The sequence below is a fragment of the Megascapheus bottae genome, chromosome 11, assembly GCF_031878675.1.
Source record: "Megascapheus bottae isolate mThoBot1 chromosome 11, mThoBot2.hap1, whole genome shotgun sequence".
In the NCBI taxonomy this organism is placed as follows: Eukaryota; Metazoa; Chordata; class Mammalia; order Rodentia; family Geomyidae; genus Megascapheus; species Megascapheus bottae.
In genome coordinates this window covers 47,182,598-47,326,776 of record NC_143519.1, presented here as the reverse complement: position 1 = coordinate 47,326,776, position 144,179 = coordinate 47,182,598, and the positions used below count along the sequence as shown (strand labels likewise).

The window sequence follows — 144,179 nt, the reverse complement described above, 5'->3', positions numbered from 1 at the left end:
AAGGCAGAACTCCTTCCCTCCCTCCCATAATGGCTGGGCCTTTGTAAAATGTGACAACCAGGTCCCTAATTATTCTTAGAAATGTCACAACTCACTGGACGCAATTAGGCTTGACAGTTCAAGGGCTAATTAACTCCAAATCCTGCTTCTTGGGTTGCCTTACTTCAAACCCAGGGTCACTTATTTTCTTAAGGCCTCAAAAAAATTCTTTTACCAGTTTTGTAGCAGGTGAGAATGCTGTGTGTTACCAATCTGTAACAGCGAACAGGGACCTCAGCCAGACCTTGCAGCCCAATGAAGGTACAGGTGAGGTTGAGGTGATCAAGGCATGGCTGTCCAAAGCCTGGTCCTGCGAAGCAGGAAACAGCAGATACAGGTGCAGGATTCCAACAGCAGTGACTCCATCCTATAATAAGTCTTCCTGCTTCCATTCCCTTCCCCCAACTGTCTCCAGAGAAAGTATTATGTCCAGCTTCACCACAAAACAACTATGCTAAGTGAAAGAAGCCAGGCACAAAAGACCATGTATTGAATGATTTCATTTATATGAAGTATCTAGAGCTGGCAGATTCATGGAGACACAGAGTAAGTGAATTTAAGAGATTACAGGGGATGGAGGAAGGAGGAACAAACAGGGTGTCATTGCTGAGTAAGTACAGAACTGATCTCTGGGTTGATGTCATGAGATGATTTTAGAGACAGCAGTGGGGGAAGCTTAGCACTATACCTGTGAATTAATAACACTGAATTGTTGGTTAACTGGAGCTAAAATGCTGCATTTCATGGCACATATATTTTAGCACATTTGGGGTGGGGAGGGAGTACTGGAGTTTGAACTCAGGCTAGGCAGGCATTCTACTGCTTGACCTCTTCCACTAGCCCTTTTTGTGACAAGGTCTTGCTTTACCGCCCAGTTGCCATGGACTGTGGTCCTCCTAGATGAGTTTTCTTAAGCAGTTAGGACAAGTGACTACACAAGTCCAGACATTGTGCTACTTCCACAGTTATGAGGAAGGCATGAACCACCCTGTCCGCCATTGGCTGAGATGAAATCTTGCAGACTGTTTAGCTAGGCTACCCTTGAACTTACAATCTCTGGCTTCTAAATAGCTAGGATTACAGATTTGTACCACGGTTCCTGCCTTATTTCAGCACAATATTATTAACGCTGAGTAAATCCCCTCAAAATCCCTTCCAAGATTCAGGTGCTGCCAGTGGGGCTGTGAGAGATGACCGGGCCCTAAAACTCCCCCCCCCCCCCCCCCCCCCCCCCCCCCCCCCCCCCCCCCCCCCCCCCCGCCACAATTCATGACCAGAACTAAGGTATCTTCCCCCTCACTTTATACCAGGTGAAGACCTACCTTCCTCATCCAGAGGACAAAGTTTCATGAGGCCACATTGGAAGTGAACTGCGGCCCACATCACACACCAAATCTGTCCACGCCTTGATCTTAGACTTTTCAGCCTCTGGAAATGTGAGAAATAAATTTCTGTTCCTTATACATCACCTACTTTATCTAGTCTTAAGTATTTTACAGCAGCACACAGAGACTAAACTAAAACATATCATTGTCCCCTCTCTTGAACATCACACATAGGACTGCCCACCATCAGACGTCTATGGATCCACCATTTATCCCAAAGGATGACAGGACATATGGTATAGCTGCCTGAGCCCTGTTCCAGCATGCTGCTCCCTGCATTGAAGCATCCCGCTGGCACAGTCCTGTTGCCTGTGGAGGCCATTCTTCTCTAGTGTCTTCCTCCCCATCACATTGCCCTTCCAGGCAGAGCTGGAAGGCTATGCCTTTCCATGCCTCTGTATATCATGCTATTACCATGTACCATTCTACTGGGCTTCATTACCCCCTTAGAAACACTGAGTTGCCACATACAAAGTAAAATGCACTCTTAGTAGTGTATATTTGTATGAGTTTTGGTGCATGTTACTAGTAGCGCTGCCCAAACCAACAACATATTTTCATGCCCTTCCTAAATCCCTCACACCTCTCAGTGGCTCCTGATAATCAGGGGCTGTTTATTTTTCTTTGTCTCAAGTTTGGCCTTTTCCAGAATGTCATATAAATGAGATTATGTACTATGTACCACAGTCTGCTGTGATTAATCTTTATTGTATATCTGCCTCTGGCTCTAGACTGGACCTTATATGGGGGACTTATTTATCTTTCCCAGCACCAAATACAGCATGTGGTCAGTAATCCTTTTCTGCACCTGTGGGTAAAATGGATAAATGAAAGCAAGATGCTAGAACCTGTTTCCAATGGAAACACTCCCCCTCGCCCGGCACAATGCACCCAGAAGTAGCTGACAACTACACAACCATGATAGACAAGGAGACACAGATGATGTTTCCCCCTGGCCCTGCCTTCCTGGTGATTGACAGGAAGCAGAATACAGTGAGCCAATGGTATGTGACTACCTGCAGCTAGGCCCCTCCTCTCTGCCTGCAGTGGCCATTCCTAGGCCATCCCCAGCAAGCCACACCCATGGGCGGTGCTAGTACTGACCTTGGTCAACCAGCAACCCTGAGGGTTCACCATGGACCTTAGGAAGAAGAGGTGGACGCAAACAGCAGGGTCCCCAAACCACGGTTCCCTGATACTCTCCCCACTTCCCTCAATTCTACATAGAGAGTTACGTATATCTAGATCTTTCCCTTGCTGTAACAACAATCTGGATTCAAGGAAGTAAAATATCATAGAACCAGGTGAGTTGCTACTTTGTGCAGTCCCTTTCTGTTTTAGCCCCCGCAGAGGACCCTGGGAAGTCTTCACACCCACACTCCAATCCTATAGCTATGGTCTCAATAGGAACAAAAGTCCAGCATGGTTATGATTTTTCTTTCCTTTTGTACTTTATTGAGTCTTTAATTAGCCCCTCCATGGGAACTCTTGGAAGACACCAAAGCACAACCAGGCCCTCAGATTGTATGCAAGCATCATCAGTTATTAAAGAGAAATTACGACAGAGTTAAGGATCATGTGGCAAACATACATAAATATCTCTTAAATAAACAAGAGACCCAATAAACTCATAACTGACCCTCTGAGACTGGACCAGCTGCTTGCATCGTTCTCAGCTCTGAGTTTGGTGTAGTCATTGCTCTCTTCACGTCCCATGCAAAGCTAGGTGGACCCTATCTTGCTTACTTGCTTCGGTAACTTCCTTTCAACAAGGAATGGTCAAGGGGTGAAACCTCTATTTGGAGAGTCTGGTATAGCTGCTAACTCTGTTTCTCATTATTACAACAGTTTAGAATTGGCTTTTAAAACAGCTCAATTGCCTGGCACCAGTGCTCATGCTGATAGCTTATTCTAGTGGGCTGAGATCTGAGGACTGCAGTTGGAAGCAACCCTGTGTGGGAAAGTTCATGAAATTTTTATCACCAATTAACCAGCAAAGAGTCAGAAGTGGAGCTGTGGCTCACATGTCAGAATACCAGCCTTGAGTAAAAAAACCAAGCAAGAGTGAGAGTCCCTTAGTTTAAGCCTCAATATTCTCTCTCTCTCTCTCTCTCTCTCTCTCTCTCATCTCTCTCCTCTCTCTCTCTCTCTCTCTCTCTCTCTCTCTCTCTGTCTCTCTCTTTTCTGTGGAAGTGAAAATTAAATGTATAATAATAATTCCTATCATGGATCAGAAGGCTGAGTATGTTTTAATACTCTGCTCACTGGTATCATCAATCTAGCAAGCATGGCTTTACTTTCTCTCTTAACTATCAGCGCTGTTGGATTTACAGAACTGGTGAATCACCTCCAAGAGTCCTGTAGCTCAATGGCTGGTAGAAGTCTTCTTCTGACAAACCAATAATCTTGGTCCCCTCCCTAAGCCACACTAATTTATAGGTACATTTCAAAGTGATATATTACATCTGTTAGATTTCATCTAATTCACTAAGCATGTGCCACCACTAGGGACATCAATCCCACAAAGACTGAAGGCTTCATAGAGGGAGAAAAGATGTCTCTGGCTCTCACTTGAGCTGAAGAATAATAGACATAAGGTGCCGTGAAAGGCTCCCACACACAGGATGAGGGGCTTCCGGGTTTCTGCCAGAGAAGCATCCAGAGGTCAAGACTCATCCAGCAGGCAGCAGTGCACAGTTTACTGCAAAGGACCTTCCAGAAGGATAGAAGAAGCACTCAGGCTTCAGAGAGACCAGAGCTGGAATCAGTAGTCCACTCTAAATATGCTATGACATTTTCAGCAAGTTCCTTGATCTTTTCCAGCAATTTCTTGTCTGAGCTATGGGTCTATAATCAAAAATATTCCGTGAAATATATAAAGATATCACAATACACACAGAGGGCATAATTTCTGCTCCTTCCCAGACAAGGAAGGGTCAGTGCAGGTGGACATGAAACATAGAACAGTTTATCCACAGAGCAAAAAATAATTTACTAGGTTCAGGAGACCAGGAAAGATCTGGAAAGTGGAATGCCACAGCAGTTTGGAATGACCCATGGATAGCAGGTGTATTTGTGAGGCTAAGACGGAGGAGGAAGATAAGTGAGAAGAAGATCATTCAACATAACCCTGATCTCCCAGCATGCCTTGGCCTATAGCTAGTCCTGAATCTACAGTCCACCATAGGTTTCTGAAGGGAAAGTTAATGTGATGCCCTTCATAACATTATAGGCTTTATACTTCTGCATCAGCCAGACACAGCTTTGACTTGTCTCCTTGCTACTTTTTGTTTCTTTTTGTTGTTAATGTGCTGATACTAGGCCTCATGCTTATACTTGGTCTTCTTACTCAAGACTAGTACTCTACTACCTGATCCATACTCCCACTTCTGGCTTTTTGCTAGTTAATTGGAAATAAGAACCTCACAGGGTTTTCTGGCCAAGTTGGCTTCCTACTGTGATTCTCAGATCTCAGCCTCCTGAATAACTGGGATTATAGGTTGAGCACTAACACCTGCTCTCTGCTCCCTTTTGAGATCTTATCCCTAAAACACTCCGAGCCAGAGGCTGAGGCTCTCCGGGGCAGGAAAAGAGACTGGAACAGCACGCAGATGGAGATCGTTCATCACAACTCTAGACTGACTTCGAATACCATCTGTATCCATCTTCCATCGAGCTGAGAAACTGATTTGGGAATTGCCTTTACATGTACCTCCTCTACACTGGAGGAGAAAAGCCAGCCATCTGGTGTCAGAGGATGAAGTAGCACCCAGGGGGCACCCTGGAGAAGGAGGTGACTTTGAGTTCATCATCACAGATGAACTCACTCTGCTCATGGGACCTTGATTTTCATGGCTGGGCCTAATGAGCATTTTCACTCAGCTCTGTCTCCATCTTTGTTTTGTGCGTTTGGCTGCTTATCTTCTGCCTTACATGCACTGTCCTTGGTGTATGCAAAATCTCAGCAGGGATCTGTGGGGAGCATTTGTGACACTGAATATAAAAATGTCTCACAACAGATCTCAATACACCACTCTCAACAAATGACAGATCAACTCAACAAAAGTTAAGCAAAGACACCATCGACTTAAACGACACCATAGCCCAGCTGGGCTTAACAGATATACACAGAGTCTTCCACCCAAGGGCAAAACTTTTTACATTTTTCTCAGCAGCACATGGAACACACTCCAAAATAGATCATATAATAGTTCATACAGAAAACTTAAGCAGATACAAGAGGACTGATATAATCCCATGCATTCTATCAGACCACAGTGGAGTCAGACTAATTCTAAACAATGCAGTCAAAGTTAAAAAACATTCAATCACTTGGAAACTGAACAACACACTTCTGAATAACTCCTGGGTAACAGATTAGATCAGAAATGAAATTAAAAACTTCCTTGAATGTAATGACAATCAAGAAACATCACAAAGGAACTTATGGGACACAGCAAAGGCAGTTCTAAGAGGCAAATAGGAGCCCATATTAAAAAGACAGAAGAAGAGCATGTAAATAACCTAAAAAAAAACTGAAACACCTAGAGGAGCAAGAAAAAGTTAACTCTAAAACAACTAGAAGGACAGAAATAACAAAAATAAAATCAGAAATATCAGAGATTGAAATAAGATCTACTATACAAAAAAATTGATAAATCAAAAAGTTGGTTCTTTGAAAGAGTCAACAAAATAGACAGACCCCTGGCAAGGTTAATCAAAAAAAAGGAAAAGGGAGACTCAAATAAACAAGATTAGAGACCCCACGGGAACAATTACAACTGATTCTCAAGAAACTCAGTCCATTATGAATAAGTACTACAAGGACCTATATTCAAAGAAACAAGAAAATTTAGTAGAAATGGATGATTTCTTAAATAAATATAGGCTACCCACACTGAACAACGATGAGGTAAACAAATTGAACAAACCAATCTCTTACAACGAAATTGTGGAAGCAATCAGGGAAATGCCAACCAAAAAGAGCCCAGGTCCAGATGGATTCACTGCGGAATTCTACAAGAAGTTTAAAGATGAAATAAAACCTATACTCTTGAAACTCTTCCGAGAAATAGAAAGAGAAGGAGCAATACCAAACTCATTTTATGAAGCTAATATTACTCTCATCCCCAAACCAGTGAAAGACCCAACAAAAAAAGAAAACTACAGACATATCTCTCTAATGAACACAGATGCAAAACTCCTCAATAAAATATTGGCCAACAGAATCCAGAAACAAATTTAAAAAATCATACACTATGATCAAGTAGGCTTCATTCCACAGATGCAAGGCTGGTTTAACATTCACAAATCAATCAATGTAATACATCACACCAATAGAGCTAAGGATAAGAATCATATGATAATTTCTCTGGATGCGGAGAAGGCATTTGACAAAATACAACATCCATTCATGTTGAAAGCAATAGAAAAATAGGAATAAGAGGTACATTCCTCAAAATAGTGAAAGCCATATATGAAAAACCTACAGCCAGTATTATACTAAATGGTGAAAGACTGGGACCATTCACCTTAAAATCAGGAACTAGACAGGGATACCCACTCTCTCCACTTCTCTTCAATATAGTGCTGGAACCCTTAGCCAGAGCAATAAGGCAAGAAAAGGACATCAAAGGGATCCGCATAGGGAAAGAAGAAATTAAACTATCCCTATTCGCAGATGACATGATCCTCTACTTGAGTGACCCAACAAACTCCACTCCCAAACTTCTAGAATTAATAAGCTACTTTAGCAAAGTGGCAGGATACAAAATTAACCTTCAGAAGTCAGTTGCCTTCTTGTACACCAACAATACACAAACAGAAGGCCAAATCAAGAAAATGATCCCATTCGCAATAGCCCCCAAAAGAATAAAATACTTAGGCATATACTTAACCAAAGATCTAAAGGAATTATTCAATGAAAACTATAAAAGCCTAAAGAAAGAAATTAAAGAGGACACTAGGAAATGGAAAGACATTCCATGCTCATGGCTAGGGAGAACCAACATAGTGAAAATGGCTATACTGCCAAAATTGATATACAAATTCAATGCAATCCCCATCAAAATCCCAAAGACATTCTTCATTGAAATAGAAGATATAATCCAAAGATTCATATGGAACAAGAAAAGACCTAGAATAGCCAAAAAAATTCTAGGCAAAAAGAGCAATGCTGGAGGTATTACAATACCAGACTTCAAACTCTACTATAGAGCCATAATAACAAAAACTGCTTGGTACTGGCACAAAAACAGACCAGAAGATCAGTGGAACAGAATAGAAGACCCAGAAATAGAACCACATACCTATAGTCAACTTGTATTTGACAAAGGAGCCAAAGATATACAGTGGAACAAACACAGCCTATTCAATTATTGGTGCTGGCAAAACTGGGCAGCCACATGCAGAAAACTAAAAATTGACCCTAGCCTGTTGCCATGCACAAGCATTAACTCAAAGTAGATCAAAGACCTCAATGTCAGACCGGAAACCGTGAAACTGCTACATGATAAAGTAGGAGAGACACTGGAACTCGTAGGCATAGGCAAAAGATTCCTGAACAGAATCCCAGGGTCACAACAGATTGGAGAGAGACTTGATAAATGGGACTACCTAAAAATAAAAAGTTTCTGTACAGATAAAAACATAGTTGCAAAAGTAGAGAGACAGCCAACCAACTGGGAAAAGATATTCACCAACAATACATCTGACAAATGCTTGATATCCAGTATCTACAGGGAACTCAAGAAACTAATCCCCCGAAAACCCAATAAACCATTCACTAAATGGGCAAGGGAACTAAAGAGAGACTTATCAGAAGAAGAGATTAAAATGGCAGAAAAACATATGAGAAAATGTTCATCATCCATGGTCATAAAGGAAATGCAAATAAAAACAACCCTAAGATACCACCTTACCCCAACAAGAATGGCCAAGATTTTGAACTCAGACAATGACAGTTGCTGGCGGGGTTGTGGAGAAAAAGGAACCCTACTACATTGCTAGTGGGAATGCAGACTAGTTCAGCCACTCTGGAAAGCAGTGTGGAGGTTTCTTAAAGAACTGAAAATAGACCTTCCCTATGATCCCGCCATACCACTTCTGGGCAGCTATCCTGAACATCGTGACCCAGGATATTACAAGAACACCTGCTCAGCTATGTTCATCTCTGCACTATTCACAATAGCCAGGCGATGGGAACAATCCAAATGCCCTACTGCAGATGAATGGATACAGAAAATGTGGTATATATACACAATGGAATTGTACATAGCCAACAGACAAGATAAAATAATGGTATTTGTAGGGAAGTGGATGAACCTAGAGCGAATCATGTTGAGTGAGACAAGTCAAGACCTAAGGAACAAAAGGCGCATGGTATCCCTAATATGTGGCTATTAAATCCAAAGAGTACAAGAGCGAGGACTCAATAACTGCATACCTAAAGCTATGAACATGGTAATGGAAATATAAACATAACTATATAGACATAAAAACCTATGACTCTATAGACATAATGTTTTACTTCATAAATTAATATGTTTCTATGACATACAAACCCTTAGCCTAATTTTGATTAAGTTCTAAATACTAAGTCCCAATGATTGTAAATAGAGATTCCCCCCTTGAACACTTGTTTGTTAAACTTGTCATTTAAAATATGATGTAAAAATCAACATTAATAAATTCTTAAAAAAAGTTATGGCCCCAGTATTTTGAAATATTCACCATCTTCTAATGACATTATCTCTTTTGTTAACACTTTTATTAATTATAATCAGTAACATTGTAGTCATGTACCAAATTTTGCTACTATAATGTTTTATCTAGTCTGATAGAATACATCTATTTTTTCAATAAAATGCATCTCTTATTATCAGCTACAAAAAATAATGTCTCACAACAGGACTCAGAAAACCTCCAAGGACTGGGTGACTCCATTGTTTGGATTGTGGAACTCTGGAAGGCAGAATGCACAAATGCAAGACTTATCAGAAACCTCCAAATCTGCTGCAAGTCGGTGGCTCGTGGCTTATAGTCATAGCAGCTCAGGAGGCTAAGATCTGAGGATCACAAGTTTGAAGCTAACCCAGGCATAAAATCCTCAATACTCTTATCACCAATTAACCAGCAAAAAGCCAGAAGTAGAGATGTGGTCCAAATGGTAGAGCACTAGCCTTGAGTGCAAAAGCTCAAGGACAGGGGCCAGGAGTTTGGCCTAGTGATAGAGTGCTTGCTTAGCATGCAAGAAGACCCAGTTCGATTCCTCGGTACCACATACATAGAAAAAAGCCGGAAGTGGTGCTGAGGCTCAAGTCGTAGAGCTCTAGCCTTGAGAAAGTCCAAGGACAGTGCTCAGGCCCTGAGAAAAGCCCAAGGACAGACAAAAAAATAGTAAGCTTGAAAAAGAAAAGATTTGATCATGGTAAGCAAAATAAATACGTGATTGATTATGTCTTGACTTAATTCAATCACATCTAGCTGTAGAGAAGTGTTTAGACCAGGTTACCAATCTTTCCTCCTGTAACAATTTTGACTGGCTCAGAGGTAAGACCAATAAAATAGTATTTCCCTGGGGAAATTTTCTTCTGATCATGCATATTTAGCTTGAAGCCCTAAGCCCTATGTAGATTCTGAGAATTTATGGTTTTCACCTAAAGCTATTTCTTTTTCACTCTGACAGTTCAAAGTGTTGATTATACCAGCTTGAGGAAATTGCCCTCCACGTTCTAAAGCTTTGTGTTCTCAGTCATTTTAGTAGAAGACAGAAGACAACTTCCTGATGTCTCTGACTATGTTTCTGGAAGCCCAAGATGGCAGCTCCCAGGGATTCCAGGGCCCACAAGCCAGCTTTGAGAAGCTGCCTTTCTGGGACAGTTTGAAATGGGGCTATTCCATCTCATTGGGCAATTCCCCCAAAATATTTTTGAGGAACATTTGTACAAGATAACAACTGTTACTCAGAAACAAATCACATTTAGCTAGTTACTAAAGCCCTACCATCACCTCAAAGACATCCTTTCGTTAGACCAAGAGATAGTATGTTAGCATGTAACTACTTGGAGGGGATCTTAACAGAGAGTGAATCTTCACTCTACGTATTAAGGGAAAATCAATGGAGCATGTTTAAATTCTCAAAAAAAAAAAAAAAGTTAAGGGTAAGCCAGGAGTTTGGCCTAGTGGTAGAGTGCTCACCTAGCATGCCTGAAACCCTGGGTTCGATTCCTGGTGCCACATACATAGAAAAAGCCAGAAGTGGCTCTGTGGCTCAAGTGGCAAAGTGCTAGCCTTGAGCAAAATAAAGTCCAAGGACAATGCCCCAATCTTGAGTTCAAGACCCAAGACTAGAAAAAAATAAATAAATATATTTTTTTTAAAAATTTAAGGGCATCAACATAAAAGGAAACTAGATGGAGAGGAATCTCTATAGTCCGTTAGCTATCTGTCCAGTCTAAGGTCAGACCATAGGACTAATGTAGATCTGTGTCACTCCAACAGCCGTACGGATACACTTTGTACTTGTTACATGGTATAATCTGGTATACATCACCATCCAGGGAAACTGAAATAGATATGAAATATGTTTCGGACCAGTAACCAGTCCAATGGGGATAAAGACAGCCTTTTTTTTTTTTTTTTTTTTTGGCCAGTCCTGGGCTTGAGCTCAGTGCCTGAGCACTGTACTTGGACTTTCTTAAGGCTAGAGCTCTACCACTTGAGCCTCAGCACCACTTCCGGCTTTTTTCTATGTATCTGGTACTGAGGAATCAAACTCAGGTCTTCGTGCATGCTAGGCAAATCACTCTACCACTAGGCCAAACTCCCGGCCCAACAGCCATTTTTTGTTAGAATATCATGGCAGCTCATCACAGAAGCTAGTCATCCCGTGGTGGCTAGGAAACAGAGAGAGAAACCTGCAATGGTTGGCTTTTATCCCTTAACTCCATCCAGGCTCTGGCCTGTGGATAACACTGCCACATGATTTTTGCTACCATGAAGTTATATCTCAGCCCAGCCTAGAGGCAGTGGAACCCAGAATTATGGATTGAACTTTCTGAAATCATGAGCTGAAATAAATGCATCCTCCTGTAGGCTGTCTTCCCTGATATTCTGTCATAGTAATGAAAGTTTGACTCACATAAAAAAATGGGTTACTAGGGAAATGGAGTCATTGTTGTGACTACCAAGCCATGTGGTTCAAAAGGCTTTGGAGCTAGTTTTCAGGAGGAATTTGGAAAAGTTCGGTGAAGCAGGCTAGAGAAGCCCTGGAATTCTGTGTACAGATCTTACTGGGTGATTCTGCTAGGAGCTCAGAAGAGCAGAATGCTCATTGGGATTTTACAGTAAAGGCCAGGACATGAGTCTCAGGTGGAAAATATCCAGTAAGAAAAAAAGGGTGGAGGCTAGGAGTTTGGCCTAGTGGTAGAGTGCTTGCCCAGCATGCACAAAGACCTGGGTTCGATTCCTCAGTACCACCTACATAGAAAAAGCTGGAAGTGGTGCTATGGCTCAAGTGGTAGAGCTCTAGCCTTGAGGAAAGCCCAAGGACAGTGGAAGTATGGCCTAGTGTTAGAGTGCTTGCCTTGCATGCATGAAGCCCTGAGTTTGATTCTTCAGTACCACATAAACAGAAAAAGCCAAAAGAGGCACTGTGACTCAAGTGGCAGGTCACCAGCCTTGAGCAAAAATTGTCCAAGGACATGTTCAAGTCCTAGGACTGGAAAAGAAAAAAAGTTGTTTTTATTTAAATATGGCTATGTTTTTTTTTGTACTGTGTGTGTGTGTGTGTGTGTGTGTGTCCGTGTGTGTCTGTGTGTGTCCACATAAGCTTAAACTCAGGGCCTGGGAGTTGTAGCTTTTTTTTTTTTTAAGGCTGACACTACTACCTGAGCTACACCCTCACTTGTTTTCTTATTTTTTATTTGTTTTTATAAAGGCAGTGTACATGTTACATACATCAGGTAAAGAGTACATTTCTTTTGGGGCATTATCCCTTCCCTTGCTCTCTCCCAGTTTTTCCCCTCCTGTCCCCAATCACAAGTTGTATAGTATCACTGCTGCATTTATTTACCCTTTATCCATTTCCAGCTGATTATTATTATTATTATTATTATTATATTCTGTTTAACTAGAAATGAGAGTCTTGTGGATGTTTTTGTCCTGTCTGGCTTCAAACCACAATCCTCAGAGCTCAGACTCTGCTGTAGAAAACTCAAGATGACTGACTAATTAATCTTCTAGACAAAATTTCAAGGCAGTCCAGCATTTAGGATATGGCTGGTAGCTTTTATACAGACATAATTAAAAAATTACGAACAGAAAGCACAGTGAACTATTTGAAAAGTTTGTGGTTTGTCCAGAGGATATAAAATTGGGACAGTCCCTTGGTTATCTCATATTGTTATAGTATCTCACTTTGTTATCTGATATATTGAATTTATTTGTATTTGGTTATTTGAAATTTGATAGGGAAGGGGGGAAAACCAAGATGGGTGGGGGGTGTGGGAGGGAGGGTAATGGGTACCAAGACATGTGAAAGGGTATGAATGTATGTGAATTAATGCACCTTCTATCTGGCAAATATCATGTAACCCTTTTACTAATTACAATAAAAAAAAGAAAAAAAAGAAATACACTTGAAAAATTAAAAAATAAATAAATAAAATAAAATAAAATTGGGACAGAGAATGTGTAAAGTGTGTGTGTGTGTGTGTGTGTGTGTGTGTGTGTGTGTGTGTGTGAAATCTCTCAATGAAAGGGAGGGAAATTTCCCTCTATGGGGGATGATCCAGTTGGAATGCAGACAGCATAATACCACGGGCTGGGGAGCTGAGTAGATGAGAACTGGAAGAAGAAAGTTCAGCAGGGCAGGCATGCTCAGTCTCTCTCTCTCTCTCTCTCTCTCTCTCTCTCTCTCTCTCTCTCTCTCTCTCTCTCTCTCCCTCCCTCCCTCCCTCCCTCCCTCTCTCTCTCTCTCTCTCTCTCCCTCCCTCCCTCCCTCCCTCCCTCCTTTCTCCCTCCCTCCTTTCTCCTTCCTGGTGGCTGTGAAGTCAGTAACCTCTGCCACTTGTTCCCATCACCATGAGGTGCCACCTCACCACAGAGTCAGAAACAGCAAAGCCAAGGAAGCCTTTGAAATCATGAACACAGATAAATAATCCCCCTTGTAAGTTGTTTTTCTTAGATATTTTGTCTCTGTGACAGAAAAAGTGACTAACATATTGGATGAAGCAAGACACTCATCAATGGCTGGTGTTCTTATCAGAAGAGGAAGGCCGTGTGAGAGGCAAAGGTAGACGCATGGCCACCTGGGGCTTGCCTAGGACAAAGCCTGAAACTCAGCCTGAAAAATAGCTAAATCAAGAAGGATTTGGTTGGGGCTTAAATGGTAGAAGTCTTCCTCAGTATATACAAGGACCTGGATTCAAACTCCAGTATAGAAAATAAGAGAGGGAATTAGGTCACAGACACAGAGAGGATGCCACATAGCAAGGAGGCATTAAAGTATGATTGTCTACAACCAAGGGCTGCTGAGCAACTGCCAAGCTAAGGAAATGCATGCAATAGGTTTTTCCTCAGAGCTTCCAGAAAAGTACAACCCTGCCATGCCTGTCAACGCACATACATAGCCTAGAAGGAAATCTACTTGTGTCTTGCACTTCTAGATCCATAAATGGCAGATGATAAATTGTATAGTTTAGAGCCACCTACAGCAGCCCTATCAAACTAGCACATCAGTCTCACAAACAGGCCATAATAACTAAGATTTATTAGACCCTTTTCCTGTCAAGGGAGCATTTTTTAAAAATCTCAATGATGACAGCCTTATTTTAACATCCTTATGGTTCTGGACTAGGAGTTGCGGGGTGAATATTTATTCTATGGTCTTGGAAAGATTAAATATGTATATATGTACATGTACACATGTTTAGTCATCTACTAAACTGTATTTTTTTCTTCTATAAATTTTATTATAAGGCAAAGATCTCTGACCAACACTTTCTAAACTGTCAGAACAAGCCAACACGCTAGATGGGACATTTGGGATAAGTCTGAGAGATCACGTACTAGAAATGAGAATGGCAAGAAGCTGAATAATTTGTCAGAACAGAATTCGTACTTAGTACATAGATAGATACTTTGGGGTTTTTTTTGTTTTTTAAAAAATTTATTAATGTTGATTTTTACATCATATTTTAAATGACAAGTTTAACAAACAAGTGTTCAAGGAGGGAATCTCTATTTACAATCACTGGGACTTAGTATTTAGAACTTAACCAAAATTAGGCTAAGGGTTTGTATGTCATAGAAACATATTAATTTAAGAAATAAAACATTATATCTATAGAGTCATAGGTTTTTATGTCTATATAGTTATGTTTATATTTCCATTACCATATCTATATAAGCTGTATTTTTTTATAGAATCTGGGCACTAGTAGTAGTTCTCATCTGTAATCCTAGCCATCAGGAGGCTAAGATCTGAGGATTGAAGTTCGAAGCCAGTCAGGTCAGGAAAGTGAGGCTCTTATTTCTAATTTATCAATGATAAGGCTGTGGCGCAAGCAGGTAGCATGCCAGCCTTGAGAGGTAAAAGCTAAGGGACAGCACCCAGGCCCTGAGATCAAGCCTTACACATGTTTTGGGTTTGTTTGTTTGTTTGTTTGTTTGTTTGCCAGTCCTGGGCTTGGGCTCAGGGCCTGAGCACTGTCCTTGGGCTTTCTCAAGGCTAGAGCTCTACCACTTGAGCCACAGCACCACTTCTGGCTTTTTTTTTTCTATATATGTGGTACTGAGGAATTGAACCCGGGTCTTTGTGCATGCTAGGCAAGCACTCGACCACTAGGCCATCCTCCCAGCCCGGTTTGTTTGTTTGTTTTTAAGTGTGATGTTTTGGTATTAAGAAATAAATTCTTCCAATTGTCCTTATAAATAGGTGATCCACATTTACAATTATACAACATATTGAATAGCAGTGGTACAGTGTTATTGTATCCTGTAAGATGTTGACTGTCCCTGGTCTGTTCCCTGTGCCATCAGAAACACTGCAGGCCGGCTCTCTGTGGAATAGCAAATTGCCTTCTGACAGTGTTGATGAGGCACCACTATATTTAAAGGCAATTTGAGGAAGAGTGATCATCTATGTAGAGAAGGCCAAGTTCAGATGCAACCAGAAATTACACATCCCTATCCCAACTAGAAGACATCACTCCTTCCAGATGCTACACAGTAAGGAGACGTCTGAGGACCACTGGTTATGGCATAAGCAAAGACTTAACAAACCCAGGTGTCACAAATTTGTTTTTAGACAGAATTAGCTCATTTAAGATTGTCAGATATTTTTTTCTTTTTGAGTTTTTCGGTGCTAGTGCTGAGGGCTTGAACTTAGAGCTTGGGTCCTGTTCCTTAGCTTTCCACTCTATCAATTTGAGCCACATCTCCACTTCTGGCTTTTTGCTGGTTAATTGAAGATAAGACCCTCATACTTATTTTGCTGATCATATAGTACATATAATGAATATATATCTCATATAAGATATATATAGCTATAATAACATTGAATATATAATATATGCTTAAATATTTTATAAGAATCCTTTCAAATGAAAAGAAAAATCAATAGTTAATGTGGCTCTAGGTAATCACATTTTCTTTTTAATTCTGTGTGTGTGTGTGAATTCATCCTTATCTTTTTTGCTTATGGCTGAAGCTCTACTACTTGAACCTCATCATCAGACTGGCTTTTTGCTGATTAAATGGATATCAAGTCTTGAGGACATTTCTACCTAGTTGGCTCCAAACCATAGTCCTCAGAGATCAGCCTGCTGAGTAACTGGGATTAAAGACATGAGGTACACCATCGTAATGATTTAAAAAAAATCCCTTTGTGACAAGTGCCAAAGTGGGCCAATGTCATTCTTTCCACTTACAGTTGGGCAGTCAGTCACTCAGGACCCACACCTGGCCTGCCTCCAGAGGAGACTTTACCATTCTCCTGGCTGCATCCCTTCATAGCCAGTGGTCCTGGTCCCCAGAACCTGTGTTTTGCTCTTGCCAGGGAGATGATTGGTTCATAGTTGTTTTCTTCATCTGTTAGAGGCTTCAAGGCACAATCCAGTTTTCTATCTTCTAATGGGTAAACTTGAAAACTTATTTTATATCCTATTAATAACTTTTCTTCCCTTTTTTTAAACAAATGTTCCAAATCTCACACTTCTAAAGCACAACTGGTTATTTCCCAGAGTAATCACAAACAATCCTGGTGACAATCAGAGTTGCGAGTGGATGTCATTACAGAGGCCCCACATGCCATCCTCATGGAGCAGTTATGGGCATTTTCGCAAAATTTGGCATTTAATGAAATAAACTAAGAGACTTGAAATGTACTTATGAGGAAAGTGATAGGACAGTCACTGGAAGCACTGTAAAACTCTGACAAATGTTCAACCACCTAAAAAGTTTGTTTTATGATCGTTACAAAGGTAAAATACAATGTACTTGGAAAGCCTTTTATCTTTATTGACTTTGTTTATATTTAATAAACACTAGAGCTTAAAAAAAATAAAGACATGAGGTACCAGCACTCAGACACACTGTTTTTTAAAATTAGCTCTTTTTAATGGAAAAAAAGGTCAAATCTACTTTGTAAAAAAAAGTTACTTTTGAACCCAAAAGAGAATATCTGGCACATTCAGAGCTGAAAATTTTCTGTGCCCCAGAATTAACTAAGGAGATTAAACAACTTATGGCCAACTCACTGGCCAGGCAGACTAAAAGAGTCCCTAAATGGAAAAACATTATGTTTTTTGGTATACTGAAGTGGTTGATAGAAGTCTTCATATAGATCTATTTTTGTCAGTCCTGAGGCTTGAACTCAGGACCTTGGCACTGTCTTTGAGCTTTCTTAAGGCTAGTGCCTTACCAGTTGAGTCATAGCACCACTTCCAACTTTTTCTATATATATGGTACCAAGGAATCCAACCCAGGGCTTCATGCATGCAAGGAAAGCACTCTACCACTAGGCCACACTTCCTGGCCCCATCATATGGATTTTAAACAAAGAATTCTGAGCATGGAATCTGAACCGAAAAACAGACAAAAATGTTAATGTCAACAGGGTTACTGAAGAGCAAAGTCAGGGCCTAGCATATACTAAGCAGGCCCTGCACTCCCCACTGTAACCCTAACAAGGTTGCTTTTAGGTGAAAAGGATGTGAATGACTCCTCTGTTCTTTCTTCTCTTCTCTATTGTCTACAGCAAATTAGAGTTCTATTCTAGTGGCAAAATAAAATTAATTGTTAAAATGATCTTAGAGCAAACCAATGCCATGAAACATGTCTACTGACAGCTGGGAAATAAGCACGGTCGACGGAGCCTGCTGTGACATCGTTATGAAGCATGAGAAGTGGCCCAATTTGGGTGAAAATACTCACACCAGGGCCAAAAGACAGGCCAGCAGCAGCAGGATCTCCAGGTGACACCCCAGCTGGCCGATGGCCCAAGACCAGAGTTCTCAAGACTGAAGTGGCATGGATTCCAAGCTGGCACCATTCTCCTAGCGTCAAGCTCATTTTCTTTTTAATCCCAGCCTGCTTTGATATGTTCAAATGAAATGCTGAGGATTTTTAGAGCAGAGAAACAGTGAAGAGTCTGGCTTTTCAATCTGGCCATCTGGATAGACACACAGAACCCAGAGAACTTCAGTCACAGTTGAGAACTTTGTGTGCCCTGGAATCCACCAGGGAGACAAAAGTATTTATCATAGGATATCTTGCCTGGCAGGATGAAAATAGAGAGAAAAAACAAACAGACAAGCAAAAAGGCTTCCTTTACTATAAGAAATGTATATGTTGATGTGAATATATTGTATATGTATATTCAAGCCATTAACCCTGAAGAGGGGTGTGTGTGTGTGTGTGTGTGTGTGTGTGTGTGTGTGTCTGTGTGTCTGTGTGTCTGTGTGTCTGTGTGTGTTGTCACTGAGGCTTAAATTCAGAGACTAGATGCTGTTCCTTAGCTTCTCCATTCAAGGCTGTCACTCTACCACTTGAGCCACAGCTCCAATTCCAACTTTTTGGTGGTTGATTGAAGATAAGAGTCTGATAGACTTTCCTGCCCAGGCTGCCTTCAGCCCTCAATTCTCAAATCTCAGCCTCCTGAAGTAGTATGATTCACAGGTGTGAGCCACCAGCACCCAACCTAATCTTGAAGAAGTTAAAGGATGGTAGAGTGCTAAAGAAAAGGCTTATCTACCCAAGGAGGGTGGTCCATCCATTCATTCATGCTTTCTGCACACATCCATTCATACAACTAATCGATGAATAACAGCAGCCAATCTGGGCACCTCGTTCTCAAAGCAGTGGTTCTTCAAGTCAGGGCCCAGAAGCAGCAGCAAAACTTCTGCAAATTTACTAGAAGTCCAGAATCTCAGACTCAAACCCCAGAAATACTGACTTGAAGTTTCTAGGAGTGGGGCCAGTGCTCCATGTTTGAAGAAAGCATCTGGATGCTTCCACAGCTGCTTTAGTTGGGGAAGTCCTGCCCTGCTGTATGGGTGCATGGAGTTAAGTGGAGTGGATAGCTGACAAGAAGTTCAATGAACCAAGATAATGGCCACAGGAAGGGGCTCATTGTCCCTGGGAAGTGACCAGTGCACTGAGCTTTCCAGGAGGCTATTTCTTTGCACTGAACCAATTGGATGGCAGCTGCAGTAATATTCCTGTGAGACTCAGTGACATTCTCTGATGATCCCAGACAATATGTGTATCATATTGATTTGAAGTATCCTTGCCAATTGCCTTTTAGAATGAAGCAAACGTAACAGTAGAGGGAAAAACATCTATTTCTTGCTGATGTTCGGTGATCAGAACGTCTTTATTTGTGCTCTTAGGAAATGGCTACAATCCAATCTTCATGGCCCCAGGCTAAGTTTGCCAAAGGTATTCTGGGAACCCTTAATGGTCATCAGAGATGTCATCTGATATAGGTGCCTGAAGTCTCATGAGATACTTAGAACAAATACTTCCAGCTTCCAGTGACATCCTCTTATTTTTTTTTAATCTCCCTTCCTTTCTCACTGCACTATCCTTAGCAGAGAAAGGAGTGATTCTACAAATGAACCACCCCTTCCATTTAACAGGCCTGGACACAGCTGTGCGGGGAACCAGGCTGCCCAAGATGTGAGCTATTACCAGGATCTATGGGGTCAAAGGGACGTACGTGTTCTGCAGTCAGATGGGATGTGTCTCCTGAATTTTCTGCTTCTCTGGAGAAGAATGTCCAAAGGGGTGTGGCTGAAGGATTAACCACAGATATGCAGACAGCAGCTGGCTACTCTCTCCTTTGCTTCCTAAGGGCTTAATTTTGGATCTGTAAAGAGCTGGGTTTCAGATAGAAGTTTGCATTTGCTGCCTCCCTGCTGGGAATTCTCATAAGTTGCATCTGGAGGGTCAAGGTGATGTTTCCAGTTACCAATGCATATCAGTGTGTGTGGTGTGTGCATGCTCGCGTGTGTGTATGTGTGTGTGTGTATGTGTGTGTGTGTATGTGTGTACGTGTACATGCACATATGTTGGTACTGGGACTTGAACTCAAGGCCTGAGTTTGTCCCTTTGCTATTTGGCTCAAGGCTGGCACACTATCTCTTAAGCAATAGTTCCACTTTCAGCTTTTTACTAGTTAATTAGAAATAAGAATCTTAAGGCCAGGAGTTTGGCCTAGGGGTAGAGTGCTTGCCTAGCATGCACGAAGACCTGGGTTTAATTCCTCCGTACCATATACATAGAAAAAGCTGGAAGTGGCACTGTAGCTCAAGGGGTAGGGATTAGCCTTGAGCTGAAGAGCTTAGAGACAGTGACGAGGCCCAGAGTTCAAGTCCCACAATGACAATAAATAAATAATCTTGCAGCCTGATGGCTCACAAGTGTAATCTTAGCTACTCAGGAGATCTGAGGATCCTGGTTCAAAGCCAGCCCAAACAGAAAAAGTATGTGAGACTCTTTTCTTCAACTAACCACCAGAAAACCAGAAGTAGTGCTGTGGCTCAAGTGGTAGGGCACTAGCCTTAAGCTGAAAAGCTCAAGGGACAGTGCTCAGGTCCAAAGTTCAAGCCCCACAACCTACCAAAAAAAAAAATCTTACGGACTTTCCTGCCTAGGCTGGTTTGAACCTCAGTACCCAGATCTCAGCCTCCTGAGTAGCTAGGATTACAGGCGTGAGCTACCAGTGAATATCTTTATTTAAAAATCCGTCCCTGGAGAGCCTCATATAATAGCTACTCACAACTATTAAAGAGCATATAATTACTACCCATGACTGAGTGCTTGGAATATATTAAGAAGTATGCTTGGAGAGTTTAGTTATCCCACGTTACAAACTGTGAAAAACTAAAGCGCAGAGAGGTTAAGTAATTTACAAAGATATATAACAAGTAATTTACCTGACTGAGACTTGAATTCAGGGCCATCTGAGGTGATCATGCCGTGGTAAGTCTAAAGTGAAGGAATAAAATGACAGTACTCCATTCAGCTAAGGAATATAGGAATCAATTCTCTACAAATTCTCAGGCTCAGGCAAAGCAGTCAGCATGGCCGATGCCACATCACAGATTACTTATTTGTGTAATGCTAGCAAAATTGATTGAAAGGAAGTTACCAATAAATGATAGGGTCCAGAGTTGGCATGTGGGTTCTATCTAGTAATCTTTGTGAGTTCTTTTCCTAGAATGTTGTGTTGAGAAAGGCTTTGTGGCCTTGTGTGAACCCAGAACGAGGACCGAAGGGCTATCCATGATGACAAGCTACCCATCCGTCCCTAGTATCTCACGCCGGTAATTCTAGCTATTAAGGAAGCTGAGATCTAAGGATCATGGTTCAAAGCCAGCATTGTCAGGAAGGAAAGTCCTGAAAACTCTTATACCATGGAAGAGTGCTAGCCAAAAAAAACTCAGTGTGCCATCCCAAATACATGTAAGGAGTCCTAAACCATCCCTCCTTAATGGAAGGATGAGGCAGATAAGAAGCTGAACTGACTGTGCCCTTCAAAGAGAGCCAAAGGTTTGATGTAACTCTTATCAAGATTCCAGTAGTGGGTTTTTTTTGTTGTTGTTTTTTTTTTGTTACAAAAGTAAAGAATGAATCCAGGAGCCTGGAGTTTGGCCTAGTGGTAGAGTGCCTGCCAATCATGCACAAAGACCTGGGTTCAATTCTTCAGTACCACATATATAGAAAAAACTGGAAATGCTGCTATGGTTCAAATGGCAGACTACTAGCCTTGAGAAAGCTCAAGAACAGTGCTCAGGTCCTGAGTTTAAGCCCCAGGACTGGCAAAAAAAAAAAAAGAACGAATCCAAAAATTCATATGGACCCACAAAAGCCCTTGAACAGCCAAAGCAGTTTTTTCCAAGTTAAATTTTTTTATTAAAGAATTTATTAACATTGATTTTTACATCATATTTCAAATGACATATTTAACAAACAAATATTCAAGAAGGGAATCTCTATATACAATCACTGGCACTTAGTTTTTAGAACATAATCAAAATTAGGTTAAGGGTATGTATATCATAGATACATATTAATTTATGAAATAAAACATTATATCTATAGAGTCATAGGTTTTTTGTCTATGTAATTCTGTTTATATTTCCAATACCATGCCATACCAAAGCAGTTTTGAGTCAAAAAGCTGGAGATATCAGACTACTTGACTTCAAGATATATTACAACACTGTAATAAAACAGAAAAAAATATGAACTAGGCTCTGATGGCTCACATCTGTAATCCATCTACTCAGGAGGCTGAGAGCTGAGGTTCAACGTTTGAAACCAATTTAGACTGACAAACCCATGAGACTTTTATCCCAAATTAACCAGGAAAAGGCCAGGAGTGTAGGTGGAACTCAAACGGTAAAGTTCCAGCTTTTAGCAAAAAAGCCAAGCAAGAACATGAGGCCCTGAGTTCAAGCCAAAATACCAGTACATTAATACACACACACACACACACAATAGTTCTGGCATTAAATTGGACATATATACAAATAAAATAGAATAACCGAAATTATAGAAATAAATCCACACATTTATAATCAGTTGATTTGGGGTAAAAGGACCAAAAAAGCACCATGGGGAAAAAATAATCCTCTTGAAAAATGATCTGGGATAGTTGAATATCCACATGTAGAAAACTGATATTGGACCATGATTTAACATATGAAAGCTTTATTTTTCCTATGTAAAAACCAAATAGATTAAAACACTTAAACACAGGACCTGAAATCAGAGTGCTGCCAGAAGGAAAGGTAGAGAAAAATTCTATGACATTGGTTTGGGCAATGAATTTTTTGGGGATAGGACACATAAACTCAAGCAGCAGAAGAAAAAGAGACAAGGGGTTAAAAACTAAAAAACTTCTCTCTTCTTCTTCTTCTTTTTCTTCCTCTTCTTCTTCTTCTTCTTCTTCTTCTTCTTCTTCTTCTTCTTCTTCTTCTTCTTCTTCTTCCCCTCCTCCTCCTCCTCCTCCTCTTCCTCCTCCTCCTCCTCCTCTTCCTCCTCCTTTCCCTCCTCCTCCTTTTTCTCCTTCTTCTTCCTCTTTTTCTTCTTTTTGTCGGTTGTGGAGCTTGAACTATGGGCCTGGACGTTGTCCCTGAGCTCTTCAGCTTACAGCTTGCATTCTACCACTTTGAACCACAGCACCACTTCCAGTTTTCTGGTGGTTAATTGGAGATAAGTCTCACGGGACTTTCATGCCAGGCTGGCTTTGAACCACGATTCTCAAATCTCAACATCCTGAGTAGCTAGGATGACAGGTGTGAGCCACGGGTGCCTGGCTTTTAAGGCAGAAAAATGGTCAGCTTAAGGAAGCAGCCAGTGTAACTGAACCTCTTGAGCAAGGTTTCGTCAGCACCATGTGGCACAAACCTGCCTGCGATCCAAGCCATCAGTCTAGAGGCCATCAGTCCAAGGATGACCTAGGAAGAAGATTTTTCCCATGCCTCACAGAGACCTCCTGATCTGCCCGAGACTGTGGCTTCAGACTAGCTCTCAGACCCGTCTCTACAAGCACACCAAAATTAAAAAGACCATTGTGCAAGTTGGCTCAATGAAAATTTGCTCAATTTTCTCATTCTGGTTATGAAATTTTTTGAATTATTTAAACAATACAAGAATCATTGTGCACTGATGAAAGCGGTCATTTCATATTAAAAACATCTTGTCTATTCAGAATAACTTGATACTGTACAGTTTATAGTGAATTCATTCTCTAAGAGCCTCCCACCAGAGGAGGTAAGGAAAGTAACCCCTGACCTAAGTTTCAAAGCCCAGCAGAGTGTATTGGATGTTTTGCTTCTGGTGGCATAAGAAACTGCTGTGTCCTAGCTCCCTGCCAGTACCCAGTGTTCATGTGTGAAACTAGTGCCATTGGTGGCCATGGGCTCTCCTTGAAGGAAGGCTTGGATATGGATGGAAAGTTGAGAACATCTATAGCCAAACAACAGCACGCCTCTTTCCTTATTTGGAATAAATTTACATAAAGTTGTGGGTAGGGCTCAGTGGTAGAGCCTTGTATAGTGCTTGTATAACATGCTCCAGACCGTAGATTTGATCACTGCCAAAATGTTTTTTAAAAAATCGCAAAGCTAATTATGCTATACTATAGGACACAGCCACTTCATTCCTGAAATTATTTCCAAAGAAAATGAGTGAGTATATCCCCACATCTGGCCTGTGGTCCCAGCTACCCAAGAGACTGAGTCAGAGAGATGACCTGAGTCCAGGAATTCTAGAGTAGCATGGACAACATAGTAAGATGCTGTTTCTAAGAATAGAAACAGAACAAAATAGCATTTATGAGCTGGGAGGTGAAGCTCAATGGTAAAGCACATACATAGTATTATAAGGCCTTGAGTCCAATCCCCGGGACCAAAACAAGACAAAACCACACAAGCCTGTAAAGAACTCTAGTATTTATCAGAGCAGAAATTACCCCTTGAAAATGTAGCATATTCCTATAATAAAATGTCATCCAAGGGAAGGTATTGGCAGGCTAAGGGAAGAACAATGGAAGGGGTGACTCCAGTCAAGAAACACTGAACATAAATAAATTGACTTGTTATAGTGGAGTGCGTGGATACAACCATTCGGAGATTAAAAAATAGATTGAACAATACATTTTTAAAACAATACACATCTCAAAAGGTGTGACCTAATTCTTTTTCTAAAAGAATGAACTCCCGGACACCAATGGATTTTCAGCAAATGTCAGTTGATTGTCTAGGAATTCAGTTCATTGCTCACACCCTCCATCATGTAATGGAGTTAGATTCCGTAGGCTGGGGGCTCAGCCCCACAGGATCACCTCACCCGGAGACCAATCACAAGCTCCACACAAGGACTCTCTTTGTGACCAACTCGCTCTCTGTAGGGGTTCCCATGCTCTCTCTTCAGATTTGGTGATTTTGATACATCATGACTTAAATATTAAGAGACACAGATAAGCAACTAGACAGAAAGGATCCATAGGAAAAAGCAGACCTGGTCTGGCATGCCTTCTCTAGAGACACCCTTGTGTTCAGCTGTTTAGACCCTATCTTGGCGGGGCTTGCAGATGCTTCATTATATGGATATGTTTGTTTCCATCATTGGCCATTGGCAATCAATTTACCTTTCAACCTTTTTTCTTCTCTAGGTCAGGGGAAGGGAGGGAGAGGCCAAAAGATATTTTCTGCCAGGTACTGATGGCTCATACCTGTAATCCTAGTTACTCAAGGAGCTGAAATTTGAGAATCACATTTCAAAGCCAGCTTGGACAGGAAAATCCACCTCTGATTAACTACCAAAAAACCAGAAGTGGAGTTGTGACTCAGAATGAAAGAGTACTAACCTTGAGCTGAAAAGCTAAGGGATAGTGCCCAAACCCTGAGTTCAAGCCCCAAAACTGACACAATTTTCTTACTCCCCCCTGGATTTCTTTACATTTATTCCTTGGCTCATATTGGTCGTGCATTCTGATTTTTTCGTTTCTGCTTCCATGTGGAAAAACTAATGCACACTTATAAGAAGTCTTGTCAATTCCCCCATCCCCTCAGGCTTCTTCTCCATTTTATATGCTTCTCTGTGTTCTGAATTCCTTATCTTTTCCTGCTTTGCATGGTCACAGTATGACAAGGTGACAGTTGAAACAGTAAATTCAGCTTTGTAGTGTTCAGCCCTTGATGTTACTCTGTCCTCCCCCTCCTGCTCCTGGGAGAGGGCCACTTCTGGGTAGACTGCGACTTAATGCATCCAGTCTCCTTGTTGACACAGAGGAGCCAAGTGGCAACAAGTGCTTCCTCCCCAGCTGGTGAGAGGGCACCCCTGTTGCCTAGTAGCCAACCTTTGGCCTGGCCCTGCCCACTGGCTGAGTGAGGATCAACAAGGCCAGATATTCTGGCATGACAGACAGTACAGACCATCTGAAGGAAGCCAAGGTAGAAAGCCAGTCACCTACGAGGACACAAGGATGGGAAGTGATAGAGAGGAGAAAGTAACAGATGAAGGACCACTGGGGAAAGAGAAGAAAGGTACGGGGCCCTATGGCCTGCTACCAAGCATTTTCCATCGGAAATGCTCTGCCCATCCTAAAAAATCAAAATTGATTGGTAATGCTTAATTTTTATAGAAATTGAAAACAAATGTCACTTCATGAATAAATATAAAAATAGTAAAATGGTTGAAAAGTTTATTATGAAATGTTATTCCGATATGATTGAAATAAATTTAACATTTAAAACAGAACATCAGGCTCGGAACATGGCCCAATGGTAGAGTACTTGCCTAGCATACACAAAGCTCTGGGTTCAATTCCTCAGTGCCACATACACAGAAAAAAAGAAGCCAGAAGTGGTGCTGTGGCTCAAGTGGTAGAGCACTAGCCTTGAGAAAGCTCCATGACAGTGCCTAGGCTCTAAGTTCAAGCCCTGGACTGGTAAAAAAGAAAAAAGAAAACTTCTAAAGATTGTAAAGTTGAATGAGTTGTTACAGAAACATTAATACGCTTCCCAAGAGAAAAAAAATACAAGAAGTTAGATGAGAAAGGCAAGATATGGAGATGGGACTCAGGAAAACTGATCAATGAGCCAGGAGCTGTGGCTCATGCCTGTAATGAATCTACGCAAGATGATGGGATTTGAGGATCAAGATTTCAAGCCAGTCTAGACAGGAAAATCCACGAGACTTATCTTCAGTTAACCAGCAGAAAGCTAGAAGTGAAGCTGTAACTCAAGTGGTAAAGCTCTAGCCCTAAGCGTGAACGCTGAATGAGAACATAAGGCCCTGAGTTTAAGCCCTAGTACCAGCACCAAAGGAAAGAAATGAAAAAGTAGAGAATTGGGGAAGTGGGAGGGGAGGAGAGGAAGGAAAGAAGGAAAGAGGGAAGGAAGAAAGGAAGGAAGGAAGGAAGGAAGGAAGGAAGGAAGGAAGGAAGGGAGGGAGGAAGGAGAATCTTATTGATTAGGAGGATGCAAGGGAGGACAGATATAGTGAATAATTATTGTCTGTAGATTTTTTTTGACATATCTGACTCCATTTATCCCTCATAACAACCACAGGAGATGGGTAACTTTTTTTTGCCAGTCTTGGCTTCAGCTCAGGGCCTGGGCACTGTCCTTGGATTTTTCCCAAGGCTAGAACTCTACCACTTGAGCCTCAGCACCACTTCTGGCTTTTTCTAAGTATGTGGCACCAAGGAATGGAACCCCGGTCTTTGTGCATGCTAGGCTAGCATTCTACCACTAGGCCAAACTCCTGGAAGCCCCAAGATGGGTAACTTTTGGCTCACTTTACCAAAGAGAATGTTGACACATTCATTGCCCTGGACTGACTAAATCTCTCCCTCAAATTTATATGTTTAAATTCAGCTCCCTAGGTGATGATATTAGGAAGTGAGGCTAGCGCCCTAGTGAATGGTGTTAATGTTCTTCCAAGGGTTCTCAGAAAGATCCCTCCTTAACCCCTGTGATCAAGCACTTAAAAGATTCATGATGTACACATCTAGCTAAGGGTATTTATTTCCAGAGAGGATTCACTAAAGGAGAAAGACCCACCTTGAATGTAGATTATACCACCCCAAAGGCTGGGAGCCAGAATGGAATAAAACAGGAAAAGGACAAAGCCACAAAGCCTAAAAGGCAAATATTCTCCCCACCCCCTCTTTCCTCTAGACCTGCCTTCCGTGACAGACTGAAATTTCTGAAACTGTAAGCCTTCCACCCTTGAGCTGGTTTTCTCAGATATTTGGCTACAGTGACAATAAACACCCTTGATGTGAGAGCAAAATAAATGACAACTGTTTATCAACCAGGAAGAGGGCTCTTCCAGATATAGATTATGACAGACTTCCCAGCTTCCAGAGCTGAGAGAAATAAATTTTATTGTTTATAAGACATCCATTCTGTCATAGAAGCCCAAACTGACCAAGACATTCATGTTGAAGACATGGCTAACTAAAGAAACTGCACCCATTGTGGGATCCATGCCTCTTTCATTGTTTAGATGAGTGACCTTCCTTCCAAAATAGTAGCAACCTCTACTCTGGATCCTTTACTTCAAGCCTTACTTTTTCAGCTCTCCTAAGGAACCAGGATCTAATTAAAGAGTAAAACAAGCTCTCTGGCTCTTGGGAAAGAAGAGTTGAGCTCATGAGTGGCTCAAGACAATTAAATGCATGATACTCCAGTAATTCAAGGCCAATGCTCATTAGGTAGGATACCTCCCTAGAATACTAGGATACCCAGGGGTTGTACTTTACTACAAAGGAGACTGATGGTTCTGAGGAGTCTGAAAGGGTCTCTGCAGAGGTCTGGGATGTTAGCCATACATCACACAAGACCACAAAGAGGCAGGCCAGCAGGAGAATAAAGAAGTTTATTAAGGGGGCCATATTGCCTGGGAGAGAAAGAGGGGACAGAGAGGGATGGTAACCATGCCGCAGATAGCTAGGAGATAGCAAGGAGGGAAACCAGGCAGAGGGGAAGGTCAGATGGGTAGAGGGAGCAAGTGGGTCCAGCTACTCCAGCACAGGGCAGAGTTACAAGCATGCCTGGGAGAAATGCAATGGGAACGGCTGAGGACCCAATGTGGGTGAATGTAACTAACATGGGAGACCCCAGACACTCTGCAGGGTGTCCCAGAGGCAAAGTTCCTCTTCTAAGCTTTCTCCAAGACTTTCAGACCAAATCCTATTTCCCAAACACCTGATGATTTGAGGACTTATTTCTTTCCCTGTGCTTTCCAGATTCAACAGGAATCAAGCGCATCAGTGCACTTGGACTCCCCAATGACATCTTGTTGATCCAGACCGGCATCAGCATCATGGTTCTCAACATATTATCTCATTCCTGTTTTCCTACAGGCCCATCATCATTTTGCAGTTGAGAAGGAAGATGTGTGGCTTGGCGATAGAGCCCCAGTCTAGCAATCAGAAGGCACTGAGCTCAAATTCCAGTTCTGTCCAAAAAGAGAAATGAGGAGTCAGTCATCTGTCCAATAAGAAACCACTTAAAGGTAACTGAGCTCATGTCATTGAATCTCTAGCCATGTTCTGAGTCCATTCCATTGTGTTGCTCAGATGTACAAGATGGCAACCATCTGCGGCAAGTTAGCTATACCCTTACTGCCTTCAACTAACCAGGCACTGGGAAAATTCACCATAGCATGAGAAAGGAAGGCTACGATGCACTGACCTGACTAACAGTTCAAACATAAATATAGCTTATCATGCCTTCAGTAGATAATGGATGAGGACCCTTTCTGTGCAAGCTCCTCAGGCCAACAGTAAATCTCTGATGAAGTTCAGCTTTACCATAAGCATATCAGAGTTATGATACATAAAGTTTGCCCTGTTCCTTTTCAGTCTTATTTTTAACCTAACAGAGCCTCCAATAATATCAATAATCACATCGTTTCTGCTGATTTTCAAAATGTTCCAAGAGGGTCATATTGAGTAGTATTCCAGTCCCCTTCAATTGAAGTATATTATATATTAATAAATTCCTGTGTGCATGTGTGTGTGTGTGTGTGTGTGTGTGTGTGTGTGTGTGTGTGTGTGTGTGTGTATTTAATTGGAAATAAGAGTCTCACTGACTTTTCTACTTGGGTTAGCTTTGAACTTCAGAACTTGACCTTCAGAACTCAGCCTCTTCTGTAGCTAGGTAGATTATTAACCAGGTGATAAATTCCATCTCCCCAGGCAGCATTGTTGGCCAAATTGTGTGGTCAAGCTTGAGAGACTGAAAGATGGTAAGTTCCTCTTTTATAAAAGCTCATGGGCTCCAATAGACACTAAGTTATCATATCCAGCTCCTTGATGATTATGACTTGGAATAATTACTGAAGTTTGTAATAAATACTTCCTTGCCTGCAAGTAATTGTTACATAAAACTCTATAATAAATGTTGCAATCATCACACTAGAGCAGATGCCTTTAGTATTTTTCTATGTACAGATACTTACATATATTTTATGTGTTCATATACAATTTGTAATTAAGTATATAAGCTTAATTTATATTTATGGATAAGCATATACTTAGTCAATTATGAGTACTTTTCAAGTATGTTCCATGGAATAGTAAATATTATATGTATGCATATATTATATATAAATATGTATGTAATATATAGACATATATTATGTATAAATACCAGACACAATGAGTTATAGTAATGTCTGATAGATTCGTAAAGATAAAAATCAGTGCTCCTATTTACATAGCAAAGATATGGAACCAACCCAGATGTCCCTCAGTTGATGAGTGGATCAACAAGATGTGGTATTTATACACAATGGAATTCTATGCTGCAGTCAGAAAGAATGACATTGCCTCATTTGTTAGGAAATGGAAAGACTTAGAAAAAAATCATACTAAGTGAAGTAAGCCAGACTCAAAGGAACTTAGGCTCAATGGTTTCCCTCATTTGTCATAATCAGTAGAAACCTTGGGCTCTCCTAGCAGAGATTTACAATAGAATAAAATCTAGAGACATTAGGCCAAATAGTACGACACTAAATGTAAGGATCTCCAGGATAAGGAAACAAAAGCCATATAATGAGTGACTGTTGTCCTTAATGTACTATGTTATCTCTCATCTCTTTTGCCATCCCTTGGTTATCTCATATTGTACAATATTTCACCTTGTTATCTGATATATTTTATATGTACTTAATTGGTTATTTGAAATTGGATAGGGAAAGGGGGGAAATCAAGATAAGCAAGGGGAGGGTGGGAGGGAAATGGGGACCATGTCATGAGAAAGGGTATCAATGTTTGTGAAGTTATGCACCTTCTATCTGGTGAATATAATGTAACCCTTCTATTAATCACAATAAAAAATTATTTTAGAAAATCAGTGCTCTACATATGGTAATGATTATTAATTTATGAAGAACAAAAGAAATTTGAGAGGCCAGAGCATAGCCTAATTGTAGAGTGCTCACCTAGCATGCACAAAGCCCTCAGTTCGATTCCTCAGTACCACATACACAGAAAACTGTGGCTCAAGTGGCAGAGCGCGAGCCTAGAGCAAAAAATGTCCAAGGACAGTACCCAGGACTGGTAAAAACCTTGAATTAATGTAAGAAAACACAAAAAGCTCAGTTTTTTTAACATGCAAGCAACAAATTGGGCACTGGTGACTCATGCCTATATTCCTATGTACTCAGGAGGCTGAGGTAGAGGCCAGGTGCATGTAATAGAATACCAGCTGTGAGCCCAAAGGCCTGGATTTCAAGTCCTACTTCTGGCAGACTCTATTTTTTTTCCTTTTTTTTTTTTTATAAACTCTGGGCATGGGTGTTGTCCCTGAATTCTTCAGCTAAAGACTAGTGCTCTACCACTTGAGCCACAGTACCACTTCCAGTTTTCTAGTGCTTAATTGGAGATAAGAGTCTCAAGTCCTTTTGTGCCCTGGTTGGCTTTGAACCATGAACCTCAGATCTCAGCCTCCTGAGTAGCTAGGATTATAGGCATGAGCCACCAGTGCTCCATTTTTTTTTAAGGCAACCAATAAAACAACATGTGAGAAAGGCCTCTTCTCCCCCCTTTTTTTAATCAAAGTAGATTCCTTTCTATTAATCTTGAGAGAATTGTTTTTCTTAAAGGTCCCTGTTTTGGCCCAGTGGCTTGGCCCTTGTTAATGACATTTTAGGTACCTGCATCCTTTTCCTGAACCCTTTAATTAAGACATCTTGTTAGAAGCTCTTTGAAGTTTAATTACTTCCTGTTAAGCCACATCCTATTGCGGATTGAGAACCTGAGCCCAGCCAATGTGAGCACAGGGGTGGGGCCTGCTGGGTGAGGGATAAAATGGGAGCAGCCTGCCTGTTCTTTATGCTTTCTTGCCAGATTTTTGGCTGAGGGTGCACCTTTCTGCAGAAGTCAATGTGGCCTTGCCCAGTTCCTTTCCAGTTGGTATGCTTCTTCCAATGTAACACCCCAACATCACAAGCTATTTCTAATGAATATAGACAAGTTTAACTATAGAATTTTATGGTATTTGCCTTTTATATACTACGGCTAATATGGTTTAAATCTTCTATAAAATGTAGTTTAAAGAGCTGTCACCTATGTGTAAAAATTCTCAGTTGTCGTTACTGGCATGTTTCGTGTTCTGTAGCTGTTAGTTTTGTCAGTTCATAGCAGTATGTGTAGTACACCTGAGGTGTGAGAACAGAATAAAAGTCATGAACCAACAATCTTGTCATCAATGATGATAGTGGGACTCAGCAAAATGCCTTCTTTACTAAGAGAAGGAAAGCTAGTAACTATGGACAGACCTCCTGCTCAGACCTCCTGCGGTAATCTGTTGGGAAACCAGGGCTGTGACTAGGTCTTCATGTGGCCACTAATGAGAAAACTGTGGCTCCAAGTAGGTGTGAGCCAGGTTCAGGCAGCACTGACCTCTTTCAGCAGATAATAAACCATTGTGCTCAATAGACTTTGTATAAACCACCTCCAGCAAAGGGCCATGGATTGACTGAAGTATTTCTTCCATTTATTGTGCTTAGCAAAATCAGGAGCCTCTAGTTTCCATCTAAGATCCTTTTTCTTCAATTCAGGGAGAAAAGCACGACCCCACAATTCCCAACATTATTAAGGTGATACTAGTAAGAGGTTTCTTTGCAGTTAATGTTGTATCTATTTCCACTGGCTTTTCAAAGTTCAGTGAAGCATTTGTTTGCAGTAGTAAAAAAAAGAGTTTCTCAAAAATTAAATGCTGCCTAATGTGGGTGTCTTATGCTTATAATCCTAGCAGATCAAGAGGCTGAGATCTGAGGATCAAGGTTCAAAGCCAGCCTGAGCAACAGTCTATAAAACTCTTGTCCCCAATTAATCACCAAAAAGCCAGAAGTGGAAATATTGGCTCAAGTGGTAGAGTATCACCCTTGAGCAAAAACACTAGAGGATAGAACCAGGCCCTGAGTCCAAACCCTAGGACTGGCACACACTCTAATAATAATAATTTGTTAAAAAGTTCGTATGAAGCAAAATGGACTGAGATAAGGAAATGCTTATTATCTTGACAAATGTCACAGACTCTATATACTAGAAAAGAAGAAATTAGGCCTTCCAGATGTTTTATCGGCACAGCAAAAAAAAATTCTTTGATTTGATTTTTCACTTTTCATTCCTATTTTTGATTTTTAAAGACAAAGTCACAGGAGAACATGAGACAAAAATAAAAGGTATGCAGAAATACATCATTAAAAATGCTTTTTGATGATAAGGTTCCCTTTAATATTTTACAGATTTCTTGCAAGCAGGATCTGGTGAGTTTTATATTTATGTAGAATATATATTAGCCTGTTTGGGGCATTTGGAAGCTGCAGAGCTCAATGTTCCAAAAAATCAAAAAGAAAGAAACTGACTGACTCAAGTATGCAATGTCTTCATCCTGAAAAGTTTATGCTTAGTGGTTATTTTAGAAAAGGGACAGTTAAAACTAAAGTCAAAGCTAATCGAGAGCCTAGACTAAAGAGGGAATACCAGAAGTTCAGAGAAAAGCAAATTATGCAGGCAACAGGGGAACCAGAGAAACTTCACAAATATAGGTCTGTGAGTTTGAAATGTATTTGTGGAGAAATGTGAATGTTAGGCTTAGAAGCAAGTATTTATTCTTGTTTATTTGTTGCTAACAGGAGAAAACTTTCTGCTTAATTTAAGCTGAAAGAGAAGTTACTGAGCAAACTAAAGTAGCTTAGAGGTAACTTGTCAGGCTGTGAAGCAAGATAACAAGATCTGCTTTCATGAAAATATACAGTGCTAACACACTTGATCTAGAAAGTTCTCCTACTACACTTAACAGAAGAATGAATCCCTATAATAGCCACCTTGTATTACTCACCGCTGGTCACTTAACTCTTCCAAGAATCTGCCATGTGTCAGAGTCAAAGAAATGGAGCTGTATGCCCAAGTCCTCATCTGAGTCCTAGCCACAAAGTCAAGAGTACCAAGTTTCTAATTGAGGAAGGCATGACCAAAAATATGGGTGCTGTTCAATGATGTCTGACACCAGCAAGTACAACTTGCCTCTACAAGAATAATACAATTGTGCTTGATCTTTAGTAAGAGTAATTTGGAATGATTTGGGCAGAAACAATGGAGTGGGAAATAGATGTGAGAGCACAGAATCTATTGTTATAGCCCAGGTAAGTGGAAATAAAGGCTTACCTTGTGGAGGAAGAACACAAAGGACACAGAAGATTCTGGAATCAGCAAAGAAATAGACCGTCAACCTTTATTAATGATTGATGCCATTAGCAGAGAAGTTGGGAGGCATTACCATTCTCAAAGGGAAAGCTGAGTCTAGTCTGGGCCATTTTCAGTTGTAGGGACAACAGGATTTACAGATAAAGAAGGCCAGCATGTCATCCCAAAGGTTGATCTTTTGCTCCAGAGGGAGATATCTGAGAAATTAGTCACTTGGTATTATATGTGTATGCCAGTACCGGAGCTTGAACTCAGGGCCTGAGCACTGTGTTTTACCTGTTGTAGCTTGAGCCCAGCGCTTCAACACTTGAGTCACAGCTCCACTTCCAACTTTTGCTGCTAAATTACCAATAAATATCTTACAGACTTTCCTGCCTGGGCAGGCTTTGAATTGTGATCCTCAGATCTCAGCCTCTTGAGTAGCTAGGTGTGAGCCACCAGTGCCCAGTGTTATTATAGTTGCTTTAGGGGGAAAAAAGTGATAGTTGAAAGAACAAAATTGTAAGGATGGCTTTTCTGTTTTTAATGCCTCTTGGAACTTGGTTTCTTTTTGCGTCGATGTCCCTAGTGACCAGCCTACTGTGATTTAAGGAGAGTTGAGCCCAGAGCTTGCTCTTCTCCTCAACCAAAGAAGGTACATTGCAAATTTACTTTCTTTATGGAACTAGGATTAGAACTTGAATCCTTATGCTTATTAGGTAGGCACATCAGATATAAGTTATTTTGTATATAAAATCTTACACTTTTTTTCCCTCTGATCTTTGGGCTTGGACCCTGGGCCTGGGCACTGTCCTCAGAGCTTTTTGTACTCAAAGCTAGCATTTGGCTACCATTTGAGCCACAGCTATCTAAGCTAGCTTTGAATTCTGACCTTTCAGGTCTCAGCCTCCTGAGTAGCTAGGATTACAGGTGTGAGCCACCAGTGGCAGTCATGTCTCATATTTTTATTTGAGTTGACATTAACCAAAGTCCTCCTATCTATGCCTCCTCTGGAGCTGAGATTTTATGAGCCAGCCTTACATCTGTCTTATTTTTAGTAAGATGGAGGTTTCATTAACTTTTTTGTCCGGGTTTGGCCTCTAACTGCAATCTTCCTTTATCTCTTCTAAGCAGCTGGGAATCCAGGTGTGAGTCACCAATCACACAGGGCCTGAAATTGTTCTCTTTATCTAAATAATGCATATTTTCTGTTATGAAGAACTTATCCCCTTCCTTGAAATGAGTACCTTTTTCTTTTTTACATGACTATGTCTTCAGGGGCTCAGAGATTTGTTCGTGTCTAGGTGAAGGGATAGTTTATAAATAAGGAAAGTAAGTCTGGCTTGTATTGCAGTCATTTGTCACCTGGTCCAAGACAACACTTAAAGATTCAGTTGAGTTTACATCACAAAGGGGAAATATTTCTGTAAATTCTACCTGAGCAATCTCTGAGAGGAGTGGAGGGGCTTACTTCCCAGTTTTTTAAGTACTCCAATGCTTGCAACACTTGATCAACTTGCATGGTCATTCTCCAGCCTTCAAACAATGAAAAGAGAGAGAGTGAGAGAGGAAGTGGGGGAGAACCCTCTGGGAAGTGAATTGGAGACTTGCTGACCCACAAAGAGAAAATAAAACTAGAGTCACTCTATAAGTGTTCCTGAGACAGAAGGAGTCCCTGCACCAATCCTAAAGACAACATAACAGCTGGGCTAGGAAAGCAAGGGTCAGGCATCCTAACATTGGCAAAGGTCTGGACACACCTGGACATACATTCCCTAACGAAGCCTTTAGGCTGTTTTTCCTGATTTCACCTAAGAACTGCCAGAAACTGGCTTTTCAAGAATGGACAGGCGTGCTGAGAACAGTTTACAATGAACTTTAGATGTCACATGATCAAAATTCCCCATGCAGAACATGGTGACTCCTTCCAAAAAGAAGCATGTTGTCACTGGAGGCCAGTGGCTGTTCAGGAGGCTGAGTTTGGAAGATTGCAGTTGGAAGTCAGCCCCCCCACACAAATCCTTGAGATTCCTCTCTTCAATTAACCACCAAAAAACCAGACACCTTGAGCAAAAAAAAAAAAAGCTAAGGGACAGCACTGAAACACTGTTCAAGCCCTAGTACTAACACACACACACACACACACACACACACAAAGAGAAAAAAGACACAAAGAAACTTACAGCCTGTGAAAATGATCGGGTGCCCGATCCCCCAAACTCCCCTTGTCACCTGCAATCAACAAGAAGCTTCTCTCCCCTTTTTATACAGTCTTCCTCCTGATACCAAGATCTGCAAGGTAGAGATTTTTTTGTTGTTGTTTCTTTGTTTTGTTTTGGTTTTGCTTTTTTGCCAATGCTGGGTCTTGAACTCAGAGCCTGAGTACTGTCCTTGGCTTTTTCAAGGCTAGAGCTCTACCACTTGAGCCACAGTGTGTGCCACTTCCAGCTTTTTCCATGTATGTGGTACTGAGGAGGAATGGAACCAGGGTCTTTGTGCACGCTAGGCAAGCACTCCACTAGTAGGCCAAACTTCTGGCCCAAAGGCAGTTGTTTTGATTTGTATTGTTTTCCTTTAAGATAGTGCCTGGGTTCCTTTCCTGGGGACATCACAGTAAAGCTCTTTGTTTGGGGAATATTGGATGTTGTAATATCGGCTTCTGTGTGCCCCCAGAGTGAGCCCTGCTTCTAGTATAAATCAGTGTTTTGCTGAGCCCCAAATCTTACACTTGTGTCTAAGAGAGAAACATTTTGCTGTTAGGATTTATATGGGAAGCTCTAGATAGGGCAACAGATCATAACAGGCAAATCTGATCTATATAAGTTTGGTCTTAAGATGTGGTGACTGTGATTTGAGATGAGAGCACACTGGAACTGCTTTGGAGGAGCAAGCAGACAGACAGATGCTGTAGAACTGAGCCCTGAGCTGAAGGTCAGAGGTAGCCAAGCCAGGCAGGAAGCAAGTTTGTACTGCTGGCTTAGGCATGCATCATTTTCTCCCAAACTGAGATCCCCAGGACTCCCCAACAAGGGTTGCCTTTAAATCCTGACTTTAACAGTACGCTTGAGTAACGGACTCCTAGAGTAGCCCAGGAAAGCTGTGCTCTCTTGCTACAAAAAACATGCATAGTCTCTCAGCAGCAGCAGCATCGCTGGGTTGGCTTTTCTGCAAGCCTCAAGGAATACCTTATGATCTTACAAAAAGTAAAGTGTGAGCCAGGAGCTGATGGTACACCCTTGTAATCCTAGCTATTCAGGAGACTGAGGATCACACTTCAAAGCCAGTCCAGGTAGGAAAGTCTACAAGAGTCTTATCTCCAATTAGCCAGCATAAAGCTGGAAGTGCAAGTGTGGCCCAAATGATAAAAGTGCCAACCTTATCCAAAAAAAGCTTAAGGGATAGCACTGTGGTCATGATTCAAGCCCCAATATTCACGCGCGCGCACACACACACACACACACACACACACACCCCAAAGTTGAAATGTGTCCCTATTGTACTTGGCTGCACAATCAGGGGAAAGTTATGACAAAGGGCTGGAAGGCTGCAGAATAACAGAGCAGTGTGGGTTAGTTAGAAGGAGGGTCTAAGGGCCACGACAAACTCCCACATTGCAAGCCCCTGCTGTGCCTGGCTTCACATTAGCTAGAATTATACAAAGTGGTCCTAACCCACCCACCCCAGCTACTGAGCAAACCACCTACTTGGGTGGTATAATCCAGTCCCTAGGTGAAGGTAAAGAGAATCAGACAATGGACAGGATGACACACAAGCCACTGACCTTTCACCTTCTCATACATTGCAGTGGGGTCTGATTCTCTCATTGGGTTTCACAAAAACCTTGGTGGTCTAAGCTTCTATCTCAGCACTTTCCCTCCCTATTCTGGAGAAGAGAAACTGCAAGCAAAGCCCTCACAGCTGCCCTTGTTCCTCTGCCAGGTAACTTGAAACTACTTCCTTATGTCTGAAGAGAATTTTACAGAACTCACCATACATACCTGTTAATCTTTACCTTGGCCCTAGAACAAGTTATTCCTATTTCTGCTATGGAGTTTTAGATCCAAAGAGGTTAAAAGACATTCCTGATACCATGTGGGCTACTAAAACAGGTCATTGCAAGCCACCCAGCAGTGGCCCACACCTGTAAGCTTAGTTACTCTACTGAGGAGACAGATCTGAGGATCATGGTTCAAGGCCAGTCCAGGCAAGAAAGTTTATGAAACTCTTATCTGCAGTTAATCATCATCATCAACAACAATAATAATAATAAGCCAGCTGAGTGCCAGTAGCTCATGCCTGTAATCCTAGTTTTCTAGAAGGCTGAGATCTGAGGATTGTGGTTCAAAGCAAGCCTGCGCAGAAAGTCTATGAGACTCTTATCTCGAATTAACCACCAGAAAACAACAAGTAGCACTGTGGCTTAAAGTGGTACAGTGCTAGCTTTGACCTAAAAACTTGCAAGACAAGGCTAGGAGTTTGGCCTAGTGGTAGAGTGCTTGCTTAGCACGCACGAAGACCAGGGTTCGGTTCCTTGGCACCACATACATAGAAAAGCTGAAAGTGGTACTGTGGCTCAAGTGATAGAACACTAGCCTTGATGAAAGCCCAAGGACAGTGTTCAGGCCCTGAGTTCAAGCCCCAGGGCTGGCCAAAAATAAAATTTTTAAAAAAATTGCAGGACAGTGCCTAGTATTGGAAAATGACAACAACAAAGAGGTACTCACAGCTAGCATAAACCAGCACTTTTTTTCCAGTCCTAGGGCTCAAACTCAGGGCCTGGAGCACTGTCCTTGGGCTTTTTAAGGCTGGTGCTCGACCATGAGCCTCAGCACCACTTCCCGCTTATTCTGTGTATGTGGTACCGAGGAATCAAACCCAGGGCTTCATGCATGCTAGGCAAGCACTATACCACTAGGCCATGCTCCCAGCCCATAACATTTCTTCTCTTTTTTTTTTTTTTTTTTTTTTTTGTGGGTCATAGGGCTTGAACTCGGCCTGGGCACTGTCCCTGAGCTCTTCAGCTTAAGGCTACAACCTAGCCTTGAGCCAAGCCCCACTTCCCATTTTCTAGAGGTTAACTGGAGATAAAAGTCTCAGGTCCTTTTGTGCCCGGGCTGGCTTTGAACTTTGATCCTCAGATCTCAGCTTCCTGAGTAGCTAGGATTACAGGCGTGAGCCACTGCACCTGACTAACACTTCTTTTCTTTATGGGCAGGTACTGGGCCTTGAACTCAGGGCCTAAGCATTCAAGATGGTGCTCTATCACTTAAGCCATGCTTCTACTTCTGACTTTTGATGGTTGACTGGAGAGGACCAGATAATGTGCTAACTGGGTTACAACTGGGGAGTAAGCAATAAGGCAAAGTATTTTGCCACTCAAATTACTGGTCTGGACTGTCAAAATACAATCACCTTGGCCCCTCAAACCAAACATCTCCCAAATAGCGAGGATTACATATTGAATCCACTGATTGAAATGGGGGTATGATGAACTTTATCCATGCGCTGGCCTTGAACCAAGATCCTCCTGATCTCAACCTCCTAAGTAGTTAGGATTGTAGGCACAAGCCATGATCCTTAATTTATTGAAGAAATTCTGATTTAATATTTTGGAAGTGATTCTGAGAGATGGTAGACGGTGTCTCAGTCCTTTCCAGTATAAATCAATTCATTCTCTGATCCATTTGATTTATCCAAGTAGCCACCTAGGCAGATCTAGGAAAAGAGTTCATAAAATCAGCATTCTGCTAGGTAGTAAATACTTAACCTAATTTTTTCTCCATTATACTTAGGGCAATTTTTCTGCCAATCAGAGTGTGTATGTATATGATTGGCTCTCCTGCCTCTAGACCATTCAGAGATAAAACTTCCGTCATTCTCTTGCCACATGTCAATGTGAAAAACAGTATAAACTGGAGGCTTTAAAAGTAAGCTCTAAGTCACTTCTGACCTAATAAGGATAAAAGTAAAATTTCATTGACTTTTTTTCTCTCCCCAAAGTTTGAATCCCAGTACTACAGTTGTTTTGAGACTTGGTTAAAAAATAAGAATCTTTTAAGTGGCTTCCTTTGGATTTAAGGATTTTCAGACTATCTCTGCATGCAGTTACATTTTCCCCTTGTAGTTCCACAGAAAGCTTCCCATTGAAGAGAACCAGAAAGGCATGATGCAGAGATGTCAGATGTTCTCAGGATCCTTCCTTCTGAAGGCTTTGTTAATTGTATCTATAGTGATAAATTTAAAGACACATGAAGCTGTGGGATTCCAAGGACACTGGACTATTGTATCATCCCATTAAGTTGGAACAATGAGCAGAGTCTTGAGCCTGTCTCCAGGGCAACGGAAAATGCCAGTCACAGACTAATGGGACTTGCTGACAAATTTTCCAAAGTAGTCTTATATGCTTTGTTATTTTAAACATGGAAGCATTAACATAAACTGTAAAATGTTTCAGCGGAGAGTATCTTCCGTTCCCTTGCAAAGTATTTTCTAAATATCTTATTTTATGGTAAAAACAAAATTTCTCTTATCGAGAAAAGACTTCATGAAATAACAAAATATCGTACAATTAGCCCTCCGTGTAAGCTAGAACAACTGAATTTAACCCACTTTAGTTTTAAAATATTTTTTTAAACTGAATAGGTGCCCAATGGCTCAAGCCTGTAATGTGTTTAACTACATATATATTTGAATATATACATGTATTTAAATGTGTTGAGGATTTTTGTTGTTGTCATCATCATTGTTAGGATTGAAATTTGAACTCAGGGCCTGAATCTCCTATTTTGTTTTTAAAGCTGGTACTCTACCACTTAAACCACAGTTCCACTTCTGGCTTTTTGCTGATTAAGTGGAGATAAGAATCTTACACATTTGTCTGTCTTTGCCTGGCTTTGAACCTCCATTCTCAGATCTCAGTCTCCTGAGTCCCTAGGATTATATAGTGCCTTGCTAGCCATCACTTTACTAGTTAACTATCAAGAGCAATTGGCAATATACACTACTGGATATTCTGATTTGTGGCCTTAAAATCCCTGCCATCCAACTTACTTCATCTTTCTCCAGGCCTTGAGGTTAGACCTTTTTAAAAAGCCCAAAGCAATTAAATATAATTTTGATCCACTACAGGTAAGACTATAAGCACAAGGTTCACAGTCCTGTCATGGAAAAACTGGCATCAGATCCTACTGGAAACTTGTTATGCTCAGCTTTAAAGCTTGGCCTGGTCTGTCTAGCTCCATTGGTCCTCTGCTCTTTACTTTGATTTTTGGAGACTTTCTTCACACATGACTACTGATGTTGGCAGCATTTTTTTACTTACGTCTGTGCCTCCTTTACACATGATTTGAAGTGCTTGCTTTCTAAACACATTTATGACGACTATGAGCGCACTAGAGTGCTAATGGCTTACTTACACCTATAACCTTAGCTATTCCAGAGGCTGATATCCACACACCCCCAGTTCAACAACAGCCAGAAAAGTCCATGAGACTGTTATCTACAACTAGAAAGGGAGGTGTGGATCAAGTGGTAGAGCATCAGCTTTGAGCAGAATAGCTAAGTGAGAGCATGAGGCCCTGAGTTCAAGGCTCAGTGCCTGGCTAGAGAGTATTTTCATATGTCAGAATTAGAATTTAATGCATATACAAAGCATTGTGAAGTGTGTTCATTTACTATGAATATAGAAGCTATTTTGAGGGTAAGCCTCAGGCCCTAGGCTTGAATCTCAGCATAACTCAGTTATTGCTGCTACTAATAATACTCCATAATGTACCCAAAGCAATTTTTCTCAAGCAGCTTGTCCTTTTATTTGACAGTCTTGGGCTTGAGCTCAGGGCCTGACCACTGTCCTTGGGCTTTCTCAAAGCTTGCCCTTTTCCACCTGAGCCACAGCACCACTTCTGGCTTTTTTTTTCTATGTATATGGTACTGAGGAATCAAACCCGGATATTCATACATGCTAGACAAGCACTCTACCACTAGGCCAAACTCCTGGCCCCCAGATTGTCATAATAAATTAAAAAAATAATTTCTTCCATACATATCATCCTAAGAAAAATTCCTCTTCTCTGTGGAGTCTTGCTATCTTTCCCAGGCTTCCATCAGACTCCTGGGCTCAAGGATTCTCCTGCTTCAGCCTCCAGAGTAGCTGGGTCTACCAGTCTATGCCAATCCCAGCTAATTTTATTTTCCTACTCTTTTTTTTATTTCATTCATTAGTAGCTTCTGTGATCCTACTTAATGATTATCCAGTCTCTACAGAGGATATAATGAAATCATACTCATTAATCTATAAGCTTAATGGATAACTGTGCAATCTTCACATGGACCCATATAGTGCCTAGAATAGGAGATATCCAGCCTTGGCTGGCTCTGATTTGCCTGTTCCATTTCAGCTACCATTTACAATCCACCTGACTGGTCTGCTGTGATCAGAATGTCCCTCCAAAACTTCTGCTGAAATGTCCTTGCCATAGTGACACAGTAAGAGGTGGGACTTGATGAGGTCATCAGATCCACTGGGCTCTGCCCTTCATGAATGGATGAACATTGTGTGGGTCAGCCTTTTCTTCACTTGGTAAGTATCTGATTGGCTCTTGGCTTCACAGGTTTCAATCCAGGTTGGGCTGGCTTGATTGCTGCAGACTTGTAGTGGCAGAATATCACAGTGCATGAACATGTCATGGAAAAGTAGCTCATCTCCTACTGACCAGGAAGTACATCCTCTCTTTCTTGTGTCTGTGTGTGTGTACACATGTGAATATGCACATGTGTGTGTGTCCATGACAAGTGACACCTTCACCTTGTTGAGAATGCTACATGAAGCCCTCACACAGGGCAGTACACACTAGTAAACTTACCAATTCCAGAGTTATGAGCCAAATAGTTCTCTGTGTCCTAGAAATGTCTGAGTCTCCATATATGGATCCCAGTTAAGATCAGGAAGCAATAGTGTTCCATGTAAGACCCAGCTCCATTTGTCTCTCAGAAGAGAAGCCAGCTTTTCACCTCCAGAACTCATGGAGGCTCCAGATCTTCTGTAACCCAAGTTCCTTCTGTCCTGTTGTTTTCCCAACTTACTGTATCACTTCATTACTTGAGTTCTACATCCGGAAGACAGAGAAAGAAAGGGGAGAAGAATATTCCATCACCTTTATAAGGCTTCTTGTAAGTGAATTTCATTCCATGGCTATATCCAGCTGCAAGAGGAGCTACGAAATCCTAAATTGATTTCTCATCAATTAAAAAATTGAGGTAAAGGGGCCAGGAGTTTGGCTTAGTGGTAGAGTGCTTGCCTAACATGCGTGAAGACCCGGGTTCAATTCCTCAGTACCACATATATAGAAGCCAGAAGTAGTGTTGTGGCTCAAGTGGTAGAGCTCTAGCCTTCAGAAAACCTAAGGACGGTACTCAGGCCCTGAGTCCAAGCCCCAGGACTGGCAAAAAAAAAAAATTGAGGTAAAAATTTAGACTAGACAGGAGATCAGGCATCTAGCAGTCTCTGCTACTTACCACACACTGAGCCTAGAGTACTGCAGTAATTCATACCTTTTGAGGATGGAGACAGGCCCATTAAGCTGAAATGACTTATCCTATAACACCAAAATTCATTCTGTAGTATCCATGGCTAGGTTTTGTGTGTATGTGTGTGTGTGTGTGTGTGTGTGCTCGCATGTGCTCCCGTGTGCGTGGGTGACCGCGTGGGCATGCGGGCCCATCTGCCAGTCCTGGGGCTTGAACTAGGGACCTGGGCATTTGAGCTTTATTGCTCAAGACTAATGGTCTAATGAGAAGGGGTAGCAATGAATGTTAAATAATGCACCTTCTATCTGGCAAATATAACCCTTCTGTTAATTACAATATTTTTTAAAAGACTAATGTTCTACCACTTGAACTGCTGCCTCTCTTCTGGCCTTTTGGTAGTCAATTGGAGATAAGAGTCTCACAGACTTTTCTGCCAAGCTGAGTTTGAACCAAGATTCTCAGACCTCAGCCCCCTGAGTAGCTAGGTTTATAGGTGCGAGCCACTGGCGCCCAACTTAAATACTTACTCTTTACTGTAAATTAGGAACAAACATTCAGTACTGGACATGACTATTATAAACATTCATATACATAAGATAATATCCTCAAGAAGGCACTAACATTGTCATAAATCATTAAAATTAATGGAATAAGAAATCTAAGTTTTCATATCTATAAAAAAGCCATTAAATTTTTCGTACTGACCATGGTACTTTAAACTTCCAATTATCCCGCTCATTTTTGAAATCTTATACTAGTACATAGAAAATGGGGAAATAAATATCGCCATGGGAATCTTGATCTTTACAGCATAATTTAAAAAATATTTTTCCACCTAGAGAGAAGGAAAGCAGAGTGGGGTGTGTGTGTGTGTGTGTGTGTGTGTGTGTGTGTGTGTGTGTGTGTGCAACAAGCATAGCAACAAAGACCCAGAGTCTCTGATGTCAATACCTAACAGAATTAAGAAAGGATGGGTCATACATCACCAGCTGCTAATATTCCATCAGGGATAATTAAACTTTCCAGGCAGAGACCAAGATATTTTTCTCTGGAGTGTTCTGCCCAAACCACACCCTAAACACATGCAAAAACTCAGCTTCAAATCATGACGTCTTGAAGGTGAGCTGTAAAGCCCTCACTTCCCTGCTCTCACCTTCATGACTGATGTCAGGTCCTATTCTGACAAAAATCCCCCTTTTCTTGTTCCCAAATGTAGCTCAGTTCCCAGATGCCTCTCCTGATTATCAAAAGGCCTACTCAGATGTCAAGCTGGTGGTCTTCTTATTTCATTTCTCAGCTTCCTGAACAGCCTGACCTTCCCTTTCTCCCCTTCCCGAGGGAGCTGCCCTCTATGCTCCTGCTCCTTGTATCATCTGGCCATCTCTCCCCTGTGTCCTGGCTCCTTGTGTTACCTAGTCAACTCTACTGGCTATTCCAGACTATGAAGCCTAGACTTCTGGCCATCATTAGCTATAAAGTCTGTAGAAATACTAAGGGTACAATGGAATCCCATTGTAGAGCCAGATTACGTGGAACATATGATTCTGTGGCAGAGTCTTGTCTCCCCCAGCCCTTATTCCCCACATACACATAACTATCTCAGAGAAAGACCATATTGTCAAGTTTCTCCTGCATTTACATGTAAATACAGTTGGGCCAGTGACATACAGTAGAAATAAAAACAAAATGGAAACAAAATTCATTCCTCCTTACCCCCTTCTCTCTGTGAGCTGCTGCAGTGTCTCTTTCTCCCTCTCCCTCTCCCTCCCTCTCTCTCTCTCTCCCTCTCTCTCTCCTTCTCTTTTTTTCTGCCATTCCTGGAGTTTGAACTCAGGGTCTGGGCACTCTCCTTGTGCTTTCTCAAGGCTAACATCTAGCACTTGAGCCACACCACCACTTCTGCCTTACTCTGTGTATGTGGTACCAAGGAATTGAACCCAGGGCTTCGTACACACTAAACAAGCACTTTACCATTAGGCCACACACCCAGCCCCTCACTGCAGCTTCTTTGGGCCATAAAATGTCCGGGAAGATGGACAATATGAATGAGATAGAGTGGGGGGGGGGATAAAAAGTTTGGATTCTCCTGACACTATGAAGTATAATCCAGCTTGGGATCAACTACTCCAGCTAAAGGTTACAAGACTTCAAGTTTTCTTTAGAGTCTGCAGACTTGAGAGAAGTCAATCCTGAAAAAAATGAAATAACTCTCATGTGTTATTCACTTCCAGCGCCTTGATTCTGCAGCATCCACTCCTCCTACATGTCAGGTAAAGGAGTTCTTGGCCTTGTATGGTGGGCCTGAGGCTATCATTTTCCACAGTCTGTCGGGGTGGGGAGGGTGGTCAAGACCCTACTATATTTCAAAAATCCTGCTGACATTAGCTGTCCAGCATTGACTCCTGAGCAATATCCCTTAGTCATCATTGTCAGCCACTTGGTATTCTAACTTCCTGCCTAACTTCATCTGAAGTTCAGATGAATTATGTAAACAATGAGCCTCCCATGAGTCATGTGGGGAGGGATGTGCTGGGAGGGCTGAGCAGACACAGAAAGTGTGAAGGAGAGGTCTCCAAGGCAGGAGAGAGAAGAGATGCCAGGAAGAGGAGAGATAGTAATGAGCACATTCTGGTTTAGCCAAAGCTAAATGCTAAGTCAAAAGGTGCTATGAACTGGGTGTCAGTGGCTGGGGGCTGTAATCCTGGCTACTCAGGAGGCTGAGGTCTGAGAATCATCTTTCAAACACAGCTTGGGCAGAAAAGTAACTATGATTCTTATCTCCAGTTAACCACCAAAAAGCCAAAAGAGGAGCTGTGGTTCAAGTGGTAGAGTGCCTTGTGCAAAAGAGTTAAGGGACAGATCAAAGCCCAGAGTATGCCCCATAACAGCAACAAGAAAACAAAACAAACAAAAGGTGCTGTGGCTTGAATATGTTTCCCACCCAGAATTCAGTGGTTCAGTTTCCAGATTCTCATGCTAATAGTGTTAAGAAGATGGAAATACAATCAGACTCTGTTTTGAGGTGAGACTCCTGGGAAATGGCTAGATTAGATTAAAATATCGGGGCAAAACCCTTATAATATGATCCAGGTACTGTATCAGGAGAGAAAGAGAAACCGCACAAACTCAGACACACATATTCCCTGCACGAGGTGGGACAGCCAGAGGGCATTCACAAGGGCCTTGCCACAGTATTTGGAACTTGTACTTCTAGAATAAGGCAAGATTAACCTTCATTTATCTATAAAGAAGAAAAAAAAGGAGTATCTACTCTGGATGTACAAAACATAAAGATACTGTTACCTTTCTGGTTTTAAATCACTATTAAAGTCATTCTAATCCTAAAATAGAAGTTGGGTGCTGGTAGCTGCCACCTCTAACCCTAGATACTCAGAAGGCTGAGATCTGAGAATTAAGGCTGGAAGTTAGCCTGGGCAGGAAAGTCCATGAGACTCTTAAGTGACAAAGCTAAGGGACAATGCCTGGTCCCTAAGGTCAAGCCCAGGCCTAGCACAAAAAAGTAATTAATTAATTAAAATATGGACTAGCTAGCAACTATCAAAATAGTGACTAGGTGAGTTGATTTTTCACCCTCTGGGGCCACCCTTTTCTATCTTTCTCCCATTACACAATGCTTCCCTCTGCCTGCCCCTGCACAGATGGCTTCTAGTACTATATTCAGCAATTTGGTGGTGAAAAGGGGATTTTTAGGGATTGAACCCCAAAACCTTGCACATGACAGGCACACACTCTACCTTCAACCTTCTGCAATGTTAAACTTTTATTTTTTATTTTTACATTGAGTCTAGTCATATAGTCTAGCCTGGTATTGAACTCATAAAACTCCTGTCCCAGCTTCCCCAGTGTTGGGATACCAAGCATGTACTCCCAAGCATAGCTCCTCTGAAAATTTCTATATTCTGTTCCCTTAATGTCTGATAGGGAATCTGGTATTAAAATTTATACCAAATTATTCCCACAGAGCATTCTAACAGGGGCTTAGGTGACTAGACTCAAGCAATGACTAAGACAGCATGCCAGCAGGTAATTAGTAGAGATTTTCAGGCAGGCAAGCTTTTTGACATTTGATACAAGAACTACAGTTGGGCAGGTTGTCAGGCAGCTCCACGTTTACATACATAACCTGTCAGACTCAATTAGGATTTCCAGATACTTATCTCAACTCTCTCCTCACCCTGCTTACTCATGCAAAGCCATACCAATGTTGTTCAAAATAAGCTACATGAAAGCTGACAGTTGGAAAACTCCAAGGTTCCACATATTACATTGTTTTGCTTTTCTTACAATAAAAATTAGAAACAGCATTTGAAACCACCACCCCATGTCCAACACAACAATGGATGTTGGAGGGTTTCCCATAATTCCCATCTACAAGTCATCACCCACTCCAAATAAGCATCCAACAGTAAGTAAAAAACTGCTCAGTGGCAACATTGTTTCCAGACAAGACCCTTGACTCTCATCTCTCCAAGAACGCTGGGCCTCTCACAGCTGTCTCATTTAGAAGTTGAAGGCAGCCATTGACAGGCACAATAATACGGTGTTTCCTCTTCAAATAGTCTTAACCAAACCTGCTAATAATCTGTGGATGGTGAGATTGTTGTGGTTTCAGCAGTTTACATTCCTGGGCTTTCTCCTGCATCACAACTGTTACTTAGTTGCCAGACAAACACAAATAGTCCAATACTGGACTCCATCTAGGTCACCCAGTACTGCCTGAATAAACAACCAGCTTTCTTAGCTCCTTTGGCATCTCTTCTAGTAGAAATCCAGTCACTTCAGCCTGTATCTCAGACCCCAAACAGCAGCCTGTGAAAGACATGTAATTGTAAGACTCTTTTCTTAAAGACAGCAGAATCCAGAAAGACAGGGTTGGCCTTGGAAATACAGAAAGCAGGGAAGTTCCTACTGAAGCTTTTATCCTGTCTTTCAGCACCCCCAATTTCATCACCCCCTTTATCCTATTACTATAGATTTTAAAAAATACCTCTCCTAACAGGAAATACATTTTAAAAATGCCTGTAAGCTGAGAGTTTGGCCTAGTGGTTGAGTGCTTGCCTAGTATGCACGAAAACCTGGGTTCGATTCCTCAGTACCACATACATAGAAAAAAGCCAGAAGTGGTGCTGAGGCTCAAGTGGTAGAGCTCTAGCCTTGAGAAAGTCCAAGGACAGTGCTCAGGCCCTGAGCTCAAGCCCAGGACTGGCAAAAAAAAATGCCTGTAATCCTAGCATCTCAGGAGGCTGAGATCTGAAGACCATGGTTTGAAGCCAGTTCACGCAGATAAATCAGAGAAACTTTTATCTTCAGTTAATGAGCAGAAGGCTGGAAATGGAGGTGTGGCTCAAGTGGTAGAGCATTAGCCTTGAGCTAAAGAAGGTAAACACAAGTGCAAGGTCCTGATTTCAAACCCCAATACCAGATCAAAAGAAAAAACAAAACAAAAATCTATTAAATTGTCAATCTATATATCTACTCTCTATATATTGTTATATTTACATATAATATATGCACCATATTTAGATATAATTTAGATATATATATTTAGATATTATATTGTGTATATGTGTACAATATTTAGATATAATCACGTTTCATATTCAGATAAAAATACAGATGTAGATATAGTTAATACATAGATGCATCAATATAGATAGCTTTTAAGCTACTTCCTCTCTCTCCTATTTTTCCAGAAATATCCCATAGTACATAATTTTCTTTAAGCCCTTATCTTATGAACTGGGCTACTTGGACTACCACTTTCCAGTGATCAAAGTTCCTAGGCATAGAATTAAGAGCAGAAGTTATAGTCTAATGGTTGTCAGCACCCTAGGCATTGTGGGAGAGAAGGCATCCCTCCCACACTGTGTGACATCCTGACGAGACAGTCCCGTGATAGACAGGCAGAATGGATGAAACAACCACAGAGCAATGCCAATTGAAGATAATTAGCAATGATGTTATACTATAAATGGGTCCTTGAAATCATGACCTGCCTGCCTAAACATAGACCCTGGGTGAGTAAGGAGAGGTGACAGAGAGGTATAAGAACAGGAAGAGTTCTGGTTCAGTGGGGAGAGGTATAAGAACAGGTATGTTTTGAAAGGTGAACTAGGCCAACTAAACTGTGAGAGGGAATTCTTTGTTTTTTTTTTTTTTTTTTAGATCAGAAATGATCCCATGACAAGTCTGTGAATTTTCACCACTTCCTGCTTAAAACAACCCAGATATGAGACCCTTCTTTTTCTAGGAATGGGATGCCACTTGAGGAACAGCAAAAGAACCCTCCTTAACTTCTTTACCCACCTGAAAAAGAACCCTAGGTTTTGTTCTGTCCTGAAATCCTTTGAGAGACAAGAAAGTCCAGAAAGAGAGACTTCCTCTAAAAAGTTATTAGAGAAATAAAATTAAAATGAGGTTTTAATCCTACTTCCAAGCCATATTATACATAGTAATGTCTAGTTCTAATCTTTTTTGTAAAGTGAGCAATAATTTAGATGTACTAAAGTCAATTTTTAATTACCCATGAGCTTGAAATAATTTGTCCCTTTGCTAATGTAAACTTCTCCCCATTAGGAAGAGAAATTCAGTCTAAAAGGAGGAAGGTTTTACTTCTAATTCTAGATTAAAATAAAGATTGCTTTTAAGTATGGTTTAAATTATTTGGTTCATTAGTTCATGGTTTGGTGTTAAATAAGATGAGAAAAAAAAATGCCCAGAACTTTAGCTAGCCATGGAATGAATACTGGGCTCAGAAAAAAAAAAAATGTTAGTTTATAGGGCTGTGGTAGACAACCTATCTAGCAAGCATGAAGCGTTGAGTTCAAATACCAGTATCACCAAAATTTTCTAAATACAATTTTATTATCATTATTATTATTGTTGAAGTATTATACAGAGGAGTTACCATTTCATAAGTAAGGTGATGGCTAGAGTTCTTTTTAGATAATGTCACCCCTTCCTTAATATTCCTTCAGTTTCCCCTTTCTATTCCTGCCTACAAATTGCCTAATTCATTTTTTACAGTCAAATTTTTTCATGTAAAATATTCATTTGTTATTTTTGTGTATGTGTGTGCCCAAACCAGGACTTGAACTCAGGGACTTGTATTCCTGTCTGCTTTTTCTGTCTAAGGTCAGTCCCCCTACCAATCGAGTTGCAACCTCACTTTCAGCTTTTTGCTGGTTAATTGGAGATGAGAATCTCACTGACTTTCCTACATGGCTGGTTTGAACTACAAACTTCCCATCTCAGCTTCCTGAGTAGTTAGCATTACAAGCATGAGCCAACGGTGTCTGGTAAATTTGTTGATTTTGTTTGTCTTATTTTTTTAAAACAAAACTGTATCATTAAGCTAAAATGGGCAGGGTTCAGTTCATTCAGTATTCCAAATTTTTCATTAATTCCTCTGTGCTTATCATTTTTTGTTTTGTTTTTGTTTTTGTTTTTGTTTTTGTTTTTTTGCCAGCCCTGAGGCATGAACTCAGGGCCTGAACACTGACCCTAGGTTTCTTAAGGCTAGTGCTCTACCACTTGAGCAGCACCATTTCCAGCTTTTTCTATAGATGTGGTACTGAGGGTTCGAATTCAAGTCTTTATGCATGCTAGTTAAGCACTCTACCACTAGGCCAAACTACCGGCCCTGCTTTTCAGTTTGGGTGACTGGAAACAATATAATGAGATCCGTTTGAAAATGTTTGGTTGTTTTTTTGTTTGTTTGTTTCTTCTCCTGGACCTTCACTATAACTCTCTCCTATCTCAGGACTCTGTAGAACTAATTCTCCTTCACATAATTTAGTAATATTATTTCAGCCAAAATCTCTGGTTAGCAACTTGAAATCCTTACCTTGTCACTCAGGTCTTCCAGAGTGGACATCTCCAAAGTGGAGACGCTGTAGTTCTTCAAAAGATACCTGTTTGTCATTTAATTTTACATAAACTGGTGGTGGTCTCTGGAAGAGTTGCAAACACTTGGAGCTTCCAACTCCTCTCCTTCCTTCCTTCCTTCCTTCCTTCTTTCCTTCCCTCCTTTCTTCCTTCCTTCCTTCCTTCTTTCCATTCCTCCCCCCAATCCCTCTCTCTTTTTCTTCCTTTCAATTGTGAGGGTTCTGAGGCTTAGACTCAGAGCCTGGAAACTCTTAGCTTTTTGTGCTCAAGCCTGGTGCTCTACCACTTGAGCCACAGCTCCAGTTCTGGCTTTTTGTTGGTTAATTGAGGATAAGAGTCTCATGAACTTTCCTGCTGTTGTTGGCTTTAAACCTCCATCCTCAGATCTCAACCTTCTGAGTAGCTAGGATTAAGGTGTGAGCCATTGGGCCCCCTTTCCCATATTTTTTTTTGCCAGTCTTGGGGCTTGAACTCAGGACCTGGGTACTGTTCTTGGGTTTTTCTCAAGGAGAAAAAAACACACCACCACATCTGGCTTTTTTCTGTGTATGTGGCACTGAGGAATCGAACTCAGGGCTTTGTGCATGCTAGGCAAGCACTCTACCACTACACCACACTCCTGCCCATGTTTTTTTTGTTTGTTTGTTTTTGGTGGGTTTTTTTTTCCTAGCCCAGGGGCTTGAACTCTGGACCTGGGTACTGTTTCAGAGCTTTATTTGCTCAAGGCTAGTGCTCTACCACTGGAGCCACAGCCTCACTTCCAATTCTTTCTGAGTAGTTTGTTGGAGATAAGAATAGCTCAGACTTTCCTCCCTCGGTTGGCCTTAACTGTGATCCTCAGATCCCAGCCTCCTAAGTAGCTAGGATTACAGGCATGAGCCATCAGCACCTGGTTTAAGCTTTCAGTTTTTCTTGAACAGATAGTATCTTTGGACCATCCACATGGCACTATAGACTTTAACCAATAGAAGGGCTTTGGATAAATGTAGGTGAACCCAGTTATTTTAAATGCAATAGAACTGTCAAGCAAATCCTCTAGTTGCTCCTTTACAAAGTGAAGGATTCTCTTACAAAGCCAATAATTACTTCCTAATGCATGGGATTAGTGAATTCAGAATTTAATCTACCAATTTTGCTTAAAAACAGGTAGTTAGCTAATCTGAGGGTTGGTCTTTGGGCTTAAGTTTTATTTAAATAATTCAAGAATGAAGAAATGATTGTCCACTTGTTTTGGCAGAGTTGATAATTGCTAGGTAAAGAGAAATATGGTACAAACAGAAAGCAATGGAAGGCCAAGGTCAGAGCAAAACAACCAGAAGACTGCTAATTTTCTCTTCCCATTTACCAGTTTCATAGGATGATGTTCTATAAAAATAGACTGAGCCAGGCATGGGTGGTTCACACCTGTAATCCTAGCTACTCAGGAAACTGAGATGTGAGAACTGAGATTCAAAGCCAGCCTGGACACTAAAAGTCCAAGAGACTCTCATCTCTAATTAAACTGCCAGAAAACCAAAGTGGCACTGTGGCTCAAGTAGTAGAACTGGTCTTGAGCTGAAGAGCTCAGGGAAAACACCCAGGCCCAGAGTTCAAGCCCAACAACTGACCAAAAAAAAAAAAAAAGCTGAATGCTGTGAGCCTCATGTTTGTAATTCTATGTACTGAGGAGCTGGAGATTGGAAGGATTAAGTTTTGAGACCAGCCTGAGCAAAAATGTTAGCAAGACCCCATCTCAACAAATAAGCCAGATGTAGTAATCTATGTGTATCTGTTATATCTGCTGTACAAGAAGCCATAGGTATAGAATCATGATCTGAAACCAGCCCTGGACAGAAAGGCAAAACCCAAACTGAAAAGTATCTGAAGCACAAAAACAACAACTGGGGCTGTGAATCCAGTGGTGAAATGCCTGCTTAGAAAACAAGCTCAAACCCTACTACCACCAAAAATAAAAGATGAAAAACTAAAAACAAACAAAATTTCAAAAGTCCACATTCTGTCAAAATGGAAGGATAATGATGCAGCAAATTCTGTTTGGAGTGGTAGAAAACAAACAGACAGAACGAACAAACCAGATTGAAGGCTAGGCACTAGTGCCACAGGCCTGTACTCTGACCTGGTGAGACTTTATCTCCAACCAACCAAAAATCCAGAAGTAGAGGTAAGGCTCAAGTGGTAGAGGGCAAGCCATGAGTAAAAAGATAAGAGATTGTGCCTAGGCCCAGAATTCAGTTACGGTACACACACACACACACACACACACACACACACACACACACACACACAACCACTAGGGTGGAAAGGCACCTAATTAGTTGGAGTGGCATTTTTGCTAATATAGAGAATGTAAACCTAAAATGAAAAATACCTCCCTATCAAGAAGGCTGGACTCTGCCCTGTAAATTTATCCCTTATGCCTCTTGTCCCCAGCTTTCTACCTCTTGATCCCCCAGGGACGAAAAAAAAAAAAATCTTGCTTCATCCCTGCCAGACCTTCAAAGGGAATGGAGTGCTCTGTTTCAGAGCTCTTTCTCCTTCACAAAGTGCTGATACAGTTTCTCTAAATCAGAGGAAATTTGATGTGGGGAGTAAAGGAGTAGGTTGGAGGTGGGGAAGAATTTTCCTTCCTGTCTCGAAGACAGGATGCCAGGGTGCATTTTGCCCTCTCCCCAGGGTGAGGAACAAGTGTAGATGCTGGTCAAGACCCAGGGTGCTTTAATAATTTCTTTCTGAGATCCTATTGCCAAGTGGTGTGAAATGAAGTATATGTGTGTGTGTTTTTGCGGGGAAGAGGGGTACAGGGGGATATATGCCACCTAAATGCTCTGACCCTCTCACTGTCTAAATTTGTCTCAAGAGTTTTTTGCTGAATGTTCTATAAGATGATATATTTTTCAGAGGAAGCCTCTGATGCCGACTGCTCAGCTCAATCAACCTCTTTGAACTTTCCTTTCGGGTTTTCTAAATCCTCGGTGTGCTTGACTGCTCCAAGTTGAGCAGGAGCACATTTCAGAAGATCAATCAAAGATAAGAGAAGGCTTCTGAGGTTTGCTGTGAGAAAAGAATGCTGCTTCTCAGAAATTGCCAACAAGAGGACTATTATGAGCCTTTGATTATTTCAATGAATATATTACAAACTCCTCCATCACTACCATGTAATAACTAAAAACCTCCTTAGAATAAAATGCAAATGAAACCCATCCTACAGAAATGAGATTTTAAAATAGGGCAAACAGTAATCCCCCCAACCCCCTTTCATTTCTCAAAAGTTTCACCATCAAAATAGAAGAGGAATATGTCCTTGACATGTAACAGAACTAGCACCCTAATTTTAAGACAGCCATTACATAATATCCTAAGGTAACTCCAACTACAGGGATCTTGTGCAATTTCTTTTCATTTATTTGTTTGTTTGTTTTGTAAGAGCTGGGGCTTGAACTCAGGGCCTGGGCACTGTGCTTGGGCTTTTCCACAAGTTTAGAGCTCTGCCACTTGAGCCACAACACCCCATCCAGCTTTCCTATGTATTTGGTACCGAGGAATCGAACCCAGATCTTCCTGCATGCTAGCCAAGCACTCTACCACTAGGCCAAACTGCAGGTGCAATTTCTTTTTTAAATTAAAAAAAAAAACCTTTAATAAACCAGGGATTAGTGACTAGCACCTGTAATCTTAGCTACTTAGGAGGCTCAGATCTGAGGGTCAAGGTTCGAAACCAGCCCATGCAGACAAATCCAGGAAACTCTTATCACCAATAACCTGGCAAAAAGCTCAAAATGGAAGTGTGGCTCCAATGGTGAAGTGTCAGCCTTAATTGGAAAAAGGCAGGCAAGAATGTGAGGCCCAATTCAAGTTCCAGCCAGTACTTGCATACAAAGAAGTCCTAAATTAAGTTGAGTATACAGTAGTTCAGTTGAAAAGGTCAAAATATGTCATGAAGGCTTAGAGAGACACTAGTATATATATCATCCATTGTGTAAGTATATTTGCATGTATAATATATATAATAAGGATAACATATACAGATAGTATATAGAGATAGATATATATGCTATGTATGTACTTAAAATTAAAAGCCACAATTTTAAGTAATGTGAGCTTTACAAAAAATAAAAAATAAATGACCATTTCAACTTTACTTAAGTGTGATTACTGTAACTTTTGGACTTTTTCTTTTCCTTCTTAATTACTCTGAGATAATTGTAATTGCTTTTTACGATTTCCCAAGATGATTGGTTTAGTAAGAAAAGGATTTGAATGCCCTGTTCAAGTATCTGTTCCAACTCACATAAAAATGTCTAACAGAGAGACAAGTCCATTATGTATATAATATAATTAATATATATCATATATAATTATATTATGGTACTATATAATACATTATATATTAATATGCAATGTAATATCCTGTACCAGAAACTGGTGGCTCACACTTGTAATCCTAGCTACTCAGGAAGCTGAGAATTGCAGAATCAAGGTTCAAAGCCAGCCCAGGCAGAAAAGTCTGAAAGACACTTATCTCTAACCAGCCAAAATACTAGACTGTAATCATGGCTCAAGAGGTAGAGTGCCAGCCATGAATGAAAATGTTAAACAAGAACCCCAGGTTGAGTTCAAGCTTCAGTATTGGCACACACAAAACAATGCACTGTGAAATACAGCCTTGTAATGAAATAATATGTAACCATTCATCATGGTATTTACAGAGTTGGGAAGCCATCCATATTTGTAGAGTAAAAGAAGGTAAGACACTAAATTGTAGATATAATAGCTCAAATATTTGCAAGAAAGTATAGAAGCTAGCCAGGAACTGGTGGCTTCTGCCTGTAATCCTAGTTACTCAGGAAGCTGAGATCTGAGGATTGCTGTTGAAAGCCAGCCCGGGCACTGGTCTATGAGACTCTTATCTTCAGTTAGCCACTAGAAAACCAGAAGTTGTTCTCTGACTCAAAGAGGTAGACCACTAGCCTTGAGTTGAAGATCTGAGGGACAGCGCCCAGGCCCAGAGTTCAAGCTCCACAACTGACCAAAAAAAAAAAAAAGAAGAAGAAGAAGAAGAAGAGGAGAAAAGAAAAGAAAAGATAGAAGCTGGGTAATAAAGGCCATGCCTGTAATCCTAGCTGATCAGGAGGCTGAGATCTGAGGTTCATGGTTCAAAGCCAGCCCAGGCCTGTGGCTCACATGGTAGAATGCTGGCCTTGAGTGGGGAAAAAAAAAAAAAAAACAAGCAAGAATAGAAGTCCCTGAGTTCAAGCCCAGTGCCAAGAAAGAAGAGGGATTCAGAGGAAGGCAGGGATGAAGGAAGGAAAGAAGAAGGAAGGAGAGAAGCAAGGAAGGAAGGAAGGAAGGAAGGAAGGAAGGAAGGAAGGAAGGAAGGAAGGAAGGAAGGAAAGAAGGAAGGGAGAGATGGAGGGAGGGAAAGATATCCAGTGGGATGGTTCTGGGGTAAGACTTCTTTTGTGTTTTAGATCCTGTCACATGTTTCTAATGAGGATGCATTGTGACTTTTTTATTCACTAGATTGTAAAATTTCAATTTATTTCCATGCTTTTCCAACACTGCGTAGATTAATTAATCTTTTTGGGGGGGGGGGGAGTTGGTCGTGGGGCTTGAACTCTGGACCTGGGTGCTGTCCCTGAGCTCTTCAGCTCAAGGCTACCACCCTACCCCTTGAGCCACAGCCCCACTTCCTGTTTTCCAGTGGTTAATTGGAGATAAGAGTCTCATGGTCTTTAATGCCTGGCCTGGCTTTGAACCTCCGATTCTCAGATCTCAGCCACCTGAGTAGCAAGGATTACAGGCATGAGCCACCATACCTGGCTAATCTTTTTATTTTTACAAAGATTAGAAGTAGAGGAGCCCTCTAGGAATTGTCTAGAGATTTCTTGAGGACAACCAGCACCATCCAGATCACAGGTAGTATGGATGGAAAGGCTGACTGTGGCAGGTGTCTGTCTGGATGCTTGTCTGCATCATGAACATGCTCAACATAGCAATGTCTTGGGCAATGACAGACTGCATAGATGACAGTGGTCCCACAGGATTACATCACCTAGTGACGTCATCCTTACTAGGTGCCATCTCAGTTGATGGAGATGTTCTCTACAATATTCATGAAATGATGAAGTCTCCTAACAATGCATTTTGCATTTCTCAGGGTATATCCCATCTGCAAGCAACACATGTTGGACATGGTACATTGTAGACGTGTAAAATGACTGTTGCTTGATGAATAAGGGTTACATTTTAATGGGTAAATTTTATCAATTCCTCCAGGAAAAAGCAAATGGCTGAGAGCCTGGCAAACAACAGCATTAAAGGAAATATAGACAGAAAGTAGAGGACAGTTCCAAGAGATGTTTAATTGGTATTTTCTGTGGAGGATGAGGCTCAGAAGAGACCTCTTTTTTTGAGTCAGACATTGAACTGGGAGCTCTGCCAAAGCAGGGACTGGAATCAAGGGCTCAGGAGAGACACTGTCCTGGCACTGGGCCTGGAAAGGAAACCAGAGGAGTGGGACTGAAAAAAAAAAAAAAAAGAAAAAAAAGAAAAAAAACAATTTGCTAGAGTCTTGCTGACTTGTGAGGTCAGAAAGAGCTATCCTCGTCTTGGGATCTGAGTCACCTAAACCAAACCAGATTGTTTTTATTGCCTGTGACCACCTGCCTGTGGGCTGAGTGTACTGGCTCACCATATTCACAAAAATGGGTCACCTATGTGCCACTTGCCCAGTGGTCATCTCTCATCGAGGAAACTACAGTGGCTTTGGTCAGGCTTCTCTGGAAGTTAAGACAGAGGCCTAAATCTCCATGGTAATGCTCCTGGAACTACCTGTGGAGAGCTGTGGTGCTAATCTAATCCTCATGCTGTCAGATGTCTTGAGGAGTATTTTTACTTGATTGTAGCAGGATTTGAACATATGCTTACTGGACAGGTGCTCTAGCCTTTGAGCCTTACCCCCAGACCTTTTTGCTTTAGTTATTTTTCAGGAACTACATTTTTGCCTGGGGCCAACCACATATTGGGATCGCTCTACATACACTTCCTGCATAGTTGAAATAACAGGTACATACTACTAAACCTGGTTTATTGGTTCAGATGGGGTCTTACATTTTGCCCAGGCTAGCCTCCAAGTGTGATCTTCTTGACTAATGCCTTTTGAGTAGATGGGATTACAGGCATGAGCTGATAGTTTTATTAATTTTCTTATATCATGACAGTCAGTGTGTGATATCATGGCTATTATTTCCATAATCCCTTCCCTCCTAGGGCACTCTACCGTGATTATTGTAAGGTATAATTTGGCTGGTCCTCTTTCTTAAACATATCTAAAACCAAACTACATGAGGTCATCTGCATTCTCCTACCCAGATGGTCCAAATCACCTTCATTTTTCTTTTTGTTATAATGAATTCTGATTGAGGAAGTAGAAGTATGACTTAGGTAGTAGAGTGTCAGCCTTGAGCAGGAAAAGAAAATTCTAATTGACAAAAACATAATATTTTTAAGGCATCAATGTGATGATTTGATGCATGTATACATTGCATGGTGATTATTTCTATCCTATGTTAGCTTAGCTCTTTTCTTTTTTACCCCCTCCAGTCATGGGCTTGTACTCTGAGCCTGAGCATTGTCCCTGTGCTCTTCAACTCAAGGCTAGCACTCTACCACTTGAGTCACAGCGCTACTTCCAGTTTTCTGGTCATTAACTGGAGATAAGAGTCTCACAGACTTTCCTGCCTGTGCTAGCTTTGAATCTCAATCCTCCAATCTCCAATCTGAGTAGCTAGGGTTATAGGTGTGAACCACCAGCACCTGGCTTAGATCTTCTTACAACTGAAAGTATATGCCCTTTGCCCAGAATCACCCTTTGACCCCCACCCTCCATCCTACCAGTTGAGTCTCTTTCTATATATTCTATATGTTTACCTAGACTATAGTAAATGCCTCCAAGTAATCTCCTTGCATCTTTAAATGTGCTTGCATGATCCATTCTTCCTATAACAGCCAGGGGAACTTACATAAACTATTTCATATATTGATATTACCATACTGTCCTGCTGCTATAGTTTGCATCTAGAATGTTTCCCTAAAGGCCCACATGCTATAACTCCCGAGATGGAGTTATGGGAGGTGATGGAAACTTTAAGAGGTGAAGTCTAGTGGAAGGTTTGAAGTCACTGGGGCCATACCCTTGAAAAGGGTAGTAGAATGCTTCTCTTTTGTCCTTTTTACTTTTCAGCCATGAGATGAGCAGCGTTGTTCAAGCCATGTGTTTCTGCCACGATGTGCTGATTTACTATATAGATCATGGGCTGAAACTTTTCCTCTTTATAAGTCGATTCTGCCAAGTAGCTGTTATGATGATAAGGGAACACTAACACATTTTCTTAAATGCCAATCTAGGTCTAAGGACCTACATGATCAACTCAACCTTGACCCTCTCTCAGGTCATCCCATGCTATTCTCTACTGAACCTGTCAAGCTCACACTAATCCAATCCTTTCCATTCATGAACCCATTGAGCTGGCTCCTATCTCAGGGTTTTAGCATTCACTTGTAAATTTTCTGATAAAACTCTCAACAATTTTCGTATTTATTTCTTTGTTTATTTGCAATTTGTGATTCTGAGATTTGAAGTCAGGCCCTGGGACTTACTAGGTAAGAGTCAGTACTGATTTTCTTTTTTTGTTGTTGTTGGTTGGTTATAGAGCAGGAACTCTGGGCCTGGGTGCTGTCCCAGAGCTCTTCAGCTCAAGTCTACCACTCTACCCTAGAGCCAAGCCCCACTTCCTGTTTTCTAGAGGTTAATTGGAGATAAGAGTCTCAGGTCATTTTGTGTTTTGTGACCGGGCTGTCTTTGAATTTTGATCCTCAGATCTCAGCCTCCTGAGTAGCTAGGATTATAGGTGTGAGCCATTGGTGCCCCTCTGTTTTTTTTTTAAGTGTGATTATGTTATATACTTTATGGCTCAAGGTTTTCAAATATAATGACCATACTGAAATGCTTTGTAAAATACTAACATTTTGCTAAGCAAAATGAGCACAAGTTAAAGTCTGGACACACACACACCCCCTAAGACAGGGGCTAGGGGTCTTACCTGGAGAAGAATACATCTTAATAGCTCCCAGTGGTTCTCTTGGGTGATATTGCTTCAGTAATTATGAGAATCTTGGTTCTCGATCTTAGTACTTTTTTCCTATGATTTGTCCCTCCTCCAATTTCCAGCCACCCAATCACAGTTATCCTCATTGGCCACTCTCTCTGCTGTCCTGCTGTTCATAGCACTTTGCATAATCTGATGTGGCTGTGTTTATTTTTATGATTTATTTGCTTATTGCTTATCTATTTACTTTTTGCTTTTCCATATTAGAATTCCAAATTCACAGGAGCAAGATCATCTCCTTGGTCCAGTGCTGTGTCCCAGAAGCTAGCTCTAAGACTTTAGTAGTCAGTGCCAAGTATTTGTATCAAAGCAATCAAGAGTCTATAGTTGTGCATAAATTTTATTTTCTTTCCTCCATATATCTCATTTTTCCAAAATATTATTCCCTATAATTGCATTAATAAAGTTGTTAGTAGATTTTTCCCCCATAAAATAATCTTGCCATTTTATTCCAGCCAAAATCCAAGAAATAGGGTATTTGAGTTCCTGGAACACTCTTCTCTATCATAAAAGAACAATTCTTATTACCTTTTCCAGTGTTAAGAGGAGTATTCCAAGGATTCCTTCTAGGCTTCTTCCCACTCACTCTCTTTTTAGGTCGAAAAAATCAAGTTTAAGACCTAGTAGCTAACTCTTCAGAATTTTCCCACTCTATGAACTATTGCCCTTCAAGGGTACTACAATGTATCAACTGGTTAAAAAAAAATTAAAAATGTCATCCTCCATCCAGGAATATGCTTTCGCTCATTTTTCAACCTAAAGTAAATTTAAAACCCACTGGATTAACTGACTTAAAAACAAAGGCTAAAATTAATCAAAAAACCCTCCAACAACAAAAGCTGAAAACAAAAGAGCCCCTCCACTTACATTAAAGGCAGCACAGTGGATTCACCCATAGAACATGTTCTATTCCAAAAATGGCCCATCCCTATTTTGATATGAAAGCTCTGTCATATCTGGCAGTCAGCAGAAAAGTTTTTACAGGAATGAAACTAAACACACCCATGGTGCTATAAATAAAGTGTGTGCAGGGAGCCAGCTCAAAGGCATACCAACACTACTAAAGCACAAAGGGATCACTAAACAGCTGTTCGAAGAATCACAGCATGCCCCAGCGAATGGACATCCTGACGGTTTATAATTAAGAATTTTAATTTCATACTCAGCCTCATAAGAATCATCCCTAATATGATTTGTTTGTCAGTGTGAGCCTTGGCACATCTGATTTACCACAGAAGCTGAAACAAAATAGCACGTGCCTGTACTCCAATGTAATTAGAGTTTAATTTTTTGAAAAGGAGAACACCTCCAACAGTAATAACAAAACCCCCTCCAAAGTATTTTTTTATAAGTGTCAGTTGGCATATTCTGAAAGAGTAACCTTATTTAGAGCAAGCTAGTGTGTTAATTTAATTAGCACAGAATCGAAGCCCAGTAGAGTCATCAGGTGGAGGCAAGGCATGCTCGGGCTTTTAATGGAATCATCATTCACTTGGTTCAATAGAAAGAAATTTGAATTTGAAATTTGACAAATACTTCTCTAGAGCACTTCAGTTGGGGTGGGGGGTGAGGGGATGAACCTTTGAACCAGTTGCTCATGTCCTAATGAGAGGGGGCTGGCAGGAAAAGAGGTTGGGGGGAAGTTGTCGAGAGATTATTTTCAGTCCTCCCTTTTCAAACAGTTTTTGAACTAGGATGTATCTAAACTTGCCATTGCTTCATTCTAACAAATTATAGTGTTTTGTGTGTACGTGTGTGTTTGATCTGGGCTTAGGTACTGCTCTTTAGTTTTTAATCACTCAAGGTCTCTACCACCTCTGGCATTTTGCTAGCTAACTGGAAATAAGAATCTTACAGAATTTTTATCTAGGCAGGCTGGGATCTTGAACTAGGATCTTCACATCTCAGCCTTCTGTATAGTCAGGATTATAGGAATGAGCCACCAGCACATAGTTCTCCTCTAGTCTTACCTTACTTTAGCCTCATCTTTAACATCTTTAAGATGGCTGATGTGTGGTAGAGCCTGCAAAGGTTTAAGGAGCCTTGTCCATGCTCTTTTCCTCTTCTGCTGCTGCCTGATCAAAGCCCCATGAAGAAAGAAAACTTTCACTGCCTCTGTTCATTTCTGTGCTGTTGGAATAAGTGTGATTCTCCTTGGACAAGGCAACTGAACAGCACAAACATGATGTGCAAAGATGTTGCAGGAGTTAAGAACCAGAGAGACAGAGAGGCCAACACCTGCCCTGCCTGCTTAAAGGAACAGGAGGCCAGGTGAAAGGAATCCATGTCTTCTTGTGTCTCTTGTCCAAAGCACAACTTGTGTTTATTGATGATGTTTTCTAGAGAGCTTTCTCTTTTTCCCTTTTTCCTTTTTGTAGTGGTGGTCGTATTGGGTTTGCACTTAGAACCTTGTACATGCTAGGCTAGTGCAATACCATTGAGAAATGTCTCCAGATGTGTTTCTTGCTGGCTGTTTCTAGAATAAAGTCTTGATTCCCATTCTGGCATGCACCTGGGCTGTGATGCTCTATTCTTAGGCCTCCAGATGCCAGCCTCCTCAAGTAGCTTGGGATGACTGGAATATGCCATTGCACCAAGCTATGAGTAGAGAAGGAAACTCAAGAGCATTTTTTTTTTGCCAACCAGTTTTGAATCTTGATCCTCTCATTCTCAGCCTCCCAAGTACCTAGGATTACAGGTGTGAGCCACTGGTCTAGCTTACTATACTTTTGAGTAAGCTTTTCACACATCCATTTCCTTAGTATGAAAATCCTGTCTGTACTCTTTGTATCACCCAGAAGTTTCTGGGACAAAGTGTTCTCTGAGCATTCTAATATTTAAGGAAATGTCCATTTTTGTTTAAAAGATAATGCACAACGAGGCACTAGTGGTTTGCATCTATTCTCCTAGCTACGTAGGAGGCTGAGCTCTGAGGATCATGGTTCCAAGTCAGGCTGGGCAGGAAAGTCTGTGAAAGTCTTATCTCTAGTTAACTACTGGAAGTGGTAGATTACTGGAATGGTAGATTACTACAGCACCCAGGCCCTGATTTCAAGACCCAGGAAAGAAAATTAAAACAATCAAACCAGTCACTGTAATCCTAGCTACTCAGGAGGCTGAGATCTGAGGACTGCCATTCAAAGCCAACCCAGATGCAAGACCGTGAGACTCTTATCTCCATTAACCACTAGAAAACCGGAAATGGGGCTGTGGCTCAATGGATAGGGTGGTAGCTTTGAGCTGAAGAGCTCAGGGACAGTGCCCTGGCCCAGAGTCCAAGTCCCATGATGACACACTCACACACAAAAGGTAATCAACAATGGCGATGCCATTCAAATAATGGAAATTGCTGGGGTTATTTAAATCTTCAGACCAGCATCTAACATCACTCAGTACATATTTGTACAAATTGCTGCAGTGTTTGAAACCATTACAAAATAAAGTATTTAAGAGAAATACTTTATACAAGAGTTTCTATGACTAGAAAATAACCTTTTTACTTGACTTTGAAGCTTGTTTAGAATCCCTGTGTGCTTTAATTTTCAAGCTATAGCTAAGTGTTTATTATTTATGTTTTGTTTTAATACAGAAGAGAAATACATCCCACTGTGTAAAAGTCCACTAATGAAATATGCTTCTAGAGCTTTAGAAAAATTGAATTGTTGTATGATTATTTCTTCCATGAGAACATGACCACACAGAAGGGCTTTTAGCTCCACTTCAACGTCACTTGGACATAAGGCCAGAGATAGGCATGTGACAGTAAAGAAAATAGCATACAAAGGGAAACCTTCATGAAAAATCTACCCATCAAAACAAGATAGTAAATTCTTCTCCAAGTTCTCTAAAAATTTGAATCTCTCAAAATGGGGACTTACTCTAGGCAGAGGTAAACTTTGCCTTCAGGTCACAAATAGCAGTTTCTCTTCATGGGCTCCATTTTCCTAGGCCTACCAGGGACAATGAAATGAATCTCATAAACTAATACTTTCCTATAAAGGATGTCAAAAGAACCCAGGCATGAAAATCCCAATTAAAGGATCTTTCTGGTTCTCTCAATCTCCTAATCCAAGCCATAGCATTAACTGAGCAATTACATTTTCTGAATCCTCTCACCATACCAGGTCAGGTTATGCTTTTAAACGTTTATGTACAATACTTCCTTTTAGTGCTAAATATCTGGAAACTTCTGTCCCCTAGCTTATTTTTTTTTGCCAGTCCTGGGCCTTGAACTCAGGGCCTGAGCATTGTCCTTGGGCTTTCTCAAGGCTAAAGCTCTACCACTTGAGCCACAGCACCACTTCTGGCTTTTTTTCTATGTATGTGGTACTGAGGAATTGAACCCAGGTCTTGGTGCATGCTAGGCAAGCACTCTACCACTAGGCCAATGCCTCCCCCCCCCCCCCCGCACCCCCGCCAGCTTATTTTGTTGCTTGTGTGTTTATTGGGCCAGTACTAGGGCTTGAACTCAGGACCCGACACTCTCCTTTAACATTTTCCTTCAAGGCTATGGCTCTACCACTTGAGCCACACCCCTACTTCTTGATAATTAGTTGGAAATAAGAGTCAAATGTATCTGTCCTAATAGTTTCTGACTGGGCTCTTCTGATCTCAGCCTACTGAGTAACTAGGATTTCAGGTGTCACGTACCAGTTCATGAACAAATTTATTTTCATTCAGATCTCTGCACATATGACATCTTTTCTGATCACCTATTCTTGTTTTTTTGTTTATATTTTTTTATTTTATTTTATTGTAAGGATGATGTCAGAAGGGTTACAGTTATATAAATAAGGCAATGAGTACATTTCTTGTCAAACATTGTTACCCCTCCTTTGTTTTCTACTTTCCCTCCCCCTAACTCACCTTCCCCCAAGCTGTAAAGTTCATTTCCAGCATAGTATCTTGTGAGTAGCTATTACATTGGTTCACCCTTTGTCTTTTTTTTTTTTTTTTGCGATTCCTGGGTTTGAGCTCAGGGCCTGAGCACTGTCCTTGGACTTCTCAAGGCTAGAGCTCTACCACTTGAGCCTCAGCACCACCTCCAGCTTTTTTCTATGTATGTGGTACCAAGGAATTAAACCCAGGTCTTCATGCATGCTAGGCCAGCACTCTACCACTAGGCCAAACTCCCGGCTCACCATTTTGTTATTCCCCTTCTCTTCCCCAATTGGATAAATTTATACACAAGACACAGGGAAAAAAACCAAAAACACCAAAAAACAGAACAGTATTGGCCAGGAGTTTGGCTTAGTGATAGAGTGCTTGCCTAGCATGCATGAAGACCAGGGTTCAATTCCTCGGTACTACATATATAGAAAAAAGCCAGAAGTGGTGCTGTGGCTCCAGTGGTAGAGCTCTAGCCTTGAGAAAACCCCAGGACAGTGCTTTGGCCCTTAGCCCAAGCCAAGGACTGGCATAAATAAATAAGTAAATAAAAAGCAATGTCCACAAGGAATATATTAAAGGGGAGTAGGAAAGAAAAAAGAAATAACTTCACATAGTACCTTAAAAACCAAAAACAAAGAAATTTAAAGAAACAAACCTCTCATTTCCACACTTGGCATTCATTTCAGTTAGCATCATTTTATATGGTCATATGTAGCTATTGAGCTACTGTGATCCTCTGCTAGGATTATCCTAGACATATACTAATTATTTCAAATGAGGGGAACCATGGAGCCTGTTTCTTTGGGTCTGGCATATCTCGCTTAATATGATTTTTTTCCAAGTCTTCATGTCTTCATGAATGGGACAATTTGACCTATTCTTGAGCAACCTACTGCTGCTACTCACGCTTCAGTTCATTACCCCATTTTATTTTCTAAGTATGGCTACCTACAATTATCGTGTATACATGTTTTGTGTACTCGTGGGGTTTATAAGCTGCCGAAACACAAGCCTGCCCATCCAGTTCTGTGTCCTCACCAGGCTCCCAACACACAGCAGGCAAATGCATAGAAACTGGCAGCTCACACAAGATCATGGTTGGACTTCCACTTCTTCCCTTTGGTCCTTGAGAGGTTTAAACTTCAATTGGCTGTTTGGGGGGAGGTTATAGGTACATCATAGGAGGACACTGGGTTCCAGGAAGTGATAGGAATTAGCCAGGGAATCAAGTTGGGGGAAGATACCCCAGGTAAAAGACACTGTTGTTCATCTGGGGAAAAACAAAAACAAGTAACACATTCTCAGATTTGTAAAAATTGTTTGGTGTAACTGCGTAGTTACCTGGAAGTTAAATAGAGGTTGGAGATAGTAAGTGGAAAGAGGAGAAGAAGCTACATGTAGAAAACAAGAAAGTAAATATTTGCAGTGTGGCGAAAAGATCCTTAAGTAAGGAGTAGTAAAATATAGAGGTAAAGGTCATTCAGTGGTTTTTGAGTCAATTAGACCTGGGTCTACCTTGGTCCAAGTTCTATTACTTATAAGCCATATAACCCATGTCTGTGCTTCAGTTTCTTTATAAAATGGTCATGACAGAACTTGCCTCATTCCTAGACCTGTGCTAAGCATATAAGTGGACAATTGCTTTTAGCTTTACTAATTATCATGGAGGACAGCATGAATATCTTATTTTTAAGAATTCTCTAGAACATGTGCAAGAGAGAAGATATAGATTTTTATGATCAGAAAAATAAGTTATACTTTCTTGAAAATGTAAGCAATAAGCTTTATGTTAAGTACACAAGCGGGTAAAACATTTTTTGAGAAATTGTAGAGAGCAATGGTAGAGAATCAGCTTGAAAGTACATTTACAAAGCTGAGTAATGATGGCTCATGCACATAATCCTGGTTGCTCAGGAGGCTGAAATCTGAAGATCACAATTTAAAACCAGCACAGTCAGGAAAGTTTGTGACCTTTTTATCTCCAATTAATCACCAAAAAGCTGGAAGTGGGGCAGTGACTCAAGTAGGAGAGAGAGAGGGGGGGGGGGGGAGAGAGAGGGAGAGAGAATATCAAAATGAAGGAGCTGTGCTTAGGAACTGATTTCAAGCTCCAGTGCTGGCATAAAAAATATGCAAATGAGCCAGGCCTGCTAGCTCATGCCTCTTATCCTAGCTACTCAGGAAGCTGAGATCTATGGATTGCCATTCAAAGCCAGCCCATAAGACTAAAGTCCATGAGACTCTTATCTCCAATTAACCACTAGAAAACCAGAAGTGGCACTGTGGCTCTAGGGGTAGGGCCATAGCCTTGAGCTGAAGAACTCAGGGACAGCACCCAGGCCCAGAGTTCAAGCCCCATGATTGACAAAAAAATGCATATGTATATATGAATGTGTGTTGATGTATGCATGCATGTGGATGGATATCTATTAGCCCTCTCTACCATATGGGTGCAATACCTCTCCAGGAAATATAAGCCAAGAATGCCCATTGAGTCCAGGGTCACTAAGGCACTAGTCAAGATCCACTAACAGCTGAGCATGGTGGCTCATGCCTCTAATCTAGTTACTCAGGAGGCTGAGATCTGAGGATCATGGTTCAAAGCCAGCCCAGGCACTAAAGAGCATGAGACTCTTATCTTCAATTAATCACTAGAAAATGGGAAGTGGGGCTGTGGCCCTAAGGGTAAGGGGGTAGCCTTGACCTGAAGAGCTCAGGGACAGTGCCCAGGCCCAGAATTCAAGCCCCATGACTCCCCCCCCCCCAAATCCACTAACAGGAACAATTCTGCATACACATGTGTGTGTAATTTGCAAATAATCTAGGTTCTTCCATCATCACATGAAAGGCTGAGTAGCAGAGATGACAGGCTCACCCTGTAAATGTCAGAGAAAGATATAGGACTGGATTTGCTGTCAAATCTTGCATAAGTTGGCCCACAGTATTAGTGGTGACTGTCAAATAATGCATTTATATTGCAAGCCAAGTTATACATATTTGTATACATTAAAGATGATCTTTCAAAGAAGTGTGTGTGTGTGTGTGTGTGTGTGTGTGTGTGCTTATTCTTGAACTCAGGCTGAGGTACCTATCCTTAGCTTTTTCATTCAAAATGGGCACTATATCACTTGATATCACTTGAGCCATGCCTCCACTTTTGTTTTGTTTTGTTTTGTTGCTTGTTAACTAGAGATAGGAGACTCTTAGGACCTAGATGCCAGTGGCTCACGCCTGTAATTCTAGCTACTCAGGAGGCTGAGATCTGAGGATTGCAGTTCAAAGCCATCCCAGGCATGAAAGTCTGTCAGACTCTTATTTCTAATTAACCACCAGAAAAACAGAGATAGCATTGTGGCTCAAGTGGTATAGGGTTAGCCTTGAGTTACAGAGCCTAGGCCCAGAGTTCAGCCCCCAAAACTGACAGAGAAGGGGAGAGAGAGAGAGAGAGAGAGAGAGAGAGAGAGAGAGAGAGAGAGAGAGAGAGAGAGAGAGAGAGAGAGAGAGAGAGAGAGAGAGAGAAAGGCTGTTAGGATTGTCTGATTGTCTGCCTGTCCTGGTTTTAAACTGGAATTAGAGCTCAGCTTTCTGAATAGCTAGGATTATAGGCATGAGCCATTGATGCACAGCACAAAATAATTTTTCCATGAAAACTGGAACATACTATTTAAACAAAGAGTTAATATTTAAGTAGAAAAAATGTGTTATGAAAAATATATTGCATTATTTTCAACGTTTTCCCACAGGCTTGTCACTGAACCAAGTGTGACTTTTGGTAAGCTGGGAACCAGGGCACACACTGGCAGCAGTGTGGCTGCTAGTCTCAAGAAGAACTCGTGAAGACCAGAACTAAGGAAATGAGGATGACTGCCAGATATTAATAAGGAAGACTCACACTGGGCATTAGAAGTCAATCTTATCTACTCAGAAGGCTAAAATCTGAGAATCAAGGGCATGAAAGTCCATAAGATTCTTATCTTCAATTAACCAGTTGGAAGTGGAAGTATTGCTCAAGTGGCAGAGTGCCAGCCTTGAGTGAAAAAGACTAAGAGACAGCACCCAGCCCTGAGTTAAATCCCAGTACTCAGCAGAAAAAGAAAAAGAAGAAGTACTGGAGATGGAGAAGGAGTTAAGAGGTTGTCAAAGAATCTGAAAAAGAAACTCTCAGAGAAAACTACGAATCATTTTTAAAAAATGATATGAGCATTTCTGGAGTGCTTTAAATCTATCTGGTACTGTGCTGTCACAATGGCCTATAAAGCAGCTACTTTTGCTGATCACGTTTTACTGTTGAGATGCTCATACTTTATTCAAATTAAGTAAAGACAACACAGCACTAGTGAGTCCTTAAGCTGGAATCCCTTCTGACTCTAGAGCCCATTCAAGGGACAGGGAGTGACCTAGGGTGTCAAGAAATCAGAGCATTGGTCAAAGGTGACAAGACTTGAAAGAAGTCCTTGGTATTTGGCAGTTGCAAATCTCAGCTTGAGAGTCAGGCTGAAGTGTGAGGGAATGTGAGAAGGCAGGATTCCCCATTGAAATAGAGAGGGCCTTGACAGTGGGTATGGCCCAGCTCTAGGGAGACATCATCGGCATAGATGGCAGTATGCATTGCTCCCAGGGAGAGGTGGTATACAGCCTTCACAGAACTGGGCAGCAGCCTTGAGTGAGGGTTACATGGACCGCAGGGGACACTGAGACATAGTCTTATAGTCATCCCACAGCACCCACGAGGGTTGGTTCTAGAACCCTCTGACAGAGATATCAAAACCAGGCTGGATCTGGTGGCTCACGTCTCTAATCCTAGCTACTGGGGTGGCTGAAATCTGAGGATCATGGTTTGAAGCCAGCCCTGGCAGGAAAGTCTTACAGACTCTTATCTCCAATTAACTAGCAAAAAGCTGAGAGTGGAGATATGGCTCAAATGTGGAGTGTGAGCCTCTACCATTACTTAGTTTAGTAGTCTATACTTAACCCTGTGGAGAAGAACTATGGAGGAAGGAGAACAGAAGCATGGCAGAGAAAAAGATTGTTTACTGAGCCAGATGATTGGAAGCACAAAGGGTGGTTAATGAACAGAGAGAAGACTGAGGTTTGCGAGGGTGAAGAGCAGGATTTCCCCTGAAATAGGTGATCACAGCAAGAATGAGAACTTTAACAGGTAAGGATTGATGAGATTCCTTCCTTGACCCCCTGTGCTTTATGAAATAAGTGGCTGTGTGGCCATACTTTGGGGTTTAAACTCCTTGGCACAGTTTGCTCTACTGTGTTAGTCCATGGAGTCAACCTTCTTTTGAAGGTAATTGCAGTGAAAGACAGACATAAAGATAGATCTCTCCTGTGCATGAGTGAATAATTATGAATGAGTGGCTAACTTAATAGTAGTCCTAGCCCGTGGGAATAGTAGTATCTCATTTCATTCAGAGAATTGCAACAGATGAGCACTAGAGGCTTGTGCCTGTAATCCTAGCTACTCAGGAGGCTGAGATCTGAGGATCATGGTTCAAAGCTAGCCAGGCAAAAAAGACTGTGAGACTCTTATCTCCTTGCAGAAATAAGAGATGTAACTCATGGTAGAACACTAGACTTGAATAAACAAAGCACAGGAACAGCACCCAGTTCCTAAGTTCAAGGCCCAGGACACACACACACACACACACACACACACACAAACACACACACACACACACAGCAAACAGTACAAAGGGCTTATCTGATAGAAAATATTCTGAGTTTTAACTTTAAACATTTGATGTAATTGTTCTGTATGTTTCATTTTATTATTTAATAGATAAGGAAAACAAGCTCAAACAAGCTATCTCTGGTTCCACATCTAGTAAGTGTTAGACTCAGGATTTGAATTCAGGTCCCATACTGGACCTTATGTTCTATCACCCTTTTGCCATCTCTCTCTCTCCAATCTATTAAAGTTCATTTCAGGCCTTCTCTGTTCTCAGAGGCAGTAAGTCAAAGGTTGCATTGTAATAAATTAATCATGTCTACATCCTCCAAAAAAGATGAGCTGGTAATCAGATATGCAGGCTCCTGGCATGCTAGGCTAACTGCCAAGCTAAGAAGGGTTATCCGTTCCTTATACTCCTGCTACCCTTATGAGACAGTGAGACCTGACTCTTTCCTGAAGTGTCTGATTGGTGGGCTGGAAGAGGCACATGATTGGGTTATTCACTTTAGAAAACATGCCTGTGAAATTTAACCATATAGGCACCTGTCCAATAAGGCCTGACCCAAGAACTGAGTCAGTAGTGACAGAATTCATACTCTGGTTGCTGCTGTTCTCTCCCTGTCAATGCCTTAGCAAACAGACTCAGGATTCTTGATTTTTTTTAACTATGTCTGTGTGTGTGTGTGTGTGTGTGTGTGTGTGTGTGTGTCTCCACCAGTGCTGGGATTTGAAATTAGGGTCTGGGTACTGTCCCTTAGCTTTTTTCATTCAAGGCTGGCACTGTACTTTCTTCCTTCAAGGCTGGCACTATACGACTTGAACCATAGCTCCACTTCCAGCTTTTCGGTACTTAATTAGACATACAAGTCTCATGGACTTTCCTGCCTGACTTGGCTTGGAACTATGGTCCTCACAGTTCACTCTCCTAGGGAGCTAGGATTTTAGGCATGAGCTACTAGTACCCAGCTTCTCCTTGGTTCTTGATTCTTCTCTGTTAAATATAATACAACTACTTATCCATTTACTGATAATGCCATAATCTTCCTTGGTGAATGCAGAAAAACATAACTTGAATTTGTGGAGTGATTATGGAACAATGTTATTTCATTCAATCAACCAATCTAAAAATTAATGTCAACAAATGATATCTTTGGATCATCCTACAAGATTCATTTGCTTATATTGAGGGGAGTATAATGCTTACATAAAATTTTAGAAATTTTAATAGTTTTATTACTTTTCACATTATTTTTTCTATTGACTGATTCTATAATTTTGGGATGATTTCTATGGAAATGAATACCAGAAATGATGGTTGTGTTTTATGATACCAATTTAGCAATAAATTCTATACCTTTTGAAATATTTGTTATGATATAATATCAAATAATACAATAACTTAACTACATAATGCCTCTGAGAATCATTGTTTCTTAATTCTAAGAAGGAACACTTCTTGTGTATGTGTGAAAATTACAAAGAAAATGTGCCTGTTTCTCAACAAGTCCTATTTCTTCATTTATTATAAAGAAAAAAGGAGATGATATCATTTCCAAGCTTCCTTCCCCTCTAGCATGAGATGACTCCATGACCCCATAGTATGGGCAAAAGTGGGGTCAGGTCAGGAAGAAAGGCCTTGTGGGCAATGGGAAGAGCTAAAGCAAAAGCAATTCTTTTCTGGTAGACTATGAATTCTTAGATCTTCCAGCTTATACCATATCTGAATTTCTACAGGTGATCTAAAGTAACAGTGAGAATAGTTTACAGAATAATAATGCCAGCCATGTGCCAGTAAGCGGGAGTGGTGGCTCACGCCTGTAATCCTAGCTACTCTGGAGGCTGAGATCTGAGGATGGAGGTTCAAAGCCGGCCTGGACACTAAAGACGTGAGACTCTTATCTCCAATCAACCACTAGAAAATGAGAAGTGGGGCGGAGGCTCAAGGTGTAGGGTGGTAGCCTTGAGCTGAAGGGCTGAGGGATACCGCCCAAGTCCAGGAGTAAAATGGTAGTCTTGAGTTAAAGAGCTCAGGGATAGCGCCCAGGCCCAGAGTTCAAGCCCCACCCTACAACCGATGACAACAACAACAACAACAGCAACAAAAAGAACTGGAAGCAGTGAAACACTAGCCTTGAGCAGAAAAGCCATGGGTCCAGAACAACCAAAAAGAAGACGACAACAACAACAGTGACAAAAAGGAAGGGGAAGAGGAAGAGGAAAAGGAAGGAGGAAGAGGAGGAAGAGAAGGAGGAGGAGGAGGAGAAGGAGGAGGAGGAGGTCTATTGTTCTCTCTTCTCCTAGCCCACTGTATCCATTTAGTAACTAAGACATTGTACATTCCCAGAGGCAGGTCTTTGTCACAAAATGTACCCTGACCAAGAATCTAATCTGAACAAGCAATGTGAAAATGAAATACAAAGTGATGTGTGCATGAACTGTATCATACAAATAGATACAAGGCACTCCCAAAGTTCACATGAATCTCTGCAAGGTCAGACTTGAGGGAGGTCATAAGCAGGAGAAGGCAGGTGAACGGGGATGCCCAGGAAGGAAACTTCTAGACTAAGGGAAAGGGTCAGAAGTGGCTGGAGCTCTAGTGGCTGATGGAAGCTGAGATAAACCTGGGATCAGGAAAGGGCAGGAGGGGAAACCTGGAGGCAAGTCACCAAGTACAGGCTGAGAAGTTTCCATTTATTCTCATAGCAGTTGAAAGTGTGTTAAGCTTGCAGCTGTTCTGAAAAACTTGTTACAACAGCTTAAGAAATATTTCAATTTTTGTGCTTGTCCTGAGGCTTGAATTTAGGGCCTGAGTACTTTCCCTTAGCCTTTTTTGCTCAAGGTTGATGTTCTACCACACCTATACTTCTGGCTCTTTGCCGGTTAATTGGAGATAAGGGGCTCACAGACTTTCCTTCCCTGGCTGGCTTTGAACCATGAGCCTCAGCTTCCTGAGTAGTTAGGATTATAGGCGTGAGCCATCAGTACCTGATGTAAAGGTGACTTTTTGTTTATATATTTTGGGTTTATCATGTTGCATGTGTAGATTATGGTTTTTTGAAAATAAATCTTTTAACGACTCTTGCCTTGGCTAGAATCAAAGAGGAGACTTAGCTGAAAAAATATGCTAAGTATAGGCTGCATTGTAGTTATTCTCACACTGGGCTCCAGTGTCTGTGACTAAAGAGTCCCAGCTGCTGTTTGGTGGATATCCATCTGGGCTTGGGCTCTAGACACCTGGAGGCCTGATCATGGTGGGCTAACCAGATTGAAGTGACCAACTCCCTCACTGCCGCAATGCATGATGGGTCCATGGCCCTCCATCCCCAACATCAAGGCAGCCTCTCTGTTTCTTGTGTCATTGTTTTGTAAGTAGCAATGGGTGGTATAATGAGTAACTAGCTGCAGAAATATCTGATGAAAGGTCACTGGTCTCATTGAGGTAATGTTCTAGTTTAAATTCACAAATTTCTTAGGATCAATTTTGGGGAAATCATTTTAGACCCTTTATATAGCAGATGGGGGAACTATTTTTTAAACAGTTTTGTTGGATATATAGTGTGTATTACAAAACCTATTCAAGCCAGGTACCGTGGCTCATGCCTGTAATCCTAGCTACTCAGGAGGCTGAGATCTAAGGCTCACGGTTCAAAGCCAGCCCAGGCACAAAAGGATCTGAGACTCCAATTAACCACCAGAAAGCTGGGAGTGATGCTGTGGCTCAAGGGGTAGGGCAGTAGCCTTGAGCTGAAGAGCTCAGGGACAACGCCCAGGACCAGAGTTCAAGTTCCACGACTGACAAACAAACAAAAAAACCCTAGCCATTTCTTTTTTTTTTTTTTGTAATTAATAAAAGGGTTACATGATATTTGCCAGATAGAAGGTGCATTAATTCACATACATTGATACCCTTTCACATGTGTTGGTACCCATTACCCTCCCCTCCCCCCGCCCCCCATCTTGGTTTTCCCCCTTCCCTATCCAATTTCAAATAACCAAATACAAATAAATCCAATATATCAGATAACAAAATGAGATACTGTAACAATATGAGATAACCAAGGGGCAGCAAAGGAGATGAGAGATACCATAGTACATTAAGGACAACAATAGCCAAAAAATGAAAGCAACTCATATATCTGTTCACAGACATGTAAGCAAAGGAATATTATTCAGTCTTGAAAAAAGAAGAAATTTGAAGACAAGCCAGTCACAAGAAGACAAATATAGTGTGATTCTATTCAGATGAAATATCTACTATAATTTTAAAAATACTGAACTGGACGTGGTAGAGCATATTCAGGAGGAGGGTAAAGTTGAGGCCAGTCTTGATTGCAAAACCCTGTGGAAGGAAGGAAGGAAGGGAGGGAGGAAGGGAGGGAGGGAGAAAAAGAAGAGAGAGAAAGAGAAAAGAAGACAAAGCAGAGAGGGAGGGAGAAGGAAAGCAGGGACAGAGGAGAAGAAAGGAAAGGAGGCGGGAAGGAAGGAGAAAAGTTAAAAGAAAATTTTGGTTAAGGTGGACATCTCCTTTTCCTTTTTCCATGGCACAGGGATTTGAACTCAAAAGACTCAGCTTGTTAGTCAAGCATTCTACCACTTGAGCCACGTGCCCAGCCCAGGATGGTTAATTTTATGTAATGTGTCTTGCCACAATTAAAAAATAAAAATATCCACCAGTTTAAAACAGACAATTCAGTGACTTCTATGTAAAACATTAGCATAATCTAATTTTTTATTTTTATTACCCATTTCCCTGATTCCCCCTCTCCCTTGGAAAAATAAAAATAAAGTCTCAAGAGCAAGAGGAGTCGTTTTAAACAGGCATGAGTATCATACTTTATTTCTCTGGGGCTTGACACTCATAGACCCTAAGAAGGGCTCTTCAAGTCTTAGTCCAAGCCCCTTAGATGAAAGAATTGAAGTGTAAAGGGACTAAGTGTCAAAGTGAAGGTCACACAACACATTCCTGGCAGAGCCAGGTCTTTGATTCCTTGTCAAGCTATTTTTCCCATAACAAAAATGCTGTGTCATTCACTTCCTTCCAACTGATGCTGACAACAGCTTCATGGCACAGAGAAGATGTTACCCTTCCCTGCTGCGGACAGCTGGAATCTTTTCTGCAGCTTCCCAGCCCACCCTCCTGAGCTAAGAAGCAGAGAGCAAAGGGAAGACGAGAAAAATCTACAACTGTGTTCAATAATGCTCCCTCCTGCCTTCGCTGTGCCAGAGAAGTTATAATGAGTTTTATTGAGAATAATGTCTCAGGCTCTCTTAGAAGAGGAATTGGAAACATGCTACATGAGGTGACCTTACCTGTGAAAGATGGGGCCTTTTGTAGAGATGGCTGTGATCAGTGGTAGCAATATCATCTGGCAGGAATGCCAAGGCCTGGGGCTGGTGGTCGGAGTGGGGACTATTACATCCCTGGCCACAGGGCTGAGAGATAGCAGCAGAAGATAGGTGAGCTGTGTGCCCTGATACATCCAGGTGGCTTATGCTTCTTGCCTGGTTTACAGTAGTATTTCAGTCCAGGAGAGTCAGGGCCTGGGCAATCACTGAAAAAATCAAGTTGGACTCAGGGGTAGAGAGGGAGGAATCACATGTGATTACCTTCAAGATGTGTTCCAATCTTCTTTCTGAACCCATCTGTTAACAGATGCATTTCAAACTGCTCTTAGCTCCAGGAGGGCTGGTGGAGGGGTGGAGGACCTCTGGTTTCTAAATATGGAAAGTGGAAAGCTAAATAACAGTGGCTGTGGGGAGGGAAAGGGATCATACAATCACCGACTCAAAAGCATTGAAAGTCTTGAAGGCAAATCCTGGTGAGATCAGGGATCCTTGTTTCCTCTGCTGTTTGGACTCATTTGATCTGTCCTCCTTGGGGTGATGCAGGCCCCTATGAGTGCCTGGCATTTCTTCAGCCAGGCCAGGCAAGATGCAGCCATTCTGAAGGTCCTGTGAGCGAGTTTCCCTCAGAGGAGACAAACCTGACTGGAAGGGTGGTGACTGTGGGGAATGACACAGACACTCAGACAATGGACTCCCTGACTGGAGCCCAGGGAATGACTGGATCATTCATTTTTTAAACTCCCAGTGCCTAGCAGAGTGCCTGGCACATTTGTTTGCTGAATGAGAGAATGAGTAGGAACGTTTCATATCAAATGATGCATTGTTGTTTACAAAGGAATTTATTTCCCATGTATGAACTCATACTCACAAATGCCGGTACTTATCCATGGGAGGTAGACAGGACTGTTTTACAGATGAGATCACATAGCTGTTGGTTGGAGATACAGCATTCAGACCCAAATTTACTAATATTTTTGTGGAGGTAGGTTATTGAGCCTCCCCTTCCTAAAGTGCAAATAAGAATTCGGGTGGCTCTGTGTGACTTCTGCATCCTGACCCTAAAACCTGGAGTACATATATTTTTTTCACCTAAGTCTCTCAGTGATGGCATTATTTCTGTTATTTTAAACTCAATTCAATTACCAGTTAAAATACAATTTGGGGGATTAAACCAGTTACCAGGGAATCCACATGTAATTTGTAGTAGCCATTTCCTGATACAGATTTGGTATAATGTATCAATCCAGTTTTTTGTCCTTTCAATTACAAAAACTAGATTGTAGCTTTTGTGGCCCTGGGTCTTCAAGAAACACATGTTCACGCATTGTCACTGCTTAATGAGATCCTTGTTCCTGTTGAACTTCTAAGACCTTATTGGAAATCAATGGTTGCTTCAGATCCTCATCATGTAATGTCTGAGGAGACCTAGACGAAATCACTCTGCAGCACGGTTTGAGATTGCAGGATGTGGAGCGCGTGCTGTAATTACAATGAATGCTGCCTCTGCTGCGAGACATATTCAGTTTTAACTCTGTGCACACTGCGCTGGAGGGAAGTTCTCCATGCCAAATTACTTCCTCCCCAACACATGGCACGATCATAGCCTTCCCTCCTGGTAGCAAGCAGGTAACCGGGATCACCTAACTCCCGGCGAAAGCCACTGAACAGGGAGTTTTCCTTTCCTAGTAACTGTTGCTATGGGAGAACGTGGCTTCCAGTCCCCCGAGGACGCGTTCGGCTGTCCCTTCCCCCGCCCCCCTCCCCGCCGCCGCCGCCGCCGCCGCCACCGCCTGCGTACGAACTACATTTCCCATGATGCTCGAGGGTGGTCTCCGTTGTGACGCACTCGGTGTCCGCGGAGGGAGGGAGGGAAGGAGGAAGGGAAGCCGGGGGCGGCGACTGCGGGGAGGTGGGGGTGCACTCTCCCGGTGTCTCCTACGCGCGCGGAGGCTGCCGTCGCCGCTGCCGCCATGTTGGTTTGAGAAGCGATGACAGGAGGCGGCCGCGGCGTGTGGGACGGCTGAGAAGTGGGGGGGTGGGAGGGGAGGAAGAGAAGGAGGGGAGTGGAAGCTCTGAGGGAGAACTATTCTTGGGCCGAGGAGAGGGAGGACCCTGCCGCTTCCGGGGAGCAGCCCCAGTCGGCGTCGGCGGAGCTCGCGAGGCCGGGGAGGGCAGGGGGAAGGCGGAGCCGGAGACGATGCGCCCGGACTCTCGCGGCTGCTCGGCGGCGCCCGCGGCCTGAGCCCCCCCCCCCCCCCGCCCCCCGGCTGCCGCGCGCGGCCTCAGTTCCCCCGGAGGCGGCTCTCCGGGGTGGCTGCCGTCCGGCCTGGAGCACTTCCCGCGCCCCCGTCTCGACTTTCTCTCCGGCTCCCAAGTAGTTAAATGCCCTTGAGCGCGGCTTTCCGAGGCCCGGCTCTCCGCCCCGGCGGCGCGAGTTGAGCCATTTCCCGACCCCCGCCTCCGCTCCTCACCCCGCGGCCGAGCGCACGGGGCTCCCGGGCTCGCTGCGCGCCCGGCGCCGGCCACAGCTCGGCGGCCACTCACCGCTCACGCGTCCATGTGTGGCCACATAGTTATCTGTGTACATCCACGCCGGGGCATTTTTTCTCCTGCTTAATGAGGACTTGACTCGGGAACGAGTGTGAATCATTGCCGGGGCTGGGAAAGGAGGAAGGCGGATTTAACCCCCCTCCCACCCCGCTCCATGTCCGTGTGTCACTCGGCTCCGTCCACCTGGCGCGGCCGGTCCTGGGGCTGCTGCTGCTGCTGCTGCTGACGACGACGACAACGAAGACGGCGACGACGGGGACAGGGGGTGCCCGGCTGTCCTGAGACTTGTCCTCGCTCCGGCCACTCGGCTTCTGGGGATTGTTCTTCGCACAGGAACCGGAGCCAAGGCAGACACTGGGGCTCCGAAATAACTTACTAATTTTTTTTATTATTGTTTTGGAAAGCACATCTCGAACCAATCAACATTGTGAAGATTTTTTTTTTCAAATTTCTGAAGCTTGAAGACTTTCTGATCTTTTGTGTGTATCTGTGTGTCTTGTGTGTGTGTTCGGCGTACACATCTGGGTCTCTATCAAACCGGCAAGATGTCCAGTAATGTCCCGGCGGATATGGTAAGTATATGATAAGTTATGGCACTGATTTAATTGTGGTTTCTTAATCTCTGATCGGAAAGGACGCAGGCGCGGGGCGATTTGCAGGATACGGTCGAAAAGCCACTGTGCTGGGAGATTTGGAGAAGTTGACGCTTCTGTTTCCCCCCTTTAGAAAGTACTGTTTTTAATAACGACTTTTCTCGTTGACTTTGGGTTATGAAGTCTTTAAAAAAAAAAAAGCAATGGAGAAGTCGGGAAATGTAACCAGGGCCCCAAAGGGGGAAGAAATTGCTCCCCATTTGGCTGGAAGCCTCTGAGCACTTGTACTTTAACGCTTCTGAAAACGTCAGTGACAGCCTAGCGAGGACAGGCGTCGTTCTGGAGACCTCGGTAGCCTGGGACTCTTTCTCGGTGACCCAGAGGAGATCACAAAGGCAGCAGATTCAGACTTGACAGTGTTCAAGAGCAGGGATTCCCCCCTTGTCAGGGAAAAGGGGAGTCGAATTTGCCGTGAGCTTTCAGAAGTATCTGGATGAACAAGGATGAGAGCAGAAAACATTGAGATGTTTAGAATTTTCGCCAACCTAGGCTTGACTGTTGAGTTGGCCCTGCGACCAAGGCTTCTTCGAATCAAATATTTAGCCATGTTAGATTTTAGTCTTTTTGAAGAGGATGAAACATTTATTGAGCCTTGGTCACTCCGTGCTGAGAACTTGAAACACGACGTACTGTTGATTATTGACGCTTTTCCTTTGGTTTCAGAAGGTTAAGCTTTTGAGTTAGGTTGACTAACAGTTAAGGTGCAGGCTGTCAGGACTGGGGGTGGGTTTGTGGGCGTGTAGATTCCACTTTCCAGTCCTAAGGACACAGGATTTAGAGAACAAGAACAAGAATCCTGCTTATGAAAGAATTATGGTTAATGTGATTATGCTCACACCTGACATTTGAATGTTTGTAGATTCCACTAAAAAAAATTGAATTTTATCAATGATTAAAATTATTTAAGTTAGCTATTTCTATAAGAAGAAACCACCTTTACAGATTTCTTAAAAAATCAAATGACCTTGGTTTAAAGACATTAGGCTTATATTTGCCTTTCCATTTAATACTCTTTAAATATGAAGGAAGTGGTGTTCTGTCTCTTGATGGCCACACAGTCACCTACACTTAGCATCCCGAGTTTTCTCCACCACTCTCCCCCCCCCCCCCCAACACACACACTGGAGAATAGTCTCCTGGCTGGTATAGTAGCTGATTGACATGGTTTCCTTCACACTGCTTTTCAGATTGCCTGGAGAGGTCTCCAGACAGGACTGGGAAATAGCATTTCCCGTGCTTGTTGAGTGATTTGATCTGTGGGCTCGATCGCCTCCGGCAAAGATTGCTCTCGCCTCCATTTTCTATTCTCCTGCACAGTGCAAGCTGTGGTCACCCAAGTACCCTTTATCCTGTTACAGAAGTTGTAATGGAATAGATTTGTGTCATTAAAACAGTGCCAGTACTTGCCTTAGGCCGAAGGAACGAGAAAAGCTGCAAAGCCGTGCATCAGTAGTAAATTGAGATGATTTGGGGAATACCCCTTTTAAGTGAGAGGGAGGGACGGGAAGCTGTGCTGGGATCTGGGGACTGGGAAGTAGGGGCAAGGTTTTATTAATAGCTGCATTGATGAAATCTGGCTGTTTGTGTTAGACTGTATGTTAGGGCCTTGATGATTCTATGGCGCTTTGAGATCCCTTGATTAAAGGTGAGATGCAAGGGCAAAGCAGTATTATGTAACAAACATAATGCCCAATGATGCTATTTCACAGTGGGTATTGAGGTATACTGTCAGTTTGTTGTGAATGTTTTTGGTGTTTCATGTTTAACTTGCTGTAAGTTAAGATTGTTGTTTGCCTTTTTAAACCTTTGTTTGCCATTTACTTACATTGCATTTTTTGCCTTAGAAGTGTCTTCATTTAAAATGTGCTAAGCATTTAATATGCTAAACATTGGCTTGAAGTTCATCAGTGCTTCATATTTGTTAAACTTCCCATACCAACAATTGAGTTAATTTGAGTTTAGATTCAAGAACAGTTTAGCTCTTTGAATTTGAAAAGCTGATCTCACCACTCCCACATCTTTTCAGAAACTAACATTTTTCTTGCTGTGAAACCTCAAGTGATGAGGGTATGAGTCCTTTAAACTTGCATATACAAATGCATGCATTTTGCAGAGTTGTATAGTGTTAAGCTAAGTGTTGACAAGCTCCTGCAAGATATAAAGAGACAAATGTCATGCTCTTTTCCATTTTAATGGTGCTTGTTGGAAAATCCTGTCCAGAAGGTGGGGTGGGGTGGTGAATTTATAACCTGTCATTATTTCATTACCGATGTTAGAGTTACAGTAATTGTAAATCACTCGGTGTTTTTGGTACACTTTGATGACAATGATTGTGACTTGCTTTAATATCAATATTTTAGCACCAGGTTTTGTTTCATAAGTAGACCTCACATTTCTCACATTGAAATTTTACTTTTAAACATTTGACACATTTTTATGTTTAGGGGGGGTCTCATAATCCACAGGAATCAAATTATGTTAATAACTGTAGTTTGTCTGCATGAAGACATTCAAGAGTAGGTAAATAAGGCAGTAATTTTACTTTTTAGACTGAGAAAGTTATCAAGATAAAGTCTTGTATTTTTTTAAGTATTTTATTTTACACAACATTTGGGATATCATTTAGGGCTTTGAGCTAAAATTATACTTTATGATACCCATTACATTGGAAACTATTACTTAGGGAATTGTGTGAGAACAATGGCAAAGCATTGCTGGTATTTGAAAGATTTCAATTGCTGAAGCAGCTATAAGCACCAAATCTTTAAAAGAAATGTTGAAATTGTTAGAAATATAATGATTTTGTAGTCTAGGCTTAAATGAGAGAACAATACACCTTTTTTTCCCCCAGCATGCATTATTTACTTAATATTAGTATATATTTCAATTGTTCTTTTTGTTTTATTCTATTCATGAAGGAAATATTGGAGCCCTCTTGTGGACAGGAAGTAACTAAAATAATTTTCCTTTTAAAGTGAACTTTTATCACTTTTCCAAGTAAAATGACATATGTAGGATATGATAGGAAAAGACCCAACAAACAGAACATTCTCAATAATAAGTTAAAAATACCTCAATATAATTGTACCTGTTTATCTTTCTTTCTCCTGTTAGATTCAACTCTTAAGTTCAGAGATTTTATGAAGCTACAGTTTTATGTATATAAGGAATAACTTCATAAATAACATAAATAGCTAGTTAAATGTTTCTCTAAATTTAATGTTTTAATTGCTGTGTCTTACATTTGGTGTGTTGAATTCTACATTTTATTGAGAAAACAATTTCCCTCAGCTTTGAGCTCTGAATTCTACCTAACTCATGTCTCTTAGCCCAAAGTAGGATTATGCTTCCCGTGAATCATATTTCTTCAGTACCTTTGGCATTTTTCTTACACTTACATCGAATTTATATGGACATAGTATCTTAGATTTCTTATATCTCCCATGGTTTCTAAAACAGAATAGATGCTTAAAAATTGTTGACTTCAGCTGGGCACTGGTGGCTCTCGTCTGTAATTCTAATTACTATGAGGAGGCTGAGATCTGAAGATCACAGTTCGAAGCTTGCCTGGGCACTAAAATCCATGAGACTCATCGCCAGTTAACCACCAGAAAACCCAAAGTGGCACTGTGGCTCAAGTAGTAGAGTGCTAGCTAGCTTTGACCTGAAGAGCTCAGGGACAGTGCCCAGACGCAGAGTTCAAGCCCCTTGGCCAACAACAACAGCAAAAAAATGTTGACTTTTTTTCACTAAGGGTTACTGAAGTCTTTGTTACTTTTGAAAAATGTAAATAGTGTTCTCTAATGCTACTAGCAAATAGGAAGTTTATGATATTTATGTATTAAGTGTGAAAAGTGTGATATTAAAGCTTGAAATAATTAAATTATTTGACTTAGTGTTGGTGGCTCTTCTAAATGTGATTTAGAAGACGGAAACATCTAATTTTGTATGCTATTTTCCCTCTTACTTTGAGGGAAAAATGAAAGTAACTGGTTGATGGTAACCTAGACTTTGGGTAATGTCATTCTGAATCAGTGAATTTTTGGAAGACATGAAGGTTGTGGTTTGAAATAGCCCAACCTAACAAGTTTTGTTACTCTCTTAATTTCTTGAAGCAGAATGTTCTACACATCACTTTTCCCCTCCTGGGGGTAGGACCTCACCATGTAGCCCAGACTGGCTTTAAACTAGGTCTCTCTCTCTGCCTCAGCCTCCCAAGTGTTAGAATTATAGATATGCATCGCCTTGCCCAGATTAATTCATTTTCAATGTCTTAGAGTCACTATTTGAATAATACTAATTCTATTTAGTGTTTATTGTATACATTATGCAGTTACATGTGTACTACATTGCATAATATGCTATAGATGGTTTTGTCAATCTAGAAAGCTCTTCTCAACTCTTGGTATAGATAGTAAGGGTTGTTTTTTTTTTTTAATATGTACCTCTTGACTAGATAAACAGTTGAGTGAGATGAGACATGTAACAATAAAAATAGTAAGAATAAAAATAGTAGTATTTCTGAGTATTTTGTGCTCCCAAAAGTAGGAATGAGCTCTTGTATTAATATATTGATTAGCTCAGAGACTTCCTAGATCCACACTCAAAGTGTTTACATAAGTGGGGTTTACTGAGGGAAGGCATGAGAATTTTGTAGAGATCAATAGAAACACCATAACTTTCTCAATTTCAAAAATCTTTTTATTATATAATGACTTTAAAAATACTTTTAGCTGGGCCCAGGAGGCTGAGATCTGAGGATCATAGTTCAAAGCCAGCCTGGGCACTAAAGTCCGTGAGACTCTTATCTCCAATTAACCACCGGAAAACCTGAAGTGGTACTGTGGCTCAAAAAGTAGGGCAGTAGCTTTGAGCTGAAGAGCACAAAAACTGCCTAGGGCCCAGAGTTCAAATCCTACAACTGATCAAAAGAAAAAAAAATACTTTTAAAGAAGTCTATGAGGGGACAGCAGTTTGGCCTAGTGGTTGAGTGTTTGCCTAGGATACACATACCTTGGTACCACATACATAGAAAAAGCCAGAAATGGTCCTGCTGCTCAAGTGGTAGAGCTCTACCTTGAGAAAGGCCAAGGACCATGCTCAGGCTGAGTTCAAGCCCCAAGGCTGGCAATAAATAAAGTCTATGATACTTGGTTTTAACATGACAGGATTTTTTTTTTTTTTTTTTTTTTTGCCAGTCTTGGGCTTAAGCTCAGGGCCTGAGGACTGTCCTTGGATTTTTCTCAAGGCTAGAACTCTATCACTTGAGCCTCAGCACCACTTCTGGCTTTTTCTAAGTGTGTGGTACCAAGGAATCGAAACTGGGTCTTCATGCATGCTAGGCAAACACTCTACCACTAGGCCAAACACCCAGGATTTTTACTGTCAAAGAATTTGAGTTGTAGAACTTACAGATGAATCCTACACTTACTAAAAACATGGTGATCTTTTCTGTAATAAAACAATATGCTGTCTAGCAAGTATTTTGGGGAAAACACAAACTTGTGTCATTATGGCAGTACTGTGATTTTCTTATTTTTTATTTTATCTGGTCTAAGATTTGAATTTAGGGTCTTGCAAGCATCGTACCACTTGAGCATGCTTCTAAGAAGCCCTATGTGTTTTAAATCTTAGGTGCTTTAAAGAAGAGCCAATGCTATGGAAAGAACATTTTTGAAAGCATGTTTAGATATTCCCAATCCATTGAGGAAAAAAGTCAGGGATTCCAGGGACTTTGGACCCTTTCATTTATTGAAAACACAGAAAGCAACACAGTTATTTTGTTTATAAAAACAAAATCAGGGCTGGCGTTTGGCCTAGTGGTAAAGTGCTTGCCTCGCATGCATGAAGACCGGATTCGATTCCTCGGTACCACATACATAGAAAAAAGCCGGAAATGGTGCTGAGGCTCAAGTGGTAGAGCTCTAGCTTTGAGAAAGTCCAAGGACAGTGCTCAAGCCCTGAGCTCAAGCCCAGAACTGACAAAAAAACAAAAAACAACAACAACAACAAAAATCTGACATCAGGAAAAATAAAACCTTAGTAACAGTTGATATCACAACTGGTTTAATAAAAAATTTACATGTTTAGAATAGAAAAAGCTGTATACTGATTTAGTAACCCTGTGATGGCATGTTGTACTATATGGATCTATGAAAATCTTTATGACCCAGGTTTTTCAGTTGTGACAGGACAGCTCTTGAAACCATGTGTCAAAATTGGTTTCACAGACTATAAAACCCCAAATTTTGCAAAATAGGCATACTCAATAATGCTTTTGTTTAAGATGTTATCAGGAGTATTAAAATAATTTTACTGTTCTTATTAAGGTGTTATACATAGGGGTTATCATTTCGTAAGCCAGCTTTTAGACAATGTCACCTCTTCATTTCCTTTCCCTCAGTTTTCCCCTCCCTGCCCACAAGTTACATAGGTCATTTTCCACATAGGGTATTCTGATAGCGTGATTGCATTTGTTCACCCTTTGTCTCCCTCCTTTTCTGTACTCCCTACTGTACCCTCTCCAGAAGAAAGGGGGAGGGGAGCATAAACCACCATCATCAAAATTATTTTAAGGATTGTAAAAGTAAAATGAACACAAACAAAATAGTTAATGAAGTAAAATTAAAACATTTTATCTTTTTCATTTCTATTTTAGTATAAGTTCTATAATAAACATCTATATGATTCCTAAGCAGATACACATACTGGAAATATGTACTCAGTGAAGTATTGAGTAAAGAATGTTCAGTCAAAAAGTTTAAAAGCTATTCTAAATTTTAAGTGAGCCCACACCTTGGTCCTATTTATTTTGGTTGTGTAGTATTTCATTTCTTCAGTGATTGATGGTGGTGGTACCTATGTCTTAGCAGTGTTTTACGAAAACCAACCTACCTTCCTTCCTTCCTTCCTTCCTTCCTTCCTTCCTTCCTTCCTTCCTTCCTTCCGTCTGTCTTTGGAAGGAGGTTAGGAGAGGGCAGTCTCAACTATATTGACCTCAGCTGACAGAATTCCTGGAGTCAAGACAGCCTCTGAGTAGCTGGGCTACAGGCATGTACTACCACACCCAACATGACACAGATTCTTATAGTGTAACACTTGGTAAATTATTTTAACAATACAAATTGCTCACATGGCTTTACTTTGAGTTCAAAGAAAGACAGCTAATGGTTATTGTGTACTTGCTATTTACCAGGCATCTGGGTGGCATTTTAATTTCATCACATTTGATAGCATTTAATTTCATCACAGTGACAAGCCTTCTTCAGCAAGGAAGAAAGTTCACCAAGGGAACCCTGCAGTCTCAGAGAGAAGGAAGAATTTTTGATGGGGATTGTGCGATGCTGAATGATTTAAATTAGAAACTAGGGCATTGAATTGATTCGAGATAGAATGTTCACGAACATGGAGATCAGTTGGCACTGGTGACTTGTAGTCTATTTAGGAAATAGGAGAAGGAGGGAAGTTGGGGAAGTCCACCATGAAAACACTGTAAGCACTCAAAAGGAGGGTAGTCATTTTAGAGTTGTGGTGTGGCCTAGGGAGAAACTGTTGTTTATTGGTTTTGTACATGTCTTTCAGACTCTCAGAGCAGTCTGATTATTAAAGGAGCTCATTTTTACTTTCTCACACCTAGCTTTAGAGAAACTAAGAAAACCATTAGAGCTGGAATGGAGGTATGACCCAAGTGGTAGAATGCCTAAGCAAAAAATGACAGGGCCCAGGTGGGCCTAGGTTTGAACACTAGGTTCAGACACCAGTACTGGACCAAAAAGGGCATGGGAGTGAGTGTTAAGTTCACTCAGAAAGAATATCAGGTTTGAGTAGATATCTGGGTCTGGTGGCAGAGTGATAAACATTCTGCACCCTTCTCTATACCCAAACAAACCTTGCCACTCCCAGGGCAATGCTGCTACTTCTTCTTCGTTGTTGTTCTTTCTTCTTCACCCCCCTCTTTTTTTCTTTTTTTGCCAGCCCCTGGCTTGAGCTCAGAACCTGAGTACTATTCTTGGGCTTTCCTCAAAGTCAGTGCTCTACCACTTGAGCCACAGCATGACTTTTTCTATGTATGTGGTACTGAGGAATTGAACCCTGGTCTTTGTGCATGCTAGGCAAGCACTCTACCACTAGGCCAAACTCCCAGCCGCACATGTTCTTGAGTAGCAGCTAGATTCCTTCCCAACACCCTGCTGCTCCTGACATAGAGATGAAAAAAAAAACATTTTATATTTCCTTGAAATATATTTTGTAACTCTACAATTGAAATGTTTTAATGAGCACTGGTTGTCCTCCTAATTGCTGAGTTAGAGCTTCCTTTGAGTTTGCTTGAATATTTAATTCTTTTGTCGCTTATAGATGAATGCTAGGATAGGGCTCAAAAGATATAGCAGATTGCAACATTAGTGTCTCTAGTTAAGGTGGAGGGAAAAAAGTAAGGAATTTCAGGAACAGAGTTTACTTGCTCCTGTTCTGCTCTTCTGTGGAATGTTTGGCTGTGATGTTAGGTACATGACAGGAAAGGCAGTTTTTCAAAGCTAATGATATGGAAGTACCTTTATAAGGAAGCAAAGGAAAGTTAGCTGTGGTGGTCTTGCTCAGCCCTGTTGGTCCCATCTTGTTTTGGTAGTCCGCTGTAATTCTGCTCTTGTTGACCTCTAGTCAGAATGCCCTTTTCCTTTTTCTTCCCCTGTGCCTATCCTACTTTACTTTTGTGTGTGTATTTGTTACACTGTGTTCCTGTGTGTAAACTTGAATATATTCAAATCTAGTAGCATTTTTTACGGTCTGTTTTCTCTAGGCAATTTTCTATGACTAGATTTATTTTATGACTAGATTTTCAGAAGGAAAATGTTCTTCGTGCTGAACAAAGTTGTTGACGTTTGGTATTATATCTCATTTATGCACTTAAATTAAGGTGGCAATTTATTGTGTCTAGACAAAATGTTCTTATGATAATGCTTTTCTTCAACATAAAAGAACTGGTTTTGGCTTAGAATAATTCCTGTTTTTTTAATTTAGGTTATATATTGTGAATGTCACTCATGAATAAGTATATAACCACATTGTAATTTTTTGAACTGATCCTGTCTTATCTGTTACCCTAAGGATAAAATTGTTAGAAATTCTTACTGTACCAAAAGATATATGTTAATTTTTTTACTGGCTAGGTGGGAGGAAGATATATATTTACTAATTTAAAAGCATCCTTGAATCTTCAGATGAAATGTGATTCATTTATGCATATATGTATATAATATTTAGATATGTATAATCTCTATATAGTATATATTAATGTGCAATATATTATATGCTATATATGATAAATGTGTGATATGTAAATATTTCACATACATACATACATATAAATAATTTTTCCCCTTTACACCATTCTAGCTGTATCCAGTCTGGACTGAAAGTTACTACGTAGCTAGCCCAGACGGGTTTCCTCTACATCTTCCTGCTCATCCTCCTATTAGATGGGATTTTATGTTTGAGTACCACACTTTGCTGCATTGTCTTTTTAAGTATACTAGATACTTTGTATGTTTCATTTTTGTTCATGGAAGAGATTGCAAAGTGATTTTAATTTCTTGTAAAATCTTTGGCAAATTTAGTTTACATTAAGATTACATTGATCTCATAAATTGAGCTGGGAATTTTTTTTGAGTTTTCTGGAAGAGTTTGTAGATGATGATTTTATTTCATCCCAATGTAGTCAAAAGAATTCTGTGGGGAAGCACCTCGATTGTTCTTGTAAATAGTATTAATTCTATCTCCTCATTTCATTCAGGACAATTTGCATTTTCTATTTCTTTGTCAGTTTTGGTAACTTGTATTTAAGCATTTAGTCCACTTCATACAAATGTTCCAAGTTGGCATAGGTGTTTTACAATGTCATTTGACATTTATAGTATCTGCTTTGCTTATTGTTAATTTGTCTCAGTGTTTTTAAGGAGCCAATGTATTTTATTTTATTTTTTTGCCAGTCCTGGGTTTGAGTTCAGGGTCTGAGCACTGTCTTTGGACTTTCTCAAGGCTAGAGCTCTAACACTTGAGCCTCAGCACCACTTCCGGCTTTTTTCTGTGCATATGATACTGAGGAATTGAACCTGGGTCTTTGTGCATGCTATGCGAGCACTCTACCACTAGGTCAAACTCCCGCCCCAAGGAGCCAATTTTTAAAATTATAAATTTACTTTCTGCTTTTACCCTTACTTCTACTTAAAATAATTTGCTGAAGTTTTGAGGTTGAGCAGAATGTAGGCCTTGTAAGACCAGTGAGTAGTGTGGATCTTCAATTTCCACCTAACTTTGACAATTCCAGTTTTTGCTTCTGAACTTTATGACATGGATAGACGCTCTAGGATGCTGTTCTCTGCTTGCTTTGCAAAATACCTACAGGGAAGATGTAGGGGAGATCTTCTCAGTATGTTCCTCCTGTGCTTCTGACTATTGATTTCTCTCCCTCTCTTCAAATTGTGGGGAATTTGATCCTATATTACAGTCCAGTCTCATGACTGGACTTCAGTTTTGTTGTTTTGTCCTACAGTTTTACCACCCTCCTCCCATTCCTATTGTAGATAAGAATAACTAAAATTAAATACATAACTGTGCTGCTTTTTATGGTGTTATCAGCCAAGCAGCATTAAGGCTAACATTGTTATGGGTCAACGCTGGTACTTCTCTTTTCCACTTTGCCCTATCAGTCTATCAAGTATATATGGAACCCATCCACTTCACTTCATCTCCAGACTGCCGACCTAGTGCAAACACTATGTCTTGTCTTGCAGACTCCTGAATTTGTCTTGAAATTAGTCCTTCTACTTTAGTCTTGTAATACTTTTTCCAAAATAGCTTTAATGGGGGCTGGGTGAATGGCCTAGTGGTAGAGTGCTTGCCTAGCATGCACAAAGCCCTGCGTTCAATTCCTCACTACCACATACACAGAAAAAGCCAGAAATGGTGCTGTGGCTCAAGAGGTAGAGCAGTAGGCTTGAAAAAGCCCAAGGACAGTACCCAGGTCTTGAGTTCAAGCAAAACAAAAACAAACTTTAATGTTCCCACTGAAAAAATTTCAATAGGTAAAATGACCTTTCAAGATTTTGAATAATTAGTTCCTGCCCATTTTAGGAATTTTAACTCTTTTTACTTAATACATCTATATCATACAGGTCCTCACACATAATGCAAGCTCTTTCCCAGTGGTCCTTCTTAGTTTTTTTGTCCTGAAACTTCTCTTGACCATACCTAAGATATCCATTTGATCTCATCCATAGCATGTATTACATTTTTTAATTCTTTTATTTCTCTTCCTTAGTAGGCTATTGTTGCCTCAACTATTATTAGTATTTTTTTTGTTTTGTTTTAAATATGGTAGGCTCTTTATAAATGTTTTTGGAGTTGGGCGAAAGTGGCTCACACCTGTGATTCTAGCTACTCAGGAGGCTAATATCTGAGAATTGAGATTTGAAGCCAGCCTGGGCAGGAAAGTTCGTGAAACTTTTTTTTTTTTTTTTTGGTGGGTCATGGGGGCTTGAACTCTGGGCTTGGGAGCTGTCCCTGAGCTCTTCAGCTCAAAGCTACCACCCTAACCCTTGAGTCACAACCCCACTTCCCATTTTCCAGTGGTTAATTGGAGATAAAAGAGTCTCATGGACTTTAGTGCCCAGGCTGGCTTTGAACCAGATCTCAGCCTCCTGAGTAGCTAGGATTACAGGTGTGAGCCACTGTGCTGGCTAGAACTTTCTTTAACTTTGGCAGAATAACTACAAACAATATTATATCTGGCTTTCTGGGTTTGATTAGTAAACAATAAACAAAACTTCTGTCTGGTATGTATATACCTTTCCTGTATCCCAAGAAGGCATTTAATTTGTCTCTGTGATGAGTTTAATATAATAACAGATAGTCTTGCAAATAGTTAAAAGAAATTACAAATGCATGGAAATAGTTTCTGTATATAGGTATTTTGGAACCTAGGTAAGTCTTACTGGTTTTTTTTGTTTTTAAATTTATATCCTTTCGTTCTTAAACAGTCTACCTCTTTCTTTCTTTCTTTCTTTCTTTCTTTCTTTCTTTCTTTCTTTCTTTCTTTCTTTCTTTCTTTCTTTCTTTGCCAGTCCTGGGTCCTTGGACTTTATCAAGGCTAGAGCTCTACCACTTGAGCCTCAGCACCATTTCTGGCTTTTTTCTATGTATGTGGTACCAAGGAATTGAACCCGGGTCCTCGTGCATGCTAGGCAAGCACTCTACCACTAGGCCAAACTCCAGGCCCCAAGTCTTACTGTTTTATTTTCAGTAATTAAATATAGTTTAATATGTATTGATTGGTCATATCCAAGTGAGCATTATTCTGAGTACTTCACACATATTCCACAAAATTTCTCTGTAATGGAGCCAGGACTGTGGCCTAGTGGTAGAGTGCTTGCCTAGCATGCATGAAGCCCTGACTTCAGTTCCTCAGTACCACAGGGAAGGACAGAAGTGTGCAAGCTTTAGCCTTGAGAAAGCCCAAGGACAGTGCTCAGACCCTGAATAAAAATCTATAATGCCATTATCTAAGTATGATCATCATTTTGCAGATAAGGAAGCTAAAACATGGAGTCTGGAAGCATTTAGCTGGTAACTGGCAGATCCAGGATTTGTTGATTTAAGCCATGTCCAGTGTCTTTAGAATGAAGGAACACAAATAAATTAGAAAATAAGGACAAAAACTTGATATAATATTGTTATACAATTTCATAAATAGGAGCCATGTGTGAAAAATTCAGGACTGTAGGGAATCTGGGAGTATTGCAAACCAAGAGTTTATTCTATGTCACTGTAAGAAGGCTGAGGCTGGCAATGTGGCTTAGTAGTAGAGTGCTTGCCTAGCATGCATGAAGCCCTGGGTTTGTTTCCTCAGTATCACGTGATATGCATAGAAAAAGCCAGAAGTAGTGCTCTTGCTGAAGTGGTAGAGTACTAGCCTTGAGCTGAAGGGACAGTGCCCACCACTGACACCCCTCCCCTAAAAAAAGCTGAAATTGGGCTAATTTCTGGTACATCTTTTGCAGGGTCACTCATACTACTGTCACTAGATACTTTATTAGAAAAGCAATACAAAAATTATTTGTTGAGATGCTATGGGCTAGGATATACTGTTAGGTTTAACCCGTCATTTTAATTCATCCTGTAATACTTTATTTGTAGAACCTTCTGTTAAAGATTGACATTTTACCCTTATAGTTATCTATAGAAAAGTTCAGAAAGGCCAGGAGGGTGGCCTAGTGGTATAGTACCTAACATGTACCAAGCCCTGAATTCAATTCCTTGCTACCAACCACATACCCAGAACAAGCTAGTTGTGCTGTGACTCAGTTCAAGTCCCTGGGCTAGCACAAAAGAGGAGGAGGAGAAGGAGGAGGCGGCGGCAGAAAAGGAAAAGGAGAAAAGAAAGAAGTTCAGGAAGTGGGTTGGCCCAGAAAATTATTGTCTTGTGGCAAAGTTGTAGGCTTTTCATCCCCTCTGACATTGTTGATCTCTAATTCTTTGGGAGAGGAAAAGCATCTCTACATTCTTTCTAAAGTGTTTAATTTGCTAATATAATTTTCTTCTGACTTTTCCATTTTAAGAAAAGTGATGACTTTCTGGTAAAAGAACATACATTGTTTTAGAAAATAGCTCTGAAAAAGGAAGTCTACATAATTTGTAGTCTCCTAGTATCCTAAATCATTTTAAGTAGTGATCATTCAGGGCCAATGGCAGAAAGTAATTGCTATATCAAGTCTTCCAATGTCATGAATTGGTAGAAGAATCATTGTAACAACTTTTTTTATGGATCTGACCAGGTCTTATTCTCCTAGGCAACTGTTTCCTTTGAACTCTTTGGCAGTGTTTCAGTATCTCAGGACTTCTGGTATGAAAAAAAGAAATTAGTAAAATAACCATATTTGGCCTTTCTATCCTATACTCCATACTTTTCTCTCCTAAAGATAAATCACTTTTGCATAGGATTTCAGTGAAATCTTTCAGATTTTTAATGTTCACAAAGTCAGTGAGGTGAGATTATGCAGCACTTCATATTTTGTGAGTAATATTTTATTTGTATCTATGCTGTATTTGTTCCTCCTGGATCATTCTGAGTTAAATTCCACTTACAAGTATTTCCAGACATATTACATATTTTATATCATACCCATTGTTTGTTGAAACAACTATATTCACATTGCTCCTTAAAAATGAGCAGTAATTATGAAACATACATAATAAGATAAATTTCTGTGCTGCCTTTTAGTAGTTTGAAAAACAGTTAAAAATGGGTTTAATAATAAAGTGGTTTTTGTCCAGAGAAATAACGTTCAGGTAATCTATGTATTACCTTTGAAAAGTCCAGGTTTTAAAAAATATATTTTTTACTGGAAGGAAAAGGAAGAACATAAACATTATTTATATCTTTGGCCAAGTGACCTAAACTGTTCTCTTTTTCCTTGCTCTGTATGTAAGAGATTAGTTACTTAAATAATTAATGTGAAGTGCCTCTGAATTCTTGTGGTTTGAAGGCTTTACAAATATATTAAGTTTCTCTTCCTGAGTGAAAAGGATGTGTGTGATAGTATCTTTTATTCCTGGGTTAGTCTAAATTTAGGCTTCTTGATCATGAATTAGAAAGCTTGTGATAGAGTATGGCTGTTTTCTTATTTTAGCTTTTTTTTTCCCCCTGAATTTCTTTTCACTCCTTGATGCAGTAAAGGCTGAGTGCAGAGCTAAATATTGGTGTGATGTAGCTTCTAGCCCAGAGCATTTGTACATAATAAGTTCTATCCTTGGGACTTGAAATGAGGTCCTAAAATAAAATTTCTCAATGAAACACACTAATTTGCTAACTGGCAGCTGTATCGAATCTTAAAAATAAACTTTTGCCAACAGTTCGGGCTAGAACAAGTTACTTTTTATAACTCAGACTGAAAGAAGCACTTTTAAAACATTCTGTGGATCAAATCTAGTTTTGAATGTATGCCTTATAAAAACAAATGTCTTTAACTGGTTGCTATTTATCTAGCTTTGCTCTTGTATCTATCACAAGCCTGACTTGGTATTACATGTACATGTCAAATTGTATTTAAATATTCCATTTAACCTGATTTTAATACTAATTCTGCTGATTAGACTTTATTATCTATGATTATGTTCTACTTTTAGAGTTGGATTACAGATTCAACATCAAAGAAAAATTGTAAAACAGCACAGAATGCCAGGAGGCCATTTGTAATTCTAGCAACTCAGAAAGCTAAGATCTGAGGATCAGGGTTCAGTGGCAGTCTGAGTGGGGAACTCCATGTGACTCTTATCTCAGAGGAAGTGGAGATGTGGTTCAAATGGCGGAGTGTTATCTTTAAGTGAAAAGCTAAGGGGCAGTGCCTTTGCTGTTGAGTTCCAGCCCCAGTACTGGTAGCATGGACACACTGGTGAATTTTTGTCTTTAGAAAATGTTGCAAACATCCGAGATAATTTTTGCAACATCTTGAACCAAGATAGAATAAATAACTCCTAATTTATATTTTGCTTATTGATATAGCATTCTTTGTCTCCTAGAGTTTAGCCCAGAACTAAGGAAATAACAAAGGTCTTCAAATAGCAAACTATTAACACAGATTCTCATATACTCCTTAGGTGTTTTCCAGAATTCAACATGGAGAATGTGATTGCCCTTATTTTCCCTGCATTTTCTGGTATTTCATTTTAATGTTTTCGTAGTTCAAAAGTGATTTATCTTAGCCCATCTTTTGCAATTTGCTTTAGGCACAACAGTCAGCATCAGTGATTTAAAACAAAACAAAAACCTGTTATTTTTCTGGAGAATATGATCTGAGAACAGAAGTTTGAAGCAAGCCTCGATTGGAAAGTCTGTGAGACTCTTACCTCACTAGCCTGTTTCCCCCCCCCCAGAATGGAAATGGGATAAAGTGAAAGAACACTAGATTGAGCAAAAGAAACTCAGAAACAAAACCCAATCCCTAAGTACAAGCCCCAGAACCAGCACCAAAAAAAAAAAAAAAGACAACTATTTGATTCCAGAGTAAATTCTCTCAGCTCCATGATTGCATTCCATAATCTAGATAACTTCAATACCATATGTGTTTAAAGGAAAGAAGGGGTTCTACATCAGGTAGAACTAAATAGCATTATTAAATGATACTAATACATTATATTTTCACATGCTCCACAGTTAAAAATGCATTCCAATATCATTCACCTTGGTCATTTAGCTGACAGTCCTCAAAAGGAGTTGGGAGCGTAGCTTAGTGCTTAGCTAACATGCATGAAGCTCTGGGTTTGATTCCTCAGTACCACATACACAGAAAAAGTGGTGCTTTGGCTCAAATGGCATAGTGCTAGCCTTGAGCAAAAACTGTCCAAGGACAGTGCCCAGGCCCTGAGTTCAAGCCCCAGGACTGCCCCCCCCCCAAAAAAAATGGAATTCCTAGCTAACATCCTGAAAGTTTAGGAGAAAATATTTCTAAGCATTTACCTTGTAAGTTCTAAAAAGGATCATGTGTGGTGATACTTAGGATGGACTCTTGCAGAAACTTGTAATTTGATATTGAAGAAGGATGCTAAACGTAACAACATTAGCAATGTATAGGTAATTCAGCTGTCAAAAGTTGAAGTAGCCCAGAAGTTAAAGAAAGCTTAAGGTAGTACTTTGTGAGTTCAGCTCCTTCATTGCAGTTAGGGACTCTCCTAGACAGATTTTCCACCCAGTGTTGCTCTCTCTGTATTTTGGTATGGAAACTCACCTACTAATTTACAGGTAGATTTACTTGGAGGCAATTTGGGAAGCACTCAGAAATACCTCTAAAATATCAGTAATATTCCTGGAGGCTGTATTTTGTAGTTATAGGCTGTGAAAACTGTAGGTGTTTTAGCCTAAAGCAGCATTCAGAAGAGCAAAATAAAATGAAGGATTGGTGTTGTGTTACTCATACTAGATAAATATTTCACCCACTACTATGTTTTACCATGGTTAGGCCAAATCATGTCTCTCAAATATTTGCTCAACATGTTCTAATCGAAGAGGAGTAAACAGATTTTTTTGTCAAAACAGTTCTATATATAAACATGCCTTATTAATTCATCTCAAAATAGACAAAATATTCTCAAAGTTTTAGTGATTTTAATTTCTTTTTCTTCTCTCCTCTTCTTTGGTCATTCTTTTTCTCTCCCTTAGGATAGTCTCATGATATAGCCCAAGCTGGCTTTAAACTCTGATCCTCCTACATCTTCCCAAGTACTGGGATTACAGGCATGAACCATGCCTGGCTTAATTTCTTTTATTTATTTATTTTTTTTTCTGGAGACGACATCCGAAATTGAGATGAATTCTTTGAGGACTTTTATTCTGTGTTGAAACTGAATGACTGCCACCACAGATAGCCAGAATGTTCTGGTTGTGGATAGTGTATTTCAGTAGTGGTTTAGGGTCCTTTACAAACCTATATTTCTAGACCCCCTGGGGCCATATTAAATCAAAGCCTATTTATCTTCATCTGGCCCATGTGACACAAAAGCATGCAACATGTGAATCTTGAACACAATCCTTATTTTCCTATCTTGAACCTATGTTACAATACTTGTAAAAATATTTTGTCTGTTTGACTAATTGTTGAAAGAATAATTTTTTTCCCTTTACCTCTATACAAAATTTGGCCTAGAGCTTCACAAATAAAAATTCGAGTTTTTTTGGGCTGGGAATTTGGCCTAGTGGTAGATTACTTGCCTAGCATGCACGAAGACCCGGGTTCGATTCCTCAGTACCACATACATAGAAAAAAGCCAAAAGTGGTGGTGAGGCTCAAGTGGTAGAGCTCTAGCCTTGAGAAAGTCCAAGGACAGTGCTCAGGCCCTGAGCTCAAGCCCAGGACTGGCAAAAAAAAAAAAAAAAAAAAAAAAAAACGAGTTTTTTTTCATTTATTTTTGTAATTATTGTCAGGGTAATATATAGAGGGATTACAGTTACATTTGTCAGGTAGTGGGTACATTATTTCTCAAATCCTTATACCCCTTCTCATGTTTTTGTCCCTCTTTTTCTCCCCCACCCCAACAGGTTTTTTTTAATTGTAGTTTATATCTCTGCATTAAATCTGTCAACAATTTTTTTTGGGGGGGGGAATAATTCATGGGGCTTGAGCTCGGCCTAGGCACTGTCTCTCAGCTCTTCAGCCCAAGACTACTACCCTACCCTTGAGTCAAGCCCCACTTCCCATTTTCTAGAGGTTAATTGGAGATAAGAGTCTCAGGTCCCTTGTGCCGGGGGCTAGCCTTGAACCTTGATCCTCAGATCTCAGCCTCCTAAGTAGCTATGATTACAGGTGTGAGCTACTGCGCCCGGCTTATGTCAATAATTTTTAAGCAGGCTGTGTGTGTGTGTGTGGTAGGGCTTGAACTCTGGGGCTGGGCACTGTCCGTGAGCTCTTCAGCTCAAGGCTACTGCCCTGCCCCTTTAGCCAGAGCACCCCTTAAGATTTTCTGGTAGTTAATTGGCATAAGAGTCTTACAGACCTTGGTGACTGGGCTGGCTTTGAACCACGATCCTCAGATCTCAAACTCCTGAGTAGCTAGCATTACAGGTGTGAGCTACTGTGCTCGGCTTTCCTTGGACACTTTTTGTTCAAGGTTAGCACTCTTATCACTTGAGCCATAGCACCACTTCCAGCTTTTTCTTTGTATGTGGTTCCAGGGAATCAATCTCAGGGCTTCATGTACGCTAGGCCAGTGCTTACCAGTAAGTAGGCCACGCTCCCCGCCCATCAAGCAAGCTTTTGTGCTGTTATATTGTGAGTTTCCTTTCTAGATTGTTTGCTGTTGGATAGAATATGAATTTGTTTTCCATTGTATCTATTTCTAATGTATCTATTAGATACATTTTATTGTTGTGACAAAAAGTTTAAAGGGGGGGAGGATTATTTTGGCTCACAATTTCAGTGGTTAGTCTTACCTGGAGGGGAAAGTGTGATAGAGTCGAGTAGCTCACTCCATGATGGCCAACAAGTACAGGGACCGCCTCTTGCTTTTACCATCTTCCAGTAATGCCATCATATTATTAATCCATGAAAGGATTAATCTACCCATTAGGTCACAAGCCATTATGGATATCTCCAGACCTGTACTTTACTGATCTCAGAGGTATTTCTTAAGCCAGTCAACTTGACTGGTCTGTAAAGCTAGCAAATAGGCTCAGTTTTAAACACTGAAGAGTAAAATATGTAACTATTGGAAACCTTGTTTATGATTTTTGAGATAATCTATTTGTTTATATTGATTTAAAGACAATATAAGAAGACCATCGTTCTATAAACTTTCTAAATAGGGCCTAAAACTACTTTCCTTTTTAGATCTAGTCACTATGAGGAATGACCTCTCTTGAATACAGTGAAGAATCTTACTTTGTTTCCTGTTGTTCCTGTTGTAATTCCGAACATTATTTCATTATATAATCAGAGTAGTATCAGTAATATTCACTAATGACATCTTTTTCTTCTGAGGTTTTTTTTTATCCTATTTTTTAAAAAAATCTCTGATTTTCTTTCCCCAAAGCATATTTGTATTTATGTTGATTGAAAGTTGTTTTATTTTCATTGCAAAGAATGTAGTAAGCAGTGAATTAAAAGCAGCAACTTGAGTTATTAAAAATGTTTTTATATTTCACTTATAGAAGTTTGCTGGGGCCAAGAGTTTGGCCTAGTGGTAGGTTACTTGCCTAGCATGCATAGACACGGGTTCGATTCCTTAGTAGCACATACACAGAAAAAGCCAGAAGTGGTGCTGTGGCTCAAGTGGTAGAGCACTAGCTTAGGAACAGTGCTCAGGCCCTGAGTTCAGTCCCAAGGATTGGCAAAAAAGTTTGCCTAAGCCCTATTTTTTTTATGTGAATACAGGATCCTGTTCTTTTTTTTTTTTTTTGCCAGTCCTAGGCTTGAGCTCAGGGCCTGAGCACTGTCCTTGGACTTTCTCAAGGCTGGAGCTCTACCACTTGAGCCTTAGCACCACTTCTGGCTTTTTTCTATATATGTGGTACCAAGGAATCGAACCCGGGTCTTCGTGCATGCTAGGCAAGCACTCTACCACTAGGCCAAACTCCCAGCCCCGGATCCTGTTCTTTTATACAATAATTTTCTTTTTAGCTGCATAAAAAATATTTGTGGCTTTAAAAAGTTATTCTTTTCCTTATTGTTTTTCTTCCCTTCCTTCCCATGTTCTGTTTTTTCTTGATGCCTTCTTGTTTTCCCCAGTGGAACCACCTATTCTGCATCATTAATTTTTTTTTTTGCCAGTTCTGGGGCTTGAACTCAGGGCCTAAGCACTGTCCTTGGGCTTTCCTCAAGGTTACAGCTCTACCACTTGAGCCACAGCATTACTTCCTTCTTTTTCTGTATATTTCATACCAAGGGATTGAGCCCAGGGCTTCATGCTAACTGCTAGGTAAGCACTCTACCACTAGGTCACACTCTCAGCCCTAAGGACTTATTTTTAAATCTAGCTTTTATATAATTTTATGTTGAACAGTTGCATGAAAATTTTATATAAGGAGTTTTTAGAAATATGCTCTATCATCTTAAATGTTATGTTTCTGTCAACCCTTCATACACAATAAAAACCATGAGAGGAAACATTTCTAAATATACAGGAATAATGAAGTTCATAGTAGTTCCTTAGTTGTACTAAGGAAGAATAAGTCCTACAGCCCCCCCCCAAACAAAAGGAATCTCTTGTAATGAAAAGATGCATATTATATAGTCATATTTCTCAAAGAGAAGGCTATATTGATGGTATAAGAACATTTTTCTAAGTAAAGGACTTAAATACCTTTTTATCAATATAGTAGCCTCTTTACAGTTCTGGTATGTTTTTTTGTTGTTTTTGTTTTGCCAGTACTGGGGCTTGAACTCAGAGCCTGAGCACTGTCCTGGGGCTTTCTCAAGGCTAGTGCTCTACTACTTGAGCCACAGCACCATTTCTGGCTTTTTCTATGCATATGGTACAGAGGAATCAAACCTGGGTCATTGTGCATGCTAGGCAAGCACTCTACCACTAGGCCAAACTCCTGGCCTGCTATGTTTGGTTTTAATAGTTGAATTAGCTTAATTAAATGGCTCCACATTTCTGAATTAAGTGGCAATTTCAGTGTTTAACTTCCCGTGTCTTTTAAGTTCTGATGTCTTTGTAACCAAGTTCTTGGGTGTGTGTGTGTGTTCATGTGTGTCTGTTTATAGATGTAAAAGTAAATCAAGCCAAATATTGGTAGCTTGATTCCTAGCTACTCAGGAAACTGAGATATGGAGGATTGAAGTTCAAAGCCAGCCTGTGCAAACAAAATTACCAAAGAAAAGGCTAGGCTAGATGCATGGCTTAACTGGTAGAGCACCTATACTCTCCCCAAAGTAAGCCATGCTGATTGTAGAAATTTGAAGCAATGCAAAAAAAGGATAAAGCAAAATTTGAAATAATTCACTTTCCTCATTGTTTTATCTAAAAACAACTCCTAGCACTTAACATGTTCCATATTTCCTATTTTGCTGTAAATACTTTTATTTTAAAATTAGTACTATGAAATGATTGTTTTCTTACAGCAATGAATATTCTTTAAAACACAATTACAAACCCTCAGCCTGATTTTAATTTTGTTCTAAAATCTAAGTAACAGTGTTTGTATATAGAGATTCCCTTCTTGAATACTTGTTTGTTAAATACATCATTTGAAATATGTAAAAATTAATGTTAATAAATTCTTTAATAAAAAAATAACCAAAGCAAAAGAGGAGGGAGGTGTGGCTCCAGTGATATAGACAGCCAGCAAGTATGAAGTCCTAAGTTCAAATGTCAGTCCCATCAGGAAAAAAAATAGTTAAATGAGATGGGCAGAGTGATTCACACCTGTAATCCCAACACTGGAGAAGATGAGGCAGGGAGGAGAGTTTGAGACTACACAGAGTCTATCTCAAACCAAATGATTAAATGAATAACACATCATCAATAAATAATATTTTCTTTTTATTTATTTATTGGGTGTTGGCACTAGGACTTGACCTTAAAGCCTTGGTGCCATCCCTGGGATCAAGGCAAGAGCTCTACCACTTGTGCCACCACTTTACTTCCAGCTTGGAAAAACAAAAAAACAAAAAAAAACACAATTACTAAGCCGGGCACAGTGGCTCACGCCTGTAATCCTAGCTACCCAGGAGGCTAAGATCTGAGGATCAAGGTTCAAAGCCAGCCCAGGTACAAAAGGACCTGAGAGGGCCCGGGAGTTTGGCCTAGCGGTTAAAGTGCTTGCCTAGCATGCACCAAGACCCGGGTTCGATTCCTCGGTATCCCACATACACAACCAAGCCGGAAGTGGCAGAGACGAGACACAACCAAACCGGAAAAGTGGCAGAGACAAGACTGCGACGGCGACAGAGAGCGAAAGAAGCGAGCTGAGCTGAAGTGAACAGAGCCCAACCGAGTGGTGGCCAGAGCGAGCGGGGCCGGAGCGAGCAGGACCGGAGCGTGCGGGAGTGAGCCGAGCCAGAGCCAGCGAGGCCGGAGCGAGCGGGGCCAGAGCGAGAAGGGGCCAGAGTGAGCAGAGCCAGGAGCAAGCGAGAGCTGGCCGGGCCGGAGCGAGCGGGGCCAGAGCAAGCCAGGAGCAGGGCCGGGCCGGAGCGAGCGGGCCCAGAGCAAGCCAGGAGCAGGGCCGGGCCGGAGCGAGCGGGGCCAAGAGCAAGCTGGAGCGAGCGGGGCCGGAGCGAGCGGGGCCAGAAAGAGAAAGGGGCCAAAAAAAAAAAAAAAAAAAAAAAAAGGACCTGAGACTCTTATCTCCAGTTAACCTCTAGAAAATGGGAAATGGGTCTTGGCTTAAGGGTAGGGTGGTAGGTAGCCTTGAGCTAAAGAGCTCAGGGACAATGCTCAGGCCCAGGGGTAGGACAGTAAAGCTCAAAAGCTTAAGGGATAGTGCCCAGGCTGAGTTTAAGTCCTATGACCCACCAAACACACACATTCACACAGGAGCTAGACTTGGTGGAACATACCTGTAATTCCTGCTACTGGGGAGGCAGAGACAGAAGGATTATGAATTTGAAACCAGCCTAAGCAAAATTAGTAATACTCTAAAACAAAATACAAACTAAAGGACCTGATGGTTTAGGAGGCCCTTGGTTCAATCCCCTGTACTGCCAAAAGTAAAAAGATTAAAAATATAATTACTAGCTGGGTGTGGTGGCTAACGCCTGTAATCTAGCTATTCAGAAGGCTGAGATCTGAGACTCATGATTCAAAGCCACCCTGGGCATAAAAGTCCATGAGACTCCAATTAATCACCAGAAAAAGCCAGAAGTAGCACTGTGGCTCAAGGGGTAGGGTGGTAGTCTTGAACTGAAGAGCTCAGGGACAGTTCCCAGGCCCACAGTTCAAGTCCCACAACCAACAAAAAGAAACAAAAAACAACCGTAGTTACTGATCCTAAGTATCTGGCACATTAACAAACATTCAATAAACATAAAGTCATTTAGTGTTAGGTCTTAAAAGCTATCTGTGCCTGGTTTAGTCTGCATCAAACAAGTAGTTTTCTGGCTCTCTGCAAACATGCTGGTATTAGAAATTTATTTCTTCAAAAATTAGCTTATTTCCTTTGTTTGCAGTTCGGATGAATTGTTTTGTTTGTGCTTTGCATTACTCACAGTATGTCCCAAGAAGTACCAAGATTAGCCTCCATTCCTCGGTGTGAGCCTTGCAGCAATGTATGAAAGCAGTTCTCCTCTTCCCTCCCCTGAGTCTTGGTTATGAGTCTTCCCCTCATAACTTTTGTTTTGCACAGTATTTTAAAAATCAAACTCAGGGTAACTCTTTCATCATAGCATTTCTTTTACAGTTTTACTATTTTTATGTTACAAAAAATTTTGTCATAACTAGAAATTTAATGTTCTATTTAACTTCAGTCTTTATCCTTTGTTGACTACATCTTTTAAAAATTACTAACTTTTACTTTATGAGATTCTAGTATTTACTGTCACTGGTTTTACTTTCAAAGAATTAAAAAGTTAAAACATAACCGGTTTGTTGGTTTTCGGTGTTAAGGATAATACCCAGGGCCTTGTACATGGTAGACACAGCCTCTAAAATTGAACTTTTAAACTAGTCCTATTTAGCATTGTTTTCTTGCATAGCAAGTGAATCTGATAGAGTACTAGGCCTCTAGATTTTGTAAAAAGTTAAAAAGAAAAAAAAAAAGAACATAATTTCCCTCCCTATTACATTGAAGTAACTATCATAGTAAACTAGTTACTGAAGTTTTATGTTCAAACTTTTAAAATCATTCCACCAAAAAGACACACCCCATGATCACTCATTTAAATTGAAGTTGCCATATTAACTGATTCATTTGGTCCCAACCAAATGAAAGATTCATTTGGCCAACTGGTTCAGGTCAGCTGCAGGTTCTAACACAAGCTCATTAGCAGATTGCTAAGTGAAAAATAAACTAAAAAGAAATGTGGCTTTTTGGGGGGAGGTGGGGAGAGGGAAATGGGGACATGAGAAGGGGTATCAATGTGTGTGAAGTAATGCTCCTATCTGGCGAATAAAACTGTAACTCCTCCATTAATTATAATAAAAAAGATAAAAGAAAGAAATGTGACTTTTTTAAACACTGAAAATATATATAATAATCTTTTTTATAATTGTGGATCTTGGTTATCTGTCCAGCAATATGACATTTTTTTCTGATGGTAAAAGTTTTAGTGTGCTTTTTAAAAGAGCACTATTTATTCAATACATGTGTACCAAGGTAATGGTGTTTGCTTCAACAGTTTGATGGGCTAGTACATACCATCACACCAAAAAGGTTGATTTTTTTCATCAATATTTTCCCATATTTTGCAAACTGTTGTGGCTGCATAATATTCCAAATTGTCAGTCTACTTTATATCTTTCAATCTTTTTTTTTTTTTTTTGGCCAGTCTTGGGCTTGGGCTAGGGCTTGGGCTCAGGGCCTGAGCAGTGTCCTTGGGTTTTCTCAAAGCTAGAGCTCTACCACTTGAGCCACAGCACCACTTCTGGCTTTTTTTTCTATGTATGTGGTACTGAGGAATTGAACCCAGGTCTTCATGCATGCTATGCAAGCACTCAATCTTGTTTTTCTACATTGAAACATACATTTTTATTATTAGGATTTTAAAAGAACATTCATAAATACATAAGTATGTATTTCTTCTTTTGAATTATTTACATTGCAGTCTTTACATTTCTAAGACTATATCCTATCAGTTAAAGAAATAGAGTGCAAACCAAATGTGGTATAGCATGGGTCTGTAAACATAAAATGCATGATAAGGCAGGAGAGATAGCAAGTTTGAGACTAACCTAGGCTACATAGCGAGGCTACGTAGTAAGACTTTGTCTCAAAACAACATAAAGAGAGAGGTGTCCCATTTTTTTTTATATCTGATAACACTGACGGATTACTTTGCAAAAGGATTTTTGCCCTGTCTGAACTCACTTCATCCCCTTGGCGGAAGGAAAAACAAGTGGCTGAAATTTAAGTGTTTTAATACTTTCATATGTGTAGTAGGGGAAGATACCAAACTAGTGTATTTCAAAATGCATTTGTGTGTGTGTGTGTGCTTGTCTTGGAGCTTGAACCTCAGGGCTTGGGTGCTACCTGAGCATTTGTGCTCAAGGCTTTCATTCTACCACTTGACCTATAGCTCCACTTCTAACTTGTTGGTAGTTAACTGGAGATAAGTCTCACAGGCATGAGCCAACCGCATCCAACACAAAATGCATTTTTAAGTGCTAAAGATATGATTTGAGTGGTAGAGAAAGTCCTTGCCGAGCAAACTGGAAGCCCTGAGTTCAAACTTCAATGCTATCAAAATCTATTTTTAAATGTTATGTAATGGGAGAGAACAAAGGAATGATGACATTGTTCAAGATGAATTCAAGAATTACTTGATTTATGGAATTATAACCCCTTTGTATAATTCCTTTATAATATCAAAAATTAAATTATATATGCAGTGCAATGATTTCCTCATTTGAATCAGCTCTCAGGTATTTCAGAAACAAAACCCTTAAGGTAATGATAAATATGAAAAGGAATTATCCAAAAATTAGATTTTTAAAACCAACTCCAGAAACTTCCTTTTTTTCCTCCCACCCACTAGTCTGCCTAATAAATTTGATCTAGACTGCGTTGATTCTGCTATTGTATAAAAAGCTTCTATAATTTGAACTTTTTAATTTATTTTTCAGTAACCACAGTTGTAGCACGCTTCCTTCTTTGAAATTAGGACTTACTTTGAAAATAAGCAAAAATAATAATTGAAAAGAGATCTAACAAAATGGCTATTTAAAAATACATAATACCGTTTTAGGCTTAAAAGCAAAAGTCAAAGGTATGCTGTAAAATGGCATTGTTTATAATTGGAAAGGAAATGATGACGAATGAGAGATGGATTTTTAAATACTTTCATAAGATGTGATTTGACCGTTCCCCTCCTCTTGGCAACAACTGTGTATATCTAGATGGTCCAAAAGGACTGCTTGGAAGAACTACATCCATACATGAAAAAAGTTATATTTTTGTTAATGATTTTATAGTCTTCTTGAAAACAAAATGATATATGACAATAGATATCATTAGAATGTTTTTACTTAACCACATATTTTCAAAGGATTTGAAATACCCTTTTAGATTGAATAGTATAAAATAACGTTGTTTTGCTGCCCTAGCCATCTCCATGAATGTGAACACAAGATTTACTTGAGCTTTAAAGAGCTTAGCTTATTTATTGGGTCCTCAACCAAAGTGAGTTTGCTCTCTAGTGGATGATTGGCAATGTCTGAGGACAGGCTTTTTTTTTTTTTGCCAGTCCTGGGCTTGAGCTCAGAGCGTGAGCACTGTCCTTGGACTCTCTCAAGGCTAGAACTCTACCACTTGAACCTCAGCACCACTTCCGGCTTTTTCTATATATGTGGTACCAAGGAATCAAACCTGGGTCTTCGTGCATGCTAGGCAAGCACTTTAACCACTAGGCCAAATTCCCAGCCCTGAGGACAGGCTTTTATTGCCATTGCTTTGTAGGGTAAAAATGTCACTGGCATTTAGTAGAAAAATGAGATGTTCAGTAAATGAAGTATACATCCTTAAAATGCATGAAGCAACCCTCACAATGAAGAATTCTTCAATCTAAAGCGGAGAAACCATGTCTTAGCCTAAGATATTACTTGTTCCAAAATAGAGCTGTAATAATCTTCTACTTTGGCAAAATGTTTGACTCCAATAAAGCAAAAGTTTCCTCATAAGGAAAGTAAAGATCTCCTGTGTTTCTAAGCCAGGCGCAGTGGCTCACGCCTGTAATCCTAGCTATTCAGGAGGTTGTGATCTGAGAATCAAAGGGACCCTAAAGACCATGAGATTCTTATCTCCAATTAACCACTAGAAAACCGGAAGTGGCCCTGTGGCTCTGGGTAGGGCTGTAGCCTTGAGCTGAAGAGCTCAGGAACAATGCCCAGGCCCAGGGGTAGGGTGGTAGCCTTGAGCTGAAGAGCTCAGGGACAGCCCCCAGGCCCAGAGTTCAAGCCTGGAGACTAAAAAAAAAGGAGAGAAAAAAGTCTACTGTGTTTAACTATACCTAGTGCAATTTTTGTCATATGGTATAGTCAACATAGTATCTGTAAAGCCATTGTATTATCACTAAAAGTATCAGACATGTCAAAACTAGATATGCAAATGATTTTAGGTAAATACTAATACACAATTGAAGACTGCAGGGTTTTTTTGTTTTTGTTTTTGTTTTTTTGCTAATTTCCCTTGTTAAACAACTTATCTTTTATGTAATAGCTGCACTAAAGTTTTTGTCTTCCATATACATTCTTACATATTTCATCCATGCTTCAGGCCAACTTATTCATGCTTAAAATTTCAAAGTGATAGCTTAAATACTGTGGAATCTATATAGGATGCTCACAAATTTAGAGACTCATGCATCTTTAGAATGAGAACTGGTAGAAAGCACATGGATGATAGCCTCTTTTTTGGACTGGTTACCTTTACAGAAGTTGTTGTGGCTTGTGCATGTAGCAATCATAGTTTGGGGCTTTTTTTCTCCCCTCTACTTTAATGGCCCCCTGATGATTTTATTGACGCACTTCAGGGAGGCTGATTCAGTGCTTATACCATGCCTTCATTAAGGATATTTAATATGTATCACAGATAGCCAACATAGAAGAGATGGAGAAGGAAGCAAAGACAGGAGTAATTGAAGGCATTGTGATTTCACCTTCAAGGAATTTATAGTTTAGTTGAAGAGATGTAATTTATGTAGTTTGATGAACCTCATGTATTAAGTGAGTAGGGTTAGGAAAGCAACTTTCTTTGATTGGAGCTTATAACTTCTAAAATGTAAATCTAACACGAATAACAGTCTAAGTCTTAGAGTATACATTAAATGTTCACATTTATTTTTGATCCTTGTAATAGGCATACATTAACAATTATGTAAGGTATCTTCCCAAACATACATAGGTAATACCAATTAAATGAAGTGATTAAAAATGTTAGAGTTGTGAAATTTTATTAGATAATGTCATTATGGATGAGAAATGTTCTGTCTCTAGCACTGGCCTGGCCAGTGGGAATAAATGTATAGGGAAGATTTACAGAAGACTACTGGCCATTCACCAGAATTTAATGTCTCTAATGTGTCTAATATCTAATATTCTCTTGGTACTCTTCAAACCACACTTTACTTAACTAAGGACTTTCCTTGACTGTCAGCATATCATGTCTTTTTTTCCCCCCCACAAAGTAGCACAATTCTTAGCATATAGGTGTTTTTTTTTCTCCTACCCCCCCCTTTTTTTTTGAATTGAAGAAATACAACTTGGATGTGGAGGCATAAAAACAAACAATACAAAAGCAAGTTTTAGGGTCCAGGATCGTGGTCTACTGGAGTGCTTACCTAGCATGCCTGAATCCCTGGGTTCTATTCCTTAGAACCACATACAGAGAAAAAGCCAGAAGTGGTGCTGTGACTCAAGTGGTAGAGCACTGGTCTTGAGGAAAGCCCAATCACAGCGCTCAGGCCCCAAATCCAAGCCCCATGGAAGACATTTGGACTGGCACCAAAAAAAAAAAAAAAGAAAGCAGCCAGGAGTTTGGCCTAGTGGTCGGGTGCTTGCCTAGCATGCACAAAGACCCAGGTTCAGTTCCTCAGTACCACATGCATAGAAAAAAGCCAGAAGTGGTGCTGAGGCCCAAGTGGTAGAGCTCTAGCCTTGAGAAAGTCTAAGGACAATGCTCAGGCCCAGGACTGGCAAATAAATAAATAAATAAATAAATAAATAAATAAATAAATGACAATCAAAATACATTAAAATTATATTTCTTACCAGACATCATGGTTCATGCCTGTAACTCTTAACTCACTGAGACTAAGACCTGGATCAAAATTCAAGGCCAGCCTAGGCAGAAAATTTTGTTCAACAGGCTCTACCTCCAAAATAGCCAGCAAGGTCGCAAATGTGATTCAGGTGCTAGAGCAAGTCTGAGGCACTGAGTTCAAACTCCAGTTACCAACAAAGAAAAGGGCAGGGAAGAGCAAGAGAAAGAAAAAAAATAGTTTTATAGCTATTGGATATGAGAGTTTCCTTAAAAATACTCCACTAAATATTTACAAATAATTAAATCACATTATTCACTTAGCATATAACACTATAATTAACATGTCACTGGTTAAAGAATTAATCCACCATGTTCTTTTTTTCCTCACCATGTTCTTTTTACATAATATATACTTCCTAATCTAAAATTTTTCTTCAGTGTCTTACTCTTTTTTTTTTTTTTTTTTTTTTGTGCCAGTCCTGGGCTTGAGCTCAGGGCTTGAGCACTGTCCTTGGGCTTTCTCAAGGCTAGAGCTCTACCACTTGAGCCTCAGCACCATTTCGGGCTTTTTTTTCTATGTATGTGGTGCCAAGGAATCAAACCTGGGTCTTCGTGCATGCTAGGCAAGCACTTTAACCACTAGGCCAAACTCCTGGCCCCTTCAGTGTCTTACTCTTATTTCTTTAAATCAAATTTCTATAGAATTTGAATCTTTTAGAATTAGCAGCTGAATTCAGAAAAATACCTAGGTTCAGAGAATCTGAGAATTAATACCTTCTAGCAAAATAGAATTATCTGTTGTGATTAAGTCTCAAGACCAAGTCTTGAGAGCCAATATTACATAATTTATTATTTTATCACTTAAAAGAATTTTGAGGAAGGGGTATTATAGCTGAAAATGGTAGAATGCTAGCCTTGAGCAAAAGGAGTTCAGGGACAGTGCCCAGGCCTTGAGTGCAAGCCCTATGACCAACCAAAAAATAATGAATTGTTTATTTAGCTGAGCCCTGGTGGCTCATGCATGTAATCCTAGTTACCCAGGAGTCTGAGATCTGAGGGTTGAGGTCTGAAAGCCAGCCAGAGCAGGAAAATCCAAGAGACCCCAATTAACTACCAGAAAATGAAGTGGTACTGTGACTGAATGTTAGAGTGTTAATCTAGAGCAAAAGAGCCTCAGCGGCAGGGCTTAGGCAGTGACAGACAATAAGTACATAAATAATAAAAATTAGTCATTAGACTATAGAAAAAAGAATATGAAAAAATGCATATCAGAGTCAGGCCCCAGTGGCTCATGTCTGTAATTCAGCTGTTCAAGAGGCTGAGATTTGAGGATTGTGGTTCAAGCCAGAAATGTGTCAATAAATACTTCAATAAACTACTCAAGAAAAAAGAAAACCTGGAGCTGTGGCTTAAGTGGAGGAGAGCTTTACCCTAGAGCAAAAGAAGCTCAGGGTCAGTGCCAGAGGTCCTGAATACTTATATAGTTTTATGAGAGACATTTATACATTTTAAGAGTCACATAACTACCTAATTAATGTTGAAGTCACCTGAATAAAGAATATAGATTTCTTTGAATTACTAGAAAAACTAGGTAATGTATACATTAATAATAACTAATAATGAAGTGAATTTGAGGGTCAGTTTTTTCTTTTGTTTTGCCAGTCCTGGGGCTTGAACTCAGTGCCTGGGCACTATACCTGAGCTCTATAACTTGAGCCACAGGGCCATTAATAGCTTTATCTGTTTATGTGGTACTGAGGAATCGAACCTAGGGCTTCATGAATGCTAGGCAAGTACTCTTACCCCTAAGCTACATTCCCAGCCCAGTTCCTTTTTTTTAAAAAAAAATTTATTGTAAAGATGATGTACAGAGGGGTTATAGTTACATAGGTCAGGTAATGAGTACATTTTACCTCTTTGGGGGGAGTGGGATTGTGGGGCTTGAATCTGGACGTAGGCATTGTCCCTGAGCTCTTCAGCTCAAGGCTATGGCCCTACCCCTGGAGTCACAGTGCCACTTCCAGAGGAGGTTTAATTTTTTTAAGCTCTCTATATATTTTTTAAGCTCTAAGACCTCATCTGATGCATGGCTCATAAAGATCTCCCATCTTTGGGCTTTCTATTTATCTTGCTAGCTATGTTCTTTGCCGTGCAGAAACTGTCCAGTTTGATGCAATCTCATTTATCCAGTCTCTGATTTGTTGTGATTCTAGATCTTTACTTAGGAAAATTTGACCCATGCCTAGGAGCCCTAGGGTTTCCCTAATCCTTCCTGTAATATTTTCATGGTATCTGGCATTACATTGAGATCGGTTTGGAATGGATTCTGGCACAGGGTGATATGTAAGGTATTCTGCACTGTTTGACCCCATATATGTAATTTTTAAAAACCATGGTAGAAAGTTTCAAACAGTTACAAAAGTAGGAAGATAGTCTAATGAACCCTTTTGTTCTTATCACCATGCACTCGCATTTAACATTAGGTGAATTACACCTATCACAACAGCCCTTACCCATATTAAAACAAATCTAGGCCACATAAAAATCATCCACATTTGTAATCCCAGCTAAGCAGAAGGCAGAAATCAGGAAAAGTTAGAAGTTAGAAGCTAATCCTGACAAAACCTCGGCAAGATCTCATCTCAACCAATGAGCTAGATATGATGTGCATCCATTTCATCCCATTACAGGATAGGTATAAATGGGAAGACAAGTTCTAGACAAAAACATGAGATGATACCCAAAGACTAAAGCAGAAAAGGGTGGTGACATGGTTCAAGTGTGAGAGTACCTATTATATAGCAAGTACAAGGCCCCAAGTTCAAATCCTAATACTACAAAATAATAATAATCCCAACCATCTTGTCATTTCACCTTAAATTCTCAAATACAGTTCTCTCACAAGTAAAAATATATACAGACACTACTTTGTTATCACAGTATGGAGAATTAATTGATTCCCATGGGGTTTCAACTGAAAATGCATGGTAACTCCCCCCCCCCCCCCCCCCCCCGCAGTTCTGGGCTTGAGCTCAGAGCCTGAGCATTGTCCTTGGACTTTCTCAAGGCTGGAGCTCTACCACTTGAGCCTCAGCACTAGTTCTGGCTTTCTTCTATGTATGTGGTACCTTGGAATTGAACCTGGGTCTTCATGCATGCTAGGCAAGCACTCTACCACTAGGCCAAACTACCGGCACATAGTGACTTTTTAACATTTAAAAAATACACAAAACATTCCAGAATGGCTGCATCTTTTTAACTTCCAGGCAACAGTATTTAATGATCACAGTTTTACCACCAGCGCTTGTAATGCCAGTCTTTTATTATAACCATCTTAGTGGGTTTGAGGTAGTATCTCCTAATGACTAAATGATGCTGAATGTATTGAATGTTTTTATTGGTCAGTGTACTCCCAAATTAAATGATGTAATTGAATATTGCTTTTGTTTGTGATTTTTAAAGGGTTATATAAGTGTATTCAGTGTTGTATTTACAAGTATGATTTATCATTTCACATAAATTTTAGTATATTAAATTTATAAGAATAATTAGTAATTGGGAAGTGTTGCCATCTGGTAGTTTAAATCTCTGAAAAGGAAAAAGAATCTATTAAATTTATAACCGCACAGTATTTTGAAATCTAAGTGTAGGGTTCTTCAGTATCTGACAGAGCAGGGGACAAGGGTAGTAATCTAGGAACTCCAAGGGAACCAAAATTTGAAGATGAGTCCTTCATGTTAAAGGTGTAATACTTGTATATAACCTACTACATCCACTACATCCTCTGTATACTTTATACCATCTCTATATGACATGTAAGACCTAATGAAATGTATCTATTTTATTCTGTTATTTAAAGAATAATAAGGAAAAATTCCTGTTCTGATATACTTTGTGGCTGAATATTTTTGATCTGCAGTTGGTTCAAGTCACCAACAAATTAAATAAAAACTTAAAAGCTAACTTTAAGGACTATCAGAGGGCTGAGATCTGAAGATCATGGTTCAAAGTCAGCCCAGGCACAATAAGACCTGAGATTCTTATCATCAGTTAACCTCTAGAAAACAGGAAATGGGGCTTGTCTCAAGGGTAGGCCGCAGCTTTGAGCTGAAGAGCTCAGGAACAGCACCAGACTGAGTTCAAGCCCCATGACCCATAAAGTAATAATAAAAGTAAAAATAAGGACTAACCTTGAATCTGTTTATTATGATTAATAGAAGTTACATTATATTTGCCAGATGGTGCATTTCTTCACAAACATTTATACCCCTTCTCATGCTTTTGTCCCCATTTCCCTCCCCCTCCCCCTCTCCTCACCTTGTTTTCCCTCCTTCCCTATCCTATTTCAAATAAACAAACATATATACAATGTACCAGATAATAAGGTAAGATACTGTAATAATATGAAATAACCAAGGGACAACAAAAAGATGAGAAATAACATAGTACATTAAGAACAGCAATTACACATTATATGGCTCTTGTTTCCATATCCTGGAGGTCCTTTCATTTAGCCTCATCCTATATGGCCTATTTATCTAGGTTTTGAACTATTGTAATCCTCTGCTAGGAGAGTCTAAGCTGTGTACTAATTATTACAAATGAGGGAAACCATTGAGCCTATGTTCCTTTGAGCCTGGCTTACTTCACTTAATATGATTTTTTCCAAGTCTTTCCATTTCCTTACAAATGGGGTGATGTCGTTCTTTCTGATGGCAGCATAGAATTCCGTTGTGTATAAATACCACATCTTGTTGATCCAATCATCAACTGAAGGGCATCTGGGTTGGTTCTATTTCTTTACTATGCTAACCTTGAATCTTGAACTTCCATTAGTCAAATATTAATTTGTAAAAAATTGAAGCAGCTGGGCATGGTGGCTCATACCTGTAATCCTAGCTACTCAGGAGGCTGAGATCTGAGGATCAAGGTTCAAAGCCAGCCCTGGCACAAAAGTACCTGAGACTCTTATCTCCATTTAACCTCTAGAAAATGCAAACTGGGGCTTGGTCAAGGATAGAGCAGTATCCTTGAGCTGAAGAACCCAGGGACAGTGTTCAGGCCAAGTTCAAGTCTCATGATTAAAAAAAAAAAAAAAAAAAGAGTTGAGGGGCTGGGGTTTGGCCTAGTGGTAGAGAGCTTGCCTAGCATGCAAGAAGACCCGGGTTCTATTCCTTGGTACGATATACATAGAAAAAAAAAATGGAAGTGGTGCTGTGGCTCAAGTGGTAGAGCTCTAGCTTTGAGAAAACCAAAGGACAGTTCTCAGGCCCAGAGTACAAGGCAAAAAATAAAAAAATAAAAAAGTTGAAGCAAACTTGTAAATGGTATTTTTCTGCATAAAACCAGCTGTGGCACAAAAAGTATCCTGCAGAGGCTTCAACTCGTTTGCAAATGGCTTAATATTTAATCATGAAATTCTTTCTATTAGGACAAATCTTATATGCTGCTTCTTTCTTCAGTAGATCTTTTTTTTTTTTAATTTTATTGTAATGTGTAGAGGGGTTACAGTTAGCCAGATACTTCTCTCACATTGATACCCTTCTTGTTTTTTCCCCATTTCCCTTCCCTCTTTTGCAATAGATCTTTTAAATTATTTTCCTTAGACATTTTTGGCTTTTAAAACAACTGAATGATGAAAGTCATTTTAAAAAAGAGCTGTACAATTATTGTTTTAAAAATGCTACTTTCACTACTGCCATCATCCACATTTTAAAAATGGACCTATTACTTTTGCTTGAACTTGGACTTGTCTAGACCTTGGCATTTTCATTTTTTAGAGAGATTAGATTACACTGGAGGCAAGGCAGAAGGAGGAAGCTATCGTTCCTAACTTGAGGCTCCAGTAGTATAATTATAACCTCGTGTTCGCTGCTGTTTCACTTGGGAAATTTTTCTTTCCTATTCATTTTCACCTTGACCATGGCAGGCTGCTCCTTTCACAATCCCTTTCACGCTGAAGTGGCCTGAATAGCCTGGTTTGTTGACCTCAATTGTCTGGAGGTTGTAAGATCAACAAGCACTCCACACTTCACCTCTTGTTCCTCCAATCAAGATCTTCCTGGCCAGGAGTTTAGCCTAGTGGTAGAATGCTCGCCTAGCATGCACGAAGACCTGGGTTCAATTCCTTGTAGAGCTCTAACCTTGAGAAAGTCCAAGAACAGTGCTCAGCCCCTGAGCTCAAGCCTAGGACTGACCATTTCTTTTTCTCTTTAGTTTTCATTTGAGCAAACTCAAGTTCTTGAAAAGGTAGAAAAGATACTTTAATTGTAGCTCTCTTTGGTTCCCTTCTTGGAAATTACCTGCTTTGCCTTTATATTATAAATATTTTGTGCTAGATTTTTTCTTCTGTATAACTATGGTTTCTAAGCATTTAGGCTTAAAATAATGTAATAGTCTGAAGCATTTCCCACTAATGACTAGTGCTAACAATTATTCTAGTTTTAAAGTATGCATATATGTAAAATTTCATGTTTATTTCACTGACTTGTGTTTAATATTTTTAGTGATATTGATGCATTGATCATTTCCATTTGTCTTTCTGCTCTTGGTGTGCAGAGCTTTCTGAATAATTTATAATACTAAGTAAATTGATAATCATAAATTGATAAATTGATAGTCATTGGTATTTTATATTTTAATTAAAGTAATGAATGAAACATGATTATATTCAAGTCAGAATTCTTGAGTATTCCAGAAATTTTCATCTAAGAGCACATGAGGCCATGACTGTTTGGGGTACCACTGAGGGACAGTATTGCTAGTCACAGGTTGATGCAAATTGTCTGTGCAAGCTGAATAGTACTGAAAAGCACAGGCAGAATAAAACAATCGTATTCTTCATAGGCAGACAGTGTCTTCTTAAACAGGAGAATGTGCTATCACTTTAGAATAATGAATTGATTGAACAAATATTACAACGAACAGAATTTTTTTTTTTTTTGGTCAGTTCTGTGCTAGAGCTCAGGGCGTGAGCACTGTCTTAGGGTTTTCTCAAGGCTAGAGAGCTACCACTTGAGCCACAGCATGACTTCTGGCTTTTTTCTATGTATGTGGTACCGAGGAATTGAACCCAGGTCTTCATACATGCTAGGCAAGCACTCTACCACTAGGCCAAACTCCCAGCTAAGCTTTTTGGTTTTTTCCTTCTTCAGGGTAATTGTCAGTGTTTCAGAGTTGTGTGTGGGAAGTAATCTCTGTTCAACTAACTATGTAGAAGTAAAAATGTTAGGAAACAAACATTTTTTCTGAGTAAGTTTTAGTAGATTCACTTCCTGGTTATATGTAAAGTGCTTGCTACTGTATATTTTTGAAACATTATAGGGCTGTAGTATAATCTGGCATATTCTGGTACATTGTTCATTCATCCTTCTAGGACATTTTTCAGGCACTGTCACCAGAGTTCCTTTTTCAGTTTAAAAGGAGCAAATGCACCTCATTTCCAGAATGTCTGCGTAGCCACACATACAATAAATAAATCTTTCTTAACACTGCAAGAAGTAAGTGTTATTATGGCTGATTGTTTTTACCCTCAAAGATCACGATATAATTGGAGAGTCACATACACTCTTGCTACAAAATTGATGTCATTTATGTAGAATGGTCTTATAATTTGCTGTGTAAATTGAAGTACTTTGTCCAATAAAAGGAAACACTGGTCATACCAATAGTGATGTAGCAGACACAAATGAAAATTGTTGAGGACAAGCATGTGTAGGGTCATTAGTGGTTATATATGCCAGACATTGGGTAGAAATTCTGAGGAAAGAATGAATAGGGTGGCTTGATTTGTTACATAGGCTTAGAACTGACTTACCAACTACAAGAAAGTCCTTTCGATGAAGGGAATTTGTAATGAATATGGCTAAAATAGAAATTTGGGTAATGAGAGAGTCGATATTGAACTTGAGTTGGAATAGTGAGCTATGTGATCTTAAAACTGATTTTGCCATCATCTGCAAAGTTTTAAAAGTCATCATTTCTGTCTTCCAGGGCTATGTGGTGATTAACTGTGTGCTTTATACAAGGTGTTGCAAAGCATTTACAGGTTATCAGTGTTCATGAGCTGTCTAGAACACAGTGACAAAACCTTCCAGTTGCTGAGTGTGCTTGGTATTGTGTGGAATGGGATGGGCTGAGATTGATGGCAGACAGTCAGAGAGTTAGAGAGACCGACTCTAAACTTTTACTCCTCAATGCCAGGGAAGACCAGGAGAACTCAGGAGAAGGAAAGCAAGAAAGATAATCTACTTTTAAACACACCTGTGTATGTATGTGTGTGCATTATGCATGTGTATGCCAATATTAGAACTAGAACAGCAGGCCTTATTCTACTTGCTTACCTTGCTCAACTTGAGCCATGCTTCTAGCTAAACAAACCAATTTTGAGGAATGTCAGGATGGATACATGATTTCCATGCCAGGCTGCAGTGGCTCGCACCTATAATTCTAGCTACTCAGAAAGCTGAGATCTGAGGATTGCAGTTCGTAGTTAGCCCAGGCAAGAAAGTCTGTGAGACTTTTATCTCCACTAAAGTAGAAAAAGAGCTGGAAGTGGAGCTGTGACTCAAATGGTAGAGCTGCTAGCCTTGAGCAAAAGAAGCTCAGGACAGCACCCAGATTCTAATTCAAGCATCAGGACCAGCACAAAACCAGAAAAGAGAAACAGAAAACAAAGCAAAGAAAGAAAGGAAGAAAGAAAGAAAAAAAGAAAGAAAGAAAGAAAGAAAGAAAGAGGGGGGAGGAGTTGATCAACAAGATGTGGTATTTATACACAATGGAATTCTATGCTGCTGTCAGAAAGAACATCGCCCCATTTGTAAGGAAATGGAAAGACTTAGAAAAAATCACATTAAGTGAAGTAAGCCAGACTCAAAGGAACATAGGCCCAATAATCTCCCTCATTTGTCATAATCAGTAGAAACCTTGGGCTCTCCTAGCAGAGATTTACTATAGAACAAAATCTAGAGACATAGGCCAAATAGCATGACACTAAATGTAAGGACCTCCAGGATAAAGAAACAAAAGCCATGTAATGAGTGATTATTGTTCTTAATGTACTATTATCGTTCATCTCTTTTGTCATCCCTTGGTTATCTCATATTGTTACAATATTTCACCTTGTTATCTGATATATTTTATATGTGCTTAATTGGTTATTTGCGATTGGATTGGAAAGGGGAGAAATCAAGATGAGCGGGGGGGAGTGGGGAGGGACCATGTCATGAGAAAGGGTATCAATGTTTGTGAAGTTATGTATCTTCTATCTGGTGAATATAATGTAACCCTTCTATTAATCACAATAAAAAAATGAAAAAAAAAGCATGAGGGGGAAGAAGGGAGGGAGGGAAAGAGGGAGGAAAGCAGGCAGGCAAGACAGGATGGACATTTTCTGAGAGCAGCATCATTAGGCAGTTTTGTCATGCATGAAAATCAGTACACTTTGTATGAACCTACACACCTAATATATGGTGTATATGTACAGATGTCTGTATTTTCTCCCTAGGAGATATATATGCACACATACACACATATACATGTAGCCTATTATTCCAAGAGGCATGATATGACACACAACATACGAGATGAAATAAGCTGGGTGCCAGTGGCTCACTCCTGTAATTCTAGCTACTCAGGAAGCTGAAATCTGAGGATCACGTTTCAGAGCCATCCCCGACAGAGACTATTATCTCCAATTAACTCAAAATTTACCAGAAGTGACCCTGTGGCTCAAGTGGTAGAGCACTATCCTTGAACACAAAGAAGCTCAGGGATAGCACCCAGGCCCTGAATTCAAGCCCCACAATAACAAGTATCCTCTAAAGCAATGATGAAAGCTGTGTTACTGTAAATACACATAAATGAGTAAAGGTCATTTACACTCACTATCAAGTGCCATATATATATGTACTATTCATAGTTATAGGTGTTGTACTTGTTTGTGACTGGCAGCACAGTAGGTTGGTTTGCACCTGCCTCACTGCAGACTTTGTGTAATAAATTGTGTTACACTGTTATACTACAGTGATATGGCTATGATGTCACTATTTAAAATTTTGGCTTTATCTTATGGAAGTGTCTTGGTATATGTGGTCCATAAACTATTATGCAGGGCATGAAAAAAGGGGGAGGTTTAGTATTTGTACCATAGCTTAGTAATGGAAAAAGATCATTTTTACCATGCTTTACTTTATGAAAAGGGAAAATAAAGATCCTTAAAGATCTTGTTCTAAATGACTGTTAAAGACCAGCAGTAGATTGGGAGCGTAGCCTAGTGGTAGAATGTTTGCTTAGTATGCACGAAGCCCTGGGTTCAATTCCTTAGTATCACATACTCAGAAAAAACCAGAAGTGGTGCTGTGGCTCAGGTGGCAGAGTGCTGGCCTTGAGCAAAAAAATGTTCAAGGACAGGCCTAGCTTGCAAAAAAAAAAAATATTACTAATAATAAACCAGCATTAATATTATAGTATTAGCATAAAATAAAAAGGACATGCTTTAGACATTATTATGGATAATAAAAGTAATAATACACAAGGGACATATAAACATTCTGAAATGTTCAAGTCAACCAAGTCCTTTTTTTTTTTTTTTTTTTTTTTTTTTTTTGCCAATTGTGGGACTTGAACTCTGGACCTGGGCATGGGACTTGAACTGGGCCTGGGTGCTATCCCTGAGCTCTTCAGCTCAAGGCTACCACCCTAGCCCTTGAGCCACAAAACCACTTAGGGTTTTCTGGTGATTAATTGGAGATAAGAGTCTCCGAGACTTTTTTTTTTTTGGGGGGGGGGTTTGGGGCTTGAACTTGGCCTGGGCCATGTCCCTGAGTTTTTCAACTCAAGGCTACCACCCTACCCTTGAGCTAAGCCCCACTTCCTGTTTTCTAGAGATTAGTTGGAGAGAACCTTTTGTGCCCAGCCTGGCTTTGAACCTTGATCCTTAGAGCTTAGCCTCCTGAGTAGCTAGGATTACTGGCTTGAGCCATTGGCACCCCTGGCTAATCAAGTTATTATCAGCACACATAACTAAGTCACTTTGATATCCCCCAACAATAATTAGATCATTTTATTGATAACTATTTTACACCTCTCCCTGCTTCCTTCCCTTTTTCTCCCTCCTCCCCCTCCTTCCCCTCCCTTCTATTGACTCAGTATTATTATATAAGTGCCAGGTATACCTAGCCATATTGCACTGTTCCCTGAATTTTTTTTTTATTTTTATTTTGCCAGACCTGGGGCTTGAACTCAGGTTTTGGGCACTGTCCTTGAGCTTTCTCAAGGCTAGCACTCTAGTCAGAGCACCACTTCCTTCTTTTTCCATGTATATGGTACCAAGGATTTGAACCCAGGGCTTCGTGCATACTAGGAAAGCAATCTACCACTAGGCTATACTCCCGGTCCACATATTTCAATTTTTTGAAAGATACAACACTTTAGCCAGGTGCGGCAGCTCACACCTGTAATCCTAGCTACTCAGGAAGCTGAAATCTGAGGATTGAGGTTCAAAGCCAGCCCAGGCACTAAAGACTGAGACTGTTATCTCCAGTTAACTACTAGAAAACTGGAAGTGGTGCTGTGGCTCAAGGGTTAGGGCAGTAGCCTTGAAGAGCTCAGAAACAGTGCCCAAGCCCAGAGTTCACTGACAAAGAAAAAAAAAAAAAAAGGATAATAACACTACCATAGGACGAATGATTTACTAAACAAGTGGAAGTCATTTTCACATCAGTATATTATGTCTGGCAAATGAGTAAACAAATGAACTTCAGCGATTTACTTATTCTCTACTCCTTCCAGATAATTGAATGCTTTCTAGCAAATCCAATCAAAGTACTTTGTGTTTTGATCATTTTGTATTTTCTATTGCATTCAGTCCTAGGAACATAAGATACCTCATCTCAGTCTTGTGAGGTATCAGCTAAAAGTAGAATAGTCCCAAACATTCCAGATCTCCTCCGTTAGAGATATAGCATGTGGTAAAATGCACAAAATATAAAATTTAAGTGTGACTCATTAAAAACTTTCATTTGGTGATTTTTTTGTTTTTATTGTTCAGTAATATTAAATATATTCTTCTTAATAGTCTGCTACCATCATCTCCAGGACTTCTTTCATCCTGCAAAACTGAAACTTTAGATCCATTAAGCAATGACTCCTCATCATTCTCTCCCCCTAGCCCTTGACATCCTGAGAAGTTCCATGGCTCAGAGAAATGTAGGTGTGATTTCGGTTTATGTGTAGCAAATTAGGGAGTATTGTCTTCAAATTTGTGTGGTTCCTTAAGAGAAAAGCAAGCCCTTCTGAAGTAGCTATTTGGGAAAGACAAGAATTAAATGTTAGAATAATCTAAACATTCTAAAGGGTAGGTATGTGTTTGCTTGCACCTGCATTGAAATATGTTGGAACAAGCCCCAGTGTATAAAAGAAAAACCTGGATTTTTATTGTGTTTTTGTCACCAACTACCAGAGCCTGCCTTTCCTAGTCATTTTCTAATTGTGACTTGAATGAATTCTGAAACTCCTTCAGCTCTAAATGTTATTTTCTATTGAATGATGAGAAAGATTATAAAAGGCACAGAATGTAAAGGAGTCTTGGGTATCTGATAATAGCATAGAACATGTAGAAAACAGAAAATCTGAGAATAGACACTCATGACAAAGGGTTAGACACCTTCAAAGGGTGCAAGGCTTGTGCAAGCCTCCAAAAATGGCACAAAGCCAAGATAGTTTTAAGTAGAAACATCCAGAAGATTTGTCCTGTGTCATACTGAGATTTATCAGTGCAGTTATATGACAGATAGTAAAGATACTGCCTAGTTGACAAGAACAAGTGTCCTGAATGAAGCTGTTTTCCCTGTAGTGAGCCATAAAACCTACCATTTATCTTTAGAACAAAGGTTTCCCTAGTTATAAATCCAGTGTCTCAGAGTGGGTGCTTTGGTTTCATTCAAATTCAACAGTATGTATAGAAACAAGAACATCTGCTTTTATTCTTTATTTTTATTCTTTTTGAAAGGAATATCCTGTGGTCAAGTGATTTGTTTTTTGTTGTTGTTTTCTTTTTTTGTGATTCTGGAGTTTGAACTCAGGGCCTTGAACTCACTAGGCAGATGCTCTACCACTTGAGCTATGTCACCAACCCTTTTTGCTTTTTTACTTTTTCAATATGGTCTTATGTTTATGCCCCCACACACACAAAAACATGTCTGTGTCTGTGTAATAGTTGTGATATTCACTAACTAATAAGTTTTGAACTATATACTGTGATTCTAAAATGTACTTATAGCATGATACAGAAATGGTAGTTCATGCCTTTAATAATAGCTATTCAGGAGATCTAGAGGATCATGGTCGCAGGCCTGAGCAAACAGTCCACATACTCCCATCTCAGTCAGTAAAAATTGAGCACAATGCAAGGTGCCTATCATCACAACTATGTTCATCAATTGAGGAACATGATCCAGGCCAGCCTGGAAGAAAAAGCAAGCTCTTAACCAAAGCTTTCTTTGTTTCTTCTTTCATAAGAGAATAATCAGTCTACACAGAAAGCAAAGTCTAGTTTTCTGTTATTCATTTATCTTTATAGCTCACTAGCTCATTTGTGCTATTTTTAATGTTTATTAAATTAACAGTTAAATAAAAGAGAGGTTCATATAATTCAGGAAAAAAATGAATATTTCTTTGGAACATATTTCTAGATGCTCACATTCCAAATAAAATGTAAAAAAGTCCTTCCTTCCTTCTTTCTTTCCTTCCTTCCTTCCCTCCCTACCTCTCTCCCTCCCTCTCATTTCTCTTCCTTCCTTTCTTCCTTCCTTCCTTCCTCTACCTCCCTTTCTTCCTTCCTCCCTCCCTCTTCTCTTCCTTTCCTCCCTCCTTCCTTTCCTTTCTTCCTTTCCCTGTCCTTCCTTCCTTCCTTCTTTCCTTCCCTCCCTACCTTTCTACTTCCCTCCCTCTCTTTTTTTTTTTTTTTAACCAGTCCTGGGCTTAAGCTCAGGATCAGAGGACTGTCCTTGAATTTTTCCCAAGGCTAGAACTCTACCACTTGAGCCTCAGCACCACTTCTGGCTTTTCCTAAGTATATGGTACCAAGGAATCGAACCCGGGTCTTCATGCATGCTAGGCAAGCACTCTACCACAAGGCCAAACTCCCCGCCCTCCTCCCTCTCTTTTTGACACCAGTACTGGGACTTGAATTCAGGGCCTGGGGACTCTTGGTTTGCTTTTTTACTCAAGGCTGACACTTTCCAACTTGAGCCACATCTATCTATACTTACAGCTTCTTCTGGGTTAATTGAAGATAAAAGCCTTATGAACTTTCCTGACAGGTTGGCTTCAAATCCTGATCCTCAGATCTCAGCCTTCTGAGTAGCTAGGATTATAAGTGTGACCCCAGCCGCTGGCTTCACATAATATCTTACTATGCAGGCTGGTATAACCTTAAATTTTTTTCATTCATAGCCCTTGTTTAAAACTTTCAATCTTCTTGTTTTCAACAACCTCCCAACTGCTGAGATTACCATGCCTAGTTCTGATATTTGTTTTTATAACTGACTCTTAGTCCATGGAGTATGAGTAAATTTATAGCCATGAATTCATATGTACTTTGCTATAGATTAAGACCTACTTTCTTCACTGATGTAATTGCTGCCTCATTCCAGTGGGGAATAGGAATACTTTTTTTTTAGCTTTTCCAGTTCTCTATTGAAATACTTGTCCAACCTTTTGAAGACCTAGTTTAAGGATTTCATCCAGGGGCCAGGAGTTTGGCCTAGTGGTTAAAGTGCTTGCCTAGCATGCATGAAGACCCGGGTTCGATTCCTCGGTACCACATACATAGAAAAAAGCCGGAAGTGGTGCTGAGGCTCAAGTGGTAGAGCTCTAGCCTTGAGAAAGTCCAAGGACAGTGCTCAGGCCCTGAGCTCAAGCCCAGGACTGGCAAAAAAAAAAAAAAAAAAAAAGGATTTCATCCAGCATGATTATTTGTGCTACCCCTTTCAAGCATAAACCATCTTGTGGTATTCAGTAGACTCACATGTCTGTATATATACACAATCATAGTGCAAAGGATCCCTCTTATACTGTTGCATCAGAGGTACAATACCACCTCACTCCTAATTTGTTCCTGGTACCTTGCTACCACCAAGTGCAGTTTATCATATGGCTATAGTTTATCATTTAAAGAGTATTACAAGTGGAATCATATAGTAAGAAACCTTTGGGGATTGGCTATTTTGTTTTTAACTCCGCATAATTCCCTTGGGATGGAAAAGTTGAGGGCTTTTTAAAAGTCATTTGCAAAGGTCTAGCACCTTTCCCACTTGACTTTACTGGTAATTGTAACTTCTCAAAGAAAGCAAATATGCTTCTGCTGATCCTTTTCCCTCAGGAAAGAGAAAACCCCAGTCCTCCTCACCATTCTCCTAGACTCTCAAAGGAAACGCAAGAATTCTTTTTCTAATCAGCATGCTGGTCCCTTGATAGAAAACAGTCATAGTTCTTCTTAAAGGGCATTGTCTATCGCTGTAATTGTCTTTTATTTCCAGAAATGTTCCCAGTCACTTCTATCTTCCTTTTCTCCTTTCTATCCCCTCATTTTTTCCATCCTGACCAATTTAAAATAACACATTCTGTGGAAAAGCTTTTAACCTGAAATTTACATGCATTGAGGACATTGCAGGAAATCATCATGGCAGTTCTATTGTACTTAAAATGTTTTGCCTCAAAAATAATTATTAAATATACACTTCATTGTACGAATGAAGTAGTTATCTCTTAGCAATTTTCTTACATATTAAGAGCTCCGGGGCCAGGAGTTTGGCCTAGTGGTAGAGTGCTTGCCTAGCATGCGTGAAGACCCAGGTTCGATTCCTTGGTACCACATACATAGAAAAAAGCCGGAAGTGGTGCTGTGGCTCAGGTGGTAATGTATAGAGGGGTTACAGTTATATTTACTAGATAGTAAGTGCACACGCACACATTGATACCCCTTCTCATGTTACAATCCTATTCTTAGGGTCTCATTTAACCTATTTACCTCCTGAAGACCCTGTACCTTCTCCAAGTACAGTACTTTGGGGAGTTAGGTCTTCAGTATAATGATTTAGGAGAATCTAAGCATTACTGTTTTATAGCCGGTTATTTTTCACTTAAATTTGTTGTAAACAAGTTTCCATATCAAATACATCAGCATCTTATGTCATTTAACAACTCCATAGATTTACTGCTTTTGCATTTCCATATCAGTAGACGTCAAGGATAATAAAAAAATAAGCTTTGGTGTCTGCTTTAAGAATTTAAAGACTTGAATCTCTTTTCACTTGTTATGTTTAGAGTATATGTGTTTGTGTGTGTGTGTGTGTGAGTGTGTGTGTGTGTGTGTGTAGTTTGGGGGGGGGAGGGTAAGGGGTCAGAGACTAGAACTTGAACTTAGTATCTGATGCTTTTGATCATTAACTGATGCTCTGCTGCCTGAGCCTGAGCCACACCTCCAACACCTAGATGTTATCATTTGAATAAAAGCCTATTTGGGATTAATTTTAAGAAATGATAGGTTAATACAATTCTTAAATTATAATTCTTAAATTATATTTTTCTGGTTACCCATTTGTGACTGAAGGGATATAGTTTCATGGGCATTAACAACTGACAGACTTCATATAGTAGTTTGTAACCATTAAAAGATTAGATTCCATACAAATTCAGAATATGATTTGCATTAGTATTCATTAATGATAATGAGAATTAAAATTTGCTGGTATTGCACAGATGTTTCTTTTCTTCTTTGAGAAATCATGATTATTTACTATAGGAAAATTAGTAAAGTGGTACTTCTCAATTTAATGATTCTTCTAGATTATTATTTGAAGTTTTAAAATGGGACCCAAAGTTTCTGTAAACTTATCACCTGTCTGAAATGGTTAGAGCCCGAGGTATTTCAAATTTTGAAGTTCTGTATATACTGGAATATTTGCACAGAATTTATTTGTTGAGCATCCTTAATCCAAAAATCAGAATCCTAAAATGTACTCCATAAAGTTTTGGATTTTTAGATTTGGTACGTTCAACCTTTACTTCCTGAAAGCAGAGTGATTTCATCACTTCAGTTTCTACATTAAGTCCTTTGATATTATATTTTACCTTGAAGGCATAAATCTCTTACTAATACATTGAGAAAGAATTTGGAAGTTTATGTACTATTAGGAGTTCTAATGAAGAATCCACTTCTGCTCCATTTGATGGAGCAGAACTGGTTTTGCATTCTGAGCCGGTTATGCATGTGCATTTTCAAGAGATGCTTTGTAGATTTCACTATCTTTAAAGTGGTGATGGTAAGGAGTGACCTTCCCGTGATGATGGTGGAGATTGTAAAATCAGTGACTAGCATATTGATGCCGGTCATAGGTATCTGTGTGTTCATAATGGGAGCTGGTATACTAAAGCTTTTCTGGGATTTTTAGGGAGAAAAAAAAGGGTGTAGTGGCAGTAACTGAAGAGGAGAGTTAGGGTAACCTGGGACTTGGCATAAGTCACATTTGTGCAGCAGTAGTCTCTGTTCTTTGTGTATAAAGAAAGTTAAGTTACATTGCCTCCTCCCAAGACTCAGATCTGGAGCAGACCCAACTTTTTTCTTAACAGGGACTCAAAGCTACAGAAAAACATGCTTGCCTTTCTATGACTTGTGGGAAATGAATGCATATTGTTATTTTAAAAATAATGCCAAGTTAATTGTGGCAGATAAACATTTTAAAGAGAACATTTTGAGAAATAATGCTTGGGGCAATCTAAGTAAATTTTGACTTAGAAATGTCAGTCCAATTGGAATCTTAAATACTTTATCTGTTTAGTGATAAAGAATGCATTTTACTCGTTTTTTTTTAGTTTTTTAGAGTAATGACAACCTGTAGAACTAGATATCATTGTAATTAAATATAAAAGCATAATGAATTTTTTGCTTTATTCATCTACTATGGCAAATATATCTGCTACACACATTAAATAATAAGTAAAATTATATTCCTATTCCTTTCTTTTTTGCCACAAATTATTGTTTGTTTTATTAATTGTCAGGATAATGTATAGAGGGGTTACAGTTACATTTGTCAGGTAGTGAGTGCATTACTTCTCACACCTTGATACTCCTTCTCATGTTTGTGTCCCTGTTTCCCTTCCCCCACCCCCTCCCAATCATCTTGGTTTTCCCCCCTTCCCTTCAAATAAACATATAAACATATATACAATATACCAGGTAACAAAGTCAGATGCAGAACAATATGAGACTAACCATAAGGGCCAAAAAAAGAAATATAAAGTTAATAGGCTGGGTGCAGTGGCTCCCGCCTGTAATCCTAGCTACTCAGAAGGCTGAGCTATGAAGATTGAGGTTCAAAGCCATCTCGGGCACTAAAGAACAAGAGACTCTTATCTCCAATTAATCACTACAAAATGGGACGTGGGGCTGTGGCTCAGGGGTAGGATGGTAGCCTTGTGCTGAAGAGCTCAGGGATAGCCCCCAGGCCCAGAGTTCAATCCCCATGACCCCCCCCCACACACACACAAAAGGTTAATCGAATTTAAATAAGTTTTAATAAAACACCCCAAATGATACTGGTAATAACAGTTAAATGAAAACCTTATGAAAGCCACTCTTAAAATTTTTCTATTAAGAAAACGATTGTCTTTTTTTTTTTTTTCAGATTAATTTGCGCCTCATCCTGGTGAGTGGAAAAACAAAAGAGTTCCTGTTTTCTCCTAATGATTCAGCTTCTGACATTGCAAAGCATGTGTATGATAACTGGCCAATGGGTGAGTGGTGTTTTCTCCCACAGATGAACATTGTAAATTCCTTGTGCCATACCTGTTTTGCGAACATTTAGTAAAAGTTTTTTTTGTTGTTGTTGGTTTTTTGTTTGTTTGTTTGTTTTGCCAGCCCTGGGCTTGAGCTCAGGGCCTGAGCACTGCCCTTGGATTTTTCTCAAGGCTAGAAATCTACCACTTGAGCCTCAGCACCACTTCCAGCTTTTTTCTATGTATGTGGTACCAAGGAATTGAACCCCGGTCTTCGTGCATGCTAGGCAAGCACTCTACCACTAGGCCAAACTCCCAGCCCCAACATTTAGTAAAAGTTATAAGTATGTAAAATGAAAGTAAAAGTAACCGAGGGTATAAGAACCAGGCTTAAAAGGAATAAGTGAACCTGCCCCTAGGTTTTGCTTTCAGCTTTGTCATTCAAAGTGGGAAAGAAGCCAGGTTAACAAAGTCCTTGCTTTTGCCCACACTAAAAAATAATTTTGAAAAGGAAAAGCACAAATCAGCTTAATACACATATAGAATTTCATATCAATGAAGTTGTATTAAAACACAAAATACAAGGAAAGAAAATCCATTCCTGTTGATCTTCTCTATATTTAAATTTTAGCTGGAACATAATTAACCTAATTTATATTGTTCCATGTCTTCCCTGAATAAGATCAGTTATGCTGTACCTTTTCAAGCCGCTACCTATAATAGACAATTTTTAATTAGTAGTCCTTTCCCTACTGCTTTCCTACCTAATAAGACTCTGACTTACTCCTTAAATGAGTCTTTAATTCATGTTCCTTTTTAAGTTTGTCCATTTGTCCTCAGGACCCTTTTCACAGTGTGTACCATAGAGATACATAATTTCAGCCCATTCCTTTAGGTGTGTCATTGTTGTTGTTTCCCGGTGCAAGGAGTTGAAACCCAAAGTCTCATATGTGCTAGGCCATACCACTAAACTACATCCTCAGCCATTTTATAATTTTATTTTGAAATAAAGTCTTGCTAAGACTGACCTTAAGTTTGAAATCCCACCTCAGGACTTAAGTTTGAAATCCCACCTCAGGACTTCTAGTGAGAGTACTTGTATTTATTAGTATTAGCAGGAGCAATTTGAAATTGTAAAGGACAAGACTTACTTCAATAAGAACAAAAAACATGATGTATGTATAATGACTCTTAGGTTACTGGGAACCTTTTTAGAGAAAGAAATTTCTTATAGATCCCTTAATTCTGATTTAAACTATTTCATTATAATGTCATTTTAAAATACGGAAACAAAACAAGTTAAAATTCTTAGTTCTTAGAAATACAAAATTAAAATGGATCTAGAAAGAAAACACAAATATAATTCTAAAATCAATAATATTCAGATTAACAACGTTAACTTGCCAGGTAATATACTTTTGGCAAAGCTGCCCACCACTGGTTCCTTGTATCACACTGAGTGTGGTAGACCCAGGATTCTGCATGGTGCACAGTGACCCAGTTGTCTGCAGACTTGCCACAAAGCCTTTGTTCTTACACTGTCCCAGTTCTCAGTCAGTCTTCTCTTAGACTATGTCACTACATAGGAAGCCTTTGTTCTGTTTCCACTTACTTCTTGAAAGCTACAGTACTGATTACCTGTCAACAATATAGTTATCAACCCAATGGATGCATGGGCACTAACATCCCAAAGCCACACTTGGCTATCATTTGATTATTTGAATTATTTTGCAGATCTTTTCCAGATTATCATTATAATGAACAATTTGAAAAAATTGTGAAGAGGACTTTTAGATTCTTAGAATATATCATATAGGTTTGTAGTTCTCAGTGTAAGAAACACTTGATTTATTCAACACTTACTTTTCTTCCTGTTGATAACCAATGAGCTGGTATCTGAATCAAGAAGGAACTAAAGCTAAAGCTCATATAGCTCAAGAGATTTCTTAAAAGTTCATAGCTTTTATTGGGTTTTTCTTTATATCAAGGCAAGGTTTATAACTATCAGCATTTTGTTAAGTACCTAAGAACTGTGTGCTAAATAATGTACAGTAGATCATTCCTATGGATTTGAGAGTGAAGTAGATAGCTGCTGGTATGTGAATATCATAGAAAAGTAACACAAAACACCGAAGAGTAATCTCTATCAAAATAATTTTTATTTGAACAAATACATAGCTTACAGTAAAAAAAAAAAAAGTACTTCCATTTGCTAATTATTTGGCTTAGACATTTGAAATTAGTTTAATTCTTTCAAATACCAATATTAATCTTAGAGTATCAAGCACAAATCTTTACCATTAAATGGTATCCCAATAGTTGAACAGATCACCTACCAGTATAGAAATTAGTTTTGGCTGATGGCACTTACCCTAAGGCAAAAAGGGTTATTCTTGTTGTTGTTGTTGTTGTTGTTGTTTTGTGGCCCATGGGGCTCGAACTCTAGGCCTGGATACTGTCCTGAGCTCTTCAGCTCAAGGCTACCACCCTGCCCCTTGAGCCACAGCGCCACTTCTGTTTTTCTAGTGGTGAATTGAACAAAAGAGTCTCATGGACTTTAGTGCCCTGGCTGGCTTTGAAATGTGGTCCTCAAATCCCAGCCTCTTAAGTAGCTAGGATTACAGGCGTGAGTCACCCATGCCTGTTTTTTTTGTGTGGGTTTTTTTGTTGTTGTTGTTTGTTTTTTTGCTATTGTTGTTGTTGCTTTTTGGGGTTTGGGGGGGGGTTGTTTGTTTGTTTGTTTGTTGCCAATCCTGGAGCTTGAACCCAGGGCCTGGGCACTGTCCCTGAGCTGCTTTTGCTCAAGGCTAGCACTTGACCCACAGCACCACTTGCAGCTTTTTTGTTTATGTGGTGCTAAGGAATTGAACCCAGGGCTTCATGCATGCTAAGCAAGCACTCTACCACTAATCTACATTCCCAGACTGCAGAAGGTTTTTAATTCTTAGTCTTTTCTTGGCTTTTCAGCAAGTTTAAACAAAAATAAATTCTTTCATATAAAAATAAACATTTTAGGGGCCGGGAGTTGGCCTAGTGGTAGAGTGCCTGCCTAGCATGCACGAAGACCCGGGTTCGATTCCTATGTATGTACCACATACATAGAAAAAAGCTGGAAGTGGTGCTGAAGCTCAAGTGGTAGAGCTCTAGCCTTGAGAAATCCCAAGGACAGGGCTCAGGCCCTGAGCTCAAGCCCAGGACTGGCAAAAAATAAATAAATAAATAAATAGGTAAACATTTTAGGTTTATACTGTATATATCTTGTGAGGTACTAAAAGTCTATAAAAGTAAATATTTATTGAAGCTAGCAACAAGAATATAGCAAATATTAAGTCAAAAAATACTTAGTAGCATGGCACAGTGGCTTCCGCCTATAATCCTAGCTACTCAGGAGGCTGAGATCTGAGGATCACAGTTCAAAGCCAGCCCAGCACTGAATACCAAGAGACTCATGTCCAATTAACCACCAGAAAACCAGGGCTTTGTGGCTCAAGGAATACGACAGTAGCCTTGAGCTGAAGAGCTCAGGGACAATGCCCAGACTCAGAGTTCAAGTCCCACAACTGACCAAAAAAACAAAATTACTTTGTGTGTAATGTATTTCTGGAAGGACTTAGTTTTTCTAAACATATCATTAAGCAGCTTTTTGGAAATACTGCTAATCAGTAGAGTAATCATATAACTGTTATATAACTGTTAATACTAACTAGAATTCCTTCTGTAAACTTTATTGTGAATTCCATTCTAAAATTTAGATCCTTACAGAGGAGGAGATAGTATATTAAATAAATTATGTTCTTACTGCATAGTATAATAAAATGTATAGTTCCAAGTTTTTGCTAGCCCTTTTTCAGTAGGACTTGAACACTTAATATCATTTGCCTTTAGATTATATCTAGATTATATTATCTTCTTATATCTTCATTCTGAAGTGTTAGTGGCTTATAAAGATTTTTTCTTCTAAGGGCCGAGAGTTTGGCCTAGTGGTAGAGTGCTTGCCTGGCATGCACAAAGACCCCGGTTTGATTCCTCGGTACCACATACATAGAAAAAAGCCAGAAGTGGTGCTGAGGCTCAGGTGGTAGAGCGCTAGCCTTGAGAAAGTCCAAGGACAGTGCTCAGGCCCTGAGCTCAAGGCCCAGGACTGGCAAAAAAAAAAAAAAAGAAACAAACAAACAGAGGAAGCTAAAAATGTCTCCTGTTTAGTAAAAACAAAAAAAAAAGATTTCTCTTCTAGAAGAGGAGGGATCTGTCTGGGGCAGCAAAGGTTTACCTGGAAGAGAGAAGGTGAAGGGAGAAAAGCATGGGCAGGGAACCAGGAATGGTTAACATTCAGTTCTCATCTAATTGTTTGTAGAAAGGTAGTGATTTTGTCAGATGCACACTCACCAAGCCCAAAGGAAAAATCTTTACTTCTACTTTTCTTCTCTCCTTCTATTGTTTATGTTGTCACCTATCACCTAACAACAGAAGTTTCTACAGGAAACAAACTCATCATAAAGTTATATGCTAAGATTAAATATTCTGTTGCCTATTGTACAGACTGATTTTCTTCATGTCTTTGCCTAGTTTTCATGTTTGTATAGTACCTATATCTGTATCGTGTGTGTGTGTGTGTGTGTGTGTGTGTGTGTGTGTGTTTCTTTAGTAGGATTAAGTTTTTCCCAGTTTAGCTGCTTAAACTTCAAGCCTATGATCTGGCATACTTTCATATACTTTAAAAGGCAAAACTACTGATTGGGTTGGTAGAATGCTAGCCAACGAGTGAAAGGAAACATAGGAGTTTGGAGACCTGGTCCAGACCTAGAAAAAAAAATGAAAAGAAAAAACAAAAACTAGTCTTTTTTGTACCTCTTTCTACTTAATGAAAAAAATGAAAAAGAACAAAGTCTTGCAAGTGACTATTTTATCATTATTTTGATTCTTAGGAAGTGTCTTCTGTGATGTGTTAAAGTGATTTGTGTCCGGACTTTTAAAACAATGCAGTAGTGCTTCAGTCATTTTTTGAAATGCATCTAATCAGTTCCCTGGATTCTTTGTAGACTGGGAAGAAGAGCAGGTCAGCAGTCCAAATATTCTGCGACTTATTTATCAAGGACGATTTCTACATGGAAATGTCACATTAGGAGGTAAGGAGTCACTTTTGCTGGGATTTAATATCTTATCTCATGGTAGTATTACTCATTTGTTTATTTTAAATGCTAATGCCTGAACTTCCTGCAAAAAATTCATTTAAACTCTGAATCTGCCTATATTTATTGTACACTTACTATTTTACCTTGTATATTAACTTAAATTTCATTTTAGAACTACCTTTAGAAATAAAATCTATCCCAAAATAGGAGTGTGTGTACCTACTATTTTATAAATGTAATTGTCTTGTACCTCTGGTTAATTCAATTTCCATACAATATTTTTATGCAAAATTTTGACACATGAATTAGGAAAAGTTTATGATGGTTTTCACATGTAAAGAAGAGATATTTCCAATTTGATCCCAACAATGTAATTGTTAATTATATAAAAGTAATTGGTTATCAGGAATATAGTAGTCTAATATAGTAACTGAAAGAGCAGATTTTGTAACCAGACTAAGTTGTGTCCCAGCTCTATGACATACAAGGTATATGACCTTGGGCCACTTTTCCTCACTGATAAGAGGGATATAACAGTGCCTGCTAAATAGGTTGAGAGGGATAAACTCCTTCTTACAGCAGTGGTTGCCACATGGTGAACACTTAACTGTTAGCTATTATTGTTCTTTAGATGTGATTGAGGATATATAGCTCAATAATGCCCTCATATGGGGCACATTTTCTACCAGAATTTGTTTTGTTTCAATTAATATGTATTTTATATTTCACATATATTCAGACAACTCGGAATTTGTAGGCAAATGAAATGAAATGATCTGCTTTAAAATGATATAAGTGTTTTGACATAGTCTTTTTTTTTTTTCTTTTTTTTTTTTGGTCAGTCATGGGGCTTGAACTCAGCCTGGGAGAATGTCCCTGAGCTCTTTAGCTCAAGACTAGTCACCCTACCCCTTGACCCACAGTGCCACTTCCGGTTTCTGGTGGTTAATTGGAGATAAGAGTCTCTTGGTATTTAGTGCCAGGCTGGCTTTGAACTGTGATCCTCAGATCTCAGCCTCCTGAGTTGCTAGGATTACACACGGGAGCCATTATGCCTGGAACACAGTCCTTTTTCTTCAAACCTAATAAAATACTTTATCTGTTTTTCCTTAAAAATAGTACTAGTTAACTTGGTATATATTTGCTGATCTTTTCTTATGTGTTAACACTAGTAGACATTTGAGGATGCAGGTTTCAATAAGGTACTGCCTTATTCCAGGTGCTATAGCCTAATTACATGGAACAGACATAAAATTCACTTTAAAATCCTGTGCCATGAAAGCTAGGGATGCTTTCAGTGATTTCTGACAATGTCAGATTTGTAGAACCCTTCAGGTGGAGTCTCAGTCTCACCATAAACAGTTTTAGTGGTAATTGCTCTTGTGTATAAAAGATTACTGCCATTTAGAACTAAAGCTTTAACAAAAATATATATCTCCTTTATTTCGAGTGCGAAATCAGTCACACCAGCCTTTGAGAGACCATAGACTTTGTATAAAAATCAGAATGGTTGATCTGTTTTTGTTAAATTATAAATTTTCCAGATCTGTTTTTTTAGTACTACTCTGAAATAACAGAGTAACAGAATGCCTCATGTCTGTTACTGCCACTCTGTGTTGTCATACTGTGTAGGAATAGGATTCCTGTTACAGGTGATATTTGCAGTGGTGGCTAGGAAGTACTGTAGTGAGGATTCAGACGAGTTGGATAGGTTTGGGGTATCAGTCATGATATAGTTAACCCTAAGAGAGCTTTTTTTTATTATTTTTTTTTTTTTTTGCCAGTCCTGGGCTTGGGCTCAGGGCCTGAGCACTGTCCTTGGGTTTTCTCAAGGCTAGAGTTCCACCACTTGAGTCACAGAACCACTTCTGGCTTTTTTTCTATGTATGTGGTACCAAGGAATCGAACCTGGGCCTTCATGCATTCTAGGCAAGCACTGTACCACTAGGCCAAACTTCTGGATCCTTAAGAGAGCTTCTCATTGCCTGCCATTCATTCCTTGTTTTTCTTCTGAGACCTGCCTGATCTTCTGTGGATGACCTCAAGTGATCCTCCTGCCTCAGCATCCTAAGTAGCCAGGGCTATAAATATATACCACTGTACCTGATTGCTCTACCATTCTTGAAATTTTGGGTCCAGTAACTCCCAGGCTCAATTTTTTTTTTTTTTATTGAATCTCAAAACATCACCAAATCTCACATCCTCTAAAGAAATGGTTTAGTGAAAGTTGCTGACTAGGAGTTGAAGAATAATCAACTAAAAGCTTTGATGGTCAGCAGATTCTAACATTGTTCACGAAGAAAATAGGAGAATCACCTCTGATATTGATGTACTTACAAATTTACTTATTTTTTATTGAGTCAGGGACATTCCCAGGGCCTCGAACATACTACATAAGCACTCTGGCACTGAACTCCACTCCAGGTCCTGATAGTCATTCCAAATGCAGATTTCTGCATCTCTCCTCTCTACTTCCCCCATTTTCCATTTTTACTCCTGAGTCAAAAATCTCATATGATTTTTACGTATGTTAAAAGTGCATACACTGTCATCGTAGAAAGCAAGAAGTATCTACTTTGCATTCTAAGGTTTCCTTCCTTAGTCCATAATACTCAGAGCATCAATGTCTACTATTTCTACTCAAAAGGCAAGTTGAAAGAGAAAGACTAGCCCTACCAATTACATTTCTAGTTTTCAGTGATAAGCCACTTAAGATCTTTAGAAATTCAGCATGATTCTATGAATTAGCACTAATATTGAAGATAGGACTTTTTAAAACCTACCCATGGGCCGGGAGTTTGCCCTGTGGTAGAGTGCTTGCCTAGCATACACGAAGACCCAGGTTTGATTTCTTGGTACCACATACATAGTAAAAGCCGAAAGTGGTGCTGTGGCTCAAGTAGTGAAGTTCTAGTCTTGAGAAAACCCAGGGACAGTGTTCAGGCCCTAAGTTCAAGCCCCTGGACTGGCAAAAAAAAGAAAAAGAAAAAACAAAACATAAATACCTACCCTTTAAACATCATCATATATAGCAAGATTTGAAAAGCAGGAGGCAAAAAGGAAAATACTTGGAAAGTAATGATCATAAGCCTTACCGAAGTTCATAGGTAATTGAAAAGAAAGTAGTTTGAGTAAAGAAAACTTTTCTAATTTAAAAATATAAGGTTGAGAATTTTTGCAGTTGTTCGCCATTTCTTGTTTCTACATCAAAGTAGCTTGTCGGTCCAATTTATTACAGTTGGTATTTATTAAATTTGGAATCCTATCTCCTAATCTAAGCTTTTTCCTGTGCTTAATGAAAAAGGATATTCTCAAAACTCTTAAGTCTCAACAAGGATTATATCAATATTATCAGAATAATTAGAGAAAAATAAGGATTGAGGTACAAATATTTCCTGTTCCTCACCCAAGGAATTGGGAGTTGTCTAGTACCCTAACAAATAGCCATCTTTTTTTAAAGTACTTTGTCCTGTCTCCTCTAAAGGTTGTCACTAGATGAACCTATTCTTTCTTCATCTCCTTTCTTAAATAGTGAGGATGTATGTGTCAAGCTAGTGCCTTGCCTGCCAAGGATTTTTTTTTTTTTTGCCAGTCCCAGCTTGAGCTCAGGGCCTTGGGTTTTCTCAAGGCTAGAGTTCCACCACTTGAGCCACAGAACCACTTCTGGCTTTTTTTTTCAATGTATGTGGTACCAAGGAATCGAACCTGGGCCTTCATGCATGCTAGGTAAGCACTATACCTAGGCCAAACTCCCGGCCCCCAAGGATCATTTTTATCATGGGAAAGTATAATAAGAACTTCATCTCATGTCATAACAGAGATGTTCTGCATGATAAGTTCAGTCTGTGATGGAAACCATACAGAAAGCAATGGGGTTTCTTAAATGGTTTTAGTTCTGGTTAATGATTTTAATAGATCCATATATAAGTAACCAGATTTCCTCTACTTTTCCCATAGCATTAAAACTTCCTTTTGGAAAGACGACAGTGATGCATTTGGTGGCCAGAGAGACATTGCCAGAGCCAAACTCTCAAGGTAAGCTGTTTCCTGAGCAGCTACAAAAACAGGCATTCAAAGCTAGTGGGTTTTTCTTGGACATTCTGAAGGAAAGAAAGTTTTCATAGTTATGAATTGAGCTTGTCAAATAAACAACCTGATAAATTTGAAACATGTTAAAACTAAATGATTATTTATTCTTATTTGTCAGTCACAGCTTGAGCTCAGGGCCTGCGTGCTATCCCTGAGCTTTTTATCTCAGGGCTAGTGCTCTACCACTTTGAGCCACAGTGACATTTCTGGTTTTTCTGATGGTTCATTAGAGATCAGTCTCACAGACTTTCCTGTTCAGGCTAACTTTGAACCTTGATCTTCAGATCTCAGCCTCCTGAAAATCTTGAATTTACAGATGTGAGCTACCAGCACTTGGCCCTAAAAGATAATTCATAAGCAAACTTGTGTGTGTGTGTGTGTGTGTGTGTGTGTGTCAGTGTCAGTGTGTGTCAGTCATGGGGCTTGAACTCTGGGCCTAGGTGTTGTCCCTGAGCTCTTTAGCACAAGGCTACTGCCCTACCTCTTGAGCTACAGTGCCACTTCTAGTTTTCTAGCGGTTAATTGTGAATAAGAATTTCACAGACCTTAGTGCCTGGGCTGGCTTTGAACTGTGATCCTCAGGTCTCAGCCTCCTGAGCCACTGTACCTAGCTTGGGGCAAACATTTTTGTATCATTTTATTGTTATTGTGTATGTATAAGGGTGTTACAGTGTCATAATTCAGGCATGCACTTCTGTTTTGGACAATGTCACCTCTTCCTCTGCTTTCTTGTAAGCAACTTTAAAAACCAAACAAACGAACAAACAAAAAAACTAAATCAAGAGCCATGGCTCATACCTGTAATCCTAGCTACTCAGGAGGCTGAGAATCTGAGGATCACAGTTCACAGCCAGCCTGGGCACAAAAGTCCACGAGACCCTTATCTCCAATTAAACACCAAAACACCAAAAGTGGTTCTGTAGCTCAAGTGGTAGAGGATTAGCCTTGAACTGAAGGGCTCAGGTACATCTCCCAGGCCCAGAGTTCAAGCCTCATGACCAATTCCCCCACCCCCCAAAAAACCTATTTCTCCTAACACCTGGGTATCTGCCCTCTCCTCCTCTCCATGGTTCCGCAGCATTCTTATAAACAAGGTTTTCGGGTTTTTTTCGTTTTCCCTAGGTCAGAGGAATCGTGAAAAGACTGGAGAGAGTAACTGTTGTGTAATCCTGTAAATGCTGCCTGCCTAGTGTGGAGTGAGCTGTCTTTCTTTCGTGCTGCTGGGAAGGAGGAGACCCAGCATGGCTTCAGAAACCTTTAGGAGCAGTCTGCCTGCACATCTACGGGACTGAACTACTCATGAACACTGGCATCTTTTCTCATGAAGTAAAAATCCAAGAACATTTTTCACTATGATTTTGTATTTCTTGTATTTTTCTTTATGCTGAGCAGTTTTTAAATATGTTGGTTTTTGAATGCAGTTAATCTCCAGGGGAAATGTTGACAAGTTATCTTTCACAACAGAAATAATTTTGCTGCCACATCAATTGTCATCATCAGAACTTAACAAATCAAGTATCCCAAATACAATTTGCACTCAAAAAGATTGGCATTATTTTTTTCATCAGCAGAATTTATAAGAGTTTCTGGTACCTAGAAATACTCATATACACAGTTCCACACTGGAAGACACCCAGCAATCGATGAAGTCAATAAGTGGGCCAGCGTGAGAGGGAATAAATGGAAAAAACTAAAATGTTGGGCAAATTCTACCCAAGTCAGCCATGGTGGCTGTACAGGCCCAAAATATTAAGCTGAGTGTAACCATTTTCACTGCAACAAATGAAAAAATAAAATGTGCCTGTTGTTTTAAGCACTCGGTAGAGGGCTGATAAAACCGGTTTTATTCCTATAATACATCCTGCACTCTTGAGTCCTCCGTGGCTGAGTGCTCATCAGACAGCACAGAAGGGGTGAGAGTGCATCTCTAGCCTTAATGGGGGAGGGTGCCAGTTGCTCCGAGGCTTTCGCTGTGCAGAAACATTCGAAAACCTCAGTGACTGATCATTTTATGTATTTGAATATAGAAAAATGAAATTTTCCATAATCATCATTCATTCATAACTATGTCCTGCATTATGCTTACTCATTATAGTTCAAATGAATTCTGAAATTTAAAAAAAACCCTCCATAATACTAATATCCTTTTCTTTATGTAGGTTGTGTTGGGTATTAGTGCTTGCAATTAAAATCAAAAGCTGATTTTCAAGGCATACATGATTAAAGATGCCACTCTTTCATTTTATACCAATAATTTAATGATTGATATGTTAAAATCAATTTGCACAGCACTAAAGCATGGGCTAGTTTCATCTAAACCTGTAAAAAATATGAAAGATTTTATATTTTTTTCGCTGGGAAGAATTCTTCCTGGATAAAATTACAAATATGTGTAGAATATATTTAATAAAAGACTTATAAAATGCCTAACTATAGAACTTAAATATAGATTGGCGTGTAGAATATAGAACAATACTCCATATAAATAACTTTAGCCTTTTTAAAATTGAAGTTGCAGGCTGACATTACGTTCTATACTTAATAAGTGTTCTTGGCCCTTAAAAATGTTAAGTGTAAATTTGTTCAAATGGTCAGCTTTCTTTAAATGCATTCAGATTATTTTATTCATTGTTAATGCTTTGATGAAAAGGCTTTATATGCAGTAGATCTTCAAAAAATATTGTTCATACTGATCAAACTTAAATTTGTATAGAGCAGAGTTTTAAAATAAATGTAAATAGCACTAAACATTTTCTTTCTGCAACCTGTACTTATAGATTCTTTGTGTAAACTAAATAAAAAATTATTGTAGTGCATTTTGGTGGTACTTTTAAAGGTCTTGATTAGGTCAATAATTATTTAAGCACTGTCTCATACATGTTAAAATTCTGTTCTCTTCTTTTGGAATTTCTTAGAATTTAATACTCTTTTGTTGGCTTGGTATTCCCGGTATATTCTTGATATTTAACCTGGATATTTTGCACAGTCACAACAGAGGAGAAAAGTTTGTTCTCCCTGTTCACTAATATGTCCTATTGAAGAGATGTTAAATATTTGTATGCTTTGTTCATAGTTCAAATGTGAATCCTGTTAGTGTTGACTAATCTGAATCCAGTAGCTATTTAATTGGCAACTAGCCATTTAATACTTACTTTGATTCTAATTTTTCCACAGTTAAAGACTATCAGTTAATTATCATTCATTTTTATGATGGTTGAAAATATATGCTATTGTTTTCATTGTATTTTTTCTGTTCTTACGTTAGAGTTCCCCTTTTTTCAAGATTTTGATTTAGAGTTTACTAAATGGGATAAATTGGCCTAGTAGTAGAAAAAGAATTAACTTGGTATCCAATATCAAAGTTGTATACAATGAAAGCAAAAAGAATAAGAAATAGCAGTAAAATAATATACTGAAAACACCAGAAATTCAGATGCCTTAATAGTATATACATGAAAATATTCAGCTATCCCTTTAAGAACAATTCCTTAGACTACCTGATGGTTAAATTATAATCATTTATATCCAAGGTTACCACTGGAGATTCCTCTGCCACAAATAGCAGTTCAGTTTTATGTGTAAATCTGGAAGTATAAACAAGGCCTGAGTTATGGGCCTGTGCCATTGCCCAGTCCTTGGTATCTGATTCATCTCTTTTTATCTAAAGTGTCCTAGACTTTCAGGGTTCTAAACAAGGCAGTCTCATTCAGACTTTAGCATGTCTCCTTGACTTGAACTATTGCTTTACTCTTAGAGATGGTTATATCTTATCATGAAAAACGAATCTAAATCTTCCACATTAAATGAAGTTTTCTCACAGTGACCATTGATTTTTAGTTTTTATGAAGTCGTCTTGACCAGTATTGCAGTATCTGTTAGCTGATTGTGGTAAATAATGTGAAAAAAAATTAAAACCTGTTCATCTGTTGTAGAATATTCCTCCTTTTAAATGATTTTCATAGTTTTAGTGTACATCTTTTACTTCTACCTTTCCTCCTCCTCCTCCCCCCAACCAATTGATTTTGAGACTCTTCCATAAAAGTCACATGGGGTCATCTTTTACTTTGCTATATTTTACCAAAATCATAGAAAATTACAGTTGTTAACATATATTCACCAAATAGCAGTGTACCCAAGTTCATTAGACAAACTTTATGGATGTACAAGTGCTGAGAGATGCCCTCCCTCCCCCCAGTTAGATAATTGTGGAAGACTTCAATACCCTTCTCTTACCAATAGGTCATCTGAGCAAAAGAAAGAAACTTTATAATTAAATTGAACCATAGGCGAGGTGAAAATAATTGAGTATTTCACCCAGTAACTGCACAATACATATTCTCCTCCACAGCACATGGAACTTCCTCCAAAATAGATCATACCCTAGGATCTAGAGCACATATGAGCAAATACAGAAAGTTGAAATTAACTCCTTGTATCCTATTAGATCAGCAGCAAAAGATACCACAGAAAATATTCAAACACATGGAAATATATATACGAGACAGCATAAAGATCCTCATTGAAAGCTGCTTATCAGTAAAGGTGAGAGTGGGAAAGAGAAATAGACTGTTGGTAAGTGGAGAGTAGGAGGGTTTGTGCTAACAAGGATCAGGGAAGTTGGATATGGTAGAAATAAATGGTTTGCAAGTGTGAAAATTAAAATTGTAGGAAGAGAGGAATGATTAGAGGAAATAGGATTGATTAGGATACATTGTACACTTGTGGAAAGGTAGTAATGAAATCCTCTCCTGTATAACGAATGTAAGCTTAGAAATAGAATCTGCTGTTTTCAAAGGGGGAAAAAAAAAAACCTCAGGCATTAAAATTATAAATAGTGGTAAAGCATTTTATAATTAAGCGTTTTGACTGAATTCATAGAATAAGTGAAAATAGATCTCATTTTTATTTTAAACTGTTACTGTCATTGCCTATGGCTGAGAAAACTATTTTCTATAACGAGAACTCATTCTTCTCTTTTATTTTTAAAAATACTTTTGCCAAGATGGTAGCTAAGGGTTCTTGACACTTTGACAATCATTTCTTCCTGTCCTGTGGGCAGAGGGAAGGATGGGTCAACAATTTCTGTTCATTGCTCCCGTGACATGCAATAAATTTAGTAGGGCCTCTCCAGCTCATCTTTGAGCTTTCTGAATGGAGGTGATCAATCTGAAGTAGTTGGCCATTAACAAAAGCCAGAATTAGAGATATGTCTGCTTCATTTTAAGGAGATTTTGAGATTCGTGTTTATATCTCAGAAAATACAAAATGTGTCTCTTACCCTAGATGTTTAACCCTTTGTGTGGAAACCATTCCATCTACCTTTCCCTTGTGCCGAGGACTTGATGAAAATGTGATGCCATTGATCCCCAAGAACTTGACGTGATCTGTCTTATTTTTCTAATCATTTTGAGAAAATGCTGAAATACAATAACCTAAGCTTATTTAAAGTGTAGAGTTCTATCAGTGTGCTGGCTCTCTATGGCTATCTATAGTCATGATAATGAATTTTAATTCATGTCTTACATGACTCTCATCTCCAAGTAAACCTTTATGGCATTTAAATAAGCTTGAATTTCTAGCATTTTATATAAATACATAAACTTTAAAAAAATTGTCGAGTTTCATAAAATAAAAGATTATACCTTTCTTGCCTTTCTGAAAGCTGAGACCACTAGTCTCTGAGTTGGAAGTGGAAATGCTGTGTCTACTTCCTAGGAAATAGTTACCGAAATCCACTTCAGTCAGTTTCTTTGCTTTTGTTTCGGGAGTTTTTAAATGTGATGGCTGGGAGAATAATTGGCCAGCAAATGCACTGAATTCATAACAGCTGTTTTAAATTTTCCAGGCATTAATTTTAGTTGAATTTATAAAAGTAAGTGGAGTGAAAAGAAAGGAATTCCTGACTCACATAAAATATTTCTTTATTACAAAAACGGGTCCTAAGAGCCCCTAGGATTAAGGAAAGTTTTTTATTTTTTATTATAACAGTGATGTAAGAGGGGTTAATTATCTAAGGTTGAATAATGTCATCCCTTACCTTGCTCTCTCCCAATTTGATTTTTAAAAGGAGGAAGATGGCAGGGAGCATGGCCTACTAGTGGTAGAGTACTCGCCTGGCATGCATGAAGACCGGGGTTCGAGTACTTGGTACCACATACATAGAAAAAAGCTGGAAGTGGTGCTGTGGCTCAAGTTGTAGAGCTCTAGCCTTGAGAAAAGCCCAAGGACAGTGCTTAGGCCCTGAGTTCAAGCCCTAGGTAGGACTGGTTAAAAAAAAAAAAGTAGAGGGAGAAGGAATAGGAAAAGGAAGAGAAGCAAAGAGAAACAGATGGGAGAGGAAAATCAAGAGGAGGAGTGGAAAGAAGATCTAGAGAAGGAAGAGGAGCAGGAGGAACAAGAGGAGGAGGAGATGCAGTTATTTGTGTAACCTTACTCTCATCAAATACTGGCAACCTGCTTTGAAAGATGAGTCCCTAGGCACTTGGATCTGACCTCTGTAAATTTTGCCTCATATCATCAATGTCTTCCACATTTCTAACACTTTTATAAGGCTGTGCTTTTGTTTTTACCTAGCTAGCTTTACCTCCAGAACTAAATAACTATTTTCCCCAGTCTTTTACCAGGCTTCAGTATCCCAGATGGGCTTTGTTTGTTTATGAATCCTGGCTCACCTATCAACTTGGAAAGGTGTGATGGTGAACAAGTGTTTGGAGATGTCTCATGATGCCCTTTGAAAACGCCTGCGGTTGGGGCTGGACACAGAGCCTGGGCACTGTCCCTGAGCGTATTCGCTCAAGCCTAGCACCCTACCACTTTGAGCCACTGCACCACATCCGATTTTCTGATGGTTAATTGGAAATGAGAGTCCACAAACCTTCCTTCCCTGGGCTGATTTTGAATCCTAGTCCTCAT

At 40.0% G+C, this 144,179-nt stretch overlaps 2 protein-coding genes across 2 annotated transcripts in view; both read left to right on the top strand.

The window, feature by feature from the left end:
* The window catches only part of LOC150057023 (uncharacterized), a 95,427-nt gene extending 93,940 nt beyond the window's left edge, over positions 1 to 1,487 (top strand). Inside the window, exon 4 of the mRNA XM_090341735.1 lies at positions 1,350 to 1,487. Within this exon, the coding sequence (XP_090197861.1) occupies positions 1,350 to 1,408 (59 nt within the window). The 3' untranslated portion in view covers positions 1,409 to 1,487. The remainder of the gene's footprint in view (positions 1 to 1,349) is intronic.
* Positions 1,488 to 79,704: 78,217 nt separating this feature from the next.
* Ubl3 (ubiquitin like 3) lies at positions 79,705 to 141,181 on the top strand. Its single transcript, XM_090342207.1, has 5 exons — positions 79,705 to 79,787; positions 127,956 to 128,064; positions 133,086 to 133,172; positions 137,136 to 137,213; positions 138,390 to 141,181. Exons 1-5 carry the CDS (start codon positions 79,761 to 79,763, stop codon positions 138,440 to 138,442), a joined length of 354 nt encoding a protein of 117 aa, XP_090198333.1. The 5' UTR covers positions 79,705 to 79,760; the 3' UTR covers positions 138,443 to 141,181.
* Positions 141,182 to 144,179: the final 2,998 nt, after the last annotated feature.

Coding starts and splice junctions, on each gene's coding strand:
- Ubl3 (XM_090342207.1), top strand. CDS start 79,761: ATGTCCAGTAATGTCCCGGCGGATATG. Junction 133,173..137,135: donor TGGAAATGTCACATTAGGAG/GTAAGGAGTCAC, acceptor CTTTTCCCATAG/CATTAAAACTTCCTTTTGGA. Junction 137,214..138,389: donor GCCAGAGCCAAACTCTCAAG/GTAAGCTGTTTC, acceptor CGTTTTCCCTAG/GTCAGAGGAATCGTGAAAAG.